This window comes from Trichosurus vulpecula, chromosome 4 (genome assembly GCF_011100635.1).
Source record: "Trichosurus vulpecula isolate mTriVul1 chromosome 4, mTriVul1.pri, whole genome shotgun sequence".
Classification (NCBI taxonomy): Eukaryota; Metazoa; Chordata; class Mammalia; order Diprotodontia; family Phalangeridae; genus Trichosurus; species Trichosurus vulpecula.
Genome location: NC_050576.1, coordinates 153,526,724 through 153,670,902, shown reverse-complemented (window position 1 = coordinate 153,670,902; position 144,179 = coordinate 153,526,724).

The window sequence follows — 144,179 nt, the reverse complement described above, 5'->3', positions numbered from 1 at the left end:
AAATCATATCTCTGGACATAATCTGGCTGTTGATATCTCATCCTTCATTACCAACTGCTTGCTGGACACTTGTATCTGCATATACAATTGATTGTATCTTAAACTTAAATCTTAAACTCGTCATGTTCAAAGCAGAACTCACTATCTTTTCCCCTAAAGTTGCTGCTTTCAAAAATTCTCCTTTGTATTGAGTGTATTACCACCCTAGGTCTGTAATTTCAGAGCTCTTCTTTCTCCTTCACCTCCCACATCTAATTATTTCCCAAGTCCTGCCAGTTTTACCTCTAAACAACATCTTTCTCATTCATCTTCTTTTCAGCATTCTCCTGACCTCTACATTGTTTCAGGTCCTCCTCATCTCTTAACTCAACCATTGCCACACTCTCCTAGTTGATCTTCCAGCTTCCAATCACTCCCCTCTCCTCTGCTTCTTCCAAACTTCAATGCATCTGTGATGACATTGTTGTGGGTACTGCCATCAATGGTGTGATACTGTACAATATCATACAATACAACACAACACAAATTTACTAAGTTCCTGCTATGGGCCAGGCTCTATGCTAAGTGCTAGGGATACAAATAAGAAAAAGAAAGACAACCTCCACCCCCAGTCTAGACAGACCCTGCCCTCGAGGAATTTATTATTTAATGGGGGAAGACAATATTCAAAAGAAAATGTAAAGTAGAGAGGGTTCTAGAGGGTACCCAGCAAGTGGGAATTATGATGGGGATGATTATGGGCATGATGATGATGATGGTGATGATAGTAGAGCTGAAACCAAGCAAAGTCATTGGTAACAAATTAAGGGATGACTGGAATTCTGAGTCCTCTCTAAAGTGAGGCTTTGGGAAGCGTTTTTACTCTACTCTCCAGTCCCCCAATCAGAGGGGCAAAAGCAACTTAAGGTATTAAAGAGGTACGAGCACCAAAACTCAAGCAATGTTCTGATGATGAGTTTCCTGGAAATGAGCTTATCCTAGAGGAGGCATAAAGATGGTGGTGGAGTCAAAAGCAAGTAAAGCAACTGGTAGCAAATGAAAAAATGGTACAAATCACACCCATCTCTGCTTTCTTATCTTGTAAGACTCCTGAACAAATCCTCCCATACATTCTGTACAGCAGGTCCACCTAATATGCTTCTAGATCTCTTGATATTGTGCACATATAAATGGAGCACATGAGCTGTCCGTTTTTTTGGTTTTCTCCTCTCTCACAATATGACCAGCCAATCTTTTTTCATGATCATACATAATAATAGCATATATATATATATATACATATATGTATATATATATACATATATATATATGCAGAGAGAGCAAGACAGAGACAGAGACAGAGAATATATATATGTGGTTTTAAAGTTTGCAAAGAACTTTATGCAAATTATCTCATTTTATCCTCACATCAACCCTAGAAGGTAGGTACTATTATTACCTTCATTTTACAGATGAGGAAACTGAGACAGATAGAGCTTAAGTGACTTGCCCACAATCACCCAGCTAGTAAGTGTCTAAGCACTAAGGCCATATTGGAACTTAGATGCTCCACACTCTCAGTTCAGCGCTCTATCTACTGCACCACCTAGCTGCCATAGGCATCTTTCTGCTGATATCCTTAATGGCACTTCTCTTGTACAACAATTTGTTGGTTATTTTTCTTTTGTTTACTCTGCCAAGATAATGACTGGAAGAGACAGAACAAAAAATAGCATGGGTATTTGATACCAAAGAAAGTGTGAAAGGTAGTTATAGAACTTCTAGCTAACCTTGATGGGTCCAGGCCATTAGGCACAGAAAACTGTATCCTAGAGTGCTGAAAGGATAGACAGGTGTGATAATTGAGTCACTCTCAATGATCTTTGAAAATCCATAGAGCAGTAGAGAAAAATCCTATGCAAATGGGTCAAATTTGTCCCAATTGTCAAGTATATAAACAAAATGAAGTCTTCAAAGTGTAGCATGACTTAGATTTCCGGCAAAATTCTCAAACAAATCACAGGGTATCCTAAAGTATTTAAACTGTAATAGCTTAAACCTACACTAAGACTTTTGAAACACTATATTAAAAGGATGGCTAGTGAAAATCCAGAAAAGGAAGTGACCACCACAAAGAGACCATGCTCTTTGTGGCAAAGAACAGGTCATACCAGACTCACCTCATTCCTTTTTTTTTTGATGGGATTACTAAACTGTTTGTACAAGGGAATAATATGTAGTTTACATAGTTATAGTGCACTTCGTCTTTGGCAAAGCATTTACTAGAGCCCTTTATGCTATTCATGTTGGAAAGAGGGAAGAAAATGTGACTTGGACAATAAAGACAGTAAGATAGATTCAGTCCTGGCTCAAGTCACACATTATCAGAGTCTCCAAAGAATAAAAGTTACAGGTCCCTGAAAGGACCACAGAAAAGCCTATGGTAATTCTGAGTAGACTGGAATGCATTACCAGCAAATAATTTTGCAGGAGAAGTTACATAAATAATTATGACCAGAAATGAGAAATGAATCGGTCACATGATAAGATCAAGGAATAATCGATCAATGGATAGCATATATATTCCATTGGTATCTATGTGATGCCAAGAGATACGGAAGAATACTCTCATCATACTTGGAAGGCCCTTGTAGAATATTTATGGAAGGACATGGATATGAGCCCCATAGCAGCAGAAGTTCTGGGTAGATTGCAATCTCCCCCTCTGGATGAGAACATATATCAATGAAATCATAAATTCATTAAAGTATTAAAGAAAATCCTTATTTTCTTTTGCCTCTTTACAGAACTTCTGCCATGACATGGGTGAATCTCTTTTGTGAGCATATGTCTCACTGCTTTACATTTTGCTACATGTCAGAAAGTTATTCCTGTAGTCACATCTGTCTCATATAATTTTAATGTCTGTGTGCTCTTCCTTCTATACTACAAAAGTTCCTACTCATCTTTTAAATTCTAACTTAAAATCCACCTCTTTCCCAAAGTCTTCCCTGCCTTTGGAGATCAATGACCTTCCCACACTGATTTCATATAGTATTTTGCTTAGCACTTTTCTAATGAACTTGTCATATAATATTTGGCATTGACATATCTATTTATATCTTATTTTCCTGAAGATACTGTAAACTCCATGAGGGCAGGTACAGTCTAAGCTTTTTATCTCTTCCAACACACAAGGCAGTAGAGATTTAATAAATGTTTGTTGAATAAATGAACAAGATGCCTTAGTTGAGGAGAAATTTCAAGGCTGCATTTTGTTCTAGGGAGACAAATGACTTTATACAAAGCAACAAACAAAAGACATTGCATATTTTACATTCCCGGCACCTCTCAGTCACTACCATAAATATAAAGATGTGTTGTAGAAAATCATAAAAGCTTGTCTGTTTTCTATTTAGCTGGGTGGCAGCCTGTCAGTCAGTCTATTCAACATATTTATGTTGGACAGGTGCTGCAGATGGACAGGGAGCTAGGTCCAAAATTGAATATAAGGAGGAGATGGAGCTGAATTGTATTGGGGAAATTATTCAGTGCTCACAATTCTTCAAAATTGTTCATTGCTGCAAAAGGCTCTCTTTAATGCCAGCGCTCTCCTACTCATACTATAATGGTTGTGAATCATGGAATACCATAGACTTGGAAGAACTGAGATTGCAAAGAGCCCAAAGGGCAAGGTGCCTGGTGGGTGTAAGTAGGCTGCGATGTGTTAAATATGATGACTTGGGTTTGAAAGTAGAAATAAAAGACATTATAAAGGATATGTAAGACCCTAAAAAGAGATGGATATGGAAAATAAGAGACAGCTCAGAGACAACCACAGTGGTACACTGTACCTGAAAATATTAAAATGTCAGAGGCTTCCCCTATTATATGTGGACATTTTGATTTCTAAAATCAATCAATCAATAAACATTTATTAAGTGCCTACTATGTGCCAGTCCATGTGCTAAGCTCTAGGAATACAAAAAGAAGCAAAAGACAATCCCTGCCCTCAGGGAGCTCACAATCTAATGGATCTAATTTGAGTGAAAAGTACATGTAAAAATCATTTTGAGAAGATATACAAACTCTCAGATAAAATGTGGAGAAGAGAACAGACTGTTCAGAAGATCTGAGATAGAACTGCAACTCAGATAAATGTAAAGAAAAGGGCCAGTTTAAGAGTGGAACACTGACATGGATACAGGGCATTGTGGTCCACTGACTCATTTGCCTATGACTATTTTCAGAGTTTTAAAAGTTTGGGCTGATAAATAATAGATTAAATAACTGTTGGAGAACTAAAACATTATGTGAGTAGGAGGCCCTTATGTGAGTTATTAGAAGACAGCATAACTGTTTTGCTGGGAGTCATGAGGATTGGAAGAGAGCCAGTATTTTGCTGAGATAAGATTGGCTAAAAACAAGGAGTGCTGCCCTTTATCACCATCTAAAGCCTGAAAGTGGAAATCTTTCCAGGGTTTGCCTGTATTGTCCTTTACTGCCCTCTCTGGTTTAAGAGGGAGAGAGAAAAAGAGAATAAACACTTATAGAACACCTACTATGTGCCAGGCATTTGCTAAGTGTTTTCTTTACCAATATTATCCCATTTGATCTTCATGACAGCCCTGTGTGAGACAGGGACATTTATGATCCCTATTTTATAATTGAGGAAACTGAGGCAAATAGAGGTTAAATGACTTGTCCAGGGTCACACAGCTAGTATATATCTGGGGCCAGATTTGAAGTCAGACACTCCTAACACCAGGTCCCTATGCAAAATGGGCTTTGTATCTCCTTTGCTGTGAGAATAACAACAAACCTTTATATAGCACTTACTATGTGTTAGGCACTGTGCTAAGTGCTTTTATAATTATTAACTCATTTGATCTTCACAACAACCCTGGGAGATAAAAGCTCTTTTTCTAGATGAGGAAACTGAAGGAAATATAGATTAAGTGACTTGCCCAAGGTCACACAGCTAGTGTCGGGGGCCAAATTTGAACTCAGACCTTCCTGACTCCAGGCCATTGCACCAAAGGTAGGCTTTGTATTTACTTTGCTATGGGAAGAAGCATGGCTTGGCTGAGAGCTGACTGGACAAAGAAAAATTCCTTTTTATTTAAAGAGCTGGGGGGACAAAAGCTGCATGGCCCTATTATTATTTTAAACTTGAGAGTCAATCCTCAAAATCCCAGAACAAATCTGAGAGAGACTGACAGTTCTCTGCCTTAAGGAAATTACTTGTCATTGAAAGAGCATAACACTTTCTCAACACCCTGTCAAGGATGGCTGTGTGCTTAAAAGAGTTGGTCATGGCATCAATGACTGGAGAATAATGAAGAAGTGGTTTCACCTAGCATGATAGTTGTGAGGACCAGAAGGGAAGTGAATAGCAGAGAAACTGTTTTGCCTAGCAGGTGACTCTGTACAGACTATTCTCCAAAGAGACCAAGGACATAAATGTCTACCATCCAGAGTCATGAGTTGAACTGGAAACATGGACTTTCCTAGCCCTGGGTCTCCCTGCTGGATTTCTCTAAGTGCATGCCCACCTCCCCACCCATGCAAATGGGAAACAAACTGATTTGCAGATGCTAAAATGATGAGAAATAAGGATGTATCTCCCATCTAAACCAGGGTTATGGCTAGGACCCTAAAAGAGGGTTTGGATAGTAACCACATGGCTGTGGCTGACCTTCACTCCAGGAAAATATCCCAGACTTGCCAATGTGAGAACAGATTGGCATGAGTGAGCCAACCCACAAAGAAAGAAGCTTCATTTCCCATCTCAGGGCCACCTATGGGCTACAAAAACAATAAGGGGAAGATCTTCAGGGTGCTGGATTAATCATCTGTGAAGGGATCAAACAGGATGACAAGAACAAGAGGGCTTGTATTCATCCTAGGTAGAAGAAATATCTACATGGATGAAAGGGCATATCCATCAAAGAAGGCGAGTTTAGTCAAATCAACATCATCCTAGGGAGAGTTATTACTATCTTTAGAAGCTTCAAAACTATTAATGTCCTTGAGGCCTGAATCTAATTCTCCTGAACTGGTAAAGGGAGATCAGAGATCACAAGCCTTTTAAACTGAACTCTATAGGCACTCCCCAATATACAAACAACCCAGACAGATAAATAATTCCCTTTGTTCTGATGACCCCCCCCCCCAATACACACACACACACACACACACACACACACACATACACAACTTCTCTCTCCATATCCCCTGGAGCCTTCTCTCCTGCTGTCATGAATATTTGGGAAAAATAAAAAAAATAAAACTAGAGGCTTTTTGAGAATGTGTGTTTTCAGAAATAGAAAGGAAGAAGCTTTAATAAATGGCAATGGGGGTAGTAGAAAGACCTCAGGCCTAGGAGTCAGGAGACTTGGGCTCAAGTCCTAATTTCATTACTAACTGCTGTGTGACCTTGAACAAATTACCTCTTATCTGTGGGTCTCAGTTTCCTCACCTTCAAAATGAGAGGGTTGCACTGGCAGACTTCCAGAGATACTTGGGTCTTTTGATCACAGAATCAAAATCCCTGATAGGGATTCTGCCTACCTTGTGGTATGCTCCCTGCTCTCCCCTCCCCCTCTGATTTCTCCCTTTAACATTATGCCTCAAATATTTATTTTTTACAATTCGTAAATTCCTACCAATTAAATATGAATTTTAATGACAAAGCATCTCTTTTTTTTTTTTAAACTGGGGATTAAAGTGTATGAATATACCTGTGAATCTAGTCAGGTTGCTTTCTTTCTAATACCTCTGCACTGGGGGGATGGAACTCTTGACAGGATTTGGGAAAGGAATTTTGGAATATGGGACACTATAAGCTAGGAGGAAATGGCATGGTTAGTCTATATGAAATGCTCCAGTGTAGGTATTAGGAATATACAAGGGCACTAAGCTTCTGGGTTTCTGGTAAGAGAAGAAAAATGATATTGGAAAGAAGGGAAGAAAAGGAAGGGAGGAGGACACCAAAGGAAAACCAGGTATTTGAAAATTTTGCCTGGAACCTGTCCTGGAAAGGAGGTAACTTTATCTCTTTTTTCATTCATACATCAAATATTTATTAGATACCTGTGCAGAGCACCTTGTTAGCTGTTGAAAAGGATAAAGTTTACATAAGACAGGATCCTGGCTCTCGTGGAACTTACAATGTAGGAGGGGAATAATATATCAATCCAGATAGCCATAGTATATAATCGTATATGGAAAGTACATTAGAGAATTATAAAACTAAGTGCCATGTGGGATCTGAGGGACAAGGTTTACACTCCTAAGTTCAGGAGTGGAGGGGAGTAAAGGGAGAATGGTCAGGGAAGATTCTTGGAGGAGGTAGCAATTTGAGATGGACATTAAGAGAGGCCAAAGTCCAATGAGTGAAAATGGGGAGGGAGGACATTCCAGGAATAAGCATGAAGAGCATGAAGGAAATAAGAGTGTAGATTTTATAATGGGAGCAGACTGTAGTCCAGTATGGTTGAAGTACAGTGAATGGATAAAAGTACTATGAAATATGGTTGGGTTGTGCCAGATCATAGAGCCATGAATGTCACAGAAAAGAGTTTGAACTTTATTCAATGGGCCACTAAAGACTTTTTTTGTTTCTTTTGATTTTTTAAAATTCTGAATTTAACAAACACCAGAGGGGAAAAACATTTGTCATATATAAAAGAGGTTTATACAGGAAAACATGAATCTCATTATATACAGCTTATTTTTTCAAAACTATATGATAAATTCAACATGTAAATTTTGCAATCATTATACTGTCAGTCTGTTTCCTCCAATTCTTTCCATAGATTTTTCAAAATGCCCCCATGACCTTCTTTTCTTCTTTTTTTAGGCAACTCTATGGATAGCTCCCTTCTCCACTGTGCCCACCTCCCCGCCCCACCTGCTGAATTCCTCAATCCCCAAATTTAAAAAAAACCACAATCTTTGTAACAAATAATCATAGTTAAGCAAAACATATTTATATATTTGTCAAATCTAAATATGTGTGCAAATATACGTGTGTGTGTGTGTGTTTGTGTGTAGAGATATATAGTATATGTCTCACCCTGCACCCCTCCATAGGGAAGTAGGATCAGTCCTCTGGAGTCATATTTGTATTAAAGTTTTTATATCTTTCAAAGTTGAAGTCTTCCACCAAGAGGAGGTAGAAGACATCCCCTTTTAAAGAAGAATTATATTGGAAATTGAGGGGATGTCTAACAATTGGGGAATGACTAAACAAGTTGTGGTATATGATTGTGATGGAATACTATTATGCTATAAGAAATGATGAGCAAGATGCTTTCAGAAAAACCTGGAAAGATTTATATGAACTGATACAACAGACATGAGCAGAACCAGGAGAACAAGGTAACAGCAATATTATACAATGATCAACTGTGAATGATTTAGCTATTCTCAGCAATACAAAGATCCAAGACACTTCTGAAGGACTTACAGTGAAAAATACTATCCACCTCCAGAAAAAAAAAAACTGATGGAATCTGAATGCAGATAGAAGCATACTTTTTTTTACTGTCTTTTTCTTTTTTTTGTCTGCATTTTCTTTTGCAACATGGCTAACATGGAAATGTGTTTTGCCTGACTGTACATGTATAATCTATATCAAATTGCTTGCCTTCTGAAGGAGGGGGCAGCAGAGGAAGGGTGGAAGAGAATTTGGTACTCAAACTAGTAAAAAATGAAGGTTAAAATTGTCATTATATGTAATTGTGAAAAAATAAGATATCAAAATTTTAAAAAATAAAGGAGAATGATATGCCCAAATTTAAGCATGAGCAAGAATGACTGGTATGAAGGAAGGATTGGATACAGAAAAGAGTAGAGGCAAGAAGACCTACTAAAGGCTAAAACGGTGCTCCAAATGGGTAGTAATGAGGATGTACTAGGGTAGAGTGATGGAAATAGAAAAGACAATATGAAAAATGTTATGGAGGTACAATAGACAGACTTCTTAACTGATTGGATATGATAGACTCAAGATTGCCCCAAGGTTCTTCACTCTTCTTTCTCTTTCACCTTGTCCTCCCTCACTGTCTTCTCCCCTCTGTACCACATGCCCCTCTGTTTTCAAGACTCTAAAATCAGGCTACTAATTGTTTCAACAATCTCACTAGCAGCTGCTGTGGCTGTGTAAAAACCAACAACAAACAGCATACAAAACGCTGCAAGCCCAGGTTCTTTTGATCTTCTTTACTAAGGGGTTAACAGTCTTACTTTAATCCAGCATACAAATATCATTCACTTATTTCAGGGGAAAAAAGCCAGAGCCCTGAACTTCAGAGCAAATACAAACAAATTACAAACCTCAACAGACAGACCTTGTCTGATTCAAATCTTAATGCATTGTTACCAGAGTTTAACAAAGTCTGAACATCCAGGTTTACAAACTGGAGGGCTCTTAACCACAGCTGCCCAGAGTCTCCACATCAGCACACCACCAAGAGTGAGAGCCTTAAGCAAATAACTTTGTTCTCTCTTTTTATACAGTTTCAGATGTCATCAAACGTCATCTGAATGACCAGAACTTAGGCTCCTACAATTGGCTCTTGTCTTAGCAACTCATCTTAGGACCCTGAGGGCTTCATGCCCACAAACTTAGCACCTAGTAGATAGGGGTTTGGGCCTGGGGTTTAGCACCTAGTAAGCCTCAATCAAAGACACCCAACTTAATTGATATTACACTAAAATGTTGGCATTTATTACATAGTTATATTATAAGTTAAATAGGCTGTCTTGGAAACCAACCACCATGTGTAATATTGTTTCTATGGGGAAATGAAATTCTAAACAGCCAACTTACAAATTAAATTTCAGAATTTGTTCCTAAATTGAGAGCTGCCTAAACACATATTTTTAAGGAAATTAAAGACAAGTTGTTGGGTTTTTTTAATCACTTGATGAACTTCAGCATTCTTTCAGTATCTACTTAGTCTGCAATTAGTATTCATGCCACACACAATCTTTACCCAAGACCAGTTGCTGAAATATAAATACCACTCAAGCGAGGTTATTTAGATCTTCAATCAGATCGACCTGATCTAAAGCAATTATTTTTCAGTCAGAGTTAATTAGAATGTGTCTAAAATGAGTGAGATGTGAAAGGCGGTTTGCTATAACTTATTCCTCGAGCAGCCAACTCGAAAAGGGAATCTTGTCTTTGATCCCATTGCCAGAGCCTTGTGAAGGGAGGAGAAGCTCGGCACACAAGCCAAGGAGCGAGCCAGATGGAGAGCAATGCCGTAAAAATGGCCCTATTGTATCTCTCTCATCACCGCATCTGGGAAATAAAACGTGATACAAGGTTAATCAAAGGCTTCCCAGCAACGAGGACTGCTGTAGAAAGAACTCGAAAGAAGAAGAAAGCTGCCAGGAAAAAGAGAACAGCTTGGGAAGCAAGAGAAGCAAAACATCCTCATTGAACTATACATTTTAAAACAATTTGAAGTCAAAATATAGCCCCAGATTCTTGCGTGATGCTAGTAGAACAGCAAGAATCTGAGTTTGGGGAAGGTCTTTCTGGGTCTCAGATTACCACCTGTAAAATGGGAATAATTTGATGGTCTCTATGAAGTAGAGATCAAGGTCTACAGGGTTATGGCCTCAAATTGCATTGACAAATGACCATGTAAAAAGCAACTTAAAATACTAAGGCTTTAGGGGCAGCTAGACGGCGCAGTAAGTGGAGCACTGGCCCTAGAGTCAGGAGGATCTAAATTCAAATCTGGCCTCAGACACTTGACACATATCCTGGCTGTGTGACCTTGGGCAAGTCACTTAACCCTAATTGTGCGGCCCGGCCCCCCAAAAAAGAAGGAAAATACTAAGGTGTTTCTTTGGGAACATTTGCTGCAAGATTGAAAGAAAAAAAGGAGGCAGGAAGAAGGCAAGATTTATGACTAATTTGGCTTTGAGCCATAAGGGACACACTACCAGATGCCACTAAGTCTGCTGTTGCCCATGTACAAAATGACTTCATACAGCAGGGATTGGGGATTGGGAGAGGAGGGTTAACACAGAACCCAGTATCTACTCCACCCTTTCTGAGTGTCTGTTTAATCTCAAGGATTCCTTCATGTGGCAAGAGCCACATGAACATTAAGAGCCTACTGTGGCCAAGGGACTTTGCTAAGCACTAAGTATAAGAAACCAAAAACCTAATTAGTCCCTGCCCTCAAGGAGCTTACAATCTACTGTTTGGGATACAACATGTATATAAGTAAGTAAGAACAAAGCATGTGCAAAATAATTTGGAGATAAAATGAATGCTATTCACTGGGGGTAAGGGAGTGGAGGGACAGAGCGGGGTGGATCAGGAAATGTAGGCTGTGGAAGCTGAGCTGTGACTCATGTAGGAAATGGCACCTAAGCTGTGATTTGAACAAAGTCAGAGATTCTGAGACAGAGAGCTGAGGAGAGTTTCTGCTCCAGATGAAGGTCCTACTTGTGCAAATGTATGGAGGCAGAAGAGAAAATGTTGTGTTTGGGGAAGAGTTAGCAAGCCAGTTTAACTAATATGGAAAGTGAGGGAGTAATATAGGAAAAAAATTGGAGGGCTTTAAATATCCCAGAGAAAATTTTTAAAAATTTCAGCCAAGAGGCAAAAAGAAGACAGTGATGATTCTTGAGGGGTAAAGGGAATGACATAAATCTACGTTTTAGAAATATCCATTTGGTAGCTCTGTGGAGAGAGGAGAAACTGAAAGCAGATGGTATTAATTGTCCCTTTGGAACAAAATATCAAAGCCCAAGGATTTCAGAACCTGAAAAAAGGTAGTTAATCAACAACACTGCTGTAACACTTTGTTAGACTAAGGTAGGTAGGAAAGAATAGATATGATCTCTGCCTTTCAGGGGTTACCACCTAAAAGGGAAAAGCAAGCATAAAGTCTATATAAGAACACATACAATATAGGAGAAGCAAACAAATAATATGGACCTAATTTCAGCTATTTATTTAGGTAATTAGATAATCTCAAAGTCAGCATGGAGAGCAGCCTCATAGCCAATAAGACCTGGGATCAAATCCTGCCTCTGACATATAATAGCTATGTGACCCTAAACTCTTCCTCTTCTCCCTCTGTCCATGGGGGAAGTCACACCCTTAAATGTGGTTGCTCTGTCCAAAGAAATATAAATTTTGATTGTTTATACTTCACAAGGTATCATGGGGTTTGGAGTCTGGAATGTTTTTCTTCCCTACTTATTTATTCTATCATTGGGGTTTTTTCCCCTCAAAAAAACTGGGGCAAGTAACTTTTTTGTCTGATGTAGTTTTCATTTGTGATGTCCTCAAATATAGCTCTGGAAAAGCAGCCTGTGATGAATTGAAATTCAAACGGAGCAACTTGACTATGCCTTTAAATCCAAATCACTCTGGCTTTCACTGATTAGCCAATAATAGGTCCCACCCCAAGCCTCACTTGCTCATTGTTTGGTTTTTGATGACTCAGAGGGAGTGTAAAAAGCAATTGTTTCTCTTCTGGTGAGAAACTCTAAGGATCTTCCCTTCCCAGATTGATTTTTTTGTGAAGGCAGACTAGACCATCTTTTGCCTCAGTTCTTACCTATCCTTTAATCACAGAATGGGTGTTGCCTCAGACAAAGTGAGACCTGGGGAAAACCTTAGTTTAATAAGGCTGAGATTCCCCACTGCATCAAGGGCCATCTCCAGTTGTCCTGACCTACGTCTTGCCACTAAACTCCCATGACTCTAGAGGAGAGAGTGAAGTTGATGACTTTGCCTCATTTAAATCCAATTCACTTGTAAGTCAAGACACCGCCTGCTCTTATTTCCCAGGAGGTAATATCTATACTACGTTACTTGAAGTCCTTCCAAAGAAAGAGACATTTCTCACCACCTCCCCACTACCCACTATGGTGTCTTGATGTCATTGGTCCTCTTCAAGAATAAACAGCAAACAGCAACAACGTAACCCTGAACAAAACCCTTAACTTCTCTGTTGGTGTTTGAGTCAATTCTCTAAGATGATACTTCTCAAAGAAGACACTGACCATGACATACTTCGGTAGGGGGAGTTACCTTATTTGGGAATTTACTCTTTCAATGGCATCACAGAGCCAGTTGCTCTCCTAATTCAGTGGCTGCTGTAGTGCGACTTGCAGGGGTCCTGGAAAGGTCTGCTTGCCCCCAAATACCAATTCTAGTGGCAAGTCTAAGTCAGAGCTACAATCTCTTATTTTATCCTTGATCCCTCTATCAGGGCAGTCAGATTCCTAGAGAGGGTAACACTTTAAGTTCATTTTTATGAGTGTCCGTGAATTTTTTAGCTTCTCTTTCTTGAAAGCCACCTTTGATAGGGAAAAGTCCAGATCACAGAACATGGAAGACCTTGGGGCCTTACATAAAGAAAGGAGATACCACAGGGAAGAGAAAGATGAAGGAGAGGCCAGAGGCACAAAAGACAATTTACTCACTTCATAGTTTTGCTCAGGGCCTATCCTGCTCTTATTTCCCAGGAGGTAATATCTACCCTACATTACTTGAAGTCCTTTCAAAGAAAGAGACATTTCTCACCACCTCCCCACTACCCCCTATGGTGGCCTTGCTGTTTCCACACTTCAGCTGGGCATATGGGAGTTGTTTGGTGGTCTGCATATGACAGACATGAGAAAACAGTCCCCTCAAGGTCATGCATTTTCATTAGACTGTATTCCACATTTGTTATCTGGAGTTGGGCCAAGAACACAGGCATCAAGAAATGGCTCATGGGCCACTTAGAATAAACAATCCAATCATTCGTTTAGGCAGACAATTGGCTTTGTTAGGCAGCGCTTAGCTACACCTACATTACACGACAGCGCTCTTGGCTAAACAACTGAGCATTAATACACATATGCTTTGCCTAGGCACCCTAACCGCCCTGTTCTGTACTCAGAATGCCCAGGTAAAGCATGGTCACTACAAAAATGAAAAGGAAATACATGTGTGTATAGGTAATTTCCATTGTATTGGTAAATATTTATAGAACTGAGCAGCAAATGGGACAACTTGTTTCCTGAATTAATATGGGAGAGATGAAAATCCTTGTGAATCGTACATATCAGAGTTGGAAAACAACTGGTTAGGTCATCTTTGTTCCTCCGGCTAATCTAGGATCTTCTTCGGCAATGTCTAGGCCAGCGCTTTGTCTCATCTAGTTCTGAATCAGGATCCAGTAAAGAATCATACTCCAAAATGATTTTGACACACTGGAGCAATAGGCTGGATCGAACAAACTTAACATTTTACAAGGATAAAGGTAAAGACTTGTACTTAGCTTCAAAAAAAAATTATCTTGCACAGATTCAGGATAGAGAAGAAATGGGTTAGCTGCAGTTCATGTGGAAAAAAAAATCTGGGAGTTTTTGCGGACTGCAATCTAAATATGAGTCAACCGTGTGAAATAATAATAAAAATGGATGATGTGATCTCAGGTTGTATTACCAGAAGTATAGTGAGCAAGAATAGGGTGGTAATAATACTGTTGGACTCAATGCTGGGCAGATCTCACTTGGAGTGTTACAGTCAGCTCTGGCTACTATGTTTTAGGGATAAGCTTCAATCCATCTAAAGGAAGGTGATCAGGAAACCATGTCCTATGAGAATCATCTGGAATGACTTGGGATGTTTAGCTTGGATAAGAAGTCAAGGAAGAATGTGATTACTTTCTACAAATATTTGAAGGTTTATCATACCGAGGAGGGGGTAGACTAATTCTACTTGTCCATCCTCCTATTTCTAGCAATGACCAACGCATGAAATGTACAGCAAAGCAGATTTCAGCTAGCTATGAGTATGAACTCCTCAATCATCAGAGCAGTCCACGTCATTAGAGTTGATGGAATGTTGGCCATAGAATCAGGAAGATCTAAGTTCAAATATGGCCTCAGAGGCTCGCTAGCTATGAGACTTAACTTCTGCCTCCCTCAGTGTCCTCATCAATAAAGTGGGGATAAATAATAGCACCTCCCTCCCCAGGTTGTTGTGAGTCTCAAATGAAATATTTGTAAAGCACTCAGCCCAGTGCTTGGCACATTTGTCGTTCAGTTGTTTCAGTCCTGTCTGACTCTTCATGACCCCATTTGGAGTTTTCTTGGCAAAGATACTAGAGTGGTTTGCCATTTCCTTCTCCAGCTCATTTTACAGATGAGGAAACGGAGGCACACAGGGTTAAGTGACTTGCCCAGGGTCACACAGTTAGTACGTGTCTGAGACTGGATTTGAACTCAGGTCTTCCTGACTACAATCCTGGTGCTCTATCCACATCCCCACCTAACTGCCTGGCACATAGTAGGCACTTAATAAATGCTGGTTTCCTTCCTTCCTCCTTCAAAAATTGAATAGATTGTTAAGTAACATTGTGAATCCACATATACACACACACATACACCCCATCACTAGAAGTGTTTAAATAGGTACTAGCTAGCCACTTGTTGGAAATAGTAGAGAGCAATTTGAGTTGGACTAGATGATTTCTGAAGGTTCTTGGTGTATGCACACGTCTACCAAAAGGCACAGGGCACCTTACAAAGTATGAGTGTGGACAGAGTGGACAGTCATGTTTGAAAGCCTCTGCCAAGTCTTGGCCCTAAGCCCATGATTTGGGGTTTCAGCGTTGCTGGATGTGCTATTACTTGACCTACTACTGTTTTCTTTTGTATTTATGTCTAATTTGTTTACCAGTCTAATGGCTCTGAATTGCTTGTCCTAGACTACTGATCTCTGTTTACTAACCTGACCCTGGTTGCTTGCATGCAGGTGTGGGTGACCCAGAGACCATGGGGGGTTTTTGTCACTCCCTTGATTCATAGCCCCCACTCAGAAAACCTGGGCAAAAAAACCAAACACCTTTATGATACTCCAAACATGCAATTTCCCAATGTTACAGAAGAAAAGTTTTCTTTAAATGGAGCCTATTTACTAGAGGCCTATGGTCAGGTCATATGCCACTATAGTGTTGATTGCATTCATTGTCACTATTCGACTGTACATCTAATTTTAGGTGGATTGTTGTCATATATGGCACCACCTTCTACAAGATACCTTTCCTGTTCCCCTATTTTTAGCATTCTCCCTCTCTGTGTGGTCTCTATAGGTAATAGAGAGCTGGACTAAAGTCAGGAAGACCCAGCTCAAGACCTGTCTATGACAAATACTGGGGGTTCCCTTACTGGGAGTTCCTGATCTCAGTGAAATCCAAGCCCTGGCTCTTCTCCCACCCTCCCACTCCCAATTTTTTTTATTGATTTTATATATTTTTATATTTCCTTATCTGAATGCATATTGTTGAGTGTAGATAATCAGGCTCATTTGCTCTAACCAAATGCAAATTCTTAAATGTCATTTTATTTCTTCAAATAGCATGTCAGGTGCTGACTGGGGCCTTGGGAAATAGATATGATTGACCCAGTCTTCAAAGATAACAACAGGTAATTGTAGACTTTTTACAAAAGCTCTGCAGTTTTCACCTCTTTGTTTTCCTTTTCCAGACTTACAAATGTGCCTGTGAGGATCTGACCTAAATGGATTTCATGCCCAGCTTTCTGCAGGCTTCTCTTCCTGTCCATTGTTTTTTGCTTTGATTTGAGGTGAAACTCCTTGTAATCTTTTGCCATCCTCCTCTTAGGTTAAATGAGTTTATCTACCCCAAGATGGGGCAGATCAGCAATACTGACATTCTAGGGGCAGCTATGAAGTATGGTGGGTACAGTACTGGGCCTGGAATCAGGAAGGCCTAAGCTCAAATCCTGCCTCAGATATCTATTAGCAGCGTGACCCTGGGCAAATTGCTTAACCTCTGCCTGCCTCAGTTTTCTCATCTACAAATTGGGGATAATAATGGCATCTATCTTCCAGGGTTGTTGTGAAGATCAAACAAATTTTTTAAAGCACTTTGTAAGCCTTAAGGCACTATTTAAATGCTATCTATGATCATTATTCTCACTATAAATTAAACCCAAATTCACAGGAAAGTGGCAGCTAGATGGAAGGATGGCTCACAGATTCTCCTTCTAGAGATAAATATGTTGGCAAAATTAGTCTCATGATGGACTCAAAGGCAAAAAGAAACATCATTTCATGGGACCTTAGGTTTTCTCTGTGTTGCAAGTATTTATAATGAGCATAAGCAGCTAGGTGGTCCAGTTGATAGAGTACCAGGCCTGGAATCAGGAAGGCCTGAGTTCAAACTCAGCCTCAGACACTTACTAGCTGTGTGGTCCTGGGCAAGTCACTCAATCCTGTTTGCCTCAGTTTCTCCATCTGTAAAAGTGAGCTGAAGAAGAAAATGGCAAAGCACTCCAGTATCTTTGCCAAGAACACCTCCAATGGGAATCACAAAGAGTCAGATGTGACTGAAACAGTTGAACGAAGCAAAAAACAAACAAACAAAAACCAAAAACCTATCATGAAGAGAATTGTAGTTTATATGCCAACATTTGTTGAAAAGAGGAAGACATGAACGTCTGTGAAGAATAGGACAAGAACTTACAATCCAAGTCATCACGTTGATATTTAGTGACTGCAGTATAAAGATGGGCACAGAGAAGGACAGAAAAAAATAGAGTGGAAAATATGGCTTTAGATTGAGAAGTGAAAGAAGACTCCCTTCCTAGCCCTGGTAGACTATTCAGAAGTCCCGTAGTGCATGGATGGGAAGGCTCTATGTATATGCTAAGTATTGAATATCACAAGAAAATGAAATTGAATATATCTAAATAAGAAGGAAACAACTGGTGTTAAAGTGGTAGTCTTTTCAATCTGCATTCAGTGTGTAGTCAGATCATCGAATAATTAAGACAAAGTTAAAAATCAGCACCAAATGGAAAGGAAAGATAAAGATATAAAGATGAGAAGACTCAGAAAGTGAATAGAATGCTAAACCTGAAGACTGGAGTTCAAATCCTGCCTCAGACGTTTGCTAGCTACGTGAACTGGGCAAGTCACTTAATATATCTGGGCCATAGCTTCTTCACCTTTAAAAAGAAAGGGTTGGACTCAAAGATCCAATGATTCAGTGAAAGTGCAGCATCTCCAATCTGAACTATTCAACCAAATTGGATTTAATTACCATCTCTTTGCTGATGAATCTTAAATCTACCTATCCTGCCCTACCCTCTCTGCTGACCTCCACTCTCACATCTCCAGTTGCCTTTCAGATATCTCAAACTGGATGGCCAGTAGAGATCTTAACCTCAACATATTTAAAACTGAATTCACTATCTTTCTCCTTAAATCCTCTCCTCTTCCTACCTTCCCTATTATTGTAGAGGGCATTGCCATCCTCCCACTTCCTTAGACTTGCAACCTCAGAGTCACCCTGGACTCCTCACTGTCTCTTACCGTATCCTATCCATTGCCAAAGCCTGTTGATTTCACCTTTATAACATCTCTCACATATGCCCCTCTTTGCTTCTAACATTCTCTGGTGCTGGCACACATCACCTCACTATTGCAATAGCCTGCTGGTAGCTCAGCCTGACTTTCCCTACTTTAATCCATCCTTCATTCAGCCACCAAAATGATTTTCCTGAAGTGTGGGTCTCACCCCACTACTGAATAAACTCCAATGGCTTCCTCTTGTCTCTAGAAATACAAAATCCTTTATTTGGCATCTAAAGCCTTTCATGAACTAGCCTCCTCTTACCTTTCCATTCTTCTTACACCTTACTCCCTGACATATATTCTTTGAGCCAGCAACACTAGCTTCCTTGTTGTTCCTCAAAAAAGATATTTCATCTCTTGGTTCCAGGCATTTTCTCTGGCTTATCTCCTGTGCCTAGAATGTTCTCCCTTTTCCTCTCCACCTACTGGATTCCCTGACTTCCTTTAAATCCCAACTAAAATCTCATCTTCTATAGGAGGCCTTTCCCAGTCCATCCTAATTCTCATGCCTTCCCTCTCTTATTAACTTCCTATTCATCCTGTTTATAGCTTGTTTGTACGTATCTGTTTGCTTGCTGTCTCCGCCATTAAGCTCCTTGAGGGCAGGGACTGTCTTTTGCTCTTTCTGTATCCTTACTACTTAGCACAGTGCCTGGCATATAATAGGCACTTAATAAATGTTTATTGACTCACTGAAATTGTTGGTGTTGAAAAATAGGAAATGGATAAAGGTGAAAACCATGGCTCATTATCACCGCCATAAGTAGTTTAATTGATGTAAAGCAGTTGGCATGACAAGGAGGTCAAAAGAGCCCAGAAATCATTTCAATTACCAAATGCTTGCCAAGAAGAGAGACATGGCAATGAATAGTAACCCTGGTTTAGAGTACAAAAGTAGTCACTAAAACCTAGAGATGTCTTCAGCTCATTATAGTTCTTTGGATATGTGCCCTGAAGTAAGTCGTATCTTCTTAGAGACAGTACTCATTTCCTGTTTAGATGCTACGTGTCGATGTATTTGAGAGACGCGCAGCAAAAATAACATTTGTCAAATGCTTTTATTAGGAACTTTAAAAATTATGTGTGTGTGTGTGTATATATATATATATATATTTGTGTGTATGTGTATATATGTATACATATATATGTGTATGTAAATAGATGCAAAACACACACACATAAATCCTCCAGTGCCCAGTGGCATTAGAAAGCTATCAACATAGCCTTACAGCAAAGTAACAGAATGTGGCACCAGAAAGGATGGTTAGGTGATAATATAAAATGTAGGCTCTTGAATCTAAGCTGACAGTTTCTCTTGGGTGATCACGAGGTGGAATTACTGTTGTGGACTCTGGTTTGTCTCCTTCTAGAGATTCAGACAGCTCTAGATAAGTCAGGTCTCAAGGCTAGGTGTCAGATAAGCCAGCAACCACTAGATGCAGGACTATATTGGGCCACTGTGGAACTGAGTGCTGATTGTCCTTCTGGAAACCATGGCAACACCTTTGAAACATTGTTTTTTAACCGTTTATTGACACAGTTCATGGCATGCTTGTGAAATATCTTTATTTCATCTTATGGCTGAGTGAACTCCTACATAAACAGGTTGGGGGAAAGGGAGAAGGGATGTGGAAGAAGACCCAGAAATCATAGAAAATGCCTCAGTGGCATTTTCCTCATTAACCAAGTTGAATTTTTTAATATTGAAAACACAGCAACAATAGAATTTACATGATGAGTGTTGAACAAATTGTGAATTCTTTTAGTCTATTTCTCTAATTCATCTTCAGCCTAACAGCCTTCAATTATATATCCTCATGCTATATCAATGCTCCTTATCTTTCTCTGCAATGAAGATCAGCAGTGTGGTAACAATGTATAGATAAAGCACTGGACCTGGAGTCAGGAAGTCCTGTGTTCAAAACCAACCTCAGATACTGACAAATTGTCTCATTTTGGACAAGCTACTTTATCTCTCTGTTACTCAATTACACTTAAGGTCCCTTCCAACTCTAAATGCTTGGCCCTATTATCTACTGACTATCTATCAGACAATCTCAAACATTCTGATCTTATGACATGGTATGTGGTCCATCTTTATTGATTCAGGATTTAGCCCTATAGTGCATATTGATTCTAAATTTCTCATTCTTCTGTTGGACCATAATATGGGCAATTCATTAGAATTACAAGACCAAACAATAATGTTATTGACAATCATGACCTTCCAATGCTTCCTTGGGTACTCTATCTTAGAGATGGCAAATCTTTGAGATGAGCAGTCCCAAATTGGAATTGTCAGGAATCATGAAGATTAACTGTTCATAGTGCCAGCACTTTTGTAGGGAAAATATTCAAACTCAAGAATTATTTGAGCTCCTTTCCCTTTCTTTAGACCCTGGGGAGTCTTCAAAAACAAACCTTTTAGGATAAAATGAGATAACTTAAGTGTAATGTTTTGTAAACCTTAGAGCACTAACTATCAGCTATTATTATCCATCTATAATACCAATAACTCCAGGTGCATCTTTTAAGTGCTGGGTTATGGGGAACCTCTCACTGTGTGTTCCTGACAACACAACTCTTTTATCCTCTCTTAAGTTTCAATACAAGAATCACAGATAGACTGAGTGTTCAGGTAATGGGTTCCTGCTGGCTGGAGAGAGTGCTTAGCAAATACTCTGAAGAGGCTTGAGTTTATCCAAATCAAGTCAGAAACTCCAGGTGTTCACCTTTGTACTGACACCATGACCTTCTTTGGAAATTAGATATGTCTGAGAAAAACAGAAAAAAAATGGATGTTGGGTGACTTTCAGGATACAGAGGCCAACTCCCCATTTGAAAGCATATAGTTCACAGGAATAGATTAAGGCTTTATTAAAAAGGAAGAAATAAATCAGAAATCCTTGAATGAGCAACCATTAGTTTCAAAAATGTATGTCAATATTCATAGTCAAAGTAGTTCTCAATGTGATGTCTCCTCTGTCGGAAACTTAGCAAAAACAACAAAAAAGAGAACAAGATATAATAATAATAGTACTGACTATCAAAGTGGGCAAACCATAAGTGTACGTGAAATGGATTGAAGATTTGAATACTTTTTTATGTGCAAGTACTAAGCCATATTGAAAATAACTCTAGAAATAAATATTTCTAACCACATAGGTAAGGGCTTCACACTGCTTTTTGTCAACAGTACTGTAAGATCCAAGTCACATGACAACATACTGCCAAACAGTTCCTCACAATTTTAAGAAATGGTGTCATTTCTAAGTATGTATTAGATTAAATAAAAAATTGAGCCAGAGAGTTAGTAAAACCTGAGGAAGGAAAAGTAAAATACTGAGGTCACTGAAAACCTTCATTTAATTTAAACTCTTTTATGATGTTGCCCATAATAGTCCATCATCCTTCATCAGATTAATGAATTTATATTCTAACCTGTTGATGTCTTCCTTTGGCAAGTATGTCGATTGTTTTCTGACTAAGGCATTTTGGGGGTTATTTTGGTCTCTCTTTGGTAATTAATTTAGATGGCATGAAATTATTATAATTGGTGTCACTGTCATTTCTGTTGTTACTTTCCTATTTTTGATCATCAATTATTTGTCTAAATAGTTCAAGATCAGTTATTCCAATTGTTCACTATACCTTGTCCTCATTATTGTTCTTTTTTAAAAATTAATTCTGATCTTAGCTCTGATATGTTAATGGTCTGACTGACTGAACACAGATATTCAGGAGTAACTCCCATTTCAGTAACAAGTCTTTTTCTGTCTGTTAAAATATAATCGATTTTGTTCTTGTGATGCTATTTGGTATTTGCTCCTAGAAATTCTCTCAAAGAAAGTGTTCAAGATATAAAAAGACAAGGTTTCCAAGTGTTATACAAATCTTGAGCTTCTCTTATTCCTTCTTCCTAGACCATGCTTTCCCATTTCTTTCTTTCCATCCTCACATATTCCTACCTTTGCACTGGGCTGAAGTAACCAAGTATCAGAGAATATACACACACACCCACATACACACATACATACACACACAAACACACATGTCTATGTATATGCAAGCATACACATATAAATGTATATGTATATATATGTTTAATTTGGAGGCTTTTATCAAGTTTTTCATAGAATTTCACTACTTATTCATTCTTAGCAGCTAATATTGGCACCTAGTCTATAATTAATTTCCTGGTGATACTTTGGCAAATACTTGGCATTAGTACTGGAATACTTAATGACCAAATATCCCTTGAAACAATGTTTCTTGTAGGTATATGATAAAAGCCACTTGACTAACTTCTTTCTTTGATTTTCCAAAGAATACCTACAATCCACTCTTTGATTTAGCAGGATCTTACTTCTTTCTTCTGGTTTAATTGACAAGAAAAATGTCAATATCAATATGTTTATGCTCTTCCAGAAACATATCAACTTGTTGGTCATTGGGCAGAGGCTTACCTGTATCCTAGCAAATCTGCCCCCTCCCCCTACTCCAAGACACACACACACACACACACACACACACACACACACACACACACACACACCCCTTATACTATGGGAGCTGTAGAAACATTTACTTTCCTCACTGAAGAAGTGGAAGAGGATTAACAGAACTTCTCAGAGCAAATGACAAGGACTTTGTCTTTGTTAGATATAGTCTAAAGTGGTTTGTCTCCAGTTAGGAGTTTATGCAACAGTTACTATCCAAGAGCAGAATCAAAAGGCTCTCCATAGGCAATGTCCAAATGAACTTAGCCACTAGTACACAGACAAAGAAGTATCGAACAAATGGCTGCATTGTGCACACATTTGTTAATGGAAATAGAAGGATTTATGATAGCAATTCAGGAATGAGTCATCACCCCCAGAAATTACAAAAAGATTGTCCTTGAGTAGCTCAGACTTTTAAATTGATTCAGGTTTTGTAAGGAAACAGAAGAAACTGCAACACAACTTAACTAAAGGCTGCAAAAATTAGCACCTGTCTCATGCCTAGGGTAGCTAGGTGGCACAGTGGATAAAGCGCAGGGCCCAGAGTCAGGAAGACTCACCTTTCAGAGTTCAAATCTGGCCTCAGACATTTACTAGCTGTGTGACCCTGGGTGAGTCAATTGACCCTGATTATCTAAGTTTCTCCATCTGTAAAATGAGCTGGAGAAGGAAGTGGCAAACCCCTCTAGTATCTTTGCCAAGAAAACCCCAAATGTGGTCATGAAGAGTCGGACACAACTGAAAAATGACTGAACAGCAAAAACCTCATGCTTAGAAAAACATGACCTGGTGGCTACAATTATACAGCAGAAGCTTGGTATCTTTCCTAGACTTACAGGACACAGATTCCTATACTAAAAATATAGATCTCAAAATGTCTTTGAAAATCAACCAACAAAATACACTGGAACCAAAGCACATTATCTTGGACTGAACTATTGCTCACAATCACCGAGGAAATAACCTGACCTACAAAAACTTAAGAATGCTTCTGAGAGATGTCACCACACCAAATACTCATAATCTCTAAATTACATGAAATGAAAAGCTTCCAAAATTTAGAGATCAATCAATAACAATTTATTAGATGTTCACTATGTGCCAGGTGCTGTGCTAAGTGCCAGGGATGCAAAGGAAGGTAGAAAACAATCCTTGCTCTCAAGGAGCTCACAGTCCAATGAGGGAAGACAACATGTAAACAATTGTGTGTAAACAAGCTATGTACAGGATATTGGAAATAAACAATAGAAGGAAGGTACTCACATTTGGGGGATCAGGAAAGGTTTCTAGCAGAAGATGAGATTTTAGTTAAGATTTGAAAGAAGCCAGTGGAGCCAGGAAGTGGAGATAAGGAGGGAAAGTATTCCAGTCATTGGATATAGCCAGTGAAAATGCCCAGCATCAGGGGATGGAATGTCTTGTTCGAGAAACAGCAAGGAAGCCAGCATCACTGGATGACACAGTATATGGGACAGGCCTAGCAAAAGTAGTCAAAGTCAGGTAGGAATAGAACGAAGTACATATTATCTTCATCATCCTGTTAGATCCTGGAGGTGTACTAAAGATATATGGGAGATGAGCTGATGTTCTAATACTTTTAGTTAACCACTAAAAGCCATTCTTTTATCCAACTGAGCAATAGCCTACAGAACATTAAACAGAAAAAGAATAATGGCAGGAGAGCATCTTGTCCTTAGACTATTTCAATCTGAACCCCATCAAACAAAATGAGAAGAAGAAAGAATCATAATCACTGACATTTATAATACGCTCTAAGGTTTGCAAAGCTCTTTACACATATGAGACAGCTAAGTGGTATGGTGGATAGAATGCTGGAGTTTAAGCCAGGGAGACTTGAGTTCAAATCTGACCCCAGACACTTACTGTGTAACCTTAAGCTAGTCGTATAACCTTTGTCTGCCTTAGTTTCCTCATCTGTAAAATGGGGATATAATAGCACCTACCTCATAGGATTGATGTAAGAATCAAATGAAATCCTGTTTGTAAAGTGCTTTGCAAACCTTAAAGCACTAGCTATTATCATTATTGTTTTTATTTGAGCTTCACAACAACCCTATGAAGCAGATATCATATTCACTATTCCTATTTTATTATTATTCCCATTTAACCACTGAGGAGAAAACTGAGGCTGAGAAAATAAAAGAGATTTGCCCATGGTTCCATGGTGAAGTCACTTAACTGTGTCAATGACAGTATTTGAATCCAAGGCTTCAAGCCAAGACAATGTGAAATATCTTGGAAAAACAGATGACCTGGAAAATAGATCCAGGAGAGATAATTCAAAAATTATTGGACTACCTGAAACCCATGATTTAAAAAAAGCCTAGACATCATCTTTCAAGAAATTATCAAGGAAAACCATCCTGATATTCTAGAACCAGAGGGCAAAATAGAGATTGAAAGAATTCACTGATCATCTCCTGAAAGAGATCCTAAAATGAGAACTGCCAGGAATATTAGAGCCAAATTTCAGAGTTCCAAGGTCAAGGAGAAAATATTGCAAGCAACCAGAAACAATTCAGGCATCATGGAGCCACAGTTAGGATAACACAAGATTTAGCAGCTTCCACATTAAAGGATCAGAGGGCTTGGAATATGATATTCCAGAGGGCAAAGGAGCCAGGATTACAACCAAGAATCACCTACCCAGCAAAACTGATTATAATCCTTCAGGGGAAAAAATGGATATTGAATGAAATAGAGGACTTTCAAGCATTCCTGATGAAAAGACCATACATGAATAGAATATTTGACTTTCAAATACAAGACTCAAAAGAAGCATTAAAAGGTAAACAGGAAAGGTAAATCATAAGGGACTTAATAAGGTTAAATTGTTTACATTCCTACATGGGAAAATGATACTTGTAACTCAGAAGAACTTTTTCATTATTAGGGCAGATAGAAGGAGTATATGTAGACAGAGGGCATAGATGTGAGTTGAATAAAAAGGCATGATATCTAAAAAATGAAATTAAGGGATGAGAGAGGAATGTACTGAGAAATGGAAAGGGAGGGGTAGAATGGGTAAATTATCTCACACAAAAGAGGCAAGAAAAGCTTTTACTGTGGAGGGGAAGAAAGAAGAGGTGAGGAGGGGTGAGTGAACCTTACTCTCATCAGAACTGGCTCAACGAGGGCACAACATACATGCTCAATTGAGTATAGAAATCTACCTTACCCCATAGGAAAGTAGGAGGGGAAGTAGATAAGAGAAGTGTGGGGGAGTGATAGAAGGGAGGACAGATTGGGGGAGGGAGTAGTCAGAAGCAAAACACTTTTGAGGAACAACAGGGTGAAAGGAGAGAAAGAACAGAATAAATAGGGTGATGGAAAGTAAGATGGAGAGAAATACAGTTAGCAATAGTAACTGAAAAAAAATTTGAAGCAAGTTTCTCTGATAAAAGTCTCCCAAACATGTAGAGGACTGAGTCAAATTTATAAAAATAAGAGCCATTCCCCAGCTGATAAATGATCAAAAGATATGAACAGTTTTAAGATGAAGTAATCAAAGCTATCTATAGCCATATGGAAAAATGCTCTGACTCACTATTGATCAGAGAAATGCAAATTAAAACAATTCTGAGATGTTACTTTATACCTATTAGATTGGCTGATAGGACAGAAAAATAAAATGACAAATGGTGGAGGGGACATAGGAAAAATGGGGCATTAATGCACTGTTGGTGGAGTTGTAAACTGATTCAACCATTCTGTAGAGCAATTTGGAACTATGCCCAAAGGGCTATAAAACCAGGCATATCCTTTGATCTAGCAATACCACTACTAGATCTATATCCAAAGGAGATTTAAAAAAAACAAAGAGAAAAGGACTTATATGTACAAAAATATTTATGACAGCTCTTTTCTGGGGGCAAAGAATTAGAAATTGAGGAAATGCCCATCAATTGGGTAATGGCTAAACAAGTTGTGGTATCTGATTGTGATGGAATTCTATTGTGCTATGTGAAATGATGAGCAGGATGCTCTTGAAAAAGCCTGGAGGGACTTGTGTGAGCTGATGCAAAGTGAAATGTACTGTGCATAAAGTAGCAGTAATGTTGTAAAATGATCAGCTGTGAATGACTTAGCTATTCTCAGCAATACAATGATCCAAGACTTATGTTGAAAAATGCTATTCATTCCCAGAGAAACAAGTGATGGTGTCTTAATACAGACTGAGGCATACATTTTTGCTTTCTTTATTTTTCTTGAGGATTTTTTTTGGTCTAAGTTTTCTTTCACAACATGACTACTATGGAAATGTTTTGCATGACTATATGTGTATTACCTACATAAAATTGCTTGCCTTCTCAATGGGGGGTAAGGGATGGGGAAGGAGGAAGAGAGAGAATTTGGAGCTCAAAGTTTTCAAAATGCATGTTAAAAATTGTTGTTACATGTAGCTGGGAAAAAACAAAATACCAAATAAATTTTTTTAAAGAATGCCATTTTTTCCTTTTACCTTTTCTAATTTTCCATCATTCCACATGGATGCTCTTGTCTCCATGTACTGGACAATTTTTCAGGTAATCTTTTTAGTGCCATATCTCTTAAATCCTTCCATCTATAATGAAAAAGCCTCATAAGACTTCCTGCTCCATTGCCCCTGCTCTCCTTCCCAGTGCTACCCTTTCCTTCATTTTGTCCTATGTTTTCTAACACTTGCCACCTCCACATATCTCCATTATGTTCCTTCAGGAGGTTACTATTTGATATGCTTGCCACCCAAAGCAGAGTGAGGAGAAGCAAGAAGGGGAAAAAGTCTCTAAGCCTCTTATACTCGCATTTAATGACTCCAAATTGTCTCACTGATAATTCTGTGTAAACTGATCATAGATCTAGAAGAGACCTCAGGGACAATCTAGTCCAATCCCCTTCTTTTACAGAAGAAGAAACTGAATCACAAGGAGACTAAGTGATTTGTTCCAGATCATACGGGCGGTAAGCATCAGAGATGGGATTTGAACCCAAGGCCTCTGATTCTAAAATCTTTCCAATATACCACATAAAGCCTCCACCAATTTGCAGACAAAACTCTGGCCAATCTCCTCCACTGAAAAGGGGGATTGTATGGTTCCATGAGATGGTTCAGGTAAGGCATCTTCCTGCTCAGCCTTGGGAAACCTGTCTCATAAATCAGCAGATATTGCTGCTAGAGCATTCATTACTTGAGGTCTTCATCAGGGTTCATTTACTCTGGGTGCTGGAATAGGCTGAGAAACCAGTACTACTCATTGGCTTGCCTGGTATGTTACAGAGCTAGGAAGATTCCAGCCTGGCTGGCCACCCACTCTGACTCTTGGAAATCACATTAAAAATAGAACTGTGAAAGGCATTTCAAATTTGCCTCTTCTTTCCCCCTCCCCAGCCCAATAAGAATTCTCAGGCTCTGTCTACAAAACAACAAAAAGATGGTTTTAAGTGGAAATTAACCTGTCAAATAGGTTTAAATATCAAAATCCCTACAGTTACTTTGGCTTTCCTGATTGGTTGTGAAGAAATCAGAGTTCCAACTTTCTTTGTCATTTGAGAGTCTTTATATTAAATTTAATATAATATTAAACAGTCTTTCCAGTTCCATAAATATATCAATGAAAGTGTGTGTGTGTGTGTGTGTTAAGAAGGCAGGGAGAAGAAAAGATTGTGGAATCATAGATTTAGAGCTAGAGAGATTTCTGAAGTTATCCAATCCAACTTGTACCTTTTAGAGTCTAGAGAGATCAAGCAATTTGCTGAAGGGCACATAGGCAACAAATAGCAGAGCCAGTATCTGAATCCAGATTCTTTGATTCAGAACTCTAGCCCTCTTTCTATAGTACCATGAGCTTGACTCCATTAAGAAAGGCAGTGTGGCGTACCAAGCAAGAACCTACAGAAGTTAGGAAACCTAAATTCTCTACTGAGCTCTGTTAACTAGCTCATTGAATTATCATTCAGTTAAGTCCTTTAACCTACCAGGCTCAATTGCTTCCTCTACAAAATGAAGATGTGCTGTCTTTTTAATTGAATTCTAATGATACTTACTTAGGCTGGCAATTTTTATTGTTTGTTGACCTTATACTAAGAGATATGGGACATGTTTATTTCCCAAGCATATCTGGGAGACAAGGGGTTAATGAAATGGAGTCCCCTGGCTATTCCCTAGAAAATCAGTTCCCTGGAAAAGGCAAGGATGCTTTTGAGAGTGGTAGGTTGGAAACTATTCCCTTTGCAGACCTGGTCTTGTGAATTCCAAATATAAACCTATATTTCGGTAGTTGAGGATGTTATTAATTCATTGTGAATATAAAATATGGAAATTGAACGCTGTCTGGACCAAAATTTTACAAGTAACATTTATTTTTATTGTTTTAATGGTATCATGCACCATTTTATGATTTAATATAAGAAATTTGTGAGGATTAATGAAGCTGGCTATAAAACATATGTTCTAATCATACTAAACATGATTAGAATGCTTTCTCAGCAATAGCAAGCTCAAGAGGAATGGGAGACTCATGAACAGAATGCTGAAATGCAATTATGATTCCCAGAAGACTAGGGAGGAGGTGCCTAAAGAGACAGATGTGGCTGCCCAGGGAACTCATTGACGAAAATTCAGATTTTAAAATTACTTGTATAAGAGATAAACGCAAACACAAATACAAAAGAATGGTAAGATTCTGCAAAAATAGTGTCAGGGAGGCTAAAGACTATAATGAGCTAAGGCTTGCAATAAATGCTTGGGATAATAACAACTGTTTTGAAAAATACTGGAGACAAAAGAATGATGAATGAAGGGGCGTAACTCCTGGTTAGTAAGGATAGAAAGATAGTAATAGCTAGTACTTATATAGCACTTTAAGGTTCACAAATGCTTTAGCAATACTATTTTATTTGATCCTCACAATAACACTGTGAGGTAGGTGCTATTATTATCCCCACTTCACAGATGAGGAAACTGAAGCTAACGAAGGTTTAATGACTGGCCTGACATCACACAGCTTGTATCTGAGGCAGGATTTGAACTCAGGTCTTCCTTACTCCAAGAGCAATACTCTGCCTAGCTTCCTAAGAGAATGAAGAAAGGACATTCTCAACTACTATTTTTCTATAGTTTTCTCCACCAATGAAAATGACCTTGGAACTGTGAAGGATAGAACAAAAATGGTATGCTGTATCTAATGTTGGTCCAGGAACTTTCAAAGTTCATTTTCAAGCTTCACCTTACAATGGGTGGAAGAGGGCTACATTATAGTGAGAGGGCTTAACCATGACTTATAGTGATCAGTAAGAGGAACTCTACATGTTGAATTTGGAAGTCATCTTCTAATATTTGGAGGGTCGTCATGCAGAAAAGGAATTACACTTGTTCTGTTTGGCCTCCAAAGAACAGAACGAGGAGCGATAAATGGAAGTTATAGGGAAATATAAGTTTTATTTCCAGTAAGACATAAAGGTGGACCCAAGATGGTGTAGAACAGAAGCACTCAACTGAGATCTCCCAAATTCTCCTCCAAACAACTCTAAAATAACACTTCAAGTTGAATTCTGGATTGGCAGAACCAATCAAAGGTCAGGTGAAACAATTTTCCAGTCCAACACAACTTAAGAGGTTGGCAGGAAAGGTCTGTTTCACAAGGGTGGTGGCCAAGCCTGAAGTGCAGCACAGATTACTCACTGGAGGCTTCCCTGAGTCTCTAGCAGCAAGTCTTAGAAGCAGCTGCATTGGCGATGGTGGCAGCTTCTAGAACCCTCAGTTTAAGGATGGTCAAGGGGTTGTAAAGGTGGTTGGAAGGAGATTGCAGGGGACACTTTACTTGCACTGGGTTCAGGACCCTGTTGCATTGCCCATGCAAAGTTCCAGGTCATAATTCCAGGGCCAAAAGGAGCAATAGCACTTGCAGACATAAGTGAGCCAGGGACTTGGTTGTGGCTCCAGGATGGAGAGGAGTGCTTATGGTCACTGTTGGGGGAGTAGGGATTCTGGTCTCAATTCCAAGACAGAGGAGTGTGGTTAGGAAGTGTGGTTACAGTAGAGTATGGGATCTAGTTACAGTCCTAGGGCTAGAAGGGCCACTAAGGCTGGTGGATACAGGGAAACAAGATCCCTTCCTGGGTAAAGACCAGAACACAGTCCAGGAGAACAGTGACCATACCTCTCCTTAGATCAAATCACCTGGGAAGCACTGAAACCCTGCAGACTCCCAGAGCTAGCTCTGAAAACAGCAGCAAGAAAGGCCCAAAGCTTAGGACAGCACACCTTGCACTCTAGTGCAAAGCCCAACTTTAACATAAAGTTAAAAGTCAAGAAATGGACCAGAAAAATGAGCAATCAACAACAACAAAAATAGAGCCTGACCATAACAAGTACTATGGTGACAGAGAAGATTAAGATACAAACCCAGAAGGCAACATGTCAAAGCAGCTGCAAACAAGGCCCTCCCTCCCAAAAAAAAAATTGACTTGGTCTCAAGCATAAAAAGAATTCCTGGGAATGTTTGAAAAGGGTTTTAAAAATCAAATAAGAAAGGTAGAGGAAAATTGGGAAAAGAAATGAGAGTGATGCAAGAAAATCATTTTTACAAAGAGTTAACAGCTTGGTAAAGGAGGCATAAAATAATACTGAAGGAAATAACACCTTATAAAACAGAATAGGCCAAATGGTAAAAGAGGTAAAAAGAGACTTCTAGAAAATCAACTAAAAACCAGTTGGAATGATTAACAACTTCAGCAAAGTTGCAGGATATAAAATAAGCCCGCATAAATCATCAGCATTTCTATGTATTGCCAACAAAATCCAGCAGGAAGAGATAGAAAAAGGAATTCCATTTAAAATAACTGCAAACAGGTTTCTGGGGGCGGAGCCAAGATGGCGGCTGGAAAGCAGGACTTGCATGAGCCCCCGCCTCCCCAGGTCCCTCCTAACACCCGATAAAAAATGGCTCAGAACAAATTCCAGAACTGCAGAACCCACAAAATAGCAGATGGAAGCAGGGCTCCAGCCCAGGACAGCCTGGATGGTCTCTGGGTAAGGTCTATCACATGGAACTGGGAGCAGAGTGGAGCAGAGCCCAGCATTTGCCCCACCCGGACCAACCAGACAAGGAGCTGGGCAGAACAGGCCCTAGCACCCTGAATCAGTGAGCTGTGGCAGTTACCAGACTTCCCAACCCACAAACACCAAAGACAACAGAGAAGGTTAGTGGGAAAAGCTTCTGGGACAGAGTGAAAGGAGTTCATGATTTGGCCACCACCCCAGGGGTGACAGAGGGGGTGCAGCTCTGAGGCTGCTTCCAGAGCTACAGCTGCAGTTACTTCCAGCCCCAGACCAACCTGATGGGAGGAATTAAGTGGAAGATCAGAGAGTGCAGAGACAGCTTAGATTTGAGTCTGGTCAGGGTTGGCAGTTCTTGGTGGAGGAGGAGGGCTGCTGTTGCAGAGCTTGCTGTGTAGAAAAAGCTCTGAAAACAACAGCACAACCCCTCAAGCTTGGGACAAAGTACTCTATAGTCTACAAACAGTCATACCCCCATGAAAAACTCAAGGGTCAAGTAAGTTGGCTGGGAACATGGCCAGGCAGTGAAAACGCACCCAGATTCAGTCTCAGACTTTGGAATCTTTCTTTGGTGACAAAGAAGACCAAAACATACAGCCAGAAGAAGTCAACAAAGTCAAAGAGCCTACATCAATAAGCCTCCAAGAAAAACATGAACTGGTCTCAGGCCATGGAAGAGCTCAAAAAGGATTTAGAAAAGCAAGTTAGAAAAGTAGAGGAAAAATTGGGAAGAGAAATGAGAGTGATACAAGAAAACCATGAAAAACAGGTCAATGACTGCTAAAGCAGACCCCCCCAAAAATACTGAAGAAAACAACACCTTAAAAATAGACTAACTCAAATGGCAAAAAAAGCTCCAAAAAGCCAATGAGGAGAAGAATGCCTTGAAAGGCAGAATAAGCCAAATGGAAAAGGAGGTCCAAAAGACCACTGAAGAAAATACTACCTTAAAAATTAGATTGGAGCAAGTGGAAGCTAGTGACTTTGTGAGAAATCAAGATATTATAAAACAGAACCAAAGGAATAAAAAAATGGAAGACAATGTGAAATATCTCATTGGAAAAGCCACTGACCTGGAGAATAGATCCAGGAGAGATAATTCAAAAATTATTGGCCTACCTGAAAGTCATGATCAAAAAAGAGCCTAGATATCACCTTTTTCAAGAAATTATCAAGGAGAACTGCCCTGATATTCTAAGCCAGAGGGTAAATTAGAAATTGAAAGAATCCTCCAATGGCCTCCTCAAAAAGATCCCAAAAAGAAAACTCCTAGGAATATTGTTGCCAAATTCCAGAGCTCCCAGATCAAGGAGAAAATACTGCCAGCAGCCAGAAAGAAACAATTTGAGTACTGTGGAAATACAATCAGGATAACACAAAATCTAGCAGCTTCTACATTAAGGGACCGAAGGGCTTGGAATATGATATTCCGGAGGTCAATGGAGCTAGGATTAAAACCAAGAATCACTTACCCAGCAAAACTGAGTATCATGCTCCAAGGCAAAATATGGACTTTCAATAAAATAGAGGAAGGGGGAGAGTTTTACAGCAAGTTTCTCTGATAAAGTCTCAAATATATAGATAATTGAGTCAAATTTATAAGCATGAATCATCCCCCAATTGATGAACAGTCAAAAGATATGAACAGTCAGTTTTCAGAAGAAAAAAATCAAAGCTATCTATAGTCATATGAAAAAATTCTCTAAATCACTATCTATTAGAGAAATACAAATTAAAATAACTCTGAGGTACCACCTCACACCTATCAAACCTGTTAGCTGGCCATTACAATAGACCAAGGGGCAGATTCCAGAGACATTACAAGGATAGAATGAACAGGAATAGCTGGCTTTAGGAGTGAGGGAGAAGGAAGAGCCAAAGATAAGCCCAGTATTAAAAATATAGCAGACAAGGTGAACAGTGTTGTCACAGAAATAAATAGTGAAGTCAGCTGATCCCCAAGATCCTTTCCAGCTTTAACATTCGGTGATTTTAATTGGAGCAGACAGAATGACTTACTGACTGAGCTGCACGCCCAGCACTCACAGATTGAGGCTGGCTAAGTGACACCGGGGCCTGCCTTGGCAAAGGAATCTGTGAAAACAGGCAGGGGTTATTTCTAGCTTCAGCATCCTCCTACTCCTGCTGAGCACCTCCTTCCCACAGGTGCCCAGTGCCCGCACATCCTGTCACCCAGATGCTCAGGATCAGGCAGCGTCCTAATCAGACCCGTGTTTTCACTAAGCTTCATCTTTCACTCTCCATTTAGACCTTCACTTCTCTGCCAGGTGATTGGAGCTAATCTGATGACTAATTCCTGATAAGGTAGTAATGGTGGATCTAGGGTTAACGTATGAGCCTTTACAGATAGTAGATCTGCATTTTAACAGCAAGTCTTACTGCCTTCCACAAAAGAAGGAGTGATTTGGCATCCAGCAGACTCAGTGGGGAAAACATTTGGGGTTGGGTTTTAATGGAGGGGAGAGAAACTTCTATGTTTTTCCACTTATATCTTAATCATGGCAACCTATGAATAGCTCTCTCTTAAAAGCAACCCAGTCTATAGATCGAGAAATAGAGATAGAGATATATGTGTATGTACCTGTATGTATATGTATATATATATAGATGTATAGATGTGTATGTGTGTAAGTGTGTGTATGTATGTGTGTATATGTACACACATATAATATGTATCTGTTTATGTATGTGTACGTGTGTATATATTTATGCATGTATATATGTGTACATACATATATATGCAATATCCACATGTTTGTTGTTCAATTATTTCAGTGGTGTCTGACTCTTTGTGACCCCATTTTAGGTTTTCTTAGCAAAGATATTAGAGTGGTTTGCCATTTTCTTTCTCCAGGTCCTTTTACAGATGAAGAAATTGAGGCAAATAGGGTTAAGTGACTTGCACAGGGTCACACAGCTAGGAAATGTCCTCCTGACTCCAGGGCTGGCTTTCTTTTCACTGCATCACCTAACTGCTCAATATATACATTGTGTGTCCCATACATATGTATGTATGTGTATATGTGTATGTATGTATGTTTGTGTGTGTATATATATATATATACATACACATACACGTACACATATACATCCATACACATGTATGCGGGGGAAAATGTGTATATTGCATGTATACATATATACCCAATATGTATATAAAATATACACACACATATATATACACACATATGTATATGTATATTTATACACACACATGCAGTCCACTTAATCCTCATCCCTTATTGCCTATCACTTATTTCCAAATCATTACCAGTGCTCTCTTTGGGGTAATTGTAAGTGGCCTAAGCTATTCCTGTTTGGAAAACTTGGATTTCTCCTTTTATCCACTTTTATTCAACATTCAAATTCCATCTAACTAACATTAGTGAAGCCCTACTCAGAGCACAATACCCTTCTATGCGCTATACAGTTTTCAAAGAGAAATAAATTCCTTCCCCATAAGATGCTTAAAACCTGGTTAAATACCAGCTATAATCTTAAAGTAAATGGGATAAGTGCATATAAAAAAGGTACAAAATGCTCTGAAAGGTCAGAAAAGGAACTGAATACTTACTTCAGCCTGGTCTAGGAGGATCAGGAAAGGCTTCATAGAGGATGTGGCATTTGGCCACAGCTTTGAAATATAAGCAAGATTTTCATCCATATAATCCATCTTAGCAAAAGGACTGATGGGAAGTATAGTTTTTTTTTCCTCCAAACTGGAACTGAAGGATCATGGGAGGCAAAGCCAAGAGGGACAGGAAAGCCTAGGAACCTTTGAGCTCCATGGAGAGAAAATGAGGCTGGAGGTACAAACCTAGCCCAGCAGCAAGCTGATTGCAAGTGAACCATGCTTATGCACCAAAATGAATATAATCATGAATAGTTGTAACATTGTTTGGCTCACTGATTATGTTTAAGGAGTGATATGCCTAGACAGAATTCTTCTGTTTCCCTAACTATGCCTGCCTCATCAATTAATCAAAAAACATTCATTGCCTACTCTGTGCTAGGCACTTTGCTAAGCACTAGGGAAGTAAAAAAAAAAAACAACAAAGCTTTACACTCTAATGGGGGAAGACTACATGCCTCATCACTAGTGGGACCTAGTAAATTTATCCATTTTCCATTTCAACCCCTTCCCCCCCAACCCCTTTGTCCAGAAAACTGATATTGCCTGTTATTCAGGTGTTGCCTGCTCTCTTTAAATCATGTTTATTATCTGTCTGTAGGTTTGCAGTGGTTTTTGCCTCCAAATAAAGACAAATTGATTTTTATTGCATTGTGAATGGATGTTTGCTATAAAGGAGTGAATCACATGATGGGCAGAAGGGGGGTAGAGGGAGAGGAGGATAAAAGTGGTGGGTCCCATGAGACCAACTGTCCTAGATTTAATTAATTTAATTAAGAATCATGATAAGAAATGGGGAAGATATGAACTTCATAATAACCTGGAAAGACCTACATGATATGATGCTGAGTGAGAGGAACAGAACCAGGAGAACATTGTACACAACCACAGACATATTGATTCTGTGATGACTAACTTTGATAGACTTGGCTCCCCTCAGCAATATGAGGCTCAAAGACAGCTCCAAAGGACTCATGATGGAAAAAGCTATCTACATCCAGAGAAAGAACTATGGAGTCTGAATGTAGATTGAGGCAAACTATTTGCTTTCTTCTTTTTTGGTTTTGTTTCTTCTCTCTCATGATTCATGCCATTGGTCATAATTCTCCTTTACAACTTGACTATTGTGTAAATAAGTGTAATGCAAAGGTATATACAGAATCTGTAACAGACTACGTGCCATTTGGGAGGGAAAGGAAGAAAATTTGAAACTCAAGAACATGTAGAACTGAGTGTTGTAAACTAAAAATAAAAAAAACCAATTAAAAAAAAGAATCATGATAACAAGAACTGCAAATGGAAGAACCAAGGAGACCAAGCTCAAATGGACAAAGGTGCATGCCTTCTGATCTCGTCTAATTGATGAAAGCCCCCTCATCAATCTATTCATTTCATAGACTTGTGTTGATTTCTTCATACTACCTTAGCCACAATTATGTGTCTAGAAAATCTGTGAAGAAATCAGCAGGAGTCCTTTACCTCTGATGGGAAAACAACTAGAAGCATATGACTTCCTGACGTTTGTCCGATATAATCCTATTTGTGAAGGCAAGGCTGCCTTGAATAGCCTGGTCCCATAGTTCATCAATGTAGCTAAGCAAGTTATGTGGACTAACGTGCTCCCACCATAAAACATATTCTTTTGGGCACATTCCTGAAGTAAAATAAATACTCAATCAGAGAGGTTTCTAACTCTTCCCACTCCTCTACTTTAATTATGTTTTCCTCATCTTTTCATCCAGCACTCCCCTCCCCACCTTTTCAAGCCTCCTCTCCCAGTTGCAGAAACCTTTGTTCAGTCCCTTCAGTCCTGACCAACTCTTACTGATTCATCTGGGGTTTTCTTGGCAAAGTGGTTTCCCATTTCCTTCTCCAGCTCATTTTACACATGAAGAAACCGAGGCAAACAAGGTTAAGTGACTTGCCCAGTGTCACACAGATAGTGTCTGAGGTCAGATTTGGACTCAGGCCTTCCTGACTCCAGGCCTTGTTCTCTATCCACTGTGCCGCCTAGCAGCCCCTAAATCCAGCAAAAGGGATTTCTAATCCACCCTTAGCAGTCTGTATGATGAACTCTTCATTATATTACCTGGACCAATGACAGAAGTGAGCAGATAATTGAAAACAGCAAACATTCCAAAAATCGCATTTCTTTTGAAAATTCTGTTTGTATTCTTTGACCATTTGTCTATTAAGGTTCCAGAATATATTCAGGGGATACCTTTAGTCACACAGAAACACACATACAAACATACAAACACATGCAAATATATAAACACAAAGAGAATAAGTTACTCTCACTCCTGTTATGTCTTACTTTGTCTCAATTCTCTCTTGTCTCTTAGCTGAGCTGCATTGTAGAGAGGATAATTCACTTGTAGTTAATAGAAAGTTAACTTTTTCTGAGTTCAAATTCAGAAATCTTCCCTTCTGGGAACTTAAAAGGAAGGAAATATCATTATCCCCAGAGAGCTAAAATATCATGTTCAAGGTCACAATAAACCAGGAATAGGACTCCAGGATTCTGATTCCCAATTTCATCTCCTGAAGGCAAATATTTGCCAGTCAAATCTTTAGACTCAGCTCCCTATAGCCAGTTTTTCTGTTTTTTCTAAATGAACTGGAAAAGTAATTAAATCGGACATATTAAATAAGGAAGGGCGACATGGCAGCAAATCAACCTGACTTTCTGTCCCAGATCTGTATATTTCCCTTTCTTTATAGCTGAAAAATGCACTCTGGATAGTGCTTTTAATTTCAGCTCCCCAGAAGCCTGAGAGCAGGGTGGCCTTGGACTCACAGACTCCTGCCAAGGAAGCCTGAGAGATTGACCTACTAATGTTTCAGGTCTTTAAAAATTTAAGACAAGTTCCCCTTACCCCCTAGATAAATAATTGCATACCTATCCAAACCAAATCTTTGACCTATTAAACTTGACTATCACTTGCATTAACTAAAGAGACAAATGAGAGACTAGAGTCTAGAACATTTACATGGGAAATGAATTCAGTTGGAGTGTTGTTAGTAAACAACAAATGAACTATTAATAGGGATGTTAGGGGATGGTTGGGAAATACCCCTAACATCCTAAAGTCAATGTCATGGAGGAAGAAGACTGAGTCGGATGGATCAGTTAGCTGAACCCCATATGACAACTCTTTATTCTAAAAACTTCAAGTGCCCACTTTCATCAAAAGCCTTCTGCCAATAAAATATATAAAAGCTGATGTTCAGCTGTTCCTTGATTTCTATTAATTTTGGTCAGGAGCATGGGACTGGCCAGAGGCTAATATATTCGTCCTCATCTTACTATTTAAACTATTCTTCCTAAGGTCAACAGTTACCTAGTCTACATATCCAATGTCTCAAATTTTAAAAAAATTATGATAATAGCTAGCATTTATATAGAGCTCTTAGCACTTTACAAATATTAGCTCATTCTTTCTTCATATCAACTGTAGGAGGTAGGTGCTATTTACCCTCATTTTACAGATGAAGAAACTGAGGTTAAGTGACTTGGCCAAGGCCATACAATGGTAACTATCTCAGGGCTGACTTTGAACTCAGGTCTTTCTGGCTCCAAGTCCAAAGCTCTGCTCATTACACCATCTAGCCATCATTCAACAAGCTCTTTAAAACCGAGTCTTCCTTTCCTTGACATTACACTTTTCTGGTTCTCCTTATTCTTTGACTCATTCCCTAGATCCATTTCATCCTCCTGCTGCCTAAACCTGGACATGCTCAGTCTTTCTTTTCTCTTCTACATATACTGAAATAGCTCATTCATTCTCAGTGACATTCACCATCAAAGTTATGCTGATGACTATTAAATGTGCATATTTAACTCTTGATCTCTAGGGCCATGGTAGTGCAGTGGTAGAACGCTGGGCCTGGAGTTAGGAAGACTCATTTTCATGAGTTCTAATCTGGCCTAAGACACTTAGCTGCATGACCCTGGGCAAGTCACTTAACCCTGTTTGTCTCAGTTTCTTCATCTGTAAAATTGGCTGGAGAAGGAAATGGCAGACCACTCCAGTATCTTTGCCAAGAAAACCCCAAATGGGGTCACGAAGAGTTGGACACAGCAGAAACTTTATTGTCATATCTCTAATAGTTGGGCATTTCCACGTGGTTATCCTATTCTCACCTCAAATCCAACATGTCTAAAACCAAATATGACAGCTTTCTTTTAAAGTCACGGCCCACATATATCCATTGCCCCTTGGATAACCTACAATTTTGCTTCTTCAGATAATTGTGTTCTTCCGTGATTCACAGCCATATAGCATCAAGGGGTGAATGTTGGTATTAAAAAGAACCCCTGTGGATAGGCAAAATATTTAAATTCCCTACTACAGACTGCTCTTTCCTTTGAAGCCTCAGCATCATGGCTTTTGAAAAATCAGGAGTAGGGAAGAAAGAGGAAAGTCTGAGCAGTAGAATGCAAACAGGAGGAAGAGTTCTTTTACAATTTATATATTTTTTAAAAGTAAGAACCTTCGGAAGTAATGATAATACAGACAACCATGGACTGTTGCTACTCCTCAGACTAGAGGATGTGAGGCATTGCCTTATACCACTTTGTATTTCCACACATAGCTCTACACATAGTAGGTTGTTAATAAATATTTGTTGACAGATTGACTGCGACAATATCTACTCTGCTTCCTTTCCCTTTGTGCTCGCTCAGAAGCCTACCCCATTTATCAGTATTCTCAGAGTTTTAGTCTCAAGGCAGATGTAGCTAGAGCAAGTAATGAGCAAGGGCTCTGCAGAGCAATTTCATGAATAAGTTAAATTAAAATACTAAATCGGTGTGCGTCTTCCCCCTCCCCCCCACTCACAGCTGTCTTCTCTGGTTTCTTTGGATGGCAGAGAGTTTCAGCAGCTGGAAACCTTTCCTGTATATGCCTCAGTCCTCACTGTTAGGAGTTCTTCTATTATAACAAATTGCTTCTCAGGATTTATTCTACCCCAGTGAGAAAGAAAAGATTTGGTTAGTGATGGCAGTCTTCTGGGACATTAAAATTATTTCATATTCACTTTCTTGCTTATTACTTATTTATCTTTTCTGCTTTATGATTGAAATTATTTTGTGGAATCTTAGAAATGTAGCACTGGCCAGTACTCTAGAAATAATTCAATCCAATCCACTCATTTTACAGTCGAGGAAACTGAGACCCAGAGAGGTCAAGTGACTTTCCTAAAGTCAAAGATCATACAATCATTTGGAAGCAACAGGAGCAGAATCAACTCTCCTAACTCTCAACTGTGTGATCTTTCCACTAAATAAGTATTGAATAATAACTAACGTTTATATAATGCTTTAAAGGCTGTAAATCTCTTTATATACATTGTATCATTTGATCTTTAAGACATCCTGCTAAGTAGACATTATTATTCTTTTTCGACAGAGGAGGAAACTGAGGATGAGAGGTTAAGTGACTTGCTAAGCGTCACACAGTTTGTAAATGTCTCAGGATTCAAATTTCAGGTCTTCCTAACTCAATCATAACAATGTCCATTACACCATGTAGCTGCCTACAAAGTCAGGCATTGTATAAAATATCAGGATCTCTGCTTTTGAAAGGCTTATAATCTGACTGACAATAATCCACAAGAAATAAATTGGAGAACATTTGCCAGCATAGAATTAAGTGTTAAATACTTGCTCCTGGATATCCAGGCTTGAGGGTAAGTGGGTATGGCTGAGCAAAGGCTGGCATAAATGAACACTTGTTTACATGTCAGAGGAATGGAGGAAGTGTGTCCCTATGGATCCCCTGTCTTTCTCCCTTCAATACCACAGAAACACACATTCTCTTTGTTACTGCTGCAAGTCTGCTCACAGCTATACATCCTTATGGAATCCCTGCCCCCTAGGAATGGAAACCCTATTATTGTGATGTTCTTTGAGACACACTCAGCTCAAAGCTTCCTACATGCAGGGATGTTGGGTGTGCCTACCTCAATTCAACCCCAAACACACGTGCACATATGGGATTGTGTGTTCATATGTGAACATGTATGTGCAAGCACACATACACATGCATGAGAAGGCTTCAGCTGCCCCAAATGCACCATGGGATGCTACCTCTTTCTCCCCTTTGTACAAGGTTATGACTGTGTTTAGCCAGCTTCAGAATTTAAAGGAAAATAGAAAAGTTGATCTAAACAGAGGATTTATTGCTAATATACATCCCAATTCAGTAGGCATACAAGGAGACAAAAAAGACATACGAGGTGAGCCTTCTGCGCTTCGCAAGATACAATTTACTACCTGCCATGATATTGGATATTGAGGGAAGACCTTGAGCAGTCTAATTACATGCCTCCTCAACAGACCTCTCTCCAGCCCCAAATGCCTGCACTAGCATCCACTCATGTATCCTGCCCATCTAAGCTATTCGGAACCCCTGGCTACCAATGTACAAATTCTATTCTCCATCCCCAGCTGTCCACTCCCTTACCCCACGCCCCTAAACCACAGTCCATCCAATGTCCCTCTCCAGTTCTCCCCATTCCTTTCACTGTGCTCTTTTGAATGCCTGTTTTACAATTAACAAACTTGCTTTCATCTTAAACTTTCTCCTTTCTTACTCCTTTGATCTTGTGGCACTCCTGACCTTCCTGATAACACTGACCACCCTTTACAATGCTAGATACACTTTCTCTAATCTTCCCTAATTCAGTGGTCATCGCCAGGGGGATTGCCACTTTTAGACTTTTTCTTTACCACCATCACTCAGCAACCACTCTTCCTTTGATGTCCACGCTGTTCAAATTTATCACTTAATGCAGATCCTGAGATCTATTATATATCAACCACTAGAACTCTCTTTCCTTCATCAATGACTTTAGGACATGGCCCACAGTCCTGTTCTCCACCTGCCTTCATAGTAGGGGACTTCAGCGCACATGTTGATGCTTAAATACTTTAATTTCCCAGTTCTTCAGTCTCCTCAGTTCCTATTACCTACTCCTTCACTCTACCTCCCTTACTTACAAGTGTCCATGAGCATTTCCATGTTGATGAACTTCAAAATCCTTTTATTTGATCATTCAATAATAGTTAATAAACATTTATTAGGGATCTACTATGTGCCAGGCACCGTGCTAAACACTTTGGATACAATAAATAAAAAGTCAGTACAATGTAATGGTAGAAGACATAGCACAAAAGGAAGCTGAAAAGGGTGAGAGGAGAAGGTACCACGGCAAAGTCGCACAGAGAAATCCCAAAGTAGCATAGCCAGGTGAGAAATGTGGAGAGGTTCTGAGCTGGGGTCTCTCCTTAAATAGAAGTTTGGAGTTCATGGCCCCCACCATCTAGTCAGAGAGGCAGAGAGTAGTAATAGAAAGAATACCAAGGCTGATGAGATCTTAAATTCTGAGGCTATCCCAATAAGGCGCATCCAGAGTCATTTCTGCTTGACTGCCTTACCTTGAGCTTTCAATGAAACCAATCTCCAGAAGGTTGTACTTTCTGCCTTGGTTGCTTCACAGCTATTTGGAGATCTCCAGTCTTCTTACATCTTACTCTCTGCCATGTACTTTTAGATTCTGTCACATTGACCTCTTTGCTGCTCCACAAATGAGACGTTCCTTCTCTTGGCTCTGGGAATATCTTTTGGCTGTCTTCATGCCCGGAATATTCTTTCTCCTTAACTCTGCTTACTGGCTTCCCTGCCTTCCTTTTAGTCCCACCAGCAATCTTATCATTCCATCTTTACTTAGGCTTTATCATCCTAAACACTATTCTTCATCTTCATTATGACCTCCAATACCTCCACCACACAATTCTTCACCAGGCCATTACTCCTGCACTGACTACACTGGCCTCCCTTCACTATCTTGACCTCTGGTTGAATCATTTCAACCACCCTTCTCTACTATTCTTCTACTATTCTACTATACTTCAACCACCATCCTCTACTATTCTCTACACTTGAGTCCCTTGTCTCCCCTTATCCTACCACTGAATATGTCTTGCCAAACCCCAACCTTGGATTAGTCCCACCATCCCCCTACTTTGATCCTATTTACATGCTGCTGAATGGAGCAGGAGGAAATCAAGAAACTATTCTGACTAGGTCCACTACAAAGATATGTTTTGGAATATCATCTGGGCCCTCACTATAGCAAGGCACTTCTTTTAGTCCTCCCTAGTTGATTCACTATCCCATTCTCCACAGCAGCTGTTCCATTTATTTTCATCTCTCCTTAACCAACCCTCCCCCTCTTACCTGAGGGCCTTGTTTCATATTTCACTAAAAAGTCATTTTCCAAGAGCTCTCTCTTCTCCTTTCCTCCTTATTTCACATCACTCAGATACCTTTCCCCACTCTCTCCTCCTTCACACCTGCCTCATATGAAGAGGTGGGCCTTCTCTTTGCCAAGGCAAACCTTTTAATATACACCCTTTATCCCATCCCCTCCCATCTTCTCTGACAGATTGCTTCTCCCTTGTTATCCCCATTCTCTCTCTGATCTTCAATAAAATCTTTCCGTATCTGTTACTTCCTTCCCTGATACCTATGAACAGGCCCAAGACTCCTCTATCCTTAAAACAACTTTATTTGATCCAACCATTGATGTTGGCTACCATCCCATTTATCTTTCCTCTTCTCATCTTAATTCCTTGAGAAAGCTGTCTGTTCTTGCATCTCCTCTTCCTTTCCTCTCACTCTCTTCTAAATCTTCTGCAATTTGGCTTCCAATCTTAATATTCATATGGATTTGATTTCTCCAAAGATACTAATGGTCTCTTAGATATTCAACCTAATGATCCTTTCTCAGTCTTCATCTTTTTTGACCTCTTTGCATTTTAGACACTGTTGACCACCCTCCCTTTCTGGATACTATGTCTTCTTTAGGTTTTTGTGACACTGCTCCTACCCGGTTCTCCTCCTACCTGTTTAAGCACTTCCTTTGAGTCTTCTTTGCTGGATCTTCATCCAGTTCATGCCCTTTAACTGTGAGTATCTCCCAAGGGTCTGTCCTGGGCACTCTTCCCTCTATCTCTCTTGGTGACCACATTAGGTCCCATGGGTTTAATTATAATCTTTCTGCAGTTGATTCTCAGATCTGCATAGAGATATTCTCTTTGGCATTTAAAACCTTTCACCATCTGGCTCCATCTGACTTTTCTAATTTTTTTATGCTTTACTCCTCTCTACATACTCAGTGATCTATGTATCTCAGTCATCTATTTTGCTATTCCTTGAACATAACATTCCATCTCCTGACTCTATACCTTTTCACAGGCTGTTCCTCATGCTTAGAATACTCTCTCTCATCACTATTTTATCTCTTGGCTTCACTGGTCTCCTTCAAGACTCAGCTCAGTGCCCACATTCTAAAGGAGTGCTTTCCCAGTCCCTCCATGTCCTCCTGCCCTCAGTGTTAATGCTTTACCTCTACTATTAGCTTTCATTTATACTGTATGTATCTTATATGTATGCTGTTATGTTCATGATGTCTTTCTTGTTGGAATGCTAGTTCCTTCAGGACAGTGACCATATTGTTTTTTTTTCCCTTTCTTTGTGTAACCAGGGCTTAGCACAGTTCTTAGCACACAGTGTTTAATTAATGTTTATTGACTGTCTGCATCACTGGGTCCCCTATCTTGGACTAGTCTAGGGAAATGAACTTAGAAAATTAAATTTATCTGGACAATGAGCTTGGAACCACCTAACATCTGAACCTGGTCTGTAGGTCTTGGGACCTATGAGATTTTATACAGAGATAGACAAGGGAGATGGATACTTCAATCTAATCAAATCTCAAGTACCTTTGAACATTTCAATCAGCAATAGAAGTCAATTGAGGAAACATCACAAAGGGTTGGTAGAGTTCTTTTGGAATCATGGGTTGAATTGATAGATATTCATCAGTCACTCTAGCTCTCTTTTTGGCATGTCCCCCTACTCTGAGATCTAATCAGACTGAATTGAGGAAGAAGTGCTGGATTTGGAGTCTGAGTACCTAAATTCAAATCCCATCTCTGTTACTGCCTGTTTAACCCTGGCCAAGTTATTTCACCTCCTAAGGAATCCGTTTCCTCAACTAGAAAATGAGGGAGTTGAATTAGATGGCCTCTAAGGTCATCCCCTAAATCTAAGGTCATCCTCTAAATCTCTGACCCTGTCATCTGTGTTCTCCCATGTGCATCACAGAGAATTGAGGAGGGACACGTGGGCTTTTTTCCTTTCCATGTACAAAGAATACGCATTATCTCTTATAAAAACAAGCTCAAGTTTAAAAAACAAAATAAACTGTAGTACATAATTAATTGAAGCTTATAATGCAGAAAGAGAAAATTGAACCAAAAGATAATATACACATTGACTCCAGTGATGTGGTTAAGGACAACATGGATGGCCAACAAATATCTGTTACATAAAGACCAAAAAATGTTCCCCAAAGAGTCACAAAAAAAGGATGTGGTTCTACTATACTTTGGTCATCCATAGCCCAGGGATCTTCCCAAAGACTGGGTTCACACAGATCTGGGTACAGGTCTGGAGGTGGGATTCCTAAGAGCCCTTTGGCTCATTATCTCACCCCAAAATAAGATTCTGGGGAGATCTAAATTAAGATATAGCTTGATTTAATTTTCCCAAAAAGTATGTAATAGGATTCCCAATTCCTGTGCAGGTACTCATATACCATATGAGTACTAGATTTGGGACAGCTTTTATTTTACCTACCACAAACAAATGTATAGGATGCAAATGAGTCTATAAATGAATATAGAAACATTAAACACTCAGCCCTTAAGTCTTATCAACTTCCTTATATACCTTATATATTTCTGTGACTCACCGTTAGCAGTGTTGGGAAAGTCATGATCTGTTACTCCCTTTAATATTGCTTTGATCCAAAGTGGGAGAGTGCATAGGGGAAAGTCATTTCATAATCCCTTTTTATAGTTCATGGAGGATATAGCTCCTCTTACAAGAACCTGTCCTCTTGGAGCCCAGTCATCCATTAATTGCTAGGGAGAAAAGATGTATTAGTTATTCAGTCATTTCAGTCATACTCAACTCTTTGTGAGCCCATTTAGGGTTTTCTGGCCAAAAATATTAGAACTGTTTGCTATTTCCTTCTCCATCTCATTTTACAGGCAAAGAAACTGAGGCAAATAAGTGACTTGCCTTGGGTCACACAACTAGTAAATATGTCAGGCTGGATTTGAACTTCAGACTTCATGACTCCAGGCCCAGCACTCTATCCACTGTGCCACTTGGTTCCTTCCATGAAGTTGTTGCTTTGAGTCCGCCAACCAAACTGAACAGGTATACAGAGCTTTTGTGCTGACTTCATTGTTGTGTGCCTGTGAAGCCTGGACAGTCTACAAGTGCCATACCAGGAAATCAAACCATTTTAATTGTCTCAGGAAGATTCTGAAGATCATCTGGCAAGGTACCAGACACTGGTGTCCTTTCTTGAGCTGCATTGCCAAGCATTCAAACTCTTCTTCAGAGAGCACAACTCCAGTGAGCTGGCCAAGTTATTTGAATGCCAAATATGTGTTTGCCTACAAGACTATTTTTTTTTTACTGAGAACTCACAAAAGGCAGGTGCTTATGTAGTGGTCAGAAGAAGTGATACAAGGACATTCTCAAAGTCTCTCTGAAGAACTTTGGTATCAGTTGTGAGACATGGGAGACATTGAAACAAGATTGTCCAGCATGGTATGCCCACATCAAAGAAAGTACTACAGTTATCCCTTCCACATCACAACTTTTCCCATCACAATTTTGGTTGACATAAGAAATTAAATGGAAATTTGGGTGGACTGTTGCAGAAGCTGTAGATGACATGTGGAGGTCAGCAGATGACACAGAAAATGTTTAGAAATTCAGAAATGCATAAAATATATCTATATTATTATATATCAACATATGTTATTTTTCAATACCATAATAATTCAGACTTCTCTGAAGGAAGGGCTAAAAAAAATCTTACACAGAGTTTCTAGATCATGGGGCCACTGTGCCCCTAACCACCACCACCCTCAGCCCCTTACCTCCCACCATGATGTGGAAGGGATAACTGTATACTCTTTAAGCAAAGTAGAACTGCAGTAACTTGAAAAAAAATGTGAAATGTACAAATTTGGAGACATCTCTCTCCCAAATGATCATATGGACCATTTGTGCCCAAGCTGTGGTAGAGCCTTCCGAGCTTATGTTGGTCTGATCAGCCACAGCCAGCCATACTATACATTGACTCCAACATCGTGATGTCATTTTGGTCCTCTTCAAGCATGAAGGACAAAGAACAGGTAGGCTCATTTACCAGGGACCAATCAGAGTTGCTCCTTAATTCATCCTCAGGTATACCTCTAGAAAAAGTGCCCTTCTGACAAAGGTCCATGCCCTGGAACCTCATCAAGTTGATCAAGGACTCATCAAATCAGTCAGATGCTCCCCGGATCAGTTCTTCTGTTATGCTACAAATACACATCTTTTGAGGGTGGGTTTAACAATCTCTTAAAAGGCATTCATAGACACATATAACATTCTCCTAGAGGGTTTTAAAATGCTTTCATTCTTGGGGCAGCTAGGTGGCAGAATGAGTAGAATACTGGCCCAGGAGTCAGGAAGACCTGAGTTCAAATCCAGCCTAAGACACTTGACACACTTACTAGCTGTGTGACCTTAGGCAAGTCACTTAACCCCAATTGCCCTGTGTTTCCCCCCTCCAAAAAATTTTTTTTTATTTTTTTAAATTTATTTATTTAACATATTTGGTTTTCAGCATTGATTTTCACAACAGTTTGAATTACAAATTTTCTCCCCATTTCTACCCTCCCCCCCACTCCAAGATGGCCAAAAATTTTTTTAAAAAATAAAATAAAAAGTTCTCATTCTCCTTTTCTTATGCTCTTATTTATACATTTGAATAGGAATATTTCACAATAGATATTAAAATAACTTTTACTTTTTATAAAAAAATCAAATGAGGCTTTTCTTTCTAGGTATGCAAGAGTAGCTTCCAAAAGTAGTGGGACAGTTCATTTTCATTTTAAAAAGGAAGAAACTGAAGAATGGAGACTTGTTCAAATGGCACTATGATTCCAGGCTAAGAAAGGCTATGAAAAGTTCAGTTGGGTGAAGATTCCCTTAGAAATCACCAGAAAATACTACCAGTGCTCATCCCTTCTTGGATACAGAAGAAAACACCAACTATTTTTATTTTTTTTCCAACTTAAATTCTCTTTCTCTTCTTAAATCAACTAAAGTCTCTACATTTCACTGATGTTGCTTTGTAATGCAACTAAATAAGGGTGAAATATAATTTTCTGAATGTCAGCAGGCTATAATTCTCTGCATCTAAATAAAAAAATAAGAAGCAGGTGAAAGCAAGGAGATGGGTGAAATTTCCATTTAGTGGTTTGGAGCTCCCAACATTTTCTACAGATAATTAGATTAACCACTGAAGATATTTGTGCATTTGACTTGTGCTTAATTTGGGCCTATCTTTAAAGCAATCCTAGAAACTGAGGCTGCTTTTACGAAAGGGGGGGGGGAGGAAGGAGACCAAAATATGGAAGGTAGTGAGAGATCAGAATCTCTATGAATTTGAGCCCATGGGGCCGAAGACCAAGAATTATCTTTATAAACTCATTGAAGGCAATTGGAGGGAGTGTAAACTTCCACGATGGACATACAATAAATACAATGTGTGATCTCCAGGAGAAAGGAGCTAGTCACCAAGGACCTTGTTGTGAAAGTCACCTCTGAGACCACTTGCTTTTGTTTGGTGAAAATTACTCGATGTGACATGGTTCAGTACGCCCAGAAGCCAGAGCTTGGGATATTAAAGCTCCCTGCAGGAAAGGAATTCTCCTGTTAAAAAGCCATCAAAATAATCCTCAGGAACAGGTGGACGGTAAATTAATGAACACAATCTTTTCCTTCAAATTGTGCTGGAGAAGAAATTAATTACGGGGCAAATGAGTAACAAAGAGGGATCTCCGCCTTCCACAGGCGCAGGCCACTATCCTATTTTGTTCCCCTGCAATCTCATTTCCCTGAAAGATTTCGGTAGCGGCACATTTCCTGCATATGAATTTCTTAGCAGGCATGCTAATATGAATGCCATAATTCCACAGTAAAGAGATAGCACCCTGCTCTAAAGGCCTTTGACTGAGAAGGATTATATTTCAAAGGGGTCTGCAGTTTGTTCCCAGACACCGTTAATAACCACCGCGCTAACGGCAGGCGGACTGACACGTTGGTGGGATTGGACCCCCCCCAAAGGTGAATATAAATTTTATTTATAGGCACACACACAGCCAGATATGTACAAATACATAGAATCTTTATTTTCCACAGCATAAATTTCATTCCTGCCTGGAATATAAATAGAGCTCCAGGAGGAATCTAGTGTCCTTTACAGAAAAGCCCAGAGGCAAGATTCCTGGGCAAAGTCATTGCCTGCAGCTGTTTATAGGCCACTGGTACTTTGGTTAAGTTGACTAACAGGAAGACAAGCAGAGTGATAGGTGAGAATGCTTTTGCTTGAGGGGAGGGGGAGAATGCATCCTGAATCCTGTCCTCTGAACTTGCCCAGTTCAGGCCATGTCTCCTCCTCAACCTACTGGAATTGGTGTCTTAGAAACTGAGGGTTTTAAAATTTTGTTTTATTTTGTTGACTCCCTGCTTTCAGAGATGTTACAAGCTTCTCCATCAGTGAAATTCTGACAGCTCAGTATTCTTCCTGTCCTCTCCAACTAATTTCCTGCTTCCCTAATCTCTCTTTCCAGAATTATGCAAATTCTTCACCAGGGCTCCCTCTTCTGAAGCAGCTCGATTCTCCCAATCTCCAATCCCACATCAGTCTTGCAGCCACCTAATACCTGGAATGCTCCCTCTTCTCATGTCCTCCTCCTGGCTTCCCTTGCTTCCTTCAAGACTTACGTCAATATTCACCTTCTTGAGGTGAGAAATGTGCTCGCTCTAGAAAGAACAATACTCATTGTGAAGCCAGCAAAGCTCTCATTTTATTTTACATTCATTCCAAATGAATGGGTAACTCCTGAATGGAGTACGCTTGCTCAGACAAACACAAGCCTTTTTATGCAATTCCCAATTCCAATTTCTCCACTTGCTCTCCATCTTCTAGATGCAACCTCCTGAACCGCCCACTTCATGTTCTCCTTGATATGATTCCCCCTCAAATAACTCATTAAGCATGAGTACAAGCTTCTGACCTTTTACCTGATCAGAAGCCTGGTTCTGCTAGGTCACAGCTCTGATTAGGACCAGTCACTTCTGATTTACATTCTGTTATCACTCAAAGCTGGGAGTACTTTTAATCCTCTGGAAACAGAATTCCTCCTTTTGTTTCCCACATTGAGTAACTCTCTTCTTTCTTCCCTCCCTACTCCTAGAGCCTTCCCTCTGAAATTGCTCTCTACTTCAACTGTCTATCTGTCTATCTATCTTTCTCTCCCAGTTTGATTTTTTTTTAATTAAAGGGGCCATCCCTTGACTCACTTCTTAAAGAACTCACTAAATGGGCATTGCCTAACTCAAAGTGAGAACTTGAAAAGACCTTAGCTTAAAAAGGCCAAGGTCTTCCACTGCATCCTGGGCCATCTCCAGTTGCCCTGATAAACATCTGGCCACTGGACCCGGATGGCTCTGGAGGAGAAAGTGAGGCTGGTGACTCTGCACAGCCCTCCCTCACTCAAATCTAATTCATTTGTAAGTCATGGCATCATTTCCTTGATGTCATGGTCCTCTTTGAGAACGAAGGACAAACCCCTCAATGACAATCTATCTATGTGTATAGAGGGGAAAAGGGTGAACCCCACATGCATGGCAAGAAAAAAGTGCCCCAAGTGTAAGGAAAGATCCCAAAGGTATAGAGAGTAGGCCCGACACAAAGAGCGCCCCACCTGTGTGTGTGTGTGTGTGTGTGTCATTATGTTTTAAAGCTCAAAAGGAGGCAGAATCTCCAGCCTCTTCCCATTCATCATTCTCCAAGGGAGACTTTCATTCCTGTCAGGAGGTGAAGCAGGAGACTGGGCCACTGGGCTCTCCACAGAGAGAAGGTAGCGGGTTATTTCTCCGCTCCCTTAAATATTGTTCATCTAAGGGATACAATGGAGGTCTAATTTCTGATGGCTTTGTCATCTCCAGGGCAAGAGGTACTCCAAGCTCCATAGCCCAAGCTTGACCCTTTTGCCACAGAATATTGTTTGCACAATGAACACATAGTGAATAGAGAAGAAACCCATTTATCCAAATCATACCACAACAGAAATGAGAAAACGTATCTTTTTTTTAAAAATATTGTTTCCCCAGTCAGAATGTGAGTTTCTTGAGAGCAGGGAACATGTTTTGGTCTTTTTTCTTTTCCTCACAGCTTAGCACAGTTGCTTGGCACATAGTAAGTCCTTATTAAATTCTTCTCAACTGAATGACCTCCTCCCTCAACAGATCTGCAAACACAGATATTCTTCCTGGACTTATTATTGCTCAATAGTTAGCATACTCTGTCCCCTGCCTCATAGTCTCTGGTCCTAGTGATTCTGAACCTCTGGCTGTCACTCTACTGCTGTAATGAGACAATGCATTTCTAAAAATCACCATGTTATGCAAAATTGCATACAAAAACCCACAGGAATCATGGGGAAATGGGGTTGGGAGCATAGTACTCAAAAACTTCATCAGTGACACACATAAAAATGGTAGCACAGTTTTATACACATGAAATGGTTAAGAAATATTTAACTTCTACAATAAATAGTGGCTATGTGAGTGGCCTCAGACTGCTGCCCAGCTTTCACTCTTCCATGGGGCCCCAGGCAGGTGAAGTTGATGACAGTGGGTGAGAGGGTAGACTTGATAGGGAGCAATTCTAGGAAGTGGGCCAAGGAGGAAGGTGGGGGTTGGGGGTGGAATGCATGGGTGCAGGCCAGCCTTCTTCCCCCCAGCTCCTACTGTACCAGAAGATATACAATAAAAAATGCCACTTTTACCTTGAAAAAGACCTTAAACTCGCTTATGGAAGTAAGAGTAGAAAGACCTGCAGGTTGTGAGCTATTATGAAGTGGCATTTATTACCCAATCTTGCAGAGTAACACCAAGTGAACAGAGGTAGCTGGTAGACATTTGAGGTGGGTGCTTATGTGAGTTTTGTGCTAGGTTCAGTTGAGCGCTGTTTACTGTTTCTCATGGACAAAATCATGCTTGAGTATCTGATAAATTAGAGTTACACTATTCGTTCCTTAATATGGCAATCATGTTGGAACCAATTCATCTTTGCAAAGCAAGCATTATAGTAAAACTGGCTGTACAAGCAAAAAGAAAGATGGTCCCTGCCCTCAAAGAGTTTATATTCTAGAGAGGAGGGTGGAATGGATGAAATTCCTTCCTGGAACTAACCAATGGAAGAAGTGAACCAGCTGGGCAGAGGAATATTCCAAGGTGACAAGGCTGCTTCTTTTTTTTTAAAGTGCCACAACACTTATATATTTTATTAAATTTTTAAACATTTTTTAGTTCCAAATTCTATTTCTCCCCCCTCCCTAACTCCTCCCTGAGATGGTAAGCAATCAGATACAGGTTATACACGTGCAATTATGTAAAGCATTTCCACATTAGTCATTTTGTACAAGAAGACTCAAACAAACAAAAAAAAAGGTGAAAGAAAGAAAGTAAAAAATAGCTTGTTTAGTCTGTATTCAAACATTCTCTGTAGGCAGATAGTATGTGTTTCATCATTAGTCCTTTGGGATTGTCTTGGATCATTGCACTGCTGAGAACAGCTAAGTCAGTTAAAGTTCTTCATCAAACAATATTGCTGTTACTGTGTACAATATTATCCTGGTTCTGTTTGCTTCACTATGCATCCATTTATGTAAGTCTTTCCAGGTTTTTCTGAAATCAGCCTGCTTGTCATTTCTCATAGCACAATAGTATTCTATTACAATCATAAACCACAGCTTGTTTAGCCATTCCCCAATTGATGGGCATCCCTTTGATTTCCAGTTCTTAGCCACTATATAAACAGTTGCTATAAATATTTTTGTATAAATAGGTCCTTCCTCTCCCCCACCCCCACCTTTCTTTTTGGCTGTCTTTGGGATATGGACCTAGCAGTGGTATTACTGGATCAAAGGGTCACAGTTTTATAGCCCTTTGGGCATAGTTCCAAATTGCTCTCCAGAATGATTTAATCAGCTCACAACTCCATAAATAATGCATTAGTGTTCCAGTTTTCCTACATCCCTTCCAAAATCTAACATTTTCCTTTTTCGTCATATTAGCCAATCAGATAGGTGTGAGGTGGTACCTCCAACTTATTTTAATTTGCAATTCTCTAATCAATAGTGATTTAGAATATTTTTTCATCGATTATAGATAGCTTTGTTTGTCTGAAAACTGCCTATTCATATTCTTTGACCATTTATTAATTGGGGAATGATTTGTATTTTTATAAATTTGACTCAGTTCTCTATATAAATGAAAATGAGGCCTTTATCAGAGATACTTGTTACAATTTTTCCTCAGTTTTCTGCTTTCCTTATTATTTTGATTGCATTGGTTTTGTTTGTGGAAAAACTTGTAAATTTTATATAATCAAATTTTTTTTGTATTTTGTAATACTCTCTATGTATTGGGAGATGTCTTCTTTGAATGACAAAGAGGATTTTATATTTGATCTTGGAGGTGATAAGGAACTACTGGAGTTTATTGAATAAGGGGATGACATAGTCAGTACATTTCCTTCCAAGAACATGGCATAATGGAAGGAAAATATGAGTGTAGATTTCCATGCTAGTTTTACAGAATTTCAAGCTAAGTCTATAAATCCAGAAGAGACCTCAGAAGTCATCACTCCTACAACATCCTTGACATCCTTTCAGTCTCTATTTAAAGGCCACCTATGAAGAGGAACCCACTACCTCCTGAATCGGCCCATTCAACTTTTGAATAGCTCCAATTGTTTGGAAGGATTTTTCCTCCTTTAATTGAGCTTAAATCTGCTTCTCTGCCCATTGTTTCAGTCTGTCAAGATTTTCTGGGATCCAGGTCCTGTTTTCTAATATAATCACTAGCTCGTCAACTTTGGGTCATCTGCAAATTTGATAAACATGCCCCTATGCTTTTGTCATCACCATCATCATAATTGCTTGCATTTCTATAGCACTTAAAGGCCTACAAAGCACTTTACATATTGTCTTGTTTGATTCTCACAGCAGAAGAGATAGAGGTTGTCAATACCCCCATTTTGCAGATGGGGAAACTGAAGCTGAGAAGTTAATGACATTTAATGAAGTTAATTAATTAAATTAAACTAATGAAGTTAATTAAAGACAATGAAGTTAATCACACAGCTACTAAGTATCTGAACTCATGTTTTCCCGATTACAATTCCAGCACTTTGTCTACTATATCACCGAGCTACATGCAAGCCATTGATAATAGAAACTTTGGATTATACAAGGCCAGATACCTCAGGCACCTCAGTATAGACTTCCCTCTAAGTTGACATTGATAATCAGTAATTATTTCTCTGCTTCAGTCATTTGACCAGTTTCATACACACCTAACTGTATGATTAACTAGTGGTTCACAAACATTTTGGTCTCAGGAAATAATTACATTCTTAAAAATTATTAAGGACCCCAAAGAGCTTTTGTTTCTGTTGTTTGTACCTATTAATATTTATTGTATTTGAAATTAAAGCTGACCAAGCTTAAACTGTTTATTAATTCATCTAAAAGTAATAATAAACCCTAAGAACACTTTTTTAAAAAAAACTACATTTTCCAAAACAAAAATAAATTAGTGAGAAAAATGACATTATTTTACATATTTTTGCACATCTCCTTAGTGTCTGGAGTCATGGAAAACAGCTGGGTTCTCCTATTTGCTGTTGCATTCAATTCGTTGTGATATGCTATTTTAGTGGAAGTGCATAAAGAAAATCTGGCTTCACGTAGATGTGTAGTTGGGAAAGAGAAAAGTATTTGAATAGGCAAATCCAGTCTTAGTATTGTTATGAAAATAGTTTTGACCTTGTGGACCCCTGAACGGATCTCACAGACCCCCAGAGGTCCTCTGACCATAGTTTGAGAACTGCTGACCTAGCCATCTTATCTACAAGCATAGAATGATTTTGTCAGTTGTTTTGCTGAAATCTAAATAGACTATGCCTAGCAGCAGTCTTATGATCTAGCTCTCTAGCTGCCCTGACCAAAAAGGTAATGAGATTCATATGACCTGACCTGTTCTTAACGAAGCCAGGCTGACTTTAAGTAATTACTGCTTCCCTTTCTAAGTTCTTACAAACCACCACCTGAATAATGTAGTACAGAATTTTTACAGGAATGAAAAGGAAAGTCAAATGCCTTGGTCTTGAATTTTCAGACTCCCCACCCCCTTTTCAAAAGTAAGGACATTTGCCCTCCCACAGTCCTATAGCATCTTTCTCTTTCTCCAAGATACCTCAACTATCACTGACACCAGCTCACCAATCGCATCTGCCCGTCCTTCCTGTACTCTTGGAGAGCAGTTAAATGCTGCCTTGCTGTCTCATCATTTATGTTAAACTTTCACTCCCTGCTAACCATTTTTGTCCTCTCTTTCCCAGTTGAAAGATCATTCTTCTTAGAAGAGAAAATGGATGCAAAATAAGAGTTGAGTAGTTCAGCCTTCTTCCTGTTATCTAATATCAACATTCCATCTACCACAAAAACCAGTCCTACCCATTTTCTACTTCTTCTTTTGTCCCCAACATGGCAAACCTAAACCCAGGCTTTTTGTGTTATCCTCACCAATTACCATCGGACTCAACTTACTCTGTGCTTTAATGCTCCAGACAAAATTTTAACACTTCTTTTTCAATTATTTGCCCTTGCTCTATACAGTTATCCCTTCCACATTGCAGAGGCTAGGGTCACGGTGCCCTCCATGATCTGGAAAATCTGCATAAATTTTTTTCCCTCCCTTTGTACCAGAGCAGAAGTCTGATTTTTTTTTCTTTTTTTTCTTTTATGAGGTGTTTACAGTACCTTACTGTAAAATTTGGGTTAAGTATTATTTGGTCATAGGCTATATTATACAATACTATACATATTTTATGCATTTCTGAGTTTCTAAAATTTTTCTGTGCTGTCTGCTGGCCTTTGTGTGTCTTCTGCAGCTACCACAAAACTCTCCCAAAATCCCCACTTAATTTCTTATGCCGACCCACGATATATCAAGACTGCAATGGGGAAAATCGCAATGTGGAAGGGATAACTGTACATGTCTTTTAAAAATGTGAGTTTCTCATTGTACCTTAAGTATTCACATCAGTCTCTTCAGGTAGCTCTTCTGTTCTGTCTTCAATAAAATTATTTCTGCTTGAATCTTGACCATTTCTTTGTTCTTCACCCAAAGGGTTCATTCTATTTCCTACATTCCTCTAAGCCCTAACACCTCCGCTTAATTGGGGAAGGGTGAAAATGGGTGGGGGGATTGAGAGGGAGAATTTGAGTTTGGAGATGAGACCAAAGCACATGGGAGGAAGGGTACCACTCATGCCTCTGGTGCTGCATGGCAGCAGGGTCACTGATGTCTTTGTGCTGGTCCTGATGACTTTGGTCATATAATCTCCTTCCTGATATGGCTCCGCTGGCAGCTGCTCTGCTGGACCCTCAGCTGACATCTTCAGATAGAGGACTATTTTGTGCTTTAAGCAGCTCTTTTAGGGAAAAAAAAATGGACACCCTTGCCCTTAGACCAGAACCTTCTCCTTCTTTACCCCCTTGGAGTCTTGGCTCTGAGGCCTCCCATTCCAGAGTAGGTTCTTAGCCTTGGGGCCAAGTTCTTTAGAACAAAGAGCAGGGCCAGCCCAACAAACTAATTCCCTTAGGTTTAGGCATCTTTTCCCCCAAGAATTCATCCTGGTGCAGAGTTTGGTCTCTAGTTCAGAGACTTACCCTAGCATATTTTAACTGTCCAATACAGTTTCCAAATTTTCATCTCTTCATGCTGGACTATGCATCAAATAATGGTTATTTGCCTAATAATTACCAAATAGATCTGGGATCCAGGTTGTTGTTGTTCAGTCATTTCAGTTGTGTCTAACTCTTCATCATTTCATGTGAGTTTTTCATGGCAAAGATACTGGAGTGGATTGCCATTTCTTTCTCCAATTCATTTTGCAGATGAGTAAACTGAGGCAGACAGGGTTAAGTGACTTGCCCAGAGTCACACAATTAGTAAGTATCTTCAAGCCAAATTTGAACTCAGGACTTCCTAACTCCAGTCCTAGCACTGTATCCAGTTTCCTAGAGGCTCTCCCATATGACCATGTTAATGGGTAGGCAAAGAAAAGGTCCAGAGGAAATAGAGCAAGGTCTCTACTAACTGCCCAGCCACATTCCTGGCATTTTCATACATAAACAAAGCCATTAAAAGTCTAAAACAAGCATTGCTCCACACTCTTATATTGCCTCTCAGTCCAAGGCTTGGTTTACTAGTTGTTCCCAGTGTAGAACATTCCATCACCTTCCTTTTTGCCTTGGCATTGGTGGTCTCCCCACCCCCTATGTCTGGAAAGCTCTTCCTCCTAACCTCCACCTCATAGAACCCCAAGTACCGGTGATAGTTTCTACACAAGCCCTTTTTTGTCTCCCCCACCCACCCACCCATTAGTGTTTGCTCTTTCCTTCTTTTTTGGAGGGGGGAAAGTCAAGGCAATTGGAGTTAAATGACTTGATCAAGGTCACACAGCTAGTAAGTGTCAAGTGTCTGAGGCAGAATTTGAACTCTGGTCCTCCTGATTCCAGGGCCAGTGCTCTATTCACTGCACCACCTCTCTGCCCTTTGCTCTTTCCTTCTTGAAATTACATTTTTTTAACTTTGAATTTACTTAGGCTTTAAGGCTAGAAGAGCACTTAGAAGTCAAGTCCTGTCAACACCTTAAACTCAACATGTCCAAAAATGAACTCATAATATTTCTCCCCAAATTTATCATTTCTTCCTAATTTCCCAATTACAATCATAGACAATACCAGTGACCCAGGCTCTCAACCTAGGGATCATCCTCAACATTCACTCTCTGTCTGTCTCTCCATATCTCTGTTTCTCTCTCCCTCTCTCTTCCTCTGTCTTTCTTTCCCTTTTTCTCTCTTTCCTTTTCTCTATCTCTCTTTCCCTTTACCTCTCTCTTTCTGTTTCTCTCTTTACTTTTCTCTCCTCCTCTTCCTCCTCCTCCTCCTCCTCCTCTTTCTCCTCCTCTTCTTCTTCTTCTTCTTCTTCTTCTTCTTCTTCTTCTTCTTCTTCTTCTTCTTCTTCTTCTTCTTCTTCTTCTTCTTCTTCTTCCTCTCCCTCTCTCTCTCTGTGTATACATACATACATACATATATATATATATATATATATATATATATTCAAACAGTTGTAAACTCCTGTCCATTCTACCCCCATAATATCTCTTGTCTTCACCCCAATCTCTCCTGACACTGATTGCAACCACCATATTACAGGCCCCCATCACTTCACACATGGACTTTTGTAATAGCTTTCTCATTGGTCTCCTTGCTTTGGGTCTCTCCCCACCCTAGTTCATCTTCCACTCAGCTATCAAATTGGTCTGCCTAAAGCACATGTATAACCCTTTCATTCAATAGACTCCAATGACTCCCTACTACCTCAATATCAAATATAAAACCCTCTGATGACTTATAAACCCTGTATAACTTGGACCTTTCCTATCTTTCCAGTTTTCTTACACCTTTGTACACCGACCACTGTGCACAAGATGCTCACTCCCTCTCCTGTCTCTGTCCCCCGTACCTGCAATTCTCTCCATCCTGTTTTGAACCTGTTGGTTTTCTTCAAGTCACAGCTTCTGTAAGAAGCCCTTCCTAGTCTTCCTGAATCTTAATGCCTTCCTTTGAGACCATCCCCAATCTATCCCATATGTATCATGTTTGTATCATGTTTGTATCCTGTATGTATCATGTTTGTATCCTGTGTGCATACATGCTTGTATCCTGTATGTGTCATGTTTGTATCCTGTATGTATCATGTTTGTATCCTGTATGTATCATGTTTATATCTTGTATGCATGCATGTTTGTATCATGTTTGTGTCCACTATGCTTACATGTTTGTTACATGTCCTATTCCCCATTAGACTCTGAGCAACTTGACAATAAGGACAGGTTTTTTTGCCTTTCTTTGTATCCTCAGTGCTTAGCACAGAGCCTGGCATATAGTAGGTGCCTAATAAGTGCTAGTTGACTATAACTATGTTATTGAATACATTTTCCTCATTTAATGCATAAGGAAATTGAGGCTCAAGGAGGCTAAGTAATTTACCCAGGGTCACACAAGTAGAAAGTGTCAGAGGGAGGCTTTGAACCCAGCACTCCTTAATCCAGAGCCAAGTTAACAGGTTAACAAGCATTTATTAAGCACCGACTTTGTGCTAGAAATTATATTAAGCTAGCTCTGGGGATAGGAAAAGTAAAAAAAAAAGCCTCTGGGCTCATGAAGCTCTCAATCTAGTGGGGAAGACAACATACAAGCAAGGATGTATAAACAAGAGAGTATGCAGGACAAATTAGAGATAATCTCAGAGGGAAGGCACTAAGATTTAAGAAGTGAGAAAAACTGCTTGCAGAAGATTAGCTTAGGCTTGAAAGAAGCCAGGAGGTACATATGAGGAGGGAGAATATTCCAGGCATGGGAGACAGCCAACGACAGCACCTAGAGCAGGCTGATTGAATGCCTGGCAGTCGGAACAGTAAGGAGGTCCATGTCACTGAATTGAAGTGGGGTGGGGATAGAAGGGGAGTAAAATGTAAGAATATTTGAGATGTAGGGATCAGCCACTGTACCCTGCTACCTTAATTATTTGTATACATGGTGTATCCTCTGTGTAAGCTCTTTGCGTTCTTAACACCTAGCCAATATGTAGCTACTGTCTAGCCTGGCATGCAGTAGGCATTTAATAAATGTTTGGTAAATTGAATTAAATTGAAAGGATCTTTCCCCTTTGCATGAAAACTTGTTTCTCAGTGCTCCGGGATACAGACCTGAAGCTTGGTATGAAGAATTATGAGGGCCTCTTCTCCCCATTCTAAAAAGGGAAACAAGTTACTATAGATTATAGTGCCTCTGGAGCTAGGTTAAGACAGGAGGAGAACATTTGTCAGCAATAAGTTAGCTCAGGTTCTTAGAACACTGTGCTAATGAGGCCAAGCCCGTCACTTCAGTCCCTGAAGGGGTCAGTTAGTTTCTTTATTTTCCACTGTGGGCAGACTACTCCTCTAACCCTGGCCAATTGTCTTACTAATGCATGCTCTGTTTCCGAAGAGGGACTATGGGAGAAAATATAGCTGGATCAGTACAGTGCTATAACCACATCAGCAAAGCCAAAGCAAGTCAAAATGCCTTCTAGCGATATTGTACCTCCCTTGTTCCGAAATGGTGGATGAGAGTAATAAGTCTCTTGAAGTTGGTAGAAAAGCAACATATATTCAGGGTGGGCCCTACTCTGTAGGTATTAAGTCAAGTCAGTAAGCATTTATAAAGCACCTGCTATGTACCTGAAATACAAAATAAGGTAAAACCATCTCTATATGCTAGAGATACAAAAATAAGGTAAAATCTGTCTCTGTCCTTGAGGGGTGCACAATCTAATGACAATATGACAAACAATTATATACAAATAAGACATATATAGGAGAACTTGGAGGTAATCTAAGAGGGAAGACTAACATTACAGAGGACCAGGAAAGGCTTCTTGCAGAAGGATGGATTTTAGTCAAGATCCAAAAGAAGTCAGGGCAGCCAGGAGGCAGAGATGAGGAGTGAGAGCATTCCAGGAATGAGGTGAGGGGAAGAAAAGGACAGCTACTGAAATCAATAGCTGGTAGAGTATGTGGAAGGGGCAGTTAGGTGGCACAGTGAATAGAACATTGGACTTGGAATCAAGAAGAACTCATCATCATGAGTTCAAATCTGGCCTCAGACACTTATGAGCTGTATGATCCTGGGCAAGTCACTTAACCCTATTTGCCTCAGTTTTCTCATCTGTAAAATGAGCTGGAGAAGGAAATGGCAAACCACTGCAGTATTTTTGCCAAGAAAACCCCAAACAGGGTCACAGAGTGTTGGACACAACTGAACAACAAAAACAAAAAAAGTGTGTGGAGGGGAATAAAGTGTAAGAAGACTGGAAAGACAGGAGGAGGCCAGGTTATGAAAGTCTCTAAAACTCAAACAGAGAATTTTATATTTAATCTTGAAGGCAATAGGGATCCACTGGAGTTGATTGAATAGGGCAGTGACATAGTCAGATCTGTGTTTTAGGAAGCTCATTTTGATATCTAAGTGAAGGTTGAAGTAGAGTGGGGAGCGAGGCAGGGATATCAACCAGTAGGTTCTTATACAGGTATGAGGTGATGAGGGTCTGCACCGGAGGGGGGGAGCGGCAACATCAGCAGAGAGAAGGGGGCACCTACAAGAGATCTTGCAAAGGTAGAATCGATAAAACTTGACCCTAGATCGGATAGGGGTTGGGTGGAGGCATGAGAGAGAGAGTGAGGAGTCAAATTGACCCCTAGGTTGGGAGCCTTATTGACTAGGAGCATGGTACCATTAACAGGAATATGGCATTTATTTATAAGCCCCTTGAAGACAAGGGCTATGCCTTTTATAGCTATATCTCCAATGCCTAGCAGAGTTCTTAGCACATGGCTGTTGTTGATGGTGTTTGTCCTTTGTTCTTGAAGAGGACTGTGATATCAGAAAGGCGATGCCATGACTTGCAGGTGAATTGGATCTAAGTAAAGTAGGCCTGTGCAAAGTCACCAGCCTTGCTTTCTCCTCTGGAGCCATCTGGGTGCAATGGCCAGATATAGATCAGGACCACTGGAGATGGCCCTGGATGCAGTGGTACATGGTAGGTACTCAAGAAATACTTGCTGAATCTAATTAAATTGAACGGATTGACTACTTTCAATGCAGGCTTATATGTTTCATTTTTCAGAACACAACAGGAAAGCTGCTTGTCAGCCTCTGTAGAGTTATTTCCATTCCCCCGGAGGAGGGAAAGACTTAGCCTTGCCCTGCATTCTGTCCCTCCTCCACTTCCACCCCCATTACTCTTAAGAGCAGCCAGCTTCAATGGGTGGGTGATTCCTTCCTCTGCCACATCTGTCATCATTTAGAGGAGAGGCAGTGGTGAAATAAGCCATGGCAGGCAGGCAGCCTCAGCTCAGCCTCTACCATGACAGGTTCTCTGAACATGAAGAGCAACCCCACCAGGGAGCCATGGGATCTCAAGCCAGACTGTGCCCTGATGATGTGGGGCAGAGAACCAACCAGCCAACTAAAGATGGCATTTTGCTAGGCTATCCTTGACAACACAGAGAAGTCAGCCATTCCCAGAGCTGGGTGGGGAAGTATCCCTTCAGCAGGAATGAGTGACAGGTGACTGAATTGCTCTGGCAGACAGAAATCAGTCTCAGGCAATGAGAAACTGTTGTTGTCTCCCAAGAGGCATCAAGAGTTTGGGGGGGAAACTGACAGAGTGCCACTTTGCTTATGCATCTCCTGGGAATCCCTGTGGAGGACTGTTGCTTTGAAAGTAAGCAAAAATAAAATTAATTTTACAAAGCTATCTCTTTAAAAAAAAAAGTAGTACCTTTCTCACTTCCATCCTTTAATTCAATCATTTAAAACATCTGGTATGAAGTACGTGTGTTATTTCTTTTTGGTCCTCACAACAACCCTGGAAGGGAGGTGCTGCTATCACCCGCATTTTATAGATGAAGAAACTGAGGCTTAGAAGGGTTAAATGTCTATCCAGAATCACACAGTGAAGAAGTATCTGGGGTAGGATTTGAACTCAGGCTGTTCCTGAGTATAAGTCCAGCTTTCTATCCACATTGCAATCTAGCTGCCTCATTTATTTGAGGTAAGAGTGGAATTTTCACATAGGGATAAACACTTACTACCTATATGACCTTGGGCAAGTCACTTAACCTACTGAGGTCTCAGTTTCTGTATATGTAAAATGAAGTGGCCAAGGTAGATGACCCCAAAGGTCTCTTCCAACTCTGAATAATTTTATGATGTGCTGTAAATTGTTTAAATCTGTTTAGACCTGGGTCACATTTAAAGTGAGGTTTTAATACATAAACTGTTCTTTCTATTTGTGCTTCACCCTGTCTGAAGAATCCCTTTGGGATTCTCACCTTAGGGGTCCATGGACCCCCAAGATGGTAAATGAACATGGATAGGGAAAAATACATCTTTATTTCAATAATTGGTTTTCCTCGGAATCCTGTGTATTCAGTTTATGCATTTGAGATGTGGTTCTGAGAAGGGTGTTCCTAGATTTCATCAGACTGCCCTAGGGGTCCATTTTATTAAGTCATTTTTTTTCAGTCATGTCTGACTCACCATGACCCCATTTGGGGTTTTCTTGGCAGAGATCCTGGAGTGGTTTGCCATTTCCTTCTCCAGCTCATTTTACAGATGAAGAAACTGAGGCAAATAGGGTTAAGTGACTTGTCCAAGGTCACAAAGCTAGGAAGTGTCTGAGGCCAGATTTAAACTCATGAAAGATAAGTCTTTCTGGTTCCAAGCCCAGTGCTCTATTCCTGTGCCACCTACCTGCCCTTAAGGGTTCCATGACCTTCCACCAAAAAAAATGGCTTAGAACCTATTTCCTAGGAGCATAGTACAAGGACGAGCTTAGAGTCAGAGTGTGAATCACAACCCTACAACTTACTACCTGGGTGACCTAGGAAAAGTCATCAGTTTGCGAGGCCTCAGTTTCTTTATCTGAAGAAAAGGGGGGTGGTGAAGTAGGCAGCCTCTGTGTTCCCTTTCAGCTCTAACTCTATGATCTTATAGCCACCCTTGGCCTTGGATTCCTCATCTATAAATGAATGTCAGGCTAGACATTCTCCAAGGCCCCTTTCAGCTTTTCATCTACTGCCAGAAGGTGTTTGGCTTGGCCATCTCTGGGCTACTCTGGGGAGCAAAAGAAACCCTGTAGCTTTAAAAAAGAAAAAGAAAAAATACAAAGAAGGGCATATTATTTTCTCCCTGTTAGTAGTTACACAGACCTTAAGATGCTTGTTTTCAAACTTTCCTGAGCATTTCATGGTTTCAGTACTTCAAAGAGGCTGTGATTTCATGAGTGAAGGTCCTCCCACCTCTGGCACACAGATTGCAACCTTTCTAGGCCTCAGCAGATGGTTTAATGAGTTGCTGTGGCCAAAACCTGTCATCACCTGGTACCTGCCCTTTCGGTAATGAGCCTCTCTCTGTGCTTACTATGGCTGGTCTGTCTTCAAAGCCATTCCAGTGTTGTAAGATATTCAACTGGCCTAAACTTAAACAGCCTAACCAGCTAGGTGACAGAGTAGATAGAGCACTGGACCTGGAGTCAGGAAGATCTGAGTTCAAATCCAGCCTCAGGCACTTAGTAGCTGTGTGACCCTGGGCAAGTCACTTAACCACTGTCTGTCTCACTTTCCTTACTTATAAAACAGGAACCATAGTATCACCTACCTCACAAGGTTGTTGTGAGGACCAAATGAAATAATATTTCTAAAGCACTCAGCACAGTGCCATATTTCCTTCCTTCTTTCACCCCCTTGTCAAGATGAGACGTCAGAGTGGGATGTGGAGTAGAGAGAAGAATTTCATTATTGGGCTAAAAACACCATAAATAGAAAATGTCCAAATTTCAAAGAATATGCTTCACAAATGAAATTGAAAATTGTCAATCAGATGATTCTCCCTGTCTTTGTCCAGAAGGATGGTAGAAAGGGAGAGAGAAGACAGGAATTCTCTGACCTCTGAGAGGACCACCAAGACCAGTCAGTGCACCTTGGCCAAGCCTGTCCTGGACTGCTCCTGAGCCCACCCAGTTTAAAGCTCCAGAGGTCCCACAGGCAGATTCTTTTATTAGTAGTAGTAGGCATGGAGGAGGGTAGAAAAATTTGACTCACCCACTTTGAGGAAGTGCAGTGTTTTGTTTTTAAGGAAAAACTGAGTATTTTCAGGGTTTTTTTTTCTTCCCAATGATACAAGAGAAGAAGATTTCTTTTGCTTTTCAAAATCTTCCTGTTCCTCATTAGCCTGGATGTGAGTCCACGTGTCCAATGTAATATCACATTCATGACAGATTTGTTTATTTAAACAAACATCACAAGACTCTGACTAACACTGAGGAGGGGATTGTGTAGAAGGAGAGATGTATGAGTGTGTGCCGGGGGAGGAGCTGCAGGATGACAGCGCAGAGAGAGGGGGAGGTGGAAATAGGAGGCTGCTGTGTTCATCGTTATTAGTCAGCTCCAAAGAGGAAGGCATTACGCTACTCACCATCACAATAACACTTTATGGTTACAAAGAGCCTTTCTTGGCTGATTTCCAACCAACGATAGGGGCACTCACTGCCTTTCCATCATGTCTACAGGTTCTTTATCAAAATAGTCTTACTTCCATCCATAAACGGCAAGCCTGGAACCTGGGAAGAAAGGTGTAAGAGGCTAGAAACCAAGGACCAGCTCAACAGGAGAAAGTGTGCCAGAGCAGACACCTGCTGTCTAGATGCTTCATTGCCCTGTGTGACCGAAGGAATCACTCCACCTCTCAGTGCCTCAGCCTCCTCACCTGTAAATAACGAGAATGGGGGGCTGAACAATCTTTCAAGGTCCCTCCCTGTTCTCTCTAATCTTCTATGCATTTCTTCGGATGAATTTCCCATGAGTGAGGGGGAGAAGCATTGAGCTTCTGCTTTTGGCAGCTTTAATCCCTCGCCTACAATTCTGAACAGGTGCAACCCATTCAGAAGCATCCCTCCTGTTTTCACCTCCCACCCTCTCCCTTTCTCTCTTTCCCTCGCCTTGTTTCTCTTTCCCTTTCTCTTCCCTTCTGTTCTCCCCCGCTATACCTCTAAGTGCAAAGAAGCAGACCTCATGGTAGGCAGAGTAGGCAAAGTAAAAGTCTGATACCACTTTACTTCCTCCTACCCCACCCCCCAAAATCAATCCTACTTCCATAGGCCTTATTAATGCCTGGAATTCAAATATTAGAGCCTCATTACTTTGACTTACGACTTTATCTCTCTTAAAATGCAAATATACCCAGAAGGAGAATAAAACAAATCACTCATTTACACCTCTGAGAAAATGAGTTTATTGGAGAGAGACTTTGAACTTGGAGAAGCATAGAGCACGATACAGGATAAAGTACATAGTAGGGGTTCAATAAATGCTTGGGGAATAGAATTGAAATTTGGATGCTAGACAGGTAGAAGAAATTATGAAGGGGGTGGGGTGTGAAGAAGGCAGCAGAAAGAGGCAGTCTGAAGTACTAATGACAAACTTCAACTATTCCACAATTTTTCCTAGGATGCACCCTGCAAGGGGGCTCAAACCAAACAGTGGTCTGAGGCACATGTAGAGGAGATACACTAAGGATGCCCATCAGCTTCCCTCCTGAAACACTTGAGATCTAGGCTTCGCTCCCTTGATCAAGGAGTCACAGATTATCTGGAGGAAACATCTCATGGAACCAATTGAAACACCAAGGCTCTAAATCCTATCCTCAACTTTGGAGGGAATTAGTTATTGAATCTTGAAGGTAGGGAGATACCAGATCCAAATTGGAATCCCCTCTACAATATTGCCAGCATGTGGACATCCAGGCTTGGCTTAATCACCTCTAATAATGAGGAACCCACTACTTCCTGAGACAACCCATTCATTCCATTTTTGGATTGCTCTAATTATTGAGCCATTTGTCGTCACATCAAGTCTAAATTTGTCTCTTTGCAATGGGTTCTGCCATCTGGAGCCCAAGAAAACAAGCTGAATCCTTCTTTCATGACCCCACCCTTTTAATAATGGAATACAATTAATGGTTCCTTCCCTAAGTCTTCTCCTCTACATGCTAAATATCCCTTGTTGTTTCAAGTGATTTTGAAATGGCATGATCTTAAGGTCCTTTCCCATTCTGGTCACCTTTCTGTGGACCTGTTCCAACTTATCAATGTCCTTCCTAAAATGTGCTGCCAAGTACTGAACAGAATATTCCACATGTAATCAGGCCAGGACAGAGTAGAACAGCACTATCTGTCCCCTAGTGCCTCTTAATTCAGCCTAAAAACACATTAGCTTTATTAGCTGCCACATCACACTAATGACTCATACTGAAACTGTAGTCAGTCCACTGAAACACACAGATCTTTATCAGACAAGTGGCTATCTGGCCATGAATCCCCCATCTTGTATTTGTAGAGATTATTTTTTGGACCTAAATGAAGGACTTTACATTTATCCCTGTTGAAATCCATTTTTTTAAATCTACCATTCCAATGTTTTGCCCTATTAAGTCTTCTTAAATCCTGACATCAATTATTCCACTCAGCTTTATGTCATCTTCAGATTTGATAAACATGCCATCTATATGTTTTTCCAAAACATTAATGAAAATGTTGAATAGCACAAGACCAAGCCCTGGTCTCTGGGGGAGTTACACTAGAGACATTCTTCTAAGATGAAACTGAGCCATTACTGATTATTTGGGCAGCTTTCAGTCATTCAACTAGATCTCAATTCATTTAGTTATACTATTGGCTAGTCCACATCTCTCCACCTTTTTCACAAGAATTGCATGAGAGACTTTTAAATGCTTCATTGAAATCTATGCAAACTATGTTTATATATCAATCCCATTTTCTATTAATTTAATAACCTGTTAAAAAGAGAAATCAGGTTAATCTGGCATAATGAAGCCATAATGGCTCTTGATGATCAATGTTTCCTTCTCTAAATGTTTACTAACCATCCATTTAAAAATATGTTCTAAAATTCTTCCAGGAACCAAAGTCAGGTTATTAGTTTGCAAGCTATATTTCTGTCTCCATGTTGGAAAATTGGAACAATCCTTGCATTTCTCCAGTTCTACAGCATGCCTCCTCTTCTCCCTGATCTTTCACAGATGCCTGATGGGGACCCATGCCTGCTAGTTCTTTTAGTATCCAGTGCTTAACACAGTGTGTGGCACATAATAGGTGCTTAATAAATGCTTATTGATTAGCTAATTATATAAAGATGAAGTTCATCAGATCCAGGTGACTTGAGCTCATCAAGGTCAGATAGAATTTCTATTAATTTCTCTTTCTATATATCTATAGACATATGGAGAGAGATGTGTGTATGTATATGTATATATACACACGTATAGGTTCATGCCATACACACACATATTAGCTGATGCCATACACACATATATGTTAGTACCATGTACACCTATCAATTGATGCTAAACACACATATATGTTGATGCCACAAACAAACATATGTTGATGTCATACATACACGTATCAGTTGATACCATACACACACATATAAGTTGATGCCACACACATATAAATGTTGATGCCGTATACCTACATATGTATGTATGGCATCAACTTAGGCATTTGTGTTTAGTCCATCTGAATTCACAGATCACTCTCCTAAACAGAAAAAGACAGAAGCAAAATAAGAGATTAGGACCTAGATTGTCATTATCATCCCTTCATATCTTCCCATTTTCCTAGAACATCACTTCTACTCTTTCTTTGGTCTTCCTTTCTTCCATGTGGCTTAGAGCCACAGCAACCATAAATACCCTGATAGTTGCTCTTACCTTCGCTTGCCAATCTCAGTTCAGTCTGGACTTCAGCATTCCTAACGCTGTTCCTGTGGGATCATGGTATACTTTTGTATTTGTCCTCTGTTACTTGCCTTTGCTTCTACCTTCTCTACTTTTTTTTTAAAAAAGCTAACTTGACTGATGAATTCCCTGTGCATCCACACTCATGTCTTTTAGAAAACTCCTTTATTACCTCCTCACTAGAATCATTTTTCTTTGTATACTCAGAATTTCATTCTTGAGAGCTTTTCATTCCTGCTGAACTAAATTCCCCTGCAGAATTTTAGACCATGAGAGGCTACCTATTCTTTCTCTGAGTCTTTTGAAATCAAGTTTCCCAAATCCTAGGGTGCATGTCAGATTCTGCCTGGATTTCTTCTCCTCTACCACAAATTCTACGATGGAGTGATTACTTTCCCTTTAGTTTCCCATCATTTCCAATCAGTTCTTCCCAGTTAATGACAGATCCAAAATACCTTTTGGTTCCTTCAATTTTTAAAGGATGGAATTATTATTTAGGCGCACCTGGAAATTATTTGTTCTCATTTGGGCAAAGAGAAACTAAATTCCCTTTCTATCGATACTAATTATTCAACAAGCATTTATGAAATGATTACTATGCACCACCATTGTGCTCGGCACTGGGGATACAAAGAAAGGATGGGGGGGGGGCAGGGGACAGTCCCTGCCTTCATGATGATCACATTCTAATTTGGGTGACAACACAAAAATTAATATGAGCATACAAGATAAATATATATGCAATGTAAATATATATATGTGTGTATATATATATATAATATATATATATATACACACACACACAATATAAATAGAAAGTAATCTCGGAAGGAAGGCATTAGCAGTAGGGAGGGGGGATTATGGCAAAATCTTTTTGCAGAAGATGGAAACTAAGCCGTCTTTTCTAAGATTATTTTTTCAATGAACAAAAATTGGCTCTCTCCCTCCTACCTCCCCACGCACACCATTGAAAAAAAATAAAAACAAACCCCTTGTAACAAATGTGCATCATCATAAATGTGCAAAATGAATTTCCATATTGGCTGCACCCAAGATATGTATGTCTCATTCTGAATCCTGAGTCCATGGCTGCTCTGTCAAGATGTAAGTAGAACGCTTCATTGTCAGTTCCCTGGAATCATGGTTGACCATTGCAGTGATCCCAGTCCTTACATCTTTCAAAGTTGTTTGTACAGTGCTGTTATTATGATATACATGCCTCCTCTGCTTTTGGATTTGAGCTGAGTCTTAAAGGATGTGGCGACGAGAACGGAGAGCATTCCTGGCATGGGAGACAACTAGTGAAAAGTCAGGGTGTTGAGAGGATCATGTTCAGCACCTACGGACACAATATCCCTCGTAAGTCTATCAGGTTAGCTTTCACCTAGCATAGAGATAATAATGATGACAGCCAACATTTATATAGCACTTGCTATGGGCTAGGTGCTGTGCTAAGCTCTTTACAATTATTATCTCATTTGAGCCACACAACAATCCTGGAAGGTAGGTGCTATTACTCTCACTTTTCAAATGAGGAAACTTAGATTTGCCCAGGTTCACACAGCTAGTAAGTGTCAGAGGCCATATTTGAACTCAGATCTTCCTAACTCCAGGCAGGAGCTTGCCACCTAGATGCCAGATGATCCCTCTGGGAATGGACCATAGGGTAAGAATTTATCAATCAACAGATATTTATTAAGGGCTATGAACCAGGCATTATTCTAGGTCTTTATGGCACACAGGAAGGTCTAGACCAGGGGTGGGAACCTGCAGCCTCGAGACCACATGTGGCCTTCTAGGTCCTTGGGTACAGCCTTTTGACTGAGTCCAAGTTTTACAGAAAAAGTACTTTTATTAAGGGGATTTGTTCTGAGAAGTATGGATTCAACCAAAGGGCCACACTAGAGGGCCATATGTGGCCTTGAGGCTGCAGTTTCCCCACCCCTGGTCTAGACCACGGGGTACTGCTCAAAGAAGACATAGAAGTAGGAGGCTCTATGCAGCTAATGAGACATTTTGGGATCATTGACTTCACAAGGGGGAAAGGGAAGCATGGAGGTAGAACTAGGCAGAGTATGCCAGCGCTGTGCTGAAGCCAGCTGCAACTGGTCCAAGGGAGCCAATTGTTAAATTTTCAGTATGTACATTTACACCTTAGAAATTTACAGCAAATGCTATAAATCGGGGATTAATTTATTGTTTTGTTGATTGTGTGGACTTTAAAAAGAGTTAATAATGCAGATTAAATTTTTAAAATATATCTTGTTTACACATTTTTTCTTTCAGAAAGCTGGTTGTTAAACATTTACTAGCATATTCCACCTCTGACCAAAAGGGAGATAGGAGGGGAGAAAGTTAGACAAATATTTATTCACTATTTTTCTTAGAGCTGGCACTAGGTGCATAAATATCTTGTATCTATCCCAGGAAAGGCTGCCCAACAGCCTGGCCTCATGGAAAATGTATTAGACAATCAGGTCCTGATCTAGCCCTTAGGCCAGGAGGATTTAAGTTTAATTTACTTTTTTTTGGCATCATATGAACAACTCCTTTCAGATTTTCACACATTTCCACATAAACTTCTCAGGTAACTATCAAAAAGCACTCTGTGAATAAGAGAAATAATGGGGAGAAAGGAATTTCCCCCAGATGAATGGGTACCCTGGAATCTGTGCATTGTAATTGAGGATAGGGCTTGTAGGCCACTCTGCTTCAAGCAGTCTGAATAAAATAGTCGTGCCTAAGGCTCCCTACAGGCACCACAGGGAATTCTGTCAAGCCAAATAGCCAGGGAACAGCTGATTCCCAGACAGGCAGGCAGCCAATGAGTGTTTTTTGAGCTGTGCTCTACCCGGTGCTCTGGGGGAGGTCAGAGGGAGAATCAGGAACAGAACAGAGTGGGATGCTTGAAAAGAATGTAGGTCTAGAACCGTCAAGAGTGATCAAAGGTTAGTGAAGTGGGCCTCACAAGGAAGGCCTAAAAGAATCAAGTTTATTTATCCAGGAAAACAAGGAAGCTGCAGGGGAATCTGATATCATGTATCAAGGTTATGAAAGGAAATTGTATGAGTGGTGGTAAGTAGCTGATCTTGCTTTCAACTGTGGATAACACAAGGGGAAATGGGTTTAAATTGTACTAGAAGGATCATAGGTTAGGCATTAGGTAGAACTTAATAACAGAAAATGGAGAGTTTTTAACTTTTATGAAATGGTTTGAGTAGAACAGGTGGTTTTTGTGTTCTCTCTGAGCCAATGGCACTATGGTTATGTAGAGAAGGGTGGGCAGTGAGGGAAAAGAGGATCTGTCTTTTAATCTGAGACTAAAAATTGACTCAAGTGTTAAAAATACACCTTGGTCCAAGATAGTCCTCTACTAGACTTTCAATTCAATCCAACAAACATCTATTAACCAATCACCTAGGATAAGCAAGACACTCTGCCAGGTACTAGGCTTACAGAAGTGAAACAAAATAGAATTCCCCAATAGAGAAAGTTCATTGAGAATAGAGATTATTTCATTGTTTGCATTTCTATACCCCTTCCCCAAGGGGATACTTAGGAAATATTTGTTTGATTGAATGATGTCCTCAAAGAGCATATATTCTCCTGGGGAGAATATATGTAAACAGGAAAATAGGAAAAGCTTCTTATAAGAAAGGGTCATCTGGTGGAAGTTCTCCTTGGCATCAGATTAATGAAAGTAAAGTTTGAGAAGAGAGTGCTGTCATTTAACACGAATTGTTCCCTGGTTCTGCTCACTTCACTCTGTATCAGTCCATTTAAGTTTTCCCAGGTTTCTTTGAAACCATCCCTCAATCATTTTTTATGGCACAATAATCCCATTACATTCACATACTAGAATTTGTTCAGCCTTTCTCTCTCTCCCCCGCTCCCCTCACCCTCCCCCTCCCCCTCCTGCTCTCTCTCTCTCTCTCTCTCTCTCTCTCTCTCTCTCTCTCTCTCTCTCTCTCTCTCTCTCCCCCCACCTCCCAGAATCACCATTACCTGCCATCTGGACAGCCCCAAAATTTAGAGGAGGTAACTGAGTCAACATCTTGACACCTCCTAGGATAGCAGAATTAACTGGGATGAGTCAAGCAAACCACTGGAATAAAATGATCCAAGTTTATGGAAAGCACCTTGAGTTAGCACATAGTGTTTATCTCTCCAAATTTTTACATTTTGGCTTCCTCATCCTTGGCCTAGCCTCTTGGCTTTGAACCAGTTATATCAACACCCCACAGATAATTTACCATCTGATCACATCTGCTCTCCAGTCTCAAGCTTCACCTCCTCTGCCCTCAGTAAGGATTACCCTTTTCCCCCCAGCCTAGGGAGTTTCCTAATTAGTGGTGCCTGCTAGCTCTGCTTTGAGCAGGGCATGACATTTTTCTCAGAACTCCAGCTGACTCCAAGGAGCTTAGCTCTTTTTTTATTACAGAGATCTGAATGCTCCATTAGGGCTAGCAATAATATTCAGATCATGGATCTACATCTGAAAGAGACCTCAGAAGCCACCTTGTCCAACCTCTTCATTGTGTAGATAAGGAAACTGAGGCCCAGGCAGGTTAAGTGACTTGTCAAAGAGGGAGAAAGCATCAGAAGCAGGATCTGAACCCAAATCATCTGACTCCATAACCAATGCTTTTCCCACTATACCAAGATAATCTGCATGAGCCCAGCTGGCTCCCATTGCCTTTGCTGCCTCCCTTGCCTTTAACATCTCTAGCTCATCACTCATACCCACTGACCAAGGACTGACGGTGAGATCAGAGAACAGCTGTACCTAGAAAAACTCAGCTAGCTGTTACTATTACATTCCACCTTTCCTCTGCCACACCATCCACCACACAGGTGGGTCATCCTACCCCACCCATAGTTGTTTATAGTTTTACATCCCCATTCCAATAGGCACACCCAACCCTCTACCCTATCACCAAGTCCTCACCACAGCTCTAAACTTGACTGTGAGCAAAGGAAGCACCAGAAAGGTATGAAGTAGAAGGGCAACAGAAGAGGAATTATGGCTTTGAGAACCCAATATCTCTTTCTGGTCCTAATTGCAAGAACCCCATTAAAATTACTATAATATTTGATGGAGGGTCATGGAGTGGAGCAATGGAATTCTTTTTTTTTAACTACGTGTTGGCACTTTTCAAGAAATATTATGTCCGAGTCAAGCATGTTGTTGTTGTTCAGTCATATCCAACTCTTCATGACCCTATAGACCACAGCACACCAGGCCCTTCTCCACTACCTTTCAAAGTCTGTCCAAGTTAATGTTCATTGTTTCCATGACATTTATCTATCCATCTCATCCTCTGCTTTCCCCTTCTCTTTTTGTCTTCGATCTTTCCCAACATCAAGGTCTTTTCCAATGAGTCCCATCTTCTCATTATGTGGCCAAAATATTTAAGCTTCAGCCCCAGTATTTGACCTTCCAGTTAATAGTCTGAATTAATTTCTTTATGTATCAGCTGATTTGATCTCCTTGCTGTCCCAGGGACTCTCAAAAGTCATTTCCAGTACGACAATTCAAAAGTGTCAATTCTGCAGCTCTCAGCTTTCCAGACTCAAGCACAGAATATGCTGTAGCCAAAACTAAGGAAGGATTTGTCTCTTACATTTCCTCTTTAGCAATAGTCAGAGTGTGAGGAATGAGCACAATGCCTCAGCAGATAATGACACTACAGTTTGCAAAAGAAGAACCTAAAATTATTATAATTATCATTGTGATTGTTAGTCAACCTCCTAATACGGGAGAACAATGGAGCCAAATTATGTTAACGTTAAAGTTGTGACCTAATTCTTTTCCTATTTCTTTACTCCATTGTCTCCACTCTAGCTTTTTTTCTTGCTAGGTTTCCTCCTAGGCCCTTTTTCTTGGCTCTTACTTCCTTCATCTTCCTCCCAGTTTCTCTCAGCCAGTCATCCCAAGTTGTTCCATTGATCCCTGTGCCCCCCCTGAGCGCATTGGGTTTGACTCCTGGTCCTTACCTTTCCAAAGTCAGAGAATTCCAAAAGTTTCAGAGTCAGAAGTGACCTTAGAAAGCCACCTGGTGGAACGCAGACCTAAAGAAGGATGTCCTCCACCTGATGAAAATATTTGCTCCAAGAATCTGATAAAAGTCTAATGTCCAGAATATATCATCCAGACCTTTTGTAAATGGGTATCCACTGCCTCATGAGACTGCTTCTTTCAATTTCGGAGAGATCTCATTGTAAAGAAGTTTCTCCTTATGTAACTAGTTTAATGAAGCCCAAAACTGCATTTCCTTTTTTGGCTGATATATAATTCTGCTAATTCATTAAATTTGCAACACATTCAAGCCCTATGTCTTTTTCTGGAAGCTAAGTGGCACAGTGGACAGAGCACTTGGCATGGAGTCAGGAAGATGTGAGTTCAAATTCAGCTCTGTTGTTTTTTGTCCTTTGTTTTCAAAGAGGACCAATGACATCACAGAGTAATATCTTGACCTGCTCGTGAATTAGATTTAAGTGAGGCAGAGTTGTACAAAGTCATCAGCCCCTCACTCTCTCTTCCAGTCATCAAAGTCCAGTGGCAAGACAAAAGTTAGGGCAACTGATGATGGCCCAGGAAGTGGATGACCTTGGCATCTTCAAAGTTTGACCAAGCTTTAAGAACTCCATAGTACCTGCTTCAGCTGCTGTCATAGCAGTTGGAACACATCAATAAATTGTTCTTATCTGCCCTGGGATCAAACAGAACAAATTTAATCTTCCCCCCATATTCTTCAGATATTTAAAGACAGCTATCATGCTCCCAGGCAGCTAGGTGGTACCATAGTGCACAGAGCTCTGGGCACGGACTCATCTTCCTGAGTTCAAATCTGGCCTCTGACACGTACTACGTGACCCTGGGCAAGTCACTTAACTTTGTTTGCCTCAGTTTCCTCAACTGTAAAATGAGCTAGATAAGAAAATGCAAACCACTCCAGTATCTTTGCTAAAAAAAAAAAAAAACCGAAACGGGGTCACAAAGAGTCTGAAACAACTAGACAACAAAAATCATGCTCTTGCCCCAAGCATTTTTTTCTCCAAGTTAAATATGCCCAGTTCCTTTGATTGGCTCTTATATGACATATGATTAAGGCCCTAATCATCTTGGTTATCCTCCTTTGGGTACCCTTCTGATGTATCAATGTCTTTCTTAAACCATGGTACCCAGAACTAGACACCCTATCCTGGATGAGGTCTGACAAGAGCAGATTACACTGGAATAATGATATCCCAGTCCTAGGAAGCTAGGTCCCTCCCAATTCTTTCTAAACAATTGATCATAAAAGATAAAAATAAACCATTTTGATTAGACTAAATTAAAAAGCTTTTGCAGGAGCAAAATCAAAGAAGATGAAATAAGAAGAGAAACTGTCAAGTGGGAAAAAATATTTGCTCCAAGTATCTGATAAAAGTCTAATATCCGAAATATATAGAGCACTAACACAAACATATACATATATATATATAGCTCTAAGAACAGTTTTCGACAGACAAGTGATCAAAGGACATGAACAAATGGCTTTCAAAAGAAGATCTGCAAACTATAAATATACATTTGGAAATGTGCTCTATGTCACTAGTAGAAAAAAAGAATGCAAATTAAGACAAATCTATTGTTTAACTTCAGATCCTGTAAATCAACAAAGATTACAAGAAACAGAAACAGCCAGTATTGGAGTGGCTGTAGGAAGACAAGCATATAAATAAACTGTTGGCAGAGCTGTGAATTGGTCCAACCCTGATGGATATCAGTTCAAAATTATGCAGGAAAAAATCTTAAATTATCCATTCCCTTTGACTCAACAACTCACACTACTGGACATTTACCCCCGAGAAGGTCAAAGAGACAAATGGAGAAATAATATACAACAAAATATTCACAGCAGCACTGTGAGAGCAAAGAACTGGAAACAAAGTGGTTGTCTATCAACCAAGAAATTGCCAAAAAGGTATGGTGTGTGAATGTAATAGAATATTACCGTGCACTAAGAAATGACAAATAGGAATAAGTTAGGGAAATATGCAAAGATTTGTATGAACTGATGCAGAGTAAAATAAATAGAACTGAAAGAACATTATGTACAATAACCACAATAATATGAATGAAAAGTTCACCAAAAGGAAACCAAACTCTGAACTGTTAAACCAATGAGAAAAAAAAAACCAACAGTGGTCCTAGATCCAATCTAATTTAATAAACATTTATTAAGAGCTCACAAAATGCCAGGCACTGTGCTAAACACTGGGGATACAAAAATAAGGGGAAAATAGACAGTCCCTGCTCTCAATAAGCTTACAATCTAAAAAAGGAGACAACACACAAAAGGGGGCAAAAAAATGGAGGGGAGAGAGAACAACAGGGGATATCCAATGTGGGGGCATCTTTTTCCCCGGAGTTGAATCCAAGTAGGGAAGCTAATACAAATTGGGGTGATCTGAGAATCCAGGTTCTGCCTTCTACAAAAGAAAGCATGGGGAGGAGTTTGGCACTCTGCCCTCCAGTCCTCCAATCAGAGAGGAGAGGAGGCTGAAGGAGGTGGAGTCAATCAAGGCTTCAGGCAGCAACATGGTGGTGAATTTAGAAGTGATGAGCTTATCCTGGGAGGGGAATTTTGTTCCATCGAGTTAAAACTTGGCAGGGCAGCAGATGCAAAGTGGATTGGAGAACATATAATGAAATATCTCTCCTTTGTACCACTATTCCAGAGAGGTGAGAGGGACTACTAGGGCAAAATGTTGTTGTAACAAAGGACAACTCAATCTAAAGGGGAACAAAGGTTTGTCTCTCCCCTCCCCCATCCCCAACTAAATGAATAGGATGTCAGGGACGTGCTGGGCTTAGTTCATATAGGTTGTCCAAGATCTGATTGTTAAATTTTCAGTGTGAGCATTTGCACCTTGGAAATGAGCAAAAGTGACAAATCAAAACTTGATATATTGTTTCATTGATTGTCTAGACTTAATAAAGTGATAGAGAAAATGTTAATAAGGCAGATTAAATTTAAAAGTATGTCTGTAAATCATACAGACTTTTTTTAAGGGAGTGCCATGGTTAAACATTTACCAGCACATCCCTGGATGTAACGATAAAAGGCATCAATAAAACATAGTTTTAAGAAGAAAGAGATCCAAACTTCTTTCACGCAGAAGTATGAATGGATGATAAAATAGTTCAACGTTTTGGTCAAGAAGATTCAGGTTATTTCATCTCCCTGGAACTCAAAATGACAAAGTTGGACAAGATAGTCTCTAAGGTCCCTTCCAGCTTTCATTCCGTGATCCTATTACATTTGAAAGATGTCATTTCATCCCCTGAAGAACCATGTAAAGTACTTTGTAGAAGTATTGTAATTTCAGAGATGAGGAATCTGAGCCCCAAAGAGGTAATTTGCCTAAGGTCGTAGAGTTATTAAGTGAAGAACAGGAACAGAACTCAGATCTTCTGAAGCCAAGTTCAATGGCTTTTCCATGGCACCTCTGAAGGCATGATGCCTTCAAAACAATGTGGAATTAAGTGGCATGTTGTAATGGAAAGAGTACTGATGTTGTAGGACACAGGTTTAGCTCTGCTAATTCCCACTGTGGCATCACTTTATCTTTCTTGGCTTCAGTTTCCCTCTTGATAAACAGAGAGGGTTGAACAAGATGAACCTCAAGGTCCATTTTGGCTTGGAATCTTATGAACAGATGAAAGTAACCATAATGAAAATGGTTCTAAACAACATAGGGATTCAGCTCACTGAAAGAGAACTAGATTGCAAACCACCTAATCATGTGGAACTTCACTAAAGGAAAAGGGAAGAGAAGCAAGACTTCTAAGACTTCTAAGTTGTTTTGACCTTGACTGGCAGCACAACCTTAGTTCATTCATTACCTGGGATGTGCCACAGAATTTCCATCTGTAAAAGGGGGAGGGGGGTAATTAGTAGCAGCCAACCTAAAGCAAAGAATAGCTAATTAGCGATTGCAAAGCCCTTTGGAAAGGAAAAAAAAAGCAACAACCCATTTGATTTATGTAGCACAGTCCACAGAAGTATGGAAAGGCTGCCAAATCTGCCTCTCTAAAGCCCAATCAATCTCGTAAACTTTCAATATTCACAGAAACAACAAGATGGGAGACAGAAGGTGTTTGTTTTACTCTGATAATAGGCTACCCAGGCAAAGTGTTTGGCGCCTGCTTTGGGGAGCTGGTGGAGCAGAGGTAAGAGCCTAACGGACTTGGGAGGAATTCAAGGAGATTTGAAAACAAAAACAAAAGCCCTCCTTGCTTGAAGTCCCACCAGCAATTTGGGGTTGGCATGGTTATAAATACACCTTCACCTACCATTGATCGTCTTCCACTAAGAGAGTATATGTCCCTCTTTGTACCGAGCAAAAAGGAGCAATTAGAGGCAGCCGGCAAATGTGACTATAAATGGGAGCTCAGAAACCAGGCTATACCAGACATTACTCTCCACCAGTACTGATGATATTATTCCTTAGTGTATCTTTCATCTTTTATTCATTATCTCCAAACTGAATCCCCCCCACCCTACCCTGCCATAAGTGACCCACCAGAAGATAGAGATCTGGGAAAACTTGTCTTCAAGCAGAGACCAGAGGACCACTTGTCCCATGAGTTGTAAAGGAAATCCTTTTTCAAGCACAGGTTGGACTGAATCATTCCTGAGGTCTCTTCTGTGACTGTTATGGGGGCATTTGCCAGCCCTCAGAGGGTATTGAGAGAGCAGGGTCAAGATGGGTAACATTTGCACACATTTCCCATGGAGGTGCTAGGAAAACCCTCCAATTACCCCACCTCTATACAGGTTGTACCTGAACCCAAACAAGAGGCCGACAGGGGCTCTGAGGCAAGAAGCAACTTATTAGTGATGGGCCAGGTTGATCAGGTATCTGTTGTGGGCTGGTGAATACCTCCTATTGGGAGATGCCTCTATCACAGTTTACTACAGGAGAAGTAGGCTCATAGGGACTGTTATCTGACATTTATAAGCAATATAAATATTCTCTGACATCGAGGTGGAAAAATACTTGGTACTTGTAAAACAACTTTGAATCCTTAAGTTTTAAGTGACCGTAGTGTTCATCCAGTCTAGCTGCCCACTCAAGGTAGGAATCTGCACTTGCATGCCTAACATCTTATTTAAACCCTCTTTCACTGAAAGGAAATTCACAGCCTCACAAAGTTAACCCATACCATTTTTGTCTCACACTGTTAGAAAGTTCTTTGTTTTGAGGTAAAATGTTCCTCTTTAGAATATCTACCTACTGGTCCCAGGTCTTTTTCTCTGCAACCGCACAGAATAAAGCAGTAGTAAAGAGAATATAGAACTTGGAGTCAGAAAGACTTGGGTTTGAATCTACCTCACACACCTCCCAGTCGTGTGAACCAGAGAAAGTCACTTGACTTTGCAGCCTCAGTCTTCTTTTCTATGAAATGAGAACAGTACTACCTATGGTATATCTGACAGGTTTGTTGTGAAGATGAAATGAGATGATGTCCTTAAAATGCTACTGAAATGTCAGCTATCATTACTTCAAATAGCAGCCCTTCAAATGTCTGGGGACAAATACATTTAGGTTCCCTTTTCCTAGACTGAATAGTCTCAGTTTCTTCAACTACACCTTGCAAGACATAATTTCCAAACCCCTCGCAGGCTTGGTTTCCATTCCTCTGGTCAGCTTCAGTTTGTCAATGTCCCTCTTAAGACAGAGTACCCAAGTGGGGAGGAGCCAAGATGGCAGCTGGAAAGCAAGGACGTGTGTGGGCTCCCCCTCCATGTCCCTCCAAAAACCTATTAAAAATGGCTCTGAACAAATTCTATAACTGCAGAACCCACAAAATAGCAGAGGGAAGCAGGGATCCAGCCCAGGACAGCCTGGGTGGTCGCTGGATGAGGTCTATCGTGCACAGAGCTGGGAGCAGAGTGGAGAAGAGCCCAGAGTGAGCCACGCCTGGAACAACCAGACTGAGAGCCGGGTGGAACAGGCCCTAGTGTCCTGAATCAGTGAGCTGTGGCAGTTACCAGACTTCTCAACCCACAAATAGCAAAGACAACAGAGAAGAACTACAGAACCCATGAAATAGCAGAGTGAAGCAGGGCTCCAGCCCAGGACAGCCTGGATGGTCGCTGGGTAAGGTCTATCACCCAGAGATGGGAGCAGGAGGAGCAGAGCCCAGTGTGGGCTGTGCCGGGACTGGCCAGACCGGGGCCAGGCAGAGGGGGCCCCGGGGCCCTGAATCAGTGAGTTGTGGCAGTTACCAGACTTCTCAACCCACAAACACCAAAGACAACAGAGAAGGTTAGTGAGAAAAGCTGTGGGGGAAAGAGTGAAGGAGTCCTTGGTCACTGCCCCGGGGGCAGTGGGGGAGGTGCAGCTACAGAACTACAGCTGCAGTTCCTTCCAGCCCAAGGGCCACCTGGTGGGAGGAATTAAGTGGCAGATCAGAGTAGGAGTGCAGAGCCTGCTTAAGATCTGAGTCCAGTCCAGGTTGGTGGTTCTTGGGGGAGGAGGAGTGCTGGTGTAGCAGAACTGGCTGCATAGGAATAGCTCTGAAAACAACAGCGCAGCCCCTAAAGCTTATAACAAAGTACTCTCTACTCTATAAGCAGTCATACCCCGACAAAAAACTCAAGGGTCAAGTAGTTGGCTGGGAACATGGCCAGGCAGCAAAAATGCACTCAGATTCAGACTCAGACTTTGGAATCTTTCTTTGGTGACAAAGAAGACCAAAACATACAGCCAGAAGAATTCAACAAAGTCAAAGAACCTACATCAAAGGCCTCCAAGAAAAACATGAACTGGTCTCAGGCCATGGAAGAGCTCAAAAAGGCTTTGGAAAAGCAAGTTAGAGAAGTAGAGGAAAAATTGGGAAGAGAAATGAGAAGGATGCAAGAAAACCATGAAAAACAAGTCAATGACTTGCTAAAGGAGACCCAAAAAAATACTGAAGAAAACAACACCTTAAAAAATAGACTAACACAAATGGCAAAAGAGCTCCAAAAAGCCAATGAGGAGAAGAATGCCTTGAAAGGTAGAATTAGCCAAATGGAAAAGGAGGTCCAAAAGACCACTGAAGAAAATACTACTTAAAAATTACATTGGAGCAAGTGGAAGCTAGTGACTTTGTGAGAAATCAAGATATAAAACAGAACCAAAGGAATGAAAAATGGAAGACAATGTGAAATATCTATTTGGAAAAACCACTGACCTGGAAAATAGATTCAGGAGAGAGAATTTAAAAATTATTGGCCAACCTGAAAGCCATGATCAAAAAAAGAGCCTAGATATCATCTTTCAAGAAATTATCAAGGAGAACTGCCCTGATATTCTAGAGCCAGAGGGTAAAATAGAAATTGAAAGAATCCACTGATTGCCTCCTCAAAAAGATCCCAAAAAGAAAATTCCTAGGAATATTGTCACCAAATTCCAGAGCTCCCAGATCAAGGAGAAAATACTGCAAGCAGTCAGAAGGAAACAATTTGAGTATTGTGGAAACACTCAGAATAACACAAGATCTAGCACCTTCCACATTAAGGGATTAAAGGGCTTAGAATATGATGTTCCGGAGGTCAATGGAGCTAGGATTAAAACCAAGAATCACCTACCCAGCAACACTGAGTATCATGCTCCAAGGCAAAATATGGAATTTTAATAAAATAGAAGACTTTTGAGCTTTCTCAGTTAAAAGACCACAGCTGAATAGAAAATTTGACTTTCAAACACAAGAATCAAGAGAAGCATGAGAAGGTAAACAAGAAAGAGAAATCATAAGGGACTTACTAAAGTTGAACTGTTTTGTTTACATTCCTACATGGAAAGATGATGTGTATGATTCATGAGACCTCAGTATTAGGGTAGCCGAAGGGAATATATATATATATATATATATGTATATGTATATATATGTATACATATATACATGTGTGTGTATACATATATACATATATATACGTATATAGACAGAGGGCACAGGGTGAGTTGAATATGAAGGGATGATATCTAAAAAAAATAAAATAAAATTAAGGGATGAGAGAGGAATATATTGAGAGAGGGAGAAAGGGAGACATAGAATAGTATGGGGTAAATTATCTCGCATAAAAGTGGCAAGAAAAAGCAGTTCTGTAGGAAGGGAAGAGGGGGCAGGTGAGGGGGAATGAGTGAATCTTGCTCTCATCAGATTTGACCTGAGGAGGGAATACCATACACACTCAATTGGGTATCTTACCCCACAGGAAAGAAGGAGGAAGAAGATAAAAAAGGGGGGATGATAGAACGGAGGGCAGATAGGGGGAGGAGGTAATCAAAAACAAACACTTTCAAAAAGGGACAGGGTCAAGGGAGAAAATTCAAGAAAGGGGGATAGGTTAGGAAGGAGCAAAATACAGTAAGTATTTCACAACATGAGTATTGTGGAAGGGTTTTACATAATGATATGTATTTGGCCTATGTTGAATTGCTTGCCTTCTTAGGGAGGGTGGGTGGGGAAGGAAGAAGGGAGAGAATTTGGAACTCAAAGTTTTAAAAACAGATTTTCAAAAAAAAAAAGTTTTTGCACGCAACTAGGAAATAAGATACACGGGCAATGAGGCATAGAAATTTATCTTGCCCTACAAGAAAGTAAGGGAAAAGGGATGGGAGAGGAGTGGGGTGACAGAAGGGAGGGCTGACTGGGGAATGGGGCAACCAGAATATATGCCATCTTGGAGTGGGCGGGAAGGTAGAAATGGGGAGAAAATTTGTAATTCAAACTCTTGTGAAAATCAATGCTGAAAACTTAATATATTAAATAAATTTTTAAAAAATCAGAACAGTGAAAAAAAAGAAATAAATAAGATAGAGCACTGAAAACTGAACAGAATACTATAGACGTGGTCTAGCCAGTTCAGCAATGTATACCTCCCTTGTTCTAAACATTTATTGTTCATTCATTTCAGTTGTGTCCAACTGTTCATGACCCCATTTGGGGTTTTCTTGGTAAAGATACTGAAGCAGTTTGCCATTCCCCTCACCAGCTCATTTTACAGATAAAGAAACTGAGGCAAACAGGGTTAAGTGTTTTGCCCAAGGTCACACAGCTAATACGTGTCTGAGGCCAGATTTGAACTCAGGGAGATCAATTTTCCTGACACCAGGCCCTACCCATTCTAAACCTTATACATCTACAAATGTAGCCTGAGATTGAATTATTCTTTTTTTTCTTTTAGCATCTATACAGGATCCCAGAGTAGAAAGGGACCTCAGAGGCCACATAGTCCAACGTATACCTAAACAAAAATCCTCTATTCATCTCTGACAATTTTTCATCCAGTGGTATAATGGGAAAATTACTGGAGTAGGAGCCCAAAGAACTGGGTTCATGTCCTAATTCAGCTAATGACTATATGTGTGATTTCAGACAAGTTACTTCACTTTTCTTTGAGGACCATGGTTTCTTCATCTGTAAAGTGAGGGGACTGGTCTAGGTTATCTCTAAGGTCTCTTTCAGTTCTGTCATTCTGTGATCTTATTGTTGCCTTCTATATTTTGTTTGTTTGGGGGTTTTTTGGAGGCAATTGGGGTTAAGTGACTTGCCCAGGTTTACAAAGCTAATAAATGTTTGAAGCTGGATTTGAACTCAGGTCCTGACTCCAAGGCCGTACTCTATCCACTGTGCCACCTAGCTGCCCCTTCTATTTTTTTAAACCAGACCTGTGGCTTGATCAGTATAGGGAATTCCTGGTGAGGAAGCCACTCTACAACATATATTAAAATATGATGCTTTTTGGTCAGTTATGTGAAAAGCTTCTGAGAAACTCGCTGATTTCCCATGACTAATTCATATGCATGCCCCAGGAGGCGGGTGTCCGGAATGATGAACTCTCTGGTAGATACAACTCCAATTCAGGCTTCAGTGGCACGGTTGGTTATTGTGCAGCAGTTATATGATAGGATAAGAGTGAGAAATGGTAAAGTTGAGATGAGCTTCACCCTGCAGAATTCGTCACATGCTGCCTACAAAAGATGGGAGTTGAGGTAAAAGATTAATAGAAGAAACCTGGGATACTTGGCCTAAAGAAGAGGAATTAGACCACAAAGAGAGTGTTTTGTTCACTTCTGAGGGGAGTGAAGGAGTATAGGGTGGGAGGAGACATTTTTAAAAAGATATTGGCAAACTAGAGAGCATCCAGAAGAGGGCGACCAGGTCAGCCCCAACATCATGCCACGTGAAAATGGGTTGAAGTAATTGGGGATATCTATACTGGAAAAAAGAAGATCCAGGAGAGAGTATGATAGTTGTTGAATATTTGAAGGACTATAACCAGAAAGGGAGACTGTATTTGTCCCCAAAGGTAGAACTGGGAGTGATGGTCAGAAGTCATAAAGAGGATGCTTTGGCATTGATCTACGGAAAATCTTCCTAACAATTAGAATGATTCAAAAGTGGAATATGTGGATGGAACCTCAAATCATGAAATAAGGAGATATTTTAAAGTCCTTTCCCAGACACACTATTATACTATGTGTGAGGTTGTGAATTAGCCTCCACCATTCTTGAAAGCAATTTGGAGTTATTGGAAAAAAGAAATTATTAAAATGGCTACACTCTTTGACCCAGAGATCCCTCCACTGAGCTGAAGGAGGTCAAAGACAAAAATAAAGATCTCATACATACCAAAATACTCAAAGAACTAGAAACAAAGTAGAATCTCATCAGTTAAGAGATGGATGGCTAAATACATTGTAATGGACTATTGGTGTATCATCAAAAACTAACATAAATAATTTACAGAATCGTGGAAGACATCATCATCATCATCGCCTGCATTTATAAAGCGCTTTAAAGTATGCAATGCTCTTTACAGTCATTATCTCATTTTATCTTCACAACAACCCTTATTTTACAGAAGAATCTGAGGCACAGAGAAGTTAAATGACTCACACAGTCACACTGCCAGTGTCTGAGACCGGATTTGAACTCAGGACTTCCTGGCTTCAAGTCCACTGTTCTTTTCACATCAGCATCTAGCTGCTTCTGTATGAGACATGGAGGAACTATTGTAGAGTTATGAATTATAAGCAGAACCAGTGAAATATTGACTACAACAACGTACATAAAAGAACAAAAAAATGAAACTGAAGGTTGTGTAATTATAATGTCCAAGCTTGGCCCCAAAGGAGAACTAGGAAAATGCACCTCCCTCCCTTCTTTGAAAAAGTGGCGTGCAAAATGATAAATGCTGTCAGGCTTAGTTGATGTGTTGGTTAGTTTTGCTGAGTGCTTTTTTTTCTCATTCTTTTTTATCTTTCATTACAAGGGATGCTTCACTGACTAAAGAAAGAGGCAGTAATATATTCAGAATTGAAGCCAAACTGGCCTCTTCACTGTTGCTCACTTACTCTTTGCCTTTGCCCCGGCTGTCCCCCATGACTGGAATGTATTCCCTCCTTCTGTCTACCTCATAGAGTCTCTGTCTTCCTTTCAGATGCCTCTCAGGCGCTGTCTTCTCAATGAATCTTTTCCAGATCTCACCAACTGCTAGTGCCCTCCCTCCCAACTACTTTTGTTTATGTATATATACGTACATATCTATAAACATTATAGTTATGCTTCATGTATTTTTGTATATCCTCGTCATCTCCCCATTCTACGTAAGCGCATAGTGAGAGTAGGGATTGTTTTAATCATTGCACTTGCACCTCCAGAGGCTGGCACATAAGAGGCACTTAACATACACTTGTCAATTGATTGACTGATAATTAAAAAAGCAATCATTTCAAAAATCACTGGGTACCTGCTTCCCAACTCCATTCAACTTTGACTCCCCAAAACCATAGAGAAGGAACATAGTCCTTGATGCTTTCACTGGAACTCGCTTAGAAGAAATCACAGTCATCATTCTGCTCTCAATGTGAGGTCTGCAGAGTTGTGACTGACCGAGGAAGGAAAATTTCAAAGGTTAAAATGTCCTCCCTTCTGCTCAGCCAAGGGGAAAAGAGAGTTTGTATATCTGTCAGACCCCCCACCATGAGCTGCATGCAGCACAGGCTCTGGGATGTACTCCCAACCTCCTGGAATATTGGAGAGAAGTGGGTGCTACTTAAGAGGAGGAGGGAGCAGAGTCTAAAACTAAACTAAAGGCAGCTTACAGACACCCTGCGTGAAAATCTTAGAATCCACCTGATATAGGGATGCATCTGACTGCTGCTGGGTACCAAAGTCAAGGTCATGGAAGCCAGAGCGTTGAGGCCAGATCAATAGTAATTCACTTTTTGTTGTTGGTGGTGGTAGAGCTGCAACTTTATTTGCTATTCTTTTTTAATTAGAAATTTGTTTTAAATATAACTATTATTTATTTAATTTTAACATCTGTTTTTTGAGTTCTGAATTCTCCCCCTCCTTCAGTTCCTCTCCCAGCCACTGAGAAGGCAAGCAATTTGATATCAATTATACATGTGAAATCATGCAAAACGTACTTCCATGTTAGCCATGATAATTCACATTTACAAAGCGCTTGGAGGTTTACAAAATATCTTCCTCACACCAGAAATCTCTAGGACCAAGCAAACTCCTGAGGGAAAAACAGAGCAATGAGATCAAGGGCACAAGTGAAGGGATTTGCCTTGGCAAAGAAAAGAGCCATCTCTCCCTCTGGGACTGCAGCAAAGGATGGATGAAGATGCAGAGAGGTTTAGAGGTTGGAGGAGGAGAAAAGAGAGAGCCCAGGACCAATAGCCTCGATCTTCATAGCAAAGGAGGAAGTGAGGTCATCTGCTGAGAGGCAGGGGTGGGGGTGGAGGTGGAGGCTTTAGGAGAAAGGAGAAGGCTTGGAACAGCTGCTTCCACATTTTCATGACTTCCTCCTCTAGCTGTGTTTTACGGCTTAGGAGTGAAGGAGGTGGACAGGAAGGTTGATGGGGCAGGGGAAGGAACGAGCATTTACTACACACCTATTGTAGGCTAAGCGTTTTACAAATGTTATACCATTTGAGCCCTGGGAAGTAGGTGCCATTATTATCCCTGTTTTACTGCTGAGGAAACTAAAGCAGACGGAGATTAAGCCTAGGGTCACAGAATTAGCAAGTGTTGGTGGCCAAATTCGAACTAAGGTCTTCCTGACTCCAGTGCCTGCGCTCTATATCCTGGTGCTACCTAGCTGCCTTATCTAAGGATAAGAATTAGCAGGGCATGAAGAGGGAATTGAGGAGCAGAGAATAGCTCCTTGTTGAATTAATGAACTTGTGAGCATGTAAAGAATCACCGATTAGAGTTACATTAGTGCGTAGTGGAAGGAGAACTGGATTTGGAGTCGAGAAATCTGGGTTTGAATCCTGACTCCATCACTTACTGTGTGACCTTGGACAAGTCTCTTAACCTCTCTGAGTCTCTGCTTCCTTATTTGAAATATGAGGGTGATACTTAGGGTCTCTTCCAGCTTTAAATCCCTATGATCCTATGAAGCATAGGGTCGAGATTTTAGAGGGATGGAAGAGAGACAAGAATCAGAATAATAGATAGGGGCCTTCTTTTCAAAGTGTATTGCAGATGAGACTCAGAGTACCCTAACACAGGTCCCTGGGAAGAGTCTTCAGGCACAATAACTTCTCCTGAGGAATCCTATTAGAAAACAGGAGGGGAGAAATTAGTAATCCTTTTAATCCTGATAACCACCAACTGAAAGCTACTAGAAGACCTAAAGCATAACCCTCCCTCCCAAAAAAAAAAGGAACAAATGAAAAAGAAAAGCCCTCTGAGTAAAAGAACAGAGAGACAGAGAACAAGAGAGGGGGAGAGAGAAAAAGAGAGAAGAGAGAGAAAGGTGAGAGAGAGAGACAGAGAAATATCACAGAGAATGTCCACTAAGGGGACTATACAGTGTTTCTGCTGCCAGGCAAGAATACTGGGAAAAGAGCAATGTGTTCAGCCTATGGAGTGGGAGAGTGGGTGGTTAGGGGTAGGAGGGAAGGAAGGCTGCACTGAACTAAAGAGTAACAAGTAGGCTCCAGGGGTCTGCAGAAAGGCTAAATAAAGTGCCATGTGAACTTTCTTGCTTGAGACAAAGAAGGGAACTTGTATTAAGACTCCTTGTATCTCAGAATCATATTATAGGGGAAGATGGGAGAGGGGACTCTGAGTTGTTAGAACTTGTCATATTCAATGTAAATTAAGATCATTACCCAAATCAGGACATTCCCACAGATTTTTCTAGTATCCTAAAACTAGAAAGGAGCTGAGGAGATCATCTGGTTCAAGCCCTTGGCTTCAGGTAGGTGTATCAGGCTAAAACACATAGACTTTAATACTAGAATCTCTCCCTGCTCCTCATTCCTCCCCACACTCCCTGCAGCTCCCCAATGTGCTTTGCCACTGGACCAATGCAGATGGTTGGCTCTGACCTTCAGCAAACATAGCAACGTCTGTAACCAGGCAGGAACAATAATCAGGAGGGTAGGGGCAGCAATAATCAGTGCAGTGCCAGCACTTTCCCTCCCCCTACCCATCACCATCAAGGTCTTAAGCCTTCACTATATGTGGAGGCAAGAAAACAGATTTCTAGACTGATTCAGGACTTAGGTAATCACACTCCTTTTAGACTCCTTAAAGACAAGAGCCAGTCTCATCTATTTTTTGTGTATTACTGTATTCCCTCTTTGCTTAAGAACAGGGTTTGGCATTCAATAAAAGCTCAAGAAATTCCTGGCTAGAAGTTTTTTGAGAATGTTTTAAAAATTAACCTTTGGGGAATTATGGTTCAAATTTCCCTGTGAATTTCTGGTTATATTTGTGATAATTATGCTAACAAATAATGATGACTATCTCAGGTGCTTCACGGTCTTGTTGCTTGATTCAACAACTGACATTTTTAAGTTGCCTACTGTTTGTCCAGCACCAAGCTTGTCACTAGGCAGCTAGGTGGTACAGTGGGCAGAGTGCCAGGCCTAGAAGACTCATGGTCCTGAGTTCAAATCTGACCTGACACTTACTAGCTGTGTGACCCTGGGTAGGTCACTTAACCCTGCTTGCCTCAGTTTCCTCATCTGTAAAATGAGCTGGAGAAGGAAATGGCAAACCACTCCTGTATCTTTGCTGAGAAAACCCCAAATGGGGTCATGAAGAGTCAGACATGACTGAACAACAACACACAAGCCTGGCACTGGGTAAGATTCAAAGTTTAAATAAGACATGGTTCCCGACTTCCTAGAGCTCACAAGTTAATAGTAGGGAGTATGTGAAACATACAAAAATAGCTATCATACACAAAAATATAAGAGCATCAGAGAGGTGTGTACAGCGTCTTCAGGAGATACCTCCATTCTGCAGTAAAGAAAAGCAAGCTATCCAGAGGTGAAGTAACTTCTCAGAGTCACCAAGGGAATCAATGCAAATGATGTCGGTTTCTAAAAACAAATCCAAAAAAAGTCATACAGAGGTTAATTTAGGATCGATATCAGGTGGAAGAAATTCTAATCATTAGAATTATCTATAAGTTGAATGGGCCGCTTACCTTAGAAGGTCATGGGTACACCCTCCTTCCATTATGGGTCTTCACACAAAGGTTAGTTGACTGCATGTTAGGTATGTTGTAGGGAAGAATTTTATTTAGAAACAGATTGGACCAGATGGCCCTTGAGATCCCTTTTGACTCAAAGATTCTCTTCTGTGATCATTTGGCTAGAGACCAACTAGTTCAGCACCTGCTCAAACATCAGTCCTGACTACCTAACACAGTGCCCTGTCTTTTAATTGAATTGAAATAATAGGGCTTGGCAAAAGCTGTAGAAGTGGTGTAAATAGCATCCCTTCACCCTCTCCCTGTCTCTCTGTCCCAGCTGCCAATTATTCTAGGCTATTCCTGGTGATATGGAGAGCAACACATTATATCCAGGATACTTATAGGGGTTCTAGACTGATTCAGAGCAGCCTTGAGAAGTGGATCAGTTCTGAGGTCACTTGAGATCTAGTTTAGTTCATTTACCTATTTCAGTGGAGAGCAGCATGACTCCCAACACTAAGGATGACCCTGGGATTGACCCAGTTTTCTTCTTCCTTCTTCCTTCCTTCCTTCCTTCCTCCCTCCCTTCCTTTCTCCTTTCCTTCTTCTTTTCTTTCTTTCTTACTTCTTTATTTTTCTTTCTTCCTTCTTTCTTTTTCTTTCTTTCTCTCTTCTCTCTTTTTCTTTCCCTTTGTTTCTCTTTCTTTCTTTCTTTCTTTCTTTCTTTCTTTCTTTCTTTCTTTCTTTCTTATTAGTTCTCCCTATCTTACCCAGACTAGGAATTCATGGGCTACTCACAGGCCAATCTCAATGTTGATTAGCAGCACAGTTTCAATCTGCACCATTTCTGACTTGTACCGGTTTTCCCACCCTTAAACAACAAGATACTACCTTTCCTCCCTCACCCCCATCTCTCAGGACTCATCATATTGATGCCAACTTAGTGTGCACAACTGAGCTCCAAGGCACTCTGCAGTTCAAAAAGCAAGTCAAATCAAGGGGCATTTATTCAGTGCTTACTATGTGCCAGGTACTATATCATATGCTGGAAATACCAATACAAACAGAAAGAAAGACAGTGCCTACTCTCAAGCAGTTTACCTTCTAATAGGAGAAGACAATATATAAAAGGAATTGAAACAGGAAGGAGAGACACGAAGGTACCTGTGGCATAGCCTGGCTATGGCTAGCCTGGGCATACTTCTTAAAATGGTGGTTCTAGGAGGAACTAGCTAATCAGAGGAAGAGGTGAAAGGGGTTAAGAGGGATTCCAGTGGGTGAAGATCAGAGTGAGCTTCCAGATAGAAGAGGTTTCTTGGGCATTGTAGAGAAAGTCCAAAGAAATCAGGAGTCAGAACTCAGGAAAGTGAGCCCAACAGATCTTCCATGTTCAGTCTCCTCAGTAGATGGGGTTACAGGCATGGACTACCACATCCAGCTAACCCAACTTTCTAAAAGACCTCTAGATCAGAAAATTCCTAGAATCCTATCAAATTCTCTAGCTTTCTTGATCCAATCCTATACCGCTGGTCTATAGTCATATAAGCCTCCAAAGTAACCTGATGCCTGTCTGGCTGCTTTTTCCAAAGGGGTCAAATCACCAGCTAGGGTTCCTGGCTTCCATCTCACTCACTGTTTGTTGTAGAAAGTGGACTGTCTTAGCCACGCTTCGTAAGCCTTCATTGTATAAGACAGAGGCAACTTCAAACACAATTTAAAGGTACTGCAAAGACCTCATTGAGGACCTTAGAAACTGCCAGGTTAGTTTGGGTCTGCTAAATGCAAAGTCTTTTAAAAGACTTAGTAAGTGCTCAATAGCATATATTAGCTTTTGTCAGGCATAGGATTATAGAATCATAGAGCTCATCTAGTCCATCTTCCTCATTTATCACACAAGGAAACTGAGGTCCTGAGAGGAGAAATGAGACTTGCCCAACATCAATGCAGGCTCTTTCTTGACCAGCACAATTAGTTATTTTTCCATGGCTTGGCAGAAGGTCTTCAGGAGGACTAGCGCAACCTGTGAGTAGACCAAGCTGCCTGAATAGGGATCCAGCCAGTTGGGTAACTCAGTTCAACCTCTCCCTCTCCTTCTCCTCTCCAAAGGGAGGTAAATTTTGATGGACAGAAACTCCCCAGTTAACTCGAGATTTACTGGCTAGATTCCTTCCTTCCTTCCTTCCTTCCTTCCCTCCCTCCTTCTTTCTTTCTCTTTCTTTCTTTCTTCCTTCCTTCCTTCTCTCTCTTCTTTCTTTCTTTCTTTCTTTCTTTCTTTCTTTCTTTCTTTCTTTCTTTCTTTCTTTCTTTCTTTCTTTCTTTCTTTCTTTCTTTCTTTCTTTCTTCCTTTCCCCACTCACTCTGAAGCTCATAGATTGGACCACATTAGATCCCTGCCCAACCTCCACTTAATGGCTATATTTTGGGCCTTCCTGGCTCAGAGTGAATGTCAGTGGTAACTATTTCTCTTTTGACTAGCAAACCTGAGGGTCTTCACCTCCCAGTTTGATTTTTTTTCTTTCTCTTTTTTTCTCATTAAAGGGGCCATCCCTTTATTCACTTCTTGACAAGGCCTATTCACTGAATGGGTATTAGCTCACTCAAAGTGAGAATCTGAAAAGGCCTTAGCCTGAAAGGACCAGGGTCTCCCATTGCATCCTGGGCCATCTCCAGTCATCCTGATGAATATCAGGACACTAAACCCAGATGCCTCAGGAGGAAAAAGTGAAGCTAATGACCTTGCACAGCCCTCCCTCACTCAAATCAAAGTCAACTGCAAGTCACGCCATCACTTCCCTGATGCTCTTCGAAAACAAAGGATGAACATAAGTCAAAATAATTCACAAACCAGTGGCTGACTTTTGAGTGGTGATCTTCAGAGAACTTAGCTAGGCTGGTCCTTAGGTAACTGAAACACAATACAGCCCATTGATGGGACTCTGCTTTAAGCCTTTCCAGCCTGGTAGGACCTGACCACAGTCTATGTTCTGCTGCCATAGTCTCTGACAAACCAAGGTCACCTCTGTGCCACAGTGAGACATCACAACGGTACTTCGGGGAAGTTAACTTAAAAGTAGGCTAAGGAAACAAACCAGAGACGCCTATTTAAGACTTCCTGCATTAATTCCAATGAAAACCAGACACTCTAGGGAAAAGTACCAAGGTAAACTAACTACCTCAAGTAGGCAGAGCTGGATTTGCCTTCTGGAGTCCAGAAAGGTGCTGAAAGGAGCCAAGCTTCCTGCAGCAGCTCAGGATTCCAGGGACAGGATTTCTGGAATCATTCATGACTTGTGGGGGCAGAAAAGACACCAGCATTTCCTATTAGCCCCTCTGATTTGTGACAATCAGAACATTAATCATGCTCATCTCTCCAAGATAGCCCCCACCCCCCACTCCAAGGCCCTTAGGAACCAGAAGGGGTCACTGTGCTTCTTTGTCACTAACTCCATGGGGGCCTGTGAAAGCTAAGCCAAGGTTGGGTTTTTAGGTCCCATTAGAGGTTTGGGATTATGAAACGTTATCATCATCGTGTGTGCATTTGACCTTGAATGACTTCCACAGAGCAAGCCAAGCAGATTCCCAGGATGTCAGACCCCTGGGCAGAGTTTCCAGGGTATCCAGTTGATGTTGCTTTCCCTAACCCATAGAAAAGTTTTTAAAAATGCAGCACAATTCATTATATATCAAAATCTAATGAATGCCTATCTGCCATATAGAGTGGTAAAGCCCTCTTAGCTTGATTTGTATTATTCTTGGAAGCAAACATGAAATCAAATGCTTGAAAAGGTGCTCTTAATCATGTCACCCTAGTTAACTTCTACATAATAAGCCCTGTTAATAGGGAAGGCACATTGGGTCCCTTCCACTCTAGCTCTACAAATCAAATTGATCTTTCAAAGCTCAGTACAAGTCCTTTCTCTTTCCTACAGCCTTCCCAATCACTCGAGCCCATCTAGAGCTCTCTTCTCTGTACTTTTTTTTACAATAAGTTCAGCACTCATAGAATCACAGAATCACAGAATGTGATAGTTGGACAGGACTTCGGCATCCAACTCATCCAACCCGTAACCAAAAGAAATCCCCATAACGTAAATTTCAAGATGATTCTTGAAGATCTCTAATAAGGTAAGTGGCTGTCTCTTAAGGCATCCCATACCACTTTTGGATAGCTCTAGTTGTTAGCAAGTTTTTCCTGATATTGAGTCTAAACTTCCCCTCTGTGACTTCAATTCATCACTTTTGGTTCTGCCCTCTGGAACAAAATAGAGCAAGTTCAGTCCTCCTTCCACTTAACAGACCTTTGAATACTTAAACACAAATAATATCTCCTCCAAGTCTTCTCTTCTCCAGACAAAGCATTCCTTTTAACTTCAAATAGTCTTCATGTGTCATGGATTCAAAGTCCTTCACCATCATCCAGTTGATCTCCAGCTTCCTAAACTGTAGTGCTCACAACTGAACACATGCTATAGATGTGGTCTGACCAGGGCAGAGTACAGTGGGACTATCAACTCCTTTTCCTAGAAGCTATTCTTCTCAATAAAGCTCAATATTAGATTAGTTCTTAAAATGTTAGAATAGATAGGAACCTTAGAGGTAATCTGATTCAATTCCTTCCCCCATTTCTCTGGAGGGAAAACTTCTTTGTTCTCTAATTGCTTCATGGGGTACTCTTGTCTTCCCATCTAGACTCCAAGAATGGCAAGGTTAGGGACCATCTTATGCAAAGTAGGGGGATGGCAAGAGATGAGAGCAATCGATACTCAGACACAGAGACACAGACAGAATGAGAAAGAGTATTATTAGGTACTATATCCTAGGCACTATGTTAAGTATATTTATTTATTATTATATTATTATAACATATTATCATTATTATATTAATAATATAACTATTAAATTAATATAATATCATATTATTTAGCACAGTGCCTGGCACATAGTAAGGAAAACAAAGATATCAGCAGGTAGAGATGTGACATAAAGCCAGCCCAGACACAGAGGCGGGAAAAGATTAGAAGAGTTGCAGTTTCATGTTCAATCATCTTTTTTTTATTCTACCATGTTATGGAAATGCTTGTGTTATTTCATAAATTAAAAAGAAAATGCTAACAAGAAAAGAAAAGAAAAGAAAATTATGACTAGTCTAATTTACTGGAACTTAGAGTAAAAATGGCATATGGGATAAGGCTGGAAGGGTACATAGATTAAAGCTAAATGGTGACTGGGCCTTGGATGTCAGGCCTTTGAGTTTATATTTTATTTAATAAGAAGTAGGAGAAGGAAATAGGGGACCACTTCAGTATCTTTGCCAAGAAAATCCCATGTGGGGTCACGAAGAGTCAGACACAACTGAAATGATACAACAACAACAACAAACAACAGGAAGACACCAAAGGTTTTTTGAGTAGCAAAGGGATATTGCTAGATATATATTAGGAAGATGATTCTCACAGCCATATGAAGGATGCATTGGAGTTGGGAGAAATTATAGGCAAAGAGACCAGTTAGGAAACTCTTATAACTGCCAGGCGAGAGTAATGAGGGCTGAGTGAATAGTGTTTTCAATGAGGTAAATTCAACAGATGTTGTCAACATAGAACTGACAGATTTGGCAACTGATTGAAAGCTGAGGGAGAGGGAAGAGCCAAAGGCAGCACAAAGACTTCTAATATGGGTGACTCAGAGCATGATGTCACCATCAGCAGAAACAGAGAAAGAGAAGTTGGGAAGACAGACAGGTTAGAGGTGGGGAGGGGAATATGAGTTCAGTCTGCGAGATATTGAGGCTGAGGTGATGCCAGGACATCCTAGTGGAAATGCCCAGTAGCCAGTTAGGACTGAAACTGTAGGGAAGAGTCAAGGATGAAGACATAGATTTGGCAGTCAACCATACAGAAGTAATAATTAAAGACATGGAAATGGATGAGACCACCAAAGGAAAAGGTACAGAGAGTATGGGGAAGGTGAAAGACAGAATGATAGGAGATAGCCAGTCTTTAAGCACTCCAGAGTCTAGTGGAGATCTTTGAAATGCCTGTCATTGTTCTGCTCTGAAGTCCTAGAAATGATAGGCTTATAACATAGATGTCATCCTCAACTCCTCACTATCTCTCACCCCCTCCCCTTCCATATATGCAATCTATTGCCAAAGTCTGTCAGTTTCACCTTTGCAATATCTTTCCTTCTCCCCCTCTTACACTGCCACCATTCTGTGGCAGCCATCGTATCACTGGACCTTTGAATAACCTGGGGATGGATCTGTCTGCCTCAAGTCTTTCCCTACTCCAATCCATCCTGCATTCAGGTAACAAAGTGATTTTCCTAAAGCACACACCCTCTACTCAATAAACTCCAGTGGCTCCCTATTGATTCCAGGATCAATTACAAAATCCTGTTTGTCATTTAAAGGCCTTCATAATCTAGCTACCTCTCACTTTGCCAATCTTCTTAAACCTTATTTATCATCTAGTACTCTTAGATCCAGTGACACTGGGCTCCTGGATATTCCACAAATAAGACTTTCGATCTCTCAGTTCTAGACATTTTCTTTGGCTGTCCCCATACCTGAAAACTCTACCTCCTCATCTCCCACCTATAAGCTTCCCTGGCTTCTGTTAAGTTCCAGCTAAAGTACTATCTTCTACGTGAACCCTTTTCCAACCTCTTTTAATTCTAGTGCCTTCCCTCTGTTAACCATTTCCAATTTCTCCTTTATATAAATTGTTTGTATATATTTGTTTGCTTGTTGACTCCTCCATTAGATTGTGAGCTTCTTAAAGGCTGGAACTTTCTTTTGCCTCTTTATATCCATAGGGCTTAGCACATAGTATGTACTGAGAACATAGTATGTGCTTAAGAAATATTTATTGACTATTGACATTAATAGCAACCAGCTGACTGACTGACTGATGGTGAAGCTGACCTGTGAGGCAGAAAAACAAAAGCCACTACCAAGAGCCCCAATGAGGGGACTGACCTCTTTTCTTCTCCAAGGTTGTCTGTCTTCAAGGAGCAGATGAAAATAGGAAGAGCAAGGAAGCTCCAGGCTGGCGTCCCCAAGAACACTTCCCGGCAATTGGATGGAGAGAGCATAAATAAGGGGTTGGACGGATCACTACCACCACCTAAACCACTAAAATACCCACCACAACCACCATCATTATAACAACCACCATTGCAAACACCTTTACTGCAGCCACCACAACCAAAACAATCACTTTAACCACAATCACAACCACCTTAATCACAAAAACCACTTTAATCACAACCACAACAATCACCTTTACCATAACCACAACTACCACCACCATTACTACCACTACAGTAAAAACAACCCTCACCATAACCTCAACAAAAAAGCAACACAACTACCAACCTCACAAAAATAACAACAAAACATTGACCCATAAAAATGTGAGAGCAATATTTTTGCCACAACAAATGCTGATAACATCCTGTCTCTGTGGAATAAAAATCTTTCAAACTATAGAGAACTATCAGAAGAAATCAAAACCATGCAGGAACAGGATGAAATATGTATCATCTTCATCATGCTGCCTGCTGCTGAAGTTGTCCCAAAGATGCTTTCAGTGAGCCTATAGAAGATGAAGTAACATTGCAATATTTTATTCAGTTGTTGTTATTCTGTTGTTTCAGTCATATCAGATTCTTCATTACCCTGTTTGGGCTTTTCTTGACAAAGATACTGGAGTGGTTTACCATTTCCTTCTCCAGCTTATTTTTCAGGTGAGGAAACAGAGATAAACAGGGATAAGTGATTTGCTCAGGGTCACACAGCTGGTAAGTGTCTGGGACTGAGTCACTTAGCTTCCCTTTATTCAGTTACAAAAGGCAATCATTCTGTTTATCTGTGAAATAGTCTAGTAAGCATTAAACATAGAAGAACTAGTAGGATAACAATAGGACCATTTCTCTCTGAATTCCAAAGAATATAAAATGAGAATTAGAATAACTATAACAATAACCAAAATTCATACAGTTAACAATCATTTAATTAGGTGATTGCTATGTACTATTGTATAGGTAATGCAAGATGCATGATCTTGAGGATGACCATGAACATGCCTGTATGGTTTGGAATCGCAAAGTGTGAAAAACTCTCTAGGTAGAAGGCAGAGGAAGTATAATATTAATTTAGACACCTGAAACAGCAAGGCAATAAACACAACATCAACAATAATCATGAATATGCCTATGTAGTTCTGTATCGCAAAGTATAAGAGACTCTCCATAAAGAAGGTAAAAGAAGTACAAACATTTATTCAGACACCAGAAAACCATATCCCATAACCAAATGTTCAGCTCCCATAGCCAGTCAGCCTACTTTATCATAACAGCAAGGAACTTAAAACACTATATCACAGCTTGGAGCCTGGCCATCCCAAAACCTCTCTGACCCCCTGCTGGTGTCCTCCCCAAAACAAACTCACAGTACAGCTAAGTCAGCCTGTTTGTCCTAACAATCACAAGGATGGCCATTAGCAGCCATTAGTAGCCATAACATCTTTCTCTCTCTCTCAGCATTTTCTGTGACATAACTTCCTTTTCCTGTCAGGAAGCTCCTTCCACCATGTAACTTAGGCTTCCTGTGATGTAAGCAGGTTACATGGCCCATTAATGGTGGGGAAGATCTTCAAATTAAAATTACTAACACAACACCAAAAGATCCAATCCCCAAACCAATGATTCCAATTTGATATAGTAGTAATTATATTCTAAAACCAGTAATCCCACCTCAATGTAGCAACAAGAAAATTATAACACAGTATTATAGCAAGGAACCAAGTCATCCTGTAACCTTCCCCCCTGCTAGGGCCTTCCCATAAACAATCACTCACAAATCCTAACTGTCTGCTTGCCTGCGTTCTCTCCCCCTCAGTTCTCTGGTCTCTGAAACTCCCTGGTTTCCACTATCCCCTCAGCACTCTCTTCTGCAGCTCTGTAGATTCAGAGATCTTACTCCTTCTCCTTGGGTTGAATTCTGAATTCTGGCTTCTCTTCTGACTTCTGAATTCTCAGTTCTGCTGCTCTCAATTTTGCTGCTCTCAGTTCTCAACGGCTACCTTCTGGGTATATTATATACTCTTTTTAGGGCCTCACGGCTTCACGCCCAATCAGCAAAAGGATGTGGGTCTGAGATTTGGTGCCTAGTATGTAAAGGGAGTAGGCCTGCCTGCAAACAAACCTCTAATCAAGCTTCCCTTAATTGGCCCCACCTGAGGTCTATTGAATGGGTGGGAAAGGTCTTTAATCACTGATTGGCATCACAAAGGTGTGGGCCTGCCTCCAATCAAGCCTCCCTTTGTTGGCCTCCATGAGGCCTATTGAATGGGTGGGAAAGATCTTTCACTTACTGATTGGCCTCACAACTAGGCACTATGCTAAGCATTCAGGATACAAATAGTTCCTAAATGGCAGGAATAGTAAGAAGTCAGATGAAACCCCTGAATGTCAAGAGTGTGAGAGCATGTTGAGGACCTGCTATTATCAAATGCCCTGGACATGAAGAACATGGTGTCCAGTTCTTAGCACAGAAAGTGAACTGAGTTGGGGTAAAAGGCGCACATTGTTTCATAGGCAAGTGCCCTGGTTATGCAGTAAGTACATAGGACTCGATTTGGGACACATGAAGTAAACTGGATGAAAGGAGCCCAATGGTTAACATTCAGTAATGCTACTACAATGGATGCCATATGCTAAGATATTCCCCTAGCAGGGACTCTTAATGTTTTTTGTGTCATGGAGTATTCTGGCAGACTGCTGAAACCTAGGGAGTTCTTCTCAGAATAATATTTTTAAATGCATAAAATTGATAAGATTACAAAGGAAACCAATAATATTGAAATAGTTATCAAAATATTTTTTAAAAGTTCACAGGCCCCAAGTTAAGAACCCCTACAAGCAAACATGTAGAGCAAAATATGAAATAGGGGTACTGAACATGGGTCAGCAACAGACATTCCAGTTCCCTGCCAAGATAACCTACAACAGTACGTTAGTAATATCCCTTTTTTTATTCTTTTTTAAAAGTATTTTATTTATTTTATTTTTAGTTTATGGATAAAACAAGCATTTCTATAACATAGTATAATAAAAAATGATTGCACACGAAACTGCAAATCTAATATTGCTATTCTTTTTAAATATATAATAAAGTTATCATGTAAATTTATTTTTTTCTTCCCTCCCCCCACCCTAAGAAACAGTCTACAAGAAGCAAATCTAAGTCATTTCCAAAATAATTCAAAATTTAAAATGTATTTATATTTTATTTTGTAATTTATTATAATTTTCAATATATTTGTAATTTTAAAATTTTAATAATTTAAAGAGAAGAATATTCCCCTAGCCTGTTAAAAATTTAATTTAACTGTTTCAGTGACAAAATAACTCAAAGAGTCATCAGTTTTGTGCTGGAAACTTGATAACACAAAAAGAAAGAGCAAAGATAGTCCAGTAGAGAAAGTTGTACAATCTGGTAGAGATCCCAGGAAAGTTAGCTAACTATTATGGTAGGTCTCTATTTATATGTATGACTAAGTGTTGGCTTAAGTGTTTTGTTTTTGTCTCTTTGCAAATGCAATTAACCCTTAAGTAAAAAGGGGACATATCACCTCACCACCAACCAAATAAAGTTGAAGAAAGGAAAAGAACAATAACAAATATCCAGCATCTGAACCCAATATCTGAAGTGTTCTCTTTTCCATCTCTCCTTTTCTCTTTCCCATTTCTCATATTCATGAGTGCCTAAAATCACAGTGATGTAGAATGGAACTTCCCTCAAATACTATACAGCTACTCGTGTCTTAAATGTGTTTCTCTTTCTGCAGGCTAAAGCCCAGAAAGGGAAAGGTGTTTTTATTTCTCTGTCTTATCTCAGATCAGAATTGTGGTGGTGGTGTTCAGTCATTTCAGTTGTTCTTCATGATCCCAGTTGAGGGTTTCTTGGCAAAGATACTGGAGTGGTTTGATATTTCCTTCTACAGTTCATTTGACAGATGAGGAAACTGAGGCAAACAGGGTCAAGTAACTTGCCCAGGATCACATAGCTAGTAAGTGTATGAGGCCAGACTTGAATTCAAGAAGATAAATCTTCATGATTCCAGGCCCAGCACTTTATCCACTGCACCAGCTAGCTGCCCAGAATTGTGGTAATATGTGGTTTATTATCAGAAATTAAGACCTTCATGTCAATAGCTACCAGATTTAGCTATTCTATATTTCCCTGAAAAATATGCTGGTGCATCTTTCAACTAGAATTTCTCCAATATGATCATGATATATTTTATTTTAATTCTGTAAATTTATACTCCTATTTTTAAAGGTAGACCTATGAAAATGTAAATTATTGACTACAGTCTGCCAAGACACACTTTCACCAAAGCTAAATGACCCTGAATTTATGAGGCTCTTGGAATATGTGTAAACTAAGTATGTGACCATGTGTTTTTCCTCTGAACAGTTCAAGCAATATCATGCCTAGATGCACTGATACTATATTTGTATATGTGACCTGGAAAAGCAATTTTGGATGTTATGATGTGGAATGCCAAAGCTATAACTTTCAAATTGGTAAGTAAGCAGTTCTAAGTTATGTATCGGATACAAATCAGTTTGGGTCTATGTTCTCCAGTGGATATGTAAAAATAAAGAAAAAAAGGCAGTTTTAATATTTGAAAACATAATCCTTATAGTAATTACTGGACTAGGAGAATTTAGCACCTTGAAATTATAGAAAAATTTTTTGAATTTAGAATCAAGCTACTGGGGGAAAAAGAAAAATAAAAGCAAAAACTAGAAATGTCAGTCTCAGCTTTTAAAAGATAACAGTTTCCAGCCTTGAAAACAGAAAACACTTCCAGCTTTTTGTTAGTGAAAAGAATGTCAACTTGGACTCAGAAAACACTAAGTTCACAGCCTCCTTCTGGTTCTTGTCAGATAGGCAGGTCATTTCATTATCACCACCAACAACAACAGCAACATGTGCTTATTAAGCACCTACTGTGTGCCTGGATAGGTGCTATGGAGACAGAGACAAAAGCTAAATAACCCCTTCTCCTCCAGGAGTTTACATTCTGTCAGCCAGTTGATCAACAAGCATTTACTAAGGTTTACCAGGCATTGTACTAAGCATTAGGAATACAAATACAAACAGAAATATAGTCCATGACCTCAAGAAGCTTACATTCTAATGAGAAAAGACAGCACATAGAAAGAAGGTGAAGGAGGAGGAACTGGCACAAAGGTACTAGGCTTTGGGGCAAGGTAAAGTCTAGAGTGGTGCCTGGAGAGGAATGTTGACCTCCCTGGGCATAGGTGGAGTTCTAAGAGAAGCCATCCCATCCGAGGGAGAAACCTTGGATGTAGAGGATACTTTCAATATCTAAACTCTAGGACCAGAGTAAGCTTCCAAGATGAAGAGGTCTCTGGGGCATGGCAGAGAAAGTACAGAGTGCAGCCTGGAGAAGAATGAAAAAAAAATCTATATACAAATAAGTACATATAACATGTGCCAAATGCAACACTTGACCATCTTGGCCCCTATTGCCTGAAGGCCAGCTATTTACATCTCACCCTTTCCCCCAGGGTTTTTAGTGCCTATTAAGGGGCTTGGAGTGTCTAGGCTCTCTGCCAAATGGCTCCAGACTCTGTAGATAGTGTTTCCCCAATTGTAGGGGGTGGCAGGGTGAACTGCACCCCAACTCAATTTAGCCACTAATGGTCAGATTAGGTTTTACAAAGGAATATTTACTTCAAGATATAATAACAAATACACAAACTTACTCTCCTAATTCATGTGACATAATCTCCACCCCTCCCCCTTGTACCACCTCATACTCAGAGGAGGGGAAGGGGATTAGGTTCACAGCTTAGCTCAGTTCCTATGAAGCATGGTTCCAAATTCAAAATCCAAATCCTCCCCTGGGCTCAAATCCCAGGCCCCCCGGCTTCTTTGGGATTCTCTGCTTTAATGGCTGGCTGCAAACATCTGTCCTGAAATTCTGCCTCCAAGATCGCCATTGCTTGAGCTCCCAGTCCAACGAGGGTTACTGCCTACACCTAGAAACCGAGAAGGACAAATAAAACAGACTAGATATACCCCCTCAGGAGAAAGAGAAGGAAGGTATCTCCTCTTCTCCCTCACTGCTTCAATTCATGGCACATGTTGTGGGTGAACTGTGATCTCTACCTTCTGAATGCAGCAGGAAAGAAAATGAGATTGTCCCAGGCTGGTGGTTTTAAAGATGCAGCTTGTTCCAGCTACACAGACAATCAAGGGAAGCTATTCAGGTACTTGGAATTTCCCAGATGGCTGTCTCCATTTTAGGTGATCTGGGCATGCACAAAGATTCCTATTACACAAGTAAACAAAAGGTAATTAAAATAAGGGAGGTACTAGCCACAGAGGAGAACAACAAAGACCTCACATGGGAGATTGTATCATAAGCTAAGGAATTTCAGATATGGAAATGAGGAGAGAGGACATTTAAGGCATCAGGAGAACCAATGCAAAGACACAGAGATGGGTGACAGAAGATCAAGGGTGAGGGACAAGTAGATTAGTACAAATGGCCTGCAGAGTGCATGAAAGGGAGTCATGTGTAATAAATCTGGAAAGATATGTTGGAAACAGATTGTGAGGGATTTTAAATGCCAAACAGACGAGTTTGTGTTTAATCCTGGAAAAAGTAAGGAGGCACTGGGCATTGAGCAGAATAGTGACATAGTCAGAGCTTTAAGTACATCACAGGAAAAGCTGTATCCTGTGTGGATTGCAAAAAGGGGAAACTAAAGGCTGGGAAACAAATTAGGAAACTACCATAATATTTAAGGGGATGATGAGATCCTGAACTAGCGTCATAGTCCTTGAGTGGGGAAAAAAAAGGGGGAGGGGGGATGCAGAGATGTTTCAGGGGTAGAATCCATAACTTGATTACCCATTGGATGTGGGGGGTGAGTGAAAGTGAAGAACTAAAGATAACTCTGACGTTATGGATTTGGGTGGCAAGAAGGATGTTTTTATCCTATTCAGGAATGAGGAAGTTGGGAAGGGAGGGAAAGGAAGGAGGGAAGTTGGTGACAGTAGGGAAGATGAGTTCTGTTTTGGCAATGTTTCAGATGCCTATAGGATCTAGTAGTTCAAAATGACCAAAAGGCAGTTGGTGATGCACAAATAGAGGTCAGAAGCAGACTAGGGCTAGATATACAGACTTGGGAGTCATCTACACAGAGATGATTATTAAACCCATAGAAGCTAATGAGATCATCATGAGAGCATGTAGAGAGAGGAGTGTCAAGGAAAGGACTTTGAGGTACATCCACAATTAAGGTGCAGGACAAAGATGATGAGAGTAGCTAGGTGGCACAGTGGATAGACCGCCAAACCTGGACTTAGGAAGACCTTGAGTTCAAATCTAGCCTCAGGCATTTATTAGCTATGTGACCCTGGGCAAGTCACTTAACCCTGTTTTACCTCAGTTTCCTCATTTGTAAAATGAGCTGGAGAAGGAAATGATAAACCACTCCAGTATCCTTGCCAAGAAAACCCCAGATGGAGTAACAAAGAGTCAGACACGACTAAAATGATTGAACTAGGGCAACAACATAGATGATGAGATAGGAAAGGAGACTGAGAAGTAGCGAGGTAGAAAGAGGACAAAGAAAGGAAGGGGTCATGAATATCCAGAGAAGAGAGAGGATGTAGGAGGAGAAGGTGGTTAACAATGTCAAATGTTTCAAGGAGGCCAAGAAGCATGAGAATTGGGGTGGAGGAATTAAAGCCTCTGGCAATCAAGATATTAACAGATTTGGAGAGGGGAGTTTCAGTTGAGTGTTGATGTCAGAAGCCGGAGGGCAAGGTGTGGACAAATTAGAGGAGAAGAAGCAGAAGTAAAAGGGGTAGATGATTTTATCTAGGATTAGCTGTAAAAGGTAGGACAACATAGGACAGAAGTTTGAAAGGGTAGTAAATTCAGGTAAGTTTTGTTTTATTTTTTGTTTTTAAGGATGGAGGAGAGCTGAGTATGTTTGTACACAGCAGGGAAAAAGCCAATAGATGTGAAGAAATTGAAGATCAGAGAAGGTGGGTGATTGTAGTGCAATCTGCCAGAGAAGATGGGAGAGGATGGGGTCAAGGGTCAAAGTAGAAGTGTATATTTCGGCAAGCCTCTACTCCATCACATCATCACAGACTGGAGAAAAGTAGGAAGAAGTGGAAGAGATTTTGAAAGGTGAAGAAGAGCAGAAGGAGCTCTCAGCAAGTGGTCTCTATTTTCCCAGTAAAATGGGAAGATAGTTCCTCTGCTGAGAGTTGTGTGGGGGAGTAGTGGTGTGAGTGGCTTGAAGAAGTAAATGGAAGCAGTATAGAATAGTGGGTAAAGTGCTTGGATTGGAGGCAGAAAGTTATAGGTTCAAATCTAGCTTCAGACATTTACTATTTGATTTTAACAATCTACTTTACTTCTTTTTCTCGGTTTTGTTTTTGTTGTTTCAGTTGTGTCCAACCCTTTTTGACCCCATTTGGGGCTTTCTTGGCAAAGATACTGGAGTGGTTTGCTATTTCCTTCTACAGCTCATTTTACAGTTGAGAAAACTGAGGCAAGCAGGGTTAAGTGACTTGCTTAGGGTCACAGAGCTAGTTAAGTATCTGAGGCCAGATTTGAACTCAGGAAGATGAGTTTTCCTGACTTCATGCCCAGCACATTATCCCCTGTGCCGCCTGGCTGCCCTCTTCCTCAGTTTGCTCAGTGTAAAATAAAAGGTGTGGAATCAATTGCCCCTAAGGTTCCTTCTAGCTTTAAATTGATGATTCTGTGACCTAAGGTTTGGAACAGCTGCTGTGAGTCAATTGGGGAAAAGTAAAAAGACCATCTTGAAGCAGTGTGGGACCAGTTTAGGTTAAATAACATAAATTCGTAGTGCACCTAGTCAGCACAGGCTAGCACATGAGGAATATTATAGGGGGTGGACAATGGGGTGTTGGAGGATAGAGGACTGATCCATAGCTAGATTTTGTCAAAGCATGAGTGTTAGAAGGTCAAGGTGGCAAGGGATTTAAGAGTAAAGGATGGCATAATCTTGAAGTTGGCCTCTAGGTTCTTAAACTGCTCATCTGTGACTTGTGGTACCTTCCTCAAAACGTCGTCTTGAGGCCTGAATGAGAATAATATATACAAAAGTGCCTGGTCCAGCCCAAGTGAACTATTTGGCATTTTCCCTTGTTTAAAGGGCTATTTATGCAATTTTATAGCAGGAGCTATATGTTTAAGCCTAAATTGATCTCCTATTGAATTCCTCTCTCTATTCCCACCATGCTGACTCACTGCTGCCTAGATTCCTAGTAGAGAACTGGAGACAAAGAAACTTCAAACTATTATTTACATTTAATCTCACAGATGCTATTGTTTTGATCCTCCATTTCAGACAATCACATTTGTCAGGGGTGGGCTGGGGACAGGGGAGATATGGTATACCTCCTTCTGATAAATGATCATCCATTATTTATTTATTTGTTTGTTTATTTATTTTAGAGTTTGAGTTCTACATTCCTTCCCTCCGGCCCTTCCCCAACCCATGGAGAAGGTAAGCATTATACATGCAAAACATGCTGTTGCAAAAAAAAAAAAAGATAATAATAACATGAAACAAAGAAAGTGGGGGAAAATGTGTTTCAATGTGCACTCAGAGTTCATCACTTCTCTCTCTGCAGGTGGATAGTGTTTTTCATCATGAGTCCTTTGGAATTGTCTTGGATCAATCTTGATCAGAGTAGCTAAGACTTGCACGGATGATCACTGTTACAATATTGTTGTTACTGTGCATCTCCTGGTTCCACTCACTTCACCTTGCATCTGTTTGATTATCTAATATTAAAAAGTATGTACAATAGAATAAATTGGGGGTGGGATAGGATGGAGGGAAATCTAGTTAGTCTTTCACAACATGACTATTATGGAAGTGTTTTGCATACAACGACACATATATAATCTATATTGAATTGCTTGCCTTCTCAATGAGGGTGGGTGGGGAGGGAAGAAGAGAGAGAATTTGGAACTCAAAGTTTTAAAAATAAATGTTAAGTGGGGCGGAGCCAAGATGGCAACTGGAAAGCAAGGACTAACATGAGCTCCCTTCCGAGTGCCTCCAAAAACCTATAAAAAATGGCTCTAAACCAATTCTAGAACTGCAGAATCCACAAAATAGCAGAGGGAAGCAGGGGTCCAGCCCAGGACAGCCTGGATGGTCTCTAGGTGAGGTCTATCCCGCACGGAAGCTGGGAGCGGAGCGGGAGCAGAGCAGAGCCAAGCATGGGTGGGTGGACACCAGACCAGGAACTGGGCGCAGCGTGCCCTAGTGCCCTGAATCAGTGAGCTGCAGCAGTTACCAGACTTCTCAACCCACAAACGCCAAAGACAACAGAGAAGGTTAGTGGGAAAAGCTGCTGGGGACAGAGTGGAAAAAGGAGTTCACTGTTCGGCCACTGCCCCCGGGGCAGCGGAGGTGGGGCAGCTAGAGAACTACAGCTGCAGTTGCTTCTGGCCCCAGGCCCACCTGGTGGGAGGAATTAAGTGGCAGATCAGAGCAGGAGTGAAGAGCCTGCTGAAGATCTAAGTCCAGTCCCGGTTGGGGGTTCTTGGGGAAGGAGGAGTGCTGGTGTGGCAGAGCTGGCGCATTCCCCCAAGCTTGAAACATAGTTCTCTTAACTCTACAAGCAGTCATACCCTGCTGAAAAACTCAAGGGTCAAGTCAGTTGGCTGGGAATATGGCCAGGCAGCAAAAACGCACCCAGATTCAGTCTCAGATTTTGGAATCTTTCTTTGGTGACAAAGAAGACCAAAACATACAGCCAGAAGAAGTCAACACAGTCAAAGAGCCTACATCAAAAGCCTCCAAGAAAAACATGAACTGGTCCCAGACCATGGAAGAGCTCAAAAAGGATTTGGAAAAGCAAGTTAGAGAAGTAGAGGGAAAATTGGGAAGAGAAATGAGAAGGATAAGAGAAAACCATGAAAAACAACTCAATGACTTGCTAAAGGAGACCCAAAAAAATACTGAAAAATATACTGAAGAAAACAACACCTTAAAAAATAGACTAACTCAAATGTCAAAAGAGCTCCAAAAAGCCAATGAGGAGAAGAATGCCTTGAAAGGCAGAATTAGCCAAATGGAAAAGGAGGTCCAAAAGACCACTGAAGAAAACACTACCTTAGAAATTAGATTGGAGCAAGTGGAAGCTAGTGACTTTATGAGAAATCAAGATATTATAAAACAGAACCAAAGGAATGACAAAATGGAAGACAATGTAAAATATCTTATTGGAAAACAACTAACCTGGAAAATAGATCCAGGAGAGATAATTTAAAAATTATTGGACTACCTGAAAGCCATGATCAAAAAAAGAGCCTAGATATCATCTTTCAAGAAATTATCAAGGAGAACTGCCCTGATATTCTAGAGCCACAGGGCAAAATAGAAATTGAAAGAATCCACTGATCGCCTCCTCAAATAGATCCCAAAAAGAAATCTCCTAGGAATATTGTCACCAAATTCCAGAGCTCCCAGATCAAGGAGAAAATACTTCAAGCAGCCAGAAAGAAACAATTTGAGTATTGTGGAAACACATTCAGAATAACCTAAGATCTAGCAGCTTCTACATTAAAAGATTGAAGGGCTTGGAATACGATATTCTGGAGGTCAATGGAGCTAGGATTAAAACCAAGAATCACTTACCCAGCAAAACTGAGTATCATGCTCCAAGGCAAAATATGGAATTTCAATAAAATAGAGGACTTTCAAGCTTTCTCAGTGAAAAGATTGGAGCTGAATAGAAAATTTGACTTTCAAACACAAGAATCAAGAGAAGCATGAAAAGGTAATCAAGAAAAAGAACAAGAAAAAGAAATTGCAAGGGACTTACTAAAGTTGAACTGTTTTGTTTACATTCCTACATGGAAAGATGATGTGTATAATTCATGAGACCTCAGTATTAGGGTAGCTGAAGGGAATATGCATATGTGTATATATATACATATATATATGTATATATACACATACACACACATATATGTATACATATTATATATATGTTTATATGTTTATGTATATATATGTATATGTGAATGTGTATGTATGTATATATGTATGTGTATGTGTATATACATATATATATATAGAGAGAGAGAGAGAGAGAGAGAGAGAGGGCACAGAGTGAGTTGAAGATGAAGGAAAGATATCTAAAAGAAATAAAATCAAATTAAGGGATGAGAGAGGAATATATTGAGAGAGGGAGAAAGGGAGAGATAGAATGGGGTAAATTATCTCGCATAAAAGTGGCAAGAAAAAGCAGTTCTGTAGGAAGAGAAGAGAAGGCAGGTGAGGGGGAATGAGTGAATCTTACTCTCATCAGATTTGACCTGAGGGGGGAATACCATACATAACCAATTGGGTATCTTATCCCACAGGAAAAAAGGAGGAAGACAAAAAAGGGGGGGATGATAGAAGGGAGGGCAGATGGGGGTGGAGGTAATCAAAAACAAACACTTTTGAAAGGGGACAGGGTCAAGGGAGAAAATTCAATAAAGGGGGATAGGTTAGGAAGGAGCAAAATACAGTTAGTCTTTCACAACATGAGTATTGTGGAAGGGTTATACATAATGATACGCATGTTGCCTATGTTGAATTGCTTGACTTCTTAGGGAGGGTGGGTGGGAAGGGAAGAGGGGAGAGAATTTTGAACTCAAAGTGTTAAAAACAGATGTTCAAAAAGAAACAAAAAAAAAGTTTTTGCATGCCACTAGAAAATAAGATACACAGGCAATGGGGCATAGAAATTTATCTTGCCCTACAAGAAAGGAAGGGAAAAGGGGATGGGAGGGGAGTGGGGTGACAGAAGGGAGGGCTGACTGGGGAACAGGGCAACCAGAATATACACCATCTTGGAGTTGGGGGGAGGGTAGAAATGGGGAGAAAATTTGTAATTCAAACTCTTGTGAAAATCAATGCTGAAAACTAAATATATTAAATTTAAAAAAAGAGGAAAAAAAACCAAATGTTAAAAATTGTTTTTACATGCAACTGGGAAATAAGACATACAGGCAATGGGGTATAGAAATCTATCTTGCCCTACAAGAAAGTAAGGGGGAAAGGGATGGGGCGGGGAGTGAGGTGATAGAAGGGAGGGCAGACTGGGGGAAGGGGTAATCAGAATGTATGCCATCTTGGGGTGAGGGAGGGGAGAGATGGGGAGAAAATGTGGACCTCAAAATCTTGTAGAAATGAATGTTAAAAACTAAAAGTAAATACATTAAAATAAATAAATAAATAAAAGTATGTATGCTAGTGTGCCAGGAATTAATTGGTTTTGGGAGAAGTACAAGAGAACTTGGGGAGGCAGAAATCCTATCAGTCTTCTTCTCATTCTATGTGTCAATATGTGCCAATAATTCTGTGGGGAACAGAATAGTCTCCATGAACTTTCAGTAGTCTTGAAAAGAAAATAGAAAATGGAAATGTCCATATATTTGAATGGAAATTCAGTAGTCCTCTAAGCATGATAATTAGAAAATTGATTTTTGAATTTTAAAATTTCATATTAGTTCTGATAAAAAGCTACTTGGATTTGAAATTTATAAATCAGGACATGAGCTTGTCAGTTTAAATGTTTATTTCTATTCCAGGCATCTAAGGACATCTGATTCATCTGATCCTTTGCCTCAGCAAGAAGGGTGGTAACTCTATATGTTTATTACAAGTTAATCTGATCTCAAATTCTGACCTCCTTATAACTTGTTTGGAAGAATATGTATAGGGCCACTTTTGAGAACATGTTAAAAATAGAGAACACAAAGAATACCTCTTAAAAACAATGCAATTCAAACAAACTGGAAGCATTTGGGATGTAATGAAAATATGAAATAAGGAGCTCCTATTATTTTTAATAGGATATTAATTAATACCACATTAATTAATATATAATATATTATATATAATAACTTAATAGGATATTAATAGTATTTAATAGGAAGTTATTAGCTAAATGTGGTCCAGCTACTGAGGAAGCTGAGGCTGGTGAGTTATTTGACCTCAGACATTCTGAGCTTCAGTGGACTAAGCTGATCAGGTGTCCACACTAAACCTGGCACCAGTAAGTCTGAAAGAAAAAGGCCACAAGGCTTCCTAAGGACTGGTGAACCAGCCCAGGTTGTAAATGGAGCAGATCAAAGCTTCCGTGTTGATCACCAGTGGGATTAGCTGGTGAAATGGCCAGTGTACCTACCACCAGCCTGGGCAATATAGGGAGATCTAATCTCCGATTAAAATTATTAGCCTATCAATCCATAGAAATTTATTGAGCACTTACTATATACCAGGCACTGTGCTAAGCACAGGGGATACAAAGAATGGCAAAAGATCATCTCTGCCCAGGAGGAAAAAATAATCTAATAGAGGAGACAACATGTAGATATCTGGATACAAACAAGTTTTGGCCAGCATAAATTGTTGTTGTTTGTCCATCCTCTGTTCCTGGACCAATGGCATCAAGAGAGTGATGTTTTGACTTGAAAGGTAGTAGGAAACACTTAAGAAAGGGAACATGCTAGAATTAAGAGGGATTCATCATATAGGCTTCTTGTAGAAAGTAGGATTTTAGCTGAGACTTGAAGGAAGCCAGGAAAGCCAGGAGGTACAGGTAAGGAGGGAGAACATTCCGGGTACCTTCACTAATGTTGAACTATGATAGCCAATTGTATCCACAGTTGTGTATTCACAAGTAGCCAGCACTACAACATGTTCATATACTATTATCAAACCCTTACAGTAGTATGAGGCATTGATATTATGGATGGAGGGAACTGAGACTCTGACAGGTAAGCCTACGTCATACCCCAAGGCAGTCAGTGGTCATACCAAGTGACTGCACATGATTTTCCATAAGGAGGGTGTGCTAACTCAATGTGGAAAAGTAGAACTCTAGCTCTATCTTACAACCTCCAAAGATGAGACAGAATATCAACTATCCACTTTACTCCAACTCCCAAGACAGAAAAGAATTTCCATTATTCAGGGTAGCCTAAGGTTGTAGACCTTGGGGAACTCAACAGATTGTTAGTATACAGGCAATGGAATTGACATTGTACATTTAGGCAATGAATATAAAAAATGCCAAATCACCTTCCAAAGACCTAGCTATGGATATGACTTTCACCCCATGGTCAGAGCTATTCTTGTTTAATGGGAGAGGGGAAGGGAATCATGAATCCAGTACAATATGTAGTGATTTTTATAAGAATTTTGGTTTTGTTACAGAGGCTTGAGATGTGTTTTCAGTACATAGCAGAGACCCAGAGAGCTTTGGACCCTGTAAGCCAGGGTTCTATAACTCCATCTAGGACTTATGCATTTGTCTATCTAGCATGACGTAAGTAAATAGAAAATCACAACGGGTGTATGGAGAGTATGTCATAATGAAGCTGTCTAGCCTGGCATCATTTTTAATCTCCCCCATGGTGGCTTACAGGAGCTTGATTGCTATATTCTTTTTGCCAATTCTGAACTTGTGAAATAAAGCAAACATAGTAGAATAAAGGGGAAAAAAAGATGATTGCACATGAAACTGAAAATCTATTATGTAGCAGAAAGGGAATTGCTATTCTTTTTGAATATATATTCTTTTAATATATAGCCATCATGTAACTTTCTTTTGTCTTCCTTTTTTTCTTCCCTCTCCCCTCCACCCTAGAGTGGTATAGTATAATTTTGCCTGTACATACATATTTGTATTTAACACCATATTCTTGATATCCATTTTCAGTGGTATGTTTGTAAATGTTTAGCAACTGGCCTCTTAAAATTTGTAGCACACCTTTAAGTTAATCTTCATTATTAATATTTTCTTAAATCTAAATAATCTTTCTTTCTTAAATATAGGCAATCAAGCAGTTAATACATCAAGCCCTGATGTTTAGCATTTGCCAATTTCAGGGGTATAAATGCTCACACTGAAAATTTAACAATCAGCTCCAGAGAGCCTGTATAATATTGCGCCAGCACACCCCTGCCTGATTTTCTTAACCACTTCTGATACATCTTTCTTATCTCCCCCAATTAGGTCTAAGTCTTGTCAGAAACTGCCTGCATCATGGACTCAAATATGACAGGATGAATTTTGTGATTTGTCTCCCAGAAACCTGAAACTATCACAGCTTGACTGACTCATGAGTTTCCCCATCATTATATTTTGCAAAAATTCCATAATATCATTCTTTGTTTTGTGATTATTGATTTTCATACAAGGCTAAACACTAAAAAGATAAAAGAATTGGGAATTTTTGATAATTACAAAAGATAGAAAGTCTAAATGATTGTCATATTATGCAATCTCTGCAAACCAATTGCAACACCTGTTGGTATTACTGTCAAACACAAAGCAACTGAAACTTGCTTTAATTGTGGGCAATATGAAATAGAACAGCTCAAAACTTTAAATGTGTCTTGCTTATTGGTTATGACTTCATTTTGATGCAAGGTAAAGGTATTTATTCTGACAAATCAGCAATCCATTATGCAAGAGGAAAGTATTTAGCAAGCTGCCATCTATCTATCTGTAAATATCAAACAATATTAATATATATGGTGAGGGTTTCAAATGTTCTTTTTTTTAATCTCCACTGAAAATCCCTCAATGAAAGGATGCAGAAACCTGTGAAATGCATTCTAGGAACTATGAAGCTATGATAATATATATTAATATATAATTATAGAAATATTATATTAATATATAAGGCAGCTTGCTAAGTAGTTTCCTCTTGCATGATGAATTGCCAATTTGTGTGTGTGTGTGTGTGTGTGTGTGTGTTCAACCATTTTCAGTGAAGATATTAGATTTTGAAGAGGGAAACAGTCCTAGGGAGGTTAGAGACAACATTGCTCTGACTTATTCCCCATTGTTTTCCTTCTTCCATTTGAACAGTTAGACTGTAGGCCAACAATTATCCCCCTTAAATAATGCAAAGTTTCAATGTCTGAATCAGCTATTCAAAAAAAAATCTGACTTTTACCACAGATCAAACAGAGCTGGAGGAAACTAGCCCCTGGATACCCATAAAAAGTCAGTCTGTAATTTTCAGGCTGATACCCGACAAAAAAGATTCAACTTTATTATAATGTGTCCCTCTCTCCTTCTCTTAATAATTCCTCTGACCATTTCAAGAGATGGCCCTCCCCTCAGCCCCCTCAAATCCCTTATGATGAATCCTAGCCTTATATTCTTGAATCCACTGTGATGGTGAAGTACCTGTAATGAATGGGGAGAGAAGGGGAGGAAGGATGTAGGAGAAAGAACTTTTTGGTTTTATTTTTTGTTTTGTATACAAATTTTCGAGTGTTTCTTTGAGCTGGGGCAGGCATGGATAGAGCGTAAGCAAAGACAATAATAAGCTTCCATCTGGGAACTGCCTGAGAGGACCCTTGAAGCCTAAATTGATTATTCTACTCTTCCAGAGCACCTTGGAGTGACTCAACTCATTCCTTCCTTAAGCAATCAATGGTCACTAAACCCCAACAATATGAAGAGATAAACCAATAGGACTGCAATTGTATTAGGGCCGGCTAAATTGTGACTGCCACAATGCATTCCATAATGTCTAGTCTGTAGGCGTTATATCCCTTTTCATAATGTATACCAGACTGTGTTATTTAGGATTTTTGCAGGTACAAATGTTATTCTTCCTTTATGAATTTATTGACAGTGCCTGCTAAAAACACATGAAAGGAAAGCTGTAAACTCCTTGGCCAAAGGCCCTGTTGTCTTTTCACCAAAAAACATGCCTCAAGGCAATTTTCCTTGGCAGCAAATTATTTAGAGGTAAAGAGAATATTGTTAAGACTCAGGTTCCTACAGATTATTTATTTTCCTTCTTACCTAAGCAATCTGTCGCTTTCCTTTTTTTTTTAACTTTCTATCTTTAAACTACTTAGAGACATCTTTCCCTGTTGAAAAAAAATCCTAATTTCAAAAAGCCCACAACCACTCCAGAAATCCTTATCCCAAACCCCCTTATAATGAACACTCAGGTCCCTGAGCAAGGCTATTATTCCCACTGGGGATAATGTGCTCCTCAGGTTCTAGGACATACTCCAGTGGGGCTGGGAGTGTCGTCTCTAATGTTTTTGCCTTAAGCTGCTATTCCCCACTAATATCAGCCACCAGGGATCATAGCAAGTTGAGAAGTTACAAAGAATCCCCCCCAACCCCCTCCAGCTAGGGTGAGATCATCATACAATCTCCTGTTTCCTTGGTCCCTGGGAGACCAAGCAATTTTTACAAAGTATTTACACCAAGTTGACTTCCAAATTGCTGGTCTGGGCCAATCAGGTCACCCTTCAGGCCTTCAGCTGCCACCTCACTGTCTGTAAAATCTGGCAAGGACTTTAGCTCCCAGACTTCTGGGTCTCATTAAAGCTCACAAGGACATAGCTATCTCTAATATTCCTTCACCTAAAATCAAGAAGGAAAAAAAACAGGTGGTGCAAAGAAAAAACAACAGCAGTTCCATGTGCTCACTAAGCACACGGCAGCAACCGAGGGGCTTCATTGGCCAGGACCCTTCACCCATAGACATCACTCACCTTGGCCAAAATGGAAGAGAGTTTCACAGCATCAGAGTTCCTAGATTATAGTTCCCAGGTTTTTGCATCTCTTCATTTAGGGATTTTTAGTGGAGATTTTTAAAAAAATGAACATTGAAACCCACATCTGTCATTTCATTTAGCCAATCATTATCCAAGAATCCTGGGAAATTTGAACCCTGAAACATCATTAACACATCAGAAATGAGACTTTGGGGGTATAAAAAAAGAAAAGCTGGTGAATCATCTTGGTGGTGCTGCCCCTCCTTCTAACTATTTGAAGAGTAGATGCCCCAATTAGCGGATATGACACTACAGATTTTTACGCTGACTGGTAGAGACTGGTAGAGACCAAAACTGAGACATAGTCCCAAGGAAGCACAGCACCCCTGTCTCTAGGCCTCCAGATATTTCTGCTGGATACAAAGAATCTTCTTCCATAAACTTCATTAGGCTACATAAGTTCTGTTCATGGACTATTTCTTCCTTTCTTGTACAATGACTACCTTACCACAAAATCACTCATTTAGAAAGCAATTACTTCTAAGTGGCAGGGAGAAATGGGCAGGGGAATTTGGCCAAATTCTCCTGAACTAATGAGATATATATTTTTGGACATGGACAACGTGGAAATTTGTTTTGCTTGACTATTCTTATCTGTCACAAGGGTTTCATTTCTCTTTTAAATTGAGGGTGGGATAGAAGGGAGAGAAAATAAATGCTTGTTAACTGAAAAATAAAATGAAATAAAAGAGTAAAAATATTCACCTGCCCATTTTTCCCTATACAAGAATAATAATAATTCCCTGGGGGATTTTTGCAGTGTGTTTTTGTGTTCTCTGTGTGTAGTGTATCCCAGGAAAAGTCTTATGTGCCAGGTTATGCTGCTTGCTACCTAAGGCTTTGAGCCCTGAATACACTGAAGGAACATTCTAGAAGATGACTGTATCACAAGATCAGCGACAACCGCATCCTTGAAAACATCTCCTGAAATATGTTTAATATCACTGCACGTGTATAGCCAAAATCAGATTGCTTGCTGTCTTGGGGAGGAGAGAGGGCAGGGAAGGAGGGAGAAAAAAATTGGAATTCAAAATCTTATAAAACTGAATGTTGAAAACTATCGTTACATATACTTGGAAAAAATAAAATACTATTAAGTGGGGGGAGGAAAGAAAAAAAAAAGAAAATACCTCCTGAAATCTTTCCTATACTTTTAGACATGCCTCTCAAAAGCCGCAGAATTCTGACCATGACAGTGAAAATGCAAAGGCAGAGAATCGTGGAAATAGGTATTTCTTGAATATGGATAGTCATGGACCTTATCTTCCTACAGGGGCCTGACACTCAGGGTAGTCACCTAAAATGGTGTGTTACCTGGAGGCCAAAGGTGAATTTTTACCCTCCAGATCTCTGCCTCTTGGCTTCCCTGGCTTCCTTCAAGTTTCAGCTAAAATCTCACTTTCTACAAAAAATCTTTCCTGATCCCCTTTATTGCTAGTCCCTTCTCTCTGTGGATCATCTCCAATTTATCGCATACATATCTTATTTTTATATTGATGCTTGCTTTGCACTGTGAGCTTCTTGGGGGCAGGGACTATTTTTTGTCTTTCTTTGTATCCGGAGCACTTAACACAGTTCTTGCAGTTCTTGGCACACAGTAGGTACTTAATAAATGCCTCCTGGCTTGATTTGACTTGATGCCTCATATCAATAATCTAGCCGATACAATTCAAAAGCTAACAGATGATTTTAAAAAATTAAAACCTTGGTCTCCAAGCAAGCGAATGTGTTTGGCAAGGTTTACCATCATTGCATAGCCATATCCACTAAGCTTATGTGGACCAAAAACGCATTTCAGCTGATTTCAGAGCAAGATGATATGAACTCAGATCAAACTAAGGACAACTTGGTCTTCACTTTACCTGTATCTCCTGGGATGTGTTATCTTCAAACAAAAATGGGTGAGTAGAATCAGATGCCTTTAACAAGAGTTAATTATTCCTGACTTCTGAGAGGAGCCACTCTTTCAAAGACACTATTTTTGACTTTCAAGGTTCACGGGCAACTGAGAGCTAGCTGTCCACAAACCACAAAAGATGAGTTTTGCTAGCTTTGCCAAGAAACAAAGAAAGAAAAGGATGAATACCTTAGACAAGTCTTGAACAGATAAATTCATTGTTCTGTCAAGCTGGGAGATGGCACCAAAACAGTGGTTTTCAGTCAGCAGGTATGCGTGTCCTTTAAGAGGTGAATTAAACATACTTAAAATACAGGAAAATCAGGTTGCTAGCACTTATGTTTTCCTAATCTACCATTCTCCAAAGAATCTAGTTGCATTATTTTAGCCCACAGCTCCAGGAATACTTCCCATCCCCAGCCAGTATTCTCTCTTATAATATGGTTACAATCTGCCTCAGAAGGAAATGATAAGGGGATCTGATTTGCACCTAGTTAAGAAGAATTATTGAAATTCAACCCTATGTGGGATGAATAGTCTTCCAATGGTTGGCAGTTTAGATTGATACGAGCAACCAGCATCAGTAGACCATGGGTCTGTAATTTCAGGAGTGTTCTGGTGTTTTTGTTTTGTTTTTTAATTTTCTCAAATTTTGTCCCTCTCCTATCAAAACTTGGATATTAAATTCAGGAGCAGTACTGTTCCCTGATTCCTGCTGGGAAACATGATGTGACGGCACAATTCCAGCTCTTTCTGAAAGAGTATGCAGTCTATCCTCATCTCCCAGTTGGAACTGCTCTGCAAATCTATAAAAAGCCACAAACCACATCTTTAATGTTGTGCCTTTGTTAAGGTGCACAGGATAACAAAGGTTCAAAAAGGAACATGGGTAGCCAGGGTTTTTTTTTAAATAGGGACAAAATTAACCAATATTTTTTGAAGCTTTGCTAGAAGCTTCAATAGGCATTACTCCCTGAACAAAATAATTTAACTCTAGTTTTGCTATTTCCACCTTCCAATACTGACCATGTTTCTGCTTCCTGATTTTTTTCTTAAAGCAAATTTGAGAATCTTTGTTCCCAGAATTTAAACAAATTTTAAAAAGCCCACATTTTGCCTGGCCTCAGTGCCAAAAGACCTAAGGTCAGATTCTGGTTCTGGCATTGACCTCTACAGGGTACAGGGCAGTCCCTAGGCAAAATATATTATAGGTTTTGTCTTTAGGGACACTTCCTCCTTCTCCCAGTCACCCTGATACCTTACACAGCCAGATGTCTTCTATTTCTCTGTGCATTTGTGGTTCTTAAAGCACAGGTCTGACCATGTCACACCCCTACTCAAGAAGGTCAGTGACTTCCTATCATCTCTGGATAAAATACAAACTTTTCTGTTTGACTTTACAGAGGTTCCTGACTAAAACACCATCCCTCCTTACCTCTAACTCTTAGAATTCCCATCATCTCAAGCTCTACTTCCTACAAGAGGGCATTCCTGATTCTTTTAGGTATTAATGATTCCCATCCCATCCCATAAATACTCCATATTTATCTGTGTACAAATTAGCTATATTTGCATAGATTTTATATTTATTTAACTGTGTATATATTTCTTTCCTTGATGGAATATAAGTTTTTTGTAGGTAAAGGGTGGGATTTTTTTTTGCCCTTGTATACTCAGAGCCTAGCACAATGCCTTGCACATACAGTACTATGTTCTTAATGGAGGCTTATTGAAGGAAGGAAGGAAAGAAAGAAAAAAGGAAGGAAAGAAGTATGGGAAAAGAAAGGAAGGAAAAAAGGAAGGAAATAAGGAAGGAAGGAAGGAAAGAAGGAAGGAAGGAAGGAAGGAAGGAAGGAAGGAAGGAAGGAAGGAAGGAAGGAAGGAAGGAAGGAAGGAAAACCAATAGAGCCTTCACTCACAACTTTGTGGTATCTACCTTGCCATGAGAAGCACCTGCTCAATTCATTTTGGGCTCACACTCTGATCTATTGATCTACTGTACCTCCAAACCTGCTACATTGCCTCCCTGAGGATGAATCTGCTCTAAGACTGGACAATAAGTCCCTGCTTAGAACAACCTTGACAGGCAGCTAGGTGGCTAGGGTTGGCTTTGGAATGGAAAATGCCTTAGTTTGAATCCTGATTCAGAACCTTACTAGTTGTGTGGCCCTAGAAATCACTTAGCTTCTCTGTCTCAGTTGTTCATCTGTAAAAGGGAGATGTGAATAATACCTACCTCTCAGGATTGTTGTGAGGCTAAAATAACATTTGTAAAGCACTTTACAAGCCTTAAAGCACTCTATAAATGTAACTAGCTATTAGATCATGAATAACCTGATTCTCACTTCTGGATCACTCTCCAGTCAGTTCCATGTCTGCTTCCTTGACCCTTCTATATGTTTTGTCTTCCCCTATTAGAATGTAAGCTCCCTGAAGGCAGAGACAGTCTTATTTTCTTATTGTTTTCCCAGAACTTAGCACACTGACTAGCACATAGGAATGCTTAATAAATGCCCTATCTATCTATCTATCTATCATCTGTCTATCTACATATCTATCTATGCATCTATTTATCTATCTGTGTAACTACCTCTCTACCTATTGATTCATCTATTTCTCTATCTGGGACCAAAGCCTTAAACTAAAGGATTGCACTCTAATGGTGATTCAAAGAAGGGATAGGGATAGGATCAATGGTATAAGATCTTCTCTTTTCTTTGAAATAATATTGCCTATCTTGTATGTACCCTAATTCTGTCCCATCTCCATTTCTCCATTAGAGATAATAGTATTTGCTCTTGGTGTTGTCCAAAAAACAAACCTGACCAACTCCTATATAAAAAGCTACTAACTTGGATTTCTAAGGGCTACAACTACTCCATCCTCCATGGGGGAAAAATGTTAACAAGCCTCTAAGCTTCTAGGCAAAATGTTAGAGGCCTCTAGGTATGATAGATTACTGTAATATTTGCTAGTTAGCTTCAGGCTTCCTGATCAAGGCAGAAAGCTATCTCATTGTTGGTAAAATGAAAGGACTGCTGGACCTAGAGTAAGGAGTTGTTATTCAATCATGTTTGACTCTTCATGACCCCATTTAGGGTTTTCTTGGCAAAGATACTGGAGTGGTTTGCCATTTCCTTCTTCAGCTCATTTTACAGATGAGGAAACTGAAGCAAACAGGGTTAAGTGACTTGCCCAGGGTCACACAGCTAGTAAGTATCTGAGGCTAGATTTGAACTCAAGAATATAAGTCTTCTTGACTTCCAGGCCCAGCACTCTATCCATTACACCAGAGTATCTAGCTGCCCCAGAGTAAGGAGACCTGGGCTCAAATCTAGCACTGACACTTATCAATCTGTGTGACTATGAGCAAACCATTTTAGCTCTCTGAGACTTGGTTCCTTTATCTATAAAAATGGGAATAAACATTACCTTCTTCCTGGGGTTGTTGTGAGAGAAGTACTTTAAAAACTTTAAAATGCTTTATAATTATTAATAGTATTGTTATCATGACCTCCCTGGCTATTAAGCCTTCATCGCTATTATCCAGACTACCTGCTTAAGTTCATGACCCCTGCTGCTCCAATTGCTTTCCTGAACGTCTCATACTTGTCCAATTAACTCATATGGGTTCTGAACTCACTGCCAGTTTCTGTGGATTTCTGTTTTTCTGTCTGCCCAGCCTTTGAATATGTGCTTTGTTTTGCCCTTCAATATTTATATCCATTATATCCTGAATGCCTTTTTTTTTTAAAGCTGCAATCTTTCTCTGACTTTTGGAAATGGTATGTGTTCCAGTTTAGAACCATTCACCTCCTCTCTGCTTCAAAGACATAAGAATTCCTAAGACAAACTTAGTAGGGAGTGTAGGGAGTAGAGAAGGGGGTTGAGTTAGTCTAAAGATAGAAGTTGTGGAAGTTGAGGAAATTGAGGAACTGAAAGTCCAAGATATTAAAAGAATTAGTTGTTTGGGATAGAGAAGATGACTGTGGGGCAGGTTTTGAATTTACTTGGAAGGAGGGAGAGGGACCTGAAGATCCATTAATGACAGCAACAAGGACCTGGAGAGGATAGAGTTAAAGTTAAAGGAGGAGGGGTGGTTGCTGTGTTAAGAGTATGTCAACTCCTCTTTCTGGTCCTATATCCTGGATAATTGAACACTGATTTCATGGGAGAAGACTGTGGGAGAAACAGCAGAATAAAAAAGAGAAGGAAATTGTGTGCGTGATCTGCATGGGTTCAAGCTATGTGAAGGAGAACAATCTCGAGTTCCAGGCACTAGTTCAGATTCTACTGCCAGGTTCTACTTTTAAAAAGAGAAGAAGAGGAAGAGGAAGATTAATGAAGACCAAGGAGGAATAGAGGAGTAGGGTACTGAAGAGGAAGGCTCAAAAAGGGGAAGACAATTGATAAGGTAAGGCAAGGTAAAGAAAAGAAAAGACAAAAAGAATATACATTGTACCAACCATTGGAGGATACAGCCAAAGAAGTCTTTAGTAGAAGATTTATATCTCTAAACACTTTTATGAGAAACACAGTTGTGGGGATCACAGGGTTTCCTAGGCAGAGCCAAACCCTGAGGAAGAACCACATAATGGTCCCTTAGTCTGTGGGGATCACAGGACCTCCCTAGGCAGGGTTAGACCCTGAGGAAGAACCATTTGATGGCCTCCTTAGTACAGTTGTGGGGATCACAGGAACTCCCTAGGGTTGGACCCCAAGAAAGACGCAAGTGATAACCCCTAAGGAAGGCTGTGCAGACCACAGGACTCCCTAAGGAAGACCAAGTGGTAGCCCCCCTTAATCTGTGGGGATCACAGGACCTCCCTAGGCAGGGTCAGACCCTGAGGAAGAACCAACCATGTGATGGCTGGAAGACCCAAGTGATGGCCCCTTAAGAAGGCTGTGCAGATCACAGGGCTCCCTGAGAAAGGCCTAACTGGTAACCCCCTTAACACTGCTGTGGTGGGGATCACAGGACTCCCCAAGACAGGATCAGGAAATAAGCCCAAGACTATTTCCATAGCTCATTGCTTTCTTGGCAGCATAAGCTTAGGAAGATCTGTGTGATTTGACCATTCTTATCCAAAGAACTCAGGACCAGAGTAGGCAGAGAAAGGCATTTATTATACTACTTGAGAGACAGCACAGGTACAATGCTCACTAGAAACACTCACACCAATACAGAAGCAGGAGTGAGGGTAACCAGTTCCTCCACCCCTGTTTGAGTTAGGGTTAGTTTACGTTCTTTACTTTTCTACATACTTTTCTTAAGTTATACAGTTTACATAGGTAGGATAGTAAGGATACAGAAGCAAAAGTGAAGTTAATTAGTTCTATCTTCCCGGTCTGAGTTAGGATTAGTCTACATTCTTTTCTACCCTACCTTCCCTCTTTAACATACGCAGATTATGCAGATCAGTAGGCCTGGACATTTGACCAGGACCTGACCCTTGAACTGACACGATAAGCTTGAACTGGTTCAACCGGTTTAGCCTCTCTAGCTTCCCTGACACCAGGATGGCCATTGCTTGGTAGGTAAACTTAAACTCAGCTATATGGATAGCTTCTGTGGGAGCAAAACCAGATACCATACTAGCTTTTCTCACACATTCATCAACAAAAGAAAGAGAAAAAGAAAATATCAATGAATTGGGCATAGAGTTAAAAAAAAACTAGAAAAGTAACAAATTTTTAAAAAAAACTGGACTCCAAAATAGAAAGTAGGAAAATCTAAGAGAAATTAACAAAACTGAAAGTAACCCCCCCCCCATGAATTAAATTGCTAAATAAAACTAAGTCCTTTAAAAATCAAATAGATAAGCCGTTAGCTAGTTTTATTGAAAACAAGAAAGAGAAAAACCAAATTGCTAATACTGAAAATGAAAAAGACATTCCAAACAAATGAAGATACAAAGGAAATATTAGGAGTTATTTTTGCTCAAGTATATATATATATATATATATATATATATATATATATATATATATATATATATATATATATATGTGTGTGTGTGTGTGTGTGTGTGTGTGTGTGTGTGTGTGTGTATTATATGTAATATATATATGATAGCTAGCATATTAAGTACTTTAAGTTTTATAAGGTAATTTATACATATCTCATTTGATAAAACTGACAACTCAAATGAAAAGAATAAATATATACAAAAATCAAATCCCTAAATTAAAAGAATAAGAAATAGAGAATTTAAATTACCCAATTCCAAAAAAAAGGAATTGAATAAGCCATAAATTCCTAAAAGGAAACAATGAGACCTTGTGGATTTGGAAGCAAATTCAATTAAATATCAAAAGGAAAATTAATTCCTTCATTACATAAACTATTTGCTAAAATAGGAAAAGAAAGGATTCTACCAAAATCCTACTATGATACAAATATGGTCCTGATACCCAAATAGGAAAGTCAAAACAGGGAAAGAAAAATATAGACTAATATCCCTAGTGAATATTGATGCAAAAATTTTAAATGAAATATTACAAATCAGCTACAATAATATGTCAAAAAGATTGTACACTAAAATAAAGTTGGATTTCTACCAAGAATGTAGGGTTGCTTTAATATTAAGGAAACCATAAAATGTAATAGATCATATTAATAATAATAACAATAAAAAGCACATGATTATATCAATAGCTGCAGAAAACACTTCTGACAAAGTACTATACTCACTTCTGTTTAAAAAAATACACAGAAGACATAGGACTAAATGGACTTTTAAAAAAATGGTAAATATTATCCCTCTAAAACCAAGAGACAGCACTATATATAATGGAGATAAATCAGACACCTTTCCAATAAGACTAGTAGTAAAGCAAGGATGCCTACCCCTATTGTTTAATATCCTGCCCAAAATGCTAACTATAACAAGAAAAAGAAATTGAGGGAACAAGTATAGAAAAGAGGAAACAAAAGTATTATTTTTTGCAAATAATATGAAAGTCTACCTAAAGAACATAAGAGATGCAACTAAAATTAACTGAAACAATTAATAACTGCAACAAAGTAGCATGATAAAAAACAACCATACAAAGTATTAACTTTTTTTAAACCTAGCAACAAAGCCCAGCAGGGAGAGACAGAGAAACTCTGCTCAAAATAATTACAGAACATAAAAAATATTTGGAAGTTTATCCAATAAGGCTGGGGAATGTATGAGTATGACTACAAAAGACTCTTCACTGAAATAGACAGATCTGAATGATTGTAGAGACATTAATCATTCATAGTTAGGCCATGCCAATATAATATGGCAATACTATCTAAATTAATTTGTTCAGTACTATGCCAATGAAACTATTAAAATTACTTTATAGGGCAAGGAAAAAATAATGAAATTCATCTGTGGAACAAAAGGACAAGAATCTCAAGGGAAATAATGACTGAAAAAAAAGCCGAGGTGGAAAGGAAAGGGACCTAGCACAGTACCGGCTGTCAAGATCATCATCTGAAAGATGGCATCACCTTTATACCCACAGCTCATCAGTAAACTCGGTAGCCTCTGCCCCTTCTGGTGAGAGGGCTGGAAGGTGCAGCCAAAAACTCCCTTCAAAGAAGCTTTATTTAAAGAGGGCTCACAATCCCAACCAATTCTTCATTTACCACCACCTGTACTTCTTAGATTCAACCCCACTATCATCATGATCCCTCAGAGATCCCTTCTCACACCTCACCCCCACCTTTCCAGCTTTCTTTAGTGCGTTTTCTTCCCCCTTTTTACAGTAAGTTCCTGGAGGACAGAAACTATCTTTCCTTTTCTTATTTCTATCTCCAATTCTTAGCATAGTGCCTGGTATACAGTAGGAACTTAATAAATGTTTCTTGAATTGAAATTTAATTGAAATGTTAAACTATAGTGAAAAGTAGCCATCTTTTTAGTACTGGTTAAAGAGTAGAGATATTGATCAATGGAATAGATTAGATATAACATACAGAAACAAACATAGAAACATAGTGTTTAATAAACCTACAGATTCCAACTATTAGAGCAAGTTTTTCAATCAATCAATAAACATTTATTAAGTGGTTACTATGCCAGGCACAGTACTAAACACTGAGGATACAGAATGAGGCAAAAGACAGCCAGGTCCTCAAGGGGTTTATAATCTAAAGGGAGAGACAACATGCAAACAAATAGATACAAAGCAAACTACAAACAGGATAAATAAGAAATAATTAACAGAACAAAGGCGCTAAATTAAGAGGGCTTGGGAGAAGCTTCCTGTGGAAGGTAGGATTTTAGTTGGGATTTAAAGGAAGCCAGGGAAGTCAGTAGTCAGAGTGGAAGAGTGAAAGATTTCCAGGCTTGGAGGACAGACAGAGAAGATGTCCAGAGCACAGAGATGGAGTGTCCTTCACGGAATAGCCAAGAGGCAAGTGTCACTGGTTTGAAAAGTATATGTCAGAGAACAAGGTATAAGAAGCAAGAACTTAACTATTTAACAACTGCTGGCAAAACCAGATAGCAGTCCGGTAGTCTGGCAGAATTAGGTTTAGGCCAACATCTCATACTGTATACCAAGATAAGTTATAAATTGATGCATGACATATGTAAAACGGTCACATTATAAACATATATAAATCATATTATAAATAAATTAAAGAATCAAAGAAGGAAAAAATAGTAAAGTTCATGACCAAAAAAGGAATAGAAAGGCTCACAAAAGATAAAATAATTTTTCTTACATAAAATTTAAGTTCTTGCACAAAATCCAATGCAACTAAAGAGAAAAAGGGGAAAGTTAATTGGGGGGAATCATTGTAGCAATTTTCTTTGACAAAGGTATAAAATCCAAGATACCAAAAAAAAATTAAATTTATACCAATCAGATCCATTCTCCACTAGATAAGTGGTCAAAGGATATGAATAGACAGTTTTCAAAGGAAGAAAGCCAAGCTATCAGTAGCCATTTGATAAAATGTTCCAAATCACTAATAATCAGAGAAAGGCAAATTAAAATATTTGTAAAGTTCTAGCTCTCACTCCTCAGATTGGCAAAAATGACAAGAGGGAAAATCACAACTGTTGGAGAGATTGCGGGAAAAAGGCCACATTAATATACCATTTATGGGGCTGTAATTCTGGGAGGCAATTTAAAACTATATTCAAAAAGTCATCAAATGGTGAAAACCCTTTGACTCAGAGATACCACTACTAGGCTTATACCCTCAAGGAATAAAAGGAAAAGAAAAGGACACATATTTACAAATATATTCACGACAGTACTTTTTGTTGTAGAAAGAACTGGAAGCTATGATCAGTTGGGAAATAGCCAAACAGATTATAGCATATGAATGCAATGGAATATTATTGCCTTACAGAAATGATGAAACAGACAAATTCAGGGGAACCCAGGAAGATTTCTATAAATTCACTCAGAGTGAGGTATGTAGAACCAGGAGAACAATTCATATAATACCCACTACATGTTTAAAAAAAAACAAAACGACTCTGAAAAATTTAAGAACTCTGATCAAACAATGATCAACCACTCCTCCAGAAGCAACATAAAGCAACATGCTTCCTCCCTCTTGACAGAGACTTGATGAACTAGAGGTGGAGAATGAGACATATGTTTTAGGACAGGGCCAATATGTGGACTGTTTTGATTGACTATGTTAACTTTTCTCAAGTTTTTTACTTGGGGGGCATTGTGGCAAGGATAAGGCAGACAGGGTGGAATTGGGGAGGAAAACAGGGCATGTGATAATAATGCAAAAAAAAAATTTTAGGAAGGAAGAAAGAAAAGAGCATCAGTGAAGTTTTTTAAGAAAATGCATAAAAGAGATCAGAAGGAGGTTTGGGGACAAAAGGACAAGCAAGGTAGCTCTAGACCTAGCTGAATTGAGGACATTTTTTTTTTAAAATTCACTGTTTCATATCCTCCTTTTCTGTTCTTTGTGTATGGAAATGTTTGTGTTTGCTGGCATTTGTCAAGTTCAGAGTAACAAAAATAAAACCAATTTTTTTAAGTACTTAGGAGAAGATGGTAGAATTCCACCCCCTCAGGAAGTAGCATCCTCCTTAGATGTAGGCACCTGATACAATATAGCCACACACACACACACACACACACACACACACACACACACAAACACACATACACACACACCTAGTTATACCCTGCCCTCCCTCAACTCCCAGGTACTCTCTTGGGCCTAATCCATCCCCATTCCTTCCTACTTGCCCAATTCTCCCAGTCTTGGACTCAGCTTCCTGCCTTCTTCTCTCTGTTCATGATCCTTGCAGTAGCACAAATACACTCTGGAGTAGCCCAAACCTGCTCACCACCACCACCTGCTCACTAAAAAATGATGATTTCATTAGTTTAAAACTACATTGCTTTGAGAGCATTATATGAAAGGTGCTTAAAAAATGTAAAACACTTTATTTCCACAGAAAATAGCCTTTTCAATTGTTCTCGGAAGTCTCTTAAGTAACTTCCAGTTAGATTTGTTTCCATTTTCTAAAGGACTGAAATAACCTGATTTCAATACAAGTATTTTATTATTTTTAAATATTAAATAAATGTTATTTATTATTTTTAAAACTTATAGACATATTATAGCTGTCCACATGACATACTGTCAAATATCAATAAACCCAGGAGTTATATGTACACTTGTATGTAGACTAGTTCTTAGACCCAAGAATAGAAATTTTCTGGTTATTTTCATCTCCAAAAGAGCTGAGCTAGAAAAGGATATGTGATTCATATTACACTTGATATTTATTCCCAAATACTATAATTGCAACACATTTTCCATTCAGGTAAAGACTGATCTAATGAAGAGAACCTGGTACCAAGAGAAGATATAAATTCTGTCCCAAATGCTGCCATTGATGTATTGTGGGACCAGGGCCCATATTTCTCAGAATTGAAATAGGCAGCTACCTACTGATATGGACTGAAGGGTACCAAAAGACCCCATGACCAAAAATGTCCCTCCCAACTGTCAAGGAGAGTAAAATTCTAATTGGTAGTTATTCCTATAGGGATGGCCACCTGGAAAGAGGAAGAGGCCACTCATGAACAGCATTCAATTTCTCCACTGATGTCCTTTCTATGTAACAACTCCTAGTATATTAAGTGGTCCTACACCAAATCGATAGGATGATGTGGACAAGAATTGTACACAAGATGGGCATGAATAGTTAAGCTGAATCTGCAACAGAGATGTATGGTATAAAAGAAAAAGTGCTAGATTTGGAGTCAGAAGACTTGTATTCAAATTCTGGCTCTGAAACCAACTAGCTGAGAACCTTGGGCAAGTCACTTAATCTCTATGAGGTTGGATTAGATCAAGGGTTGGCAAACTATGGAATGGATAGAGCCAAATCTGATCAATCTCCTGGTTTTTGTACTGCAAACTAAGAATGGTTTTTGCATTTTTTAATAAAGTTTTATTGTATTTAAAACTTTAAAAACCATTTTACTGCCCATGGGACTTGGTTCTTGAGCTGGAGTTTAGACTAGATGATGCCTAAGGCCCCTTTCAGATCTAAAGCTATGATTCTATGCTCTCAGGGAATACTTACACAAATGAGATCATAAATATATTGGAGTATTAGAATGTAACAAGTATGTTCTGGCTACTCTCCAGAGCCAAGTTATTACATCTCGCCCTCAGGGTTCTTAGGGCACTCTGAAGGGTTCATGTCATTGGCTTAATTATATTCCCCTCACTATTAAGAAGCCAATGACAAGCACCCAGTTCTATTTAACCATTTAGTATCAATTAGCTTTTAGAAACAGATATTTACTTCAAACATACAAGCAAGAACAAAAATACAAACATATCCCCTTCTATCCCACCTCAATCTCTGGGGAAATTGGGCTTAAATTTAGCTGAGTTCCTATATATCTGGTCCCACCAAAGTTCACATCTAAAGGTAATGTTGCTACCATAAGGAGTCTTTGTCTCAGTTACTGCTGGGCTGGATCTTGAAGGCTATTTCTTACTCCTTTAAGCATCAGTGTTGAACTGGCTGCAAAAACCAGATGCTGGGATGCCTGGCCAACCAGATGCTAAAATGCCTGGATGTCCAGATGCTGAATCTTCTGAACTTTCTAAACTCCCCAGATCAGAACTTTCTATTCCTAAAATAGCAAAGAACAAATGCAGAAGCCAACAACCAAGGCCTGTTTTCCATATACTGGTTTTCCTGGGGAAGGTCCAAGGCCTCTCCCCTTACTGCATTGTCTCTCCACTGGATGCCATCAATGAAAGAAGCCAACAATGAGTAGAGCAGCCAAGAGAATGGTCAAGACCAAGTGGGGCTTTGTTGAAGAGGTCCCTGAGTTCTACTTTTGAAGGCAATCAAAAAGGCTTCTCCTAATTGCATAATTAGCTGACTGGAATCCATTACAGAATGTCTACCCTGGAACCCATCATAGAACAATCCAGTCACTCCAAGGCACTTCGATTATATGTCATCCCTACTCTATGAGAAGCAGGCTCCCTACTCTTTCCTCACAGGAAGGCCTTATCAAAGGTGTTCTGTGCCTACACTAGCCCCCCCTTACAAGAGTCATTTTTCTGAATAATAGGACCCATTAAAATGCAAACACATCATCTGGGAAAAGGTAATGTATTAAGTCATTATCAGCCATTACCACTTTGATGCAATTAATTTCTCAAACTAGCCTTGCCCTGAGGGAATAGGGTAAATGAATTTGGATGAGGAGAAGGGAAAGGAAACTTCCAGAAAAGAAAATCAGTTGCTTTTGAATGAGGTAATCTACTGGGGACCCCTGTGCATGAAGGGATCTCCTGGGAGCTTTGAGGAGAAGAATAGGAGGATAAAGGATGATGCAACCTTACGCAGCCAGAAATTGAGAGAATGGTCAGTGCTGGGAGTAGAATGACTGGGCCAAAAATAGACTTTATTATTTTGCCTAGGACTAATTGGCACTGTATGTGTCTTTAGGTAGCTCTCTTCTTTTCTGTGTGTTTCTCCTTTAAGATAATGGCTCATTTTCAAAATAGGATTTTATTTTTTTTCCAATTATATGTAAAGACAGTTTTTAGTATTCATTTTATATAAGATTTTGAGTTCCAAATTTTTCTCCTTCCCTCCCTCTCTCCCCTCCCCTCTTCCTAAAATGGTAAGCAATTTGCTATAGGTTATATATGTGTAATCATGTAAAACACATTTCCATATTAGTCACAGTTGTGAAAAAAGAAACAGACCAAATGAAAAAAAAAACACACAAAAAAGTGAAAATAGTATGGTTTGATCTGCTTTCAGAGTCTATCAGTTCTCTATCTGGATATGGATAGGATTTTCCATCATGAATCTTCGTAATTGTCTTAGATCATTGTATTACTGAGAAGAACTAAGTCATTCATAGTTGATCATCATACAATGTTACTGTTACTGTGTACAATGTTTTCTTGGTTCTGCTCATTTCACTTTGCATCAGTTCATATAAATATTTCTAGGTTTTTCTGAAATTTGAATGGCTCATTTTTATATAGCACTTTTGCCACAACAGCAGCCCTAAGGGGCAAGTATTGTCTCCATTTTACAGATAAAGGAACTGAGGTTCATACAATATGACAGTATGACACAACCAAAATCACTGCCAGGACATGAAGATAGGTTTCCTAACCTCAAGAGGAGAGATCTTTCCAGGACATCATCCTACTCCTTAAGAAGCATCATCAGACCATCCTGTCTCACAGAGAAAAAAATAGAATAACTATGATAACTGTCCTTCAGGGATGAAGTACAGCATATTATTAAACATCTGTGTTCTAAACTCAGGAGCTCACTCTCTGCAACACTGATACAAAAAAAATTATTTCAAGCAAGGTGACTTAAGTTGCCTAACACTCAAAGGCCTACCACTGCCCTGACATCCTACAGCATACTCAAGTGAGATGGAGTTAGGGTGCAATCCAGAATGATCATAAATTGTTCTAAAAGAATAAGATGTGTGTTAATAACACTGTAGAGCTCTTTGCCACTATATAAATGCTAAGTAGAACAGAAATTACTTTGGAGTGCTCTCTCAACCTGACTGATCTCCCAGCTAGAACAACTTTTGATAAGTCATCAATACAACTTTTCAAATAAAGCCATTTCAGCCCTTTCACTTCTGACCACAAGAGAAAGTGTGTGGAACCAAAGGTTAAACCCTAATTGACTAAGGTCTTTTTTTGCTTCCCTCCTCTCCCCTTTATCTGGATCATCTTTACAACAGTGAATCAAAGATTAGATACTAGGTATTGGGATTTCTTCTGCCCAGTGAATAGACTTGAAATGGATTTTACATACATTATGTTGAAAGTCAATTGAAGTGAATAAAATACTATTTTCACTCACTCAAAACAGGTTTGGTTTTTGTGTTGTGTTTGGTGGGGGAGGGGATTTGGTTTTCAGTTGCTTTTAGTCAGTTTCCATTGAACTTTTGCTCATTTCTGTAGCTCTCTGTTCTCAAAACTTGGGGCCAGTGTTTACTAGTGTTGAATATTGTCATCCACCAAATTCAAAGCTAACCGTAATAATAAAGTGGTTTTCTGTGCTTGATTTTCCCCAGATAATTGGAACATGAACCTCTTTAGGGTTTGATGGCTTCCATTTTACCTTACTTTAGCAACATATGTAGTAAGTTAAGGGATCCTGACATATTCTTTGCTTCACTTAAGCTTCTGTAAATGCTTTTCCTGGTTTTCCTCCCAGCAAATAGACCTCTTTCCCCTCCATCTCCTTTCCTGGCACTCGCTCCATTCTTTCACATTTGAATGGTCCACTCTCTTTTCCTTCCATGGTGTTCACTACAGTAGTCATAATATTCCATAGTAGTCACTAAAGTTGAAGCTATCATCTTCATGTAGGTGTTAAAAACAAGCCCAACCTTCCCCACCGCACCCCCCCCCCATCCAATTCTGAATCTCAGTTCATTCCTTTATATTCCTATTGCCTTTTAAAAAACAATATTTTATTTTTCCCAATTACATGTGAAAACAATTTTTTAACATTTGGGTTTTTTTTTTAAGTTTTGAGTTCCAAATTCTCTTCCTCCCTCTCTCCTTCCCCCCCACCCTGAGACAGTAAGCAATCTGTACATCCTTGTTGTCTTGTTGTTATATCTGACTTATCATAGTAAAAGCTTAACTTCAGCTTCATGATTTGAAGTTAAGACATGAGTTTGAATCCTAGCTCTGCCACTTTCTATTTGTAGGACGCATAGCTAGTCACATCTCTTTGGGCCTCAGTTTCCTCATCTCTAAAATGAGGCAGATAGACTATATCATCTCATAGATGTGCATAGAGTGTAGTGAGAGGATTATCAGGCCTCTTCCTTTTCCCCTCAAAGAATGAAAAGTGTGCTGGCATCCTTGGCCCATGCTTTCCAGCTCTAGTTCTTATCATATCTATCTGATCCTTTTTCCCCCTGTCTACCCCTTATCCCTCCAATTTTGTTGCCACTGGTAATTCCTTTAACTTTCTTTGCTTTCCAAAGCTAAAGCAAGTGTTTGCAGGAGCTAGTGTATATCTTCTTGTCTCTCTCCTATGTGACCAGTATTGGCTATCCAGTCAAATTGTGAGTCAATTTTCAAACATTTCATTTCTTATCCCTTCATTTGGGTGTGTCAACATAATTAATAGAAAATATTTCAATGGTAGGAAGGCAGGAAAACCCAGATTTTTTTTTTTGGTCTCTGTTCCTGGCTAAGAACATTATCTCAAGCAAGCTGCTAACTTCTCTATGTCTCAATCTTTCCAATTATAAAATGAAGTCAATGGGAAATTTCCTATTTATTTAACAAGGTTGTTTGTGAATATATGAAACTGTGTTCATATGGTAAACCATTGATAAATTAATATCAGGTGCAGCCAACACTCAAAATATACAAATCAAAGCATCTTAAATCTGCCTCAAAATGTAGATAAAATTTATCAGTGCTAAGGCACATCAGGAAATCACTGGGCAGTCAATCCCACCAAGATTATCTTTGGCAAAGGTGGTTAGGTAAAAACAACCTTAGAAAAACCATGATGGGCTCTTCTGCAAATCATCATGACAACCCTCTACCTCAAAGTATCCAACAGAATTACAGTAAATCAGCACAGAACATGTGTTACTATACCCTATTGAAATTATATGTTGCAAGAAAAAGAAATGGGAAGAAGATAAATCTTTCTAAACCCCTTGAAGTATATCAGCAGTATATTTATGGCATGACTGATTTGTTTTGATGGATGGTTATACCCTGTTGTTGCTCACTTAATCAGACACAACTGAGACTCGTGCATGGTAGTGATTGGTTCAGAAGAGAAATGTTGTCCAATTTTGTTAGCGTTACCATTGATCTCAATAGTTTTATGCCATAAACTGGTTTTGATGGGAAAGGGAGTATTTGATGGGAAAAAGAATGAGTGAGAAACAGCTAACATTTCTCTCAAATCAATCCCCAACAAGCTCATAATTGAAGGTGCTGTAATTTTTGAAAGAAGAAGGCTGAAATTTTAACAACACTACTAATCACCATTCCAAGCAGAAAAGTAATTCTGGAGAAAATGATGTTTCTCCATGGTGTAGATAATGAACTGAGCCCAGAGTGTCTCCAAGCTTCCTCACTCCAATGACAGCCACCCTAGAAATATATCGATAGGCTACATTGACTGTGTTCATTTTATTCGCCAGAGTAACAGGAGAAGAGGTAAACTAGATAAATGACATAGGAAAATGACAAGTTGCCATTGGCTACAATGCCATTTTGGCTTTGTTTCAAAATCAATCAAAATCAAGAATATCACTTCATGGCCTCTGTTACAGAAGAATCCCACTCATATAAAGCACCTCCTCTTCCAAGGCCCCAAAAGAAGAATACCACAGATAGGTCTCTGGAGTCAATTATTTTGCCTTTCTGATAGTGTTAATAGTATCTCCCCCAAGACCTATTCAACCTCATTCTCTTCCCTGGGACAAAATGGAAATGGGGAGGGAAGAAGGAAAAGAGAGTAATTTGACTTCCTCACACATATTTGGGGAGGAATGGCCCGGACCAAGAAGGTAATGACTTTTGTTCCTATGCTGACATGCTGTGAGATTGTTTAATGCTGGCCAACTATCTTCCCAAGTCAGCTTTTCCAAGGCCAGTGTTGCCATATCCAATAATCTCTTCCCATGGCCCTGCTTGCCCTTCTCTTGAAAAACTGAATGTTAATAGCCCCTCAAATTACTTCTTCTCTCACTCTACTTTTCAGAGTTCTTCCATTGACTTCCTAATGCATAAAGTGGAAAGAATATTGAATTGGGGGTTGAGATGACTGAACTCCAACCTTGCTCTGATACTTCCTAGTTGAATAACTCTGGGCAAGTTACTTAACCTGTATTAAGTCTCATTTTCCTTATCGGTAAAATGAGCATCATGATATTTGCACTAAGGGTCAGCCTTCCATAGTGGATAGAACGATGTCATTAGAGTCACTTGAACTCACCTTCACATTTATATTGAATGTGGGACCATGGACAGATCACTTAACGCTGAGCACTCCAAGCAATTCTTTAGAGCTCTAAGTTGTGTGGCAGGCGCTAATCTTGATTAACAGAGGGTGATCCTCACTCGGAGTACCTATGCCAAAGAAATCACAGAGTCTAAAACTATATGTATGTTTGTATATGTATATATGTGTGTGTGTGTGTGTGTGTGTTTGTGTTTGTGTATTTGTACTATTGATTTACCTCACAGAGTTGAGGTAAGGAAAATATTACATATCTTAAAGTGCTGTAAATTTTAGTTATTGTTATTTTTGTCAGAGTCTTGAATTTCAAAGCCCTCTCTACCCATAGCTTTCTTTTCCCTTTAAATAAAGTCCTCTGGCCTGTCCATCTCATGGCAAGACAGTTGATTATTAATCATGTTACTGTGACTTGAGGCTCTAGTTATTAGAATGGAGTCTTAGGAGGGATTTCTTAAGTAAATACCTACTGTGTGCAAGGCACTATGTTAGGTACTGGGATTACAAAGATAGATAAAATACAACAGTTCCTGCTTTACATTTTACTGGAAAGATCTCAGGACCACATCTCTAGGTTTCCTAAACTATATCTTGCCACTGGACCCAGATGGCTCCAGCGGAAAAAGTGAGGCTGGTAACTGCACAGCCCTCCCTCACTTAAATCCAATTCACTTGCATGTCATAGAATCACTTCCCTGATATCATGGTCCTCTTCAAGAATGAAGGACAAACAACAACAGGCCCTCAATGACTAAGGTTAAATTCTAAATTCCTCTTCCTCCTCCTCTTCCAGATAGCCAAAATATGGCACTATGGCAAGAGATTTCTCCAAGGTTATTCCAAATCTTCACCAGTTTCCATGGTTATTTGTAACTCTTTGTAACTTCAGTTACATTTCACAAATGGATGTGTATTTTTGCTGTCAGATGTTACCCTACACCATCTTTGGATTTATAGAACTAATGAAACAGACCATCTGCACACTGGGAAACCACAATTCTCCCTTATTGGAGACACATCATCTTCCTTGATATGGATATTCAACCTGGGATTGAATCTGGGATGGGTCAGTGTCTTGCTTGTGCGTCTGTGAATTTGAAGTCACTCAGGCAATCAGATACTATTCTGCTTCTACAAGACTCCCTGAGTGTCATATCCTTTCTCTTTTCTCTTACCATAACCACCATAAGTTCCTTTATAGCATACTAGCACAGGGAAAAGGAGACTTTATCCCAGGGTGCCAGCATGGAGTAGAAGCAAATAATTCCTCCAGGGGAAGGTATAATATTCCCCCTTGAAATTAACACCATCCTCACCCCACATCTCACTCTCTTCCACTGGACTATTAAGGGGTGCCTTTCTTCTAAGTCAGCTTCATTCCCCATCTCAACTGGACATTCTGCATTAGAACCACTGGCCCCAGGGGAACCTGGCATATCTACACCTTGAGAGACTAAACTGTCCAGCTAGTCTCTCCTTTGGTTTAGTTGCAAAAATGCTAGATTTGGAGTCAGGAGAATTGCATTTGAATCCTAGCTCTGACACTTAAGTAAGTCACTTCAACCACTAGGCCTCAGTTTTCTCATCTGTAAAATGAGGGAATTGGACTAAATATCCTTTGTTGTTATTCAGTCATTTTTCAGTTGTGTCCAACTCTCTGTGACCCCATTTTGGGTTTTCTTTGGGGTTTTCTTGGCAAAGATACTGGAGTGGTTTGTCATTTCCTTCACTAGCTCATTTTACAGATGAGGAAACTGAGGCAAACAAGGGTAAGTGACTTGGCCACAATCACACAGTTAGTCAATGTCTGAGTCCAGATTTGAACTCAAGGAGATGAGTTTTCCTGACTCCAGTCCTAGCACTCCAGCCACTGTGCCACCTAGCTGCCCAAATGACCTTTACATCCCTTCTAGTTCTAAACCTATGATCCTTTCCCTGGCTTCCAAAGGGTCTCCTCCTATAAGCCTTAGTCCAGGGGTGGGGAACCTATGGCCTTGAGGTCACATGTGGCCCTCTAGGTCCTCAAGGGCAGCCCTTTGACTGAATCCAAAGTTAGAGGAACAAATGTGGCCTTGAAGCCACAGGTTCCCCACTATTGCTTTAGTCCACACTCCATGGTGCTGCCAGATTAAATGAACAAAATGATCAAATCAGAATCAGAAGTCTTGGCAAACCTGGTAATTCCATCCCTTAGAAGATTGTAGTATCTAACTGAACTCTAGCTTGATTCAAGACCTTCCTGCCACCTTTTTTAACTTGATACAATCTCTCTTGTCTCAATTTTACCACTCCCACCCCTAATAGGATCAAAGACATAGAACTGAAAGAGACTTTAGAGAGACTATCAAGTCTAATCCCTTCATTTTACTGGTGAGGAAACTGAGGTATGGGGAGGTCAAGTTACATAGCTAGGAAGTCTCTAAGGATTCTAACTTAAGTCTTCCTGAATCCAGTTCCAATGCTCTATGCCACCTAGCTGTCATTTTCCAAATATTTATTTGCAGTCATATTAAACCGAAGCTATCAAATCTACAGGAATATTACAACCTGCTAAGAAATCTTTTAAGTCTTCATTTAAGATCCTTATAAATTAAATCTAAAAGCCCCACCTTCTCCTAGGGCAGTTAGATAGTGTAGTGGATAGAGCAGTGGGCCAGGTATCAGGAAGAACTGAGTTTGAATCCAGCCTTTCAGTTATTAGTTATGTGGCCCTGGGCAAGGCACTTAACTTCGGTTTCCTCAAAAAAACAGGGATAACGATATTATCTACCTGCTAGGTTATGAGGATAAAATAAGATAATATTTGTAAAGCGCTTTGCAAATCCCAAAGCTCTAGAATAAATGCTAGCTGTTTTTATTAGTCTGGTATGAATTTAAAAGATTAAACATTCTCTTTCAGGTTCTCTGCTTTCACTTCCATTTATTCATTTTTTGTCTCAACAAATATTTATTTAACATCTACCATGTGCAAGACAAGGTACTACCTTTATGCAAATACAAGCACTAATATATTCCAATCTGCTTCTACTTACTCCTATGACTTGAAGACTATCTACTTCATAAACCAGAGACCTCATCTTCTAGTATTTTATAAAATAGTAGAGATGGCTTCAGTGAGTAACATTATTATACAAAAGTTAATGCCTATCACTTATCCAATATTAATTATTATATAGAGGCAGCATGGGGTAGTACAATGGTTCCCAATGTTTTTGTTGTTGTTGCTCCACAAACCCCTTTCAAAAACAACACAAAAATGTGTCATAGGCCCCCAGGGTGATTTAATCTACCAATTATGATATTCTCTTACATTTATTCATTGTGTTCATAATAGCTACAAAGATAACTCTTGTTTAAGAAAGCTTCAAATTAAAATCTATGTTATATAATGGTTCAAATACACACATACTGTTGTCACAGAGGAAAATTATAGTTGTGACATAATTGCGAAATTATTTACTGCTTAGGGAACCATTAAAGAATTTCTAGTTAGACCATTATAATGATCTCCCAAGGGGTTCCCTAACCACTATGTGGGAACCCCTGGTGTAGTAAGTAGACTGTTTATTGACCTTGGAGTAGGAAAGCTAAGATGTAAATATCACCTTTAATACTTACTGTCAAACCCTGAGCAAGTCAGATAACCCCTAAGTGCCTCCCACAACTCCCTAAGACTTCTCTACAGTTGCTACTAATAGCTCACATTTATTTAACTCTTTAAGGTTTACAAAGGCTACATGTACAGTGACTTATTTAATCCTCCAAACACCCCTCTTAGGTAGGTGCACTACTATCCCCATTTTATAGATGAGGCTCAAATGAGGTTGTAAACTTACCCAGGACCACATCACTAATACGTGTCAGAAGAAGGATTCAAACCCAGGTCTTCCTAATGTCAAATCCTCATTCTCTCTCTCTCTCTCTCTCTCTCTCTCTCTCTCTCTCTCTCTCTCTCTCTCTTTCCCACACCCACCCAAGGCTTGAAGTGCAGTACATTCACCACACCTGCCTTGCTCCTTTTCCAACTTCAGCTGCTTCTTCGCCCCTTCTTGGGCACCTGATGGCCCCACACTCTGAAGGGCTGACCATATTGGTGCCAGACTTAGTGCAAACAACTGATCAGCTTTCACTCCCACTGCAGCTCAGAATTCCCCATCTAAAATGCTATACCAGTCTCTCCCCAATAGGAGGAATTATAAACAGGTGCCACCATGCCTGGCCTCCACCTGCTTTCAAAAGGGATTTGACACAGCATGCAGCATTAAAACACATAGAATCGGACAGTTAAAGAACAAGAGCCAGCTTTAAGAATGCTTCCATTTATTGATAGAAAGAGCAAAGACATAATAATAAACATAAAATAGTTCAAATGAGATCATGCATGTGAAAATACTCTAAAAATTTTGAAACCTTACACAAATGTAATAAAATGTTAACACGAATACTGCAATTAAATCTCCTTTCAGATTTTCCCTGCTTGACTGGGATAGAAACTCTTTGAATATCACTCCATGCCTATACTTCTAAGGAGCTGAGGGGCTCTGTTTAACTTGAGGGTTTCTCAGGAGGGTACTAGCCTTTCTGCTCAATAACCTGCCTTTAAATTCACCAGAGAGCCTCCTTGAAGTCTTTTCTAATTAACCCTCTCGGTCCTCAAAATTTCATTACTCTTAATCCTTTTCAACACTGGTACGAGTATGCCTTGCTTTATACAATACAATAAAACATCATTAATTCAAACTAATTGGGGGGAAGGCCAGCCAGCCTAAACTGGGGGAAAATGAATTATGGAATATTTTTAAAGAAATACAGTGTTTTTTTTTTTAAAAATTTCAGTTACAGGCAATAATTCACTAGATTTGCAAAGCCCTTTCTGAGATAATTCCTTTGGGAATTTGCTCTAATAAATAGATTTAAATTATTTTCAATTAGCATATGAACTATTTGCATGAAAATGGCATTTCTGACCTGCTTAAGGAGGCTTCTCAGACTGATGATGTGGAAGGAACACTGGCCTTGGAGCCAGAAGGCCTAGGCTCAAGTCCAGGTACAATGACTTAGTAGCTCTGTAACCCAGGACAAACCACTTCCCGTGGTATAGCTTTCTCATCTGTTTGACAGAGAAGGCAATGCTTGTGCTATCTGGTTAACAAAGTTCTATCAAATAAGATAATTATGAAGAGTTTATACTTGTAAAGAGTTACACAAGCAAAAGCTATTGTTATTGGGGGGAAAAAAGAATTAAAGGCTATACCAAAAAGCCTAACTTACCGTGGAAATCAGAGAGTTACTTCAGAGACTCATGCACCCTAAGGTCAATGAACAATGGATAGCTTTCCCTGCTCTTATGAAGACTCATGGTGCACACTTGGGCTGTGTCCCCGAAGTGTGCAAGCCAAAGACTACACCAAAATCATGAAAAAAAATCAGCAACATACAATAAAATAAACATACTCTCACCCTCTGCTCAAACAATAATAATAGCTAACATTAACATAGGGCTTTAAGATTTACAACAAACTCAGGTGATTATCACAATTCTCTAAGGTACATGCTGTTACTATCCCCATTTTATGGATAAGGAAAATTAAGCTAAGGTAGATTAAGTGTTTTGCCCACCTAGTAAGAGGCTTAATCAGGATTTGAACTCAAGTTCTTCCTGACTCCAAGTCCGCTGCTCTAACCACTATGTTACACTATACGTTATGATCATTATATATCTGGCATCAACTGACCACATCAAGTATTTTAAAATTCCTTTAATCAATTTTAATTTAATAAATATGTTTTCTAGGACAAAAAAGGAAGTAAAGGAAACGAAAGTGGGAAAAGCAGCCGGATCCAGCTAAGTTCACACTGAGGAGATTGATAATGACAGTCACACAGTTGTGAAAAAGCTGAAAGATTGATTTACAAGTATATGAAAGAACAGAAGATACTGAGGATATGGGGAAAAAATCTGAGACTTTATTAATATCAAAAAGTTAATGGAGAAAACATTAACTGCTCATGTCTATTACCTCCTATATAAAATTTTTATGGAAATTAAGTTTAATTAAAATTAAGACATTCAAGAATTTTCAGTTATCTATCTGCTGTACATGGTGCCTCTTTGAATATAGCCTAAAATTGCATTGGTTTTCTTGGCTTCCATATTATAGTGGGGGCTCATAATGAAGTGGTAGGCCACTGAGACCCCCAGAATGTTGGGCTGTTCATTTTGGGGATTTTTTGGACAAACTCTTCTCTATATATGCATCCTACATCTTGCATTTGTGAAGCTGACCTTTTGAATACGAGTGAAGGTTTTATATTTATTTCTATTAAATTTAATCATATTAGATTTGGCCTAATACTCTATCAGGGGTGGGGAAACTCTCAAGATCTTTTTTAGATCTGAGCCTGTTACCCACTGCATCAGCTATTTATCCCAATTTTGTGTCATCTACAAATTTGATAAACATGTCACATGCCTTCTTTTATCCCAGTTATTGATAAAAATGTTAAATAACACAAAGTTAAGCATAGATCTCTGGTATAGTCCACTGAAGACCTCTTTCCAAATTGACTTTGTTGTTGTTTTAGTCATTTTCAGTCCTGTCTGACTCTTTGTGACTCCTTTTGGGGGTTTTCTTGGCAAAGATACTGAAGTGGCTTGCCATTTCCTTCTCCAGTTCCAAAATGACAGAGAGCCATTAATAACCAATCTTTTCTACGCAAATCACCTAGACCAGTTCCAAATTCACCTCACGCTACTATCAACCTACATCTAATCTTTTCCATGTGAAACTGTATCAAATGCTTTGCTTAAATCTGGGTAAACTATATCTACACCATTTCCCTGATAGCTGGTTGTCGTCCTTCATTCTTGAGCAGGAACAAAATGATGTCACTATGTTGAGGTCAAGGTACAATGTGTCCAATTGTGGTTGATCAGACCAATATGAGCTTGGAACACTCTACCACAGGTTGAGCACAAATAGTCCATATATACATTTGGAAGGGAGATGTCTCTAAATTTCTGCCTCTTACATTTCTTTTGAGCTACTTCAATTCTGCTTCACTCATAGAGTACAGCACTTCCTTTGATGCAGGCATGCCATGCTGGGCAATCCTTTGCCAGTATCTCCCATGTCACACAATCAGTTCCAAAGCACTTCAAAGAGACCTTGACAGTATCCTTGCATTGTTTCTTCTGACCACCATGTGAGCACCTGCCTTGAGTGAATTCTTCCCTGCTAGCACCCTGGGGTTGGCAGCTAGGTGTGGCCACACACCAAGGGCCAACAAGGGACCAAGTAGTTCAGAAAGTGAGGTGTAGGGACAACAGAAATGGGTCACATTCCCTGTTCCAATGTTATCACTGGTGTGCTGGACAAGAGGTGTGTTATGTACTCTAACCTGGTCAGATCACATATAGAGTATCATGTTCACTTCTGAGGGTCCACATTTTTGGGAGGACATTGATAATATGGAGAGTGTCAGGAGGAGGACAATCAAGAAGGTGAAGATTTCTAAGAAAGTGCCAAATGAGGCTTTCATGAAGATACTAGAAAAGAAATGCTTAGAATGAAGTAGAAAAGACTGAAAAGGAGTATGATAACTCTCTTCAAATCTTTGAAGGGCTAAAGAAAAAAACTTCCTTACATTTAGAACTATCCCAAAATGCAAGGGACTATCCCAGAAGGTAGGAGGGTCCCCCTCACTAGAAATCTTCAAGAGAAGCTTGTCGGATATGTTGAAGAGGGGACTTCTTGTTCGGTAATGGATCAGATTACAATGATCCAAGACAATTCCAAAGAAATCATGATGAAAAATGCTATCTACCTCAGGAGAAAGAACTGATATAGTCTGATTGCAGATCAAAGCATAATAGTTTTCATTTTATTTGTGGTGGGGTTTTTTTGGTCTGTGTTTTCTATTACAACATGACTAATATGTAAATCTGCTTTGAATGACTGCACATGTATAACCTATATCAAATTGCTTACAGTTGCAGGGAGGAGATGGAGGCAGGGAGAGAATTGGGAACTCAAAAATTTAAAAAAATCAATTTAAAAAAATGTTTTAACATGTAATTGGGGAAAATAAAATATCATTCAAAAAGAAAACAAAGGGCGAACAAGAAATATCTTTAAGGAAATAGTTATGTTTAATATCCCCCCCAAAAAAAGAGGAGATTGGAATCAAAGATGGTCTACCAAGTCCCTTCTAATGCTGAGTCTGGTTGATTCTGTGTGCATAGTG